Genomic DNA, 110615 nt, shown 5'->3' with positions numbered 1-110615 from the left:
ACAGTAGAAGCTTTCCAGTGAACTCTCCAAACTACTAGCACCTACAGTCCTAATTCATGTTCTGTTTTGACAACGAAGGGCTACAAGAAGGCAGGAAGGATGAATAAATAAAAGTGAGTAGAAGAATGATCAAAATGTGAAAAATTGAGGGTTTTATAAAAATGCAGAAGAGAAAATACCCATTTTGTCTGGGCCATAAACAACTAGAAGCAAAGGGAGAAACAAATTGTGTAAAAGAAATGGTGGCCCTCATCCAGCAGAGCATCATCCCATTGAGTATGCTCAGTGTGAAGCAAAGCCCAAAGATGAGCTCAAGAGGAAGTAAACCGCTGGGTTTAGAGGGGAAAACAGTAGCAATAATGTAGTAGGTAACTACCAAGAGTGTGCTATTCTCAAGAAAGCATCATTAATAGCTGTTTCAGAGCCCGTTAGCAAAGTTGATGAGATTTTAGGCTGTAGAATGCTACTGAAGAAGAAACAGTGACTCTCACCAGACTCATTTCATTATGACAGACCGCTTAAGAAAAGGAGAGACCATTTTTAATCAGCCGGCCTGTCAAATAGCCCTTTTAAATTCTCTAGGTGTAGAGCTCTAGAGAAACCATTTCATCTGGGAGAGGTCACTGGCACCTGGTCCCTAGGCACGGCCTGCAGGGATACATTCATCCCTGCTGAAAATTGGTTTGCCTATGGAAAGCACCATCTTACTGTTGAACGTAGGGAGAAAAATAAAAACAACACAACAGGAATGTCCTCAGGACACTTTGGGTCAGGAACTTCTACAAACTTATTCCAGAAGTCCATTAAAAACATATTTAAAAGGAAACGCTAGAAAAGAGCCAACACATCGCTCCAAAAATACCGTCAATAAAAAGAAATGTAGAAGTAATGTTATCAAACTATATATATAATTGCTTTCATTAAAAAAAAAAAAAAAAAAAAAGAAAGAAAAAATGCACACCTACCGCCTGCAGTTCTGGTCAGGTTCTCCCCTTTTCCCTCCCCCCTCCAAAAAAAACCCCCATAAAAATAAGAACTACAAATAAAATAGAGTAACCTTTCATCAGCCTGGTTCCTAAGTGAAATAACGTATTCCTTTACTACTGTACTTATGGAATAAATCTTAGGTGTGAAGATAAAAAAACTGCAATTAGGGTTCTATAGCTCAGGTGAGACTAGAAGTAGGACTTGTTCATTCGTGAGTTACATTAAAAGTATACTTTCTGTGCAATGGTGAACAGAGGGGTCCATGGGATACCAGAAGGGCAGGACATTCGAGCTGAACTGACAAAGGCTATTTGAATGAAGCTTACTTCTTCTGGGGCTTCCTCGGCTTTAAAATAGATCACTATGAACTTGAAATCAGCTGTTTCTCTCTGAAGAAATGAGAATGGTTTATGATTTAGTTCTGCCTAACGGCTTAGATAACATTATTAGCTGTAATAATAGCTCTGATTCACCAGAGTACTTAAATATGCAAATAGTAGCTTTTGGGCCAACGGGAATCACATGCACAACGTTAAATATGTGTTTTAATGCTTGGATAAATTGTATTCCCAACATACTCAATGGAGTAGAAATCTTATGAGTCATGTCTGCATTATATGTCTGCATTAATTAATTTCAAGCTTTTTTTTAACAAATTGCAAGAGCTCTGGTGGAAAAATATTATAGAGTACATGCAAATGAAATTTAGTAGTGGGAACTGAACGATGGATGCTGGGTTGGTATGAAGTATCCCCAGCTGGATGTCCTGACCTTCCAGTGGCTTGGAAGCATCCTCGGCACCCTCAGCACCTTGCCAAATCATTATTTCCTTAGCCTGCATCTATTAAAGCATGTCACCATGGGACTCAACCCTTGTGATCATTAAATTCCATCTGTAAGTACACCTGTGGAGAGGTACCCACCAGAAGGGCCCCAGTAGGACAGCAGAATAGCCTATTTCTTGAGGGCTCCAGACAAAATACCTCCAGGAAGCAAAGTACAGGAAGCAAAGGAACCGTGTGGTGAAACTGTTGTCCATACTCCTCGTGTTCCTTCTCTGACAAGGTACTTCATGCCTTCAAAATGCAGCACGGCTTTTCCTTTTCAGCAAAAGGCTTAGCTCCTTTCTCCATTACCAGGAGAAGGTGGCATGTGATGAAAAGGTTAAAGATGGAATCATCAAAGGTATAGGTGGAAGTTTGTCATCTGGTAACTAGAGATGGTAGGAAAAGGTTTCCTCACATCCTCTCAGAGCAGCACTCCAAACTGAGCACGTAGGGCTTGACTGACTTTTCTGAAGACAACTGCTCAAGAGGATTTCTTTCCTGGATCAAAGGATCCCCCCACTGAAATACTGTCTGTCTTGCACTCATTCATACAGCTATTGCTGGGACATGAGCCTGATTCTTCATCTGAAGAGTCTGACCACAATAATTGACTGAAGTGAAAAGGACCAAAGGAAAAAAAATAATAATACAAACGGTGTCATTTCCCAGCTCTGCCACTGGCCTCTGGGAGAAGACAGGAAGCAAAGCACAAAGCGTTGTCACGCTGAGCTCCTGCTGTCCCACCAGCCATTACCCAGGCACAGCTTCCTGGCGTGCAGTTGAAGAACTCTTCCCAAGCTCCAGGGAGGGAACCTGCAAAGCATCTCAGCAAATCTTCAGGAAGGTCCTTCTTGCATTCTTTTTTTGCTGTCATTTCCCAAGCTTCTCCACCCTCAGATTCGTCTCACTTTTTGGCTATCAGCCAAGGAGTTTGTCCCTTGAAGTGGCAGACAAAGGATTTCACATGAGAACAGCCAGTCAGAGCTAACAGCAATCAACAACGACAACAACCTAGCTACAGGTTTTAGCAGGCAGGGATCCATAAACGGAACCGTTACATTAGGCATGGCACAAACCCAACTTCAGCTCTTTGGGTTTGTTCTAGAAAGGTGAGGCTTTTATATTTGGGTCGGCACAACTGCATGCTTATTCACAACCTCTGATTTATCCACAGTGGGTGATGGGGTTTCTATTCCCACAGCCCCTCGTATTCACACAGTCTGAAACACCCACCTGCTTCAGTTCAAAATACACAACAAAGCCAGGCTGTGGTCAGCAGCAAACACCAGGCACATTGCTGCTTTCCTACCCTTGTGATATGCAAGCAGCCTATGTTAAGACAACACCACTGTTGCTTTTACTTCTAGTCAGGACAACTCCAAGCAAAGGCAGTCCCATGCAGTACAAACACAAGCAACAGTTACAAGAGAAAAATACACGACAGACAGCAAAGGGAACAGGAGTTACCAGCAGATTCTTCTGTGGGTCTGTATGTTTTTGAGGATGAACTATACCCAGCATTTTTAGAAAGGCGTGAAGCATTCAAACTACCTACCTTATGGACCCAATGTTCTAAGACCAGATAAGACATTCACTGCAGCTGCTGCTATCACCTTCCCAAACCAATCCTGCCAGCTGGTTGGGGTTTTATTGCTTTGTATTCAACAGGTGCGTAATTAAAACACTAGAGCCTTATGGCATCCATGCTTAAATACATACTGCTCTTATTACATTAATGGAGTATGGTGCTGAGAAAACAAAAATCTCTCAGTGTTCTGCAGTTTGTTTTCTTTCTTTTCCAGTACCCTGAGCATCTCATTGCACGTGCAAGACTTTCATCCAAAGGACAACATTGGTATATAAAGACACATACAAATAATGAACATTACAGGGAGTTTCTGACTCCCAGGGCAATCTGAGTGGGGAGCTGTGGGGCAGCTGAGCAAAGGACTCAGGGCAGTAGAAACTCTGCTGCTTTTTAGATGAAACTCAGTTCAGGTTTCCAGGCTTCTGCTAACTTTCTGTGCATGTGCTGATGTTCATTTAGTCTGATGATTTTCTTGATGGGTAATTTAGGCTTTAGACATTAACAAAGGTAGGACAAGGAGGATTGTTAAGATGTACATATGTAAATTACAATGACGCACTGCAAATTTCCATGCGACTTTGGTTAGCATTAAAAGAGCCACGCAGATTGTTTTATCTAATAAATATTCACTAAGATATCATCGAGGTATTCTGCCATATGTTCGATTTGAAATGGGGCTTTAATTAAGGTAGTTGCAGGCCTATGATTTAGGAAGATTCTTAAATTCCTGGGTTTTCTTGTCATGAGAGTTAATCCAGGTAAGTAACTGCTAAGGCCGGAGGCAAGAGACACCCAGTACAGCTTTTGAGGCGTTCCCTGGGCCACCCTGAGGAACTGTGGTGGGTTGCACTTGGCGGTCTGAATCTGCTCATGAAACGTCACCTTGTTCCGCAGTCATGAGTCAGAGAATCTCTAAGTTCCCATTACACTGCGTGTTTTCCCAGCAGTATCTGAATTAAATCAACAAAAACCTGTGAATGTTTCTCTTTAATAAAAATACATCCTACTTGGAAATAGTCTTGAATGATTCCAGCTTGGAAAAAAAAGGAGAATTGCTTTAGAAGGTATACAGGGCAGTTCCTTTGGGCACTTTTAATGCAATAATTTATTAAGTTCCTATATCCATCATGTGCACACACATATCATGTAAATATTACAGCTGTACTCCATGACAAAACAAGCATTATGAAGACATACACAGAGAACTGACAAACGGGGATGAAGGGAGATCTAGCATTTCCTGTACAAAAAAATAATGCAGCTTCTTGATAATTTGTAAAAATGCATAACTTTGAGCATTTCGGAGAAGAACGCTGTATAAAAATAAATATTCTATGTACAATAACACACACAGGCCAGTCCAGGGTTAGAACAATCACTGCAAAAGAGAAGATAAACAAATGTTAGTGACAATTCTGCAGCCATGGCGAATACAATTCTCTCCTTTTTTGACCCATAACACTGAACACTGGTGTAAAACAAAGGAGAGTTTTGTATCCTGTTTCTCAGAGGTATGGACCTGGAAAACCCAGCCAGACCGCATGCACTGCCAACTCAGCACAGCCCCACCATTCCCAAGGTCATTTTACCTTATTCCAGCAGCCTTGAACCGGAAGGCCATCTTCTCCCTGCAGAAGCATGAATGAAACAGCAGTTCAGGACACAGAAAACAGTGCAAAGAATGAGGAAAGAAGGAATGGATTCACTATGACAGCTGCAACAAACAGCCTGAACCAGGGTTGGAGGAATAGTCGGATAGATATTCCTCAGCCCGTTGCAGTGACCCAGGCTTGTGGCCAAGCCCAGCTGGAAGCAAGGCTGGGGCTGGAGGGGCTGCCTGCAGGCTCACACCAGGGCCATAAGCTTGTGCACGCTTCTCCAAGGAAGGTGCTTAACCAGGCTTTCCTTAGGGAAGGAGAGGAACAGAGGAGCTCCTGTTCAGCTAGGGAAGTATAGCAGGAGGTTGGCCACGGGGAACACAAAATGGCAGGGCTATATCATAGGCCTGGCTCTATAGCACTGAGGTGGGTTATCATTCCTGGCACAGCAAGGTCAGGCAAACCCCAGGGGCAATGCTAACTTTGGCTCCTGAGGAGGGCCTGGAAAAAAACTCCTTTCTGCCCCGTGTTGAAAGGTTTGCTTTATCACATGGCAGACTGCTCAGCTGTCCCCTCCTGCCTCTGAGATCCTGCTCCAGGATCTCAGCTGGCACCTTGAATGGTTGGTTTTGTGTTTTTTTGCCCCACTAAAGTCAGTGGGATTTCCATAAAATACTTCCTCAACTCTGCAGTTCCAAAACCTTGGGCAGGATCAGGATGCAATTTCATTATTATTTTTTTTTATGTTGAAGATTGGATACTTCAAGGACTTTGCTACTAAAATACATGAGACTAAGCAGTTGGGAAATGCTTTTGTTAATTACTGCCATTAATTAGCACGTAATATGAGAAAACGGGAACCAAGTGTTGATAATAATGTACTCTTGAGCAGGAGATGAGCTGCTGAAAAGTCATGCCCAAGGAGATACACCTGCAGCACTGAAGTCAAATACTTCTTGCGTGTGCATGTCAAGCTCTGGGGCTGATTCTGTTCCCCAGGAGAACCCAACTGCAAGCAGTGAAATTGTACAAAGAGCCAGGCAGGCACGTTTCTTCAGTTAAAGGACTCAGTTCTCACTTCCTCAAGTACCTCGTGAGAAAGTACATCATCCCATTTGAGAAGGGAACAAAACAAAATGAATAGAAAAGCAAATGCACAATAGCATATTGGGACAAAAGCTACCTATCAGAAAGATGCTTCCAAGAGATTCATGAACTGATAGTTCATATGCTGCAACCATATTGCTTTCTGAATGCATTTTTTGGACTATGGTCCCCCTTGTGGTAGATTTTCACCCCCCTCTCCTCCCACTATGGGGAAATCCTGAACTTTAGATCAATTAATTACTGGGTAACTTGTGGCATTCCCATTGGTACTCTGGTGGTGGTAGGAGTGACTGGTGCGGTGCGTTGCGGGAGGAAATGGAAAGTTAGGTGCATGAAGGAATGGGAGGGCAGAGTTATAGTGTAGGGATCAGAGGAAGACCAGGGTCATAAGGAAGTGTTTGTTGCAGGCTAATTTGCAGAGAATGGAAATGGGACATGCTTATTAGTATCAAGTATCTCCATCCACATATCAGATGTGTGTATCATTAGTTCATGGCCTCCATAAGCTATGCACGTGAATGTGTCAGCAGGATGCTTTTAACCGAGCTGGATCAAAACCCATGCTTACTCAAGTTCTCAAGCCAGGTTGCATGCCAGTTCGCTGTATGTGTAAATAAAAATAGCAGCATCTGTATTTCACCAGATTTTCTGTCAAGTTTCCTTATAGGCATGAAGATGTGGCCATTGTAATGTGGCCATTGAGAGCAGAGACTAACAAAAGGCAGTCTGTGGGAGCACAGGCAGAATCCCTGGCACCTGTGAAATCAGGTGCTGTATTCAGCCCAAACTTGCTCTGTAGGAATTCTGGCTGTTGGCAGTGGGAGGTGAAACTCATGGCTTTTGTTCCTTTGCAGGCATGGTTTCACTTCTGAGATTTGCTTTATACTACCTGGAATTGACACAGCAGCAACTGAGGCTTTGCAATTAGTTACCATGCTGCTATGAAGACAAAATGGCAGCATACTGAGGAGGGAGTGCTGGAGGAAACACAAACACTAGCACTTCACAAAGGCCAAATAATGATTGAGGCTTTCCTAATGGTAACTCCACAACTAGGAAAATAGAAAGCCCTGCTAAATATGGTGTCACATTTTTCCTTGGGATATGTTTTTCCAGCTAGTTGAAGGAACAGATATTACATCTCTTGCAAATGAAAGTAAACACCTTTAAGTGAACGTAAGGTTCAGAAAGATCATCCTCAAGCAAACCTTGCCATGCTAAATGGGGGTGGGAAGGGCAGGAGAGCACAAGTCTCAGGATATTATGGAGTGGTGCAGACAGCTGGAGGGAGCAACAACGTCACCTGAATGCAGCATGTCCACAAATGATCTCCGACAATGAATAAATTGGTATTCTTTAATGGGATAGTTAGAAATCAGTTGAGGTTAAGTGTTCCTGAATACCTTTTGTGCTACAGTAGTCGGGTTAAAGAAAGCACTAACACAACAATCACTTTTTAATATTGGAATGAGACAGATGTGGGGAAATAGGTAATTCCAAGTTCAAGTTTTTGGATGCTGTGGGTACCACTTTCATTTCAGGAAGGAGTCACAAACAGGAATTACCTACTGGGAGCTGAGGGAGATAAGTGTCTAGTAACGTCTCACGTGGGCCTCTAACAGCTATATTTTTCCAGTCAGTATTCAGAGTGACTGAGTAACACAGAGCGGTGTCAAACTGCTAACCACATACAAGCACTTGGAGTTAGCGAAGGACATAAGCATTGCAGCTCATTGGCTTGGAAGCCAAACTAGTGCAGAGGCAGCTTTTGTGTGTTAGTCTAACGGAAGTTCTCAAAGTGAAGGCAAAGCAAGAACTGAAGCAGCACTTAAATTCTCATTCCTGCTGCGTTTTCCCTCATGCCATAAAGTAACACTGGCAGCAGCTGTGAATCATAGGAAGAAAGGAAAAGACTGTTTCTGACAACAGCGGTGTGAGGGAGGTGGGATGGGGAGAGGTGAGGAAGGAGCTGTCATACATGTCTAGGGCATGCAACTACATGGAGGTACCAGAAAATAACAACCAAGATATAAAAGCAAACAAACATGCAGGAAAGGGAAGGTACGCCATACCAATGGGCATGGGGCATCCAGCCCGTCCAGCCCAGGTAACCCCGGCTCACCCTTCTCGCCTTTAAAACCTCGGAGACCCTGTTTATGAAATCAACCACTATCGTTATTTCAGTTGATGCCAGTCACCTCCATGGCACCGGAGGACAGGCACAGTCCTGCACTGGGACTGTCACAGGACACTCTGCTGCATACCCAGAACACACACGACACTGCTCTCTGTTTTATTTTATCTGTGTGATCAGCTGCCTATTTTTCTGCAATCTACAAATCAGAGTAACTGAGTTAAACTGGAGATGATGGGAATGATATCTCGTCTGTTTTCAAATCATCCATTCTTCCTATCCTGACTGGAAATTCCAGCACATGAATTTCTAGAAGCACGATGCATGAGCATTCCTGGGATTTATGGTCATTCACTGCAATGCGTGAGCTTAGATGAAAACGTATACATAGTCATTTATTTATTCATCTAGATTTATAGACAGTGTATCTTAGCAGAAATATATCCCACTGAAAATAACTGAGATGTGCTTCCTGTCTGGGTAACGCGGCTCGAGTGCCCTGTGTCATTCGCAGGCAATCACAGTGGCTGGCTGTTACTCCGAGGCAACAAAACCAGTTTTGCTCTTATGTAGGCATGATGACACTGAACGCTTCCACAGAAGAACCATAGCTAGCAGCAAAGGTCTTTTCTTCCCCACCAACACATAAAACAATACATTTGATAAAACAGAACATACCAACGGACAGGGTGCATCTAATCCAGGCGCTCCTTGGTCTCCCTTATCCCCTTTAGACCCTCTAGAGCCTTTCTTGCCCCTCTCCCCCTGTAAATAACAGTTTAGTCCAAGAAAAAAAAAGAATACACAAAAGCTTTAGGATCATCCATTTCAAACAAATGTCAGCGATAGTTTAAAAATGAACATGTAGGAAACATTTTAAAAGAAGAGGAACCTCCCTTTGAGATGGTAAGTGAAGAACGACGTACGGTACCACCAACCTTTCCTAGGCTGTACAAACATAAAAGCTATTCCTAAAATCCCACACTGATGCAGGTGCTGCATCAAAGGAAGGTGGAGTGCCGTAGTGGCAGCAGAGCACTGCACTGTTGGGATGAACACTTCCCTGGGCTTCTCATATGTCAGTGGGAAGAGAGACACTGCATGCTGCTTGCTCTCAGTCCCCAGCTGGTGCTTGGAGGTGGCTTTCATGAGCAGCAGTGCTTTGGGGGACAAGCCTTGAGGCCGAGCCCAGCCAGGACCTCCTGTTGTGGTTGTGAGGCATTTGTTGTCCCAGGCTCCATGTGCTGATGTTACTTTTTCTTACTATTCTTAATTCTCATTCAGTGTTTTAGAAGGAGAAAAAAGTCACCAAAATAACCAAAGAGGAGCCTTGTTTTCCTTGAAGGGGAAGCAGTGGGTCTATGAAAGCCAGCCACAGCTGCAGCTAAGGGAATGCCCAGATGTCCTGTGGCCCCTCTTGAATGAGAGACAATATGTCCTACCCACAGCGGGTCAGCCAAGGCTGGATGTTTGCTGGTCATATCAACAGCAAATCTTTCTGTATAACTGAGGAAATTACCACAGCTACTGAGCATAAACCAGGAAAGGGGCTGCTGCACAGGGAATTGAATTCAGGGTCCTTGTGGGGAAGGTTAAAGGAATTTAGGGATAACATCAGACAGCACAGGCTGCTGTTTCTTCTTTAAAATGTGTTAAACTCAAAGCTGGCAGGAGAAATGGATGGGAGAGCAGAAGCAACGAGACGGAATCACCCAGAACCAAGCACTGGAACAGAGAATGATCCAGGAAAATGCAGCATGGGTTGCTCTGGAGGGAGGAGGAAGGAACCAGGAAGAAAGGCGGAAGAGGAGGAAGGGATAAAGGGGACAAAGGTGGACCTGTAGGAGCGAGGAAGACACACATACACACATAAGAAAAAAATACAGGCATTAGAACAGCAGCAAAGATATCGGCTTGGTAGCAAAAGACAGGGTTGACACTTTTTCAGCTGGGTTTTCTGAAGGGCTGTCTGCTCCCATTGTAACCTGGTGCCACCATCGTGGCTCTGCGTGTCCCACGCACTGAACATTAGGCAGCAGGAAGGCTGCTGAGGTTTAAAAAGTGCTACTTGGCCTAAAGGAACTGAGAGGGTGCACAGAGGGTTTTGACAAACTGTTGGGAAGCTTAACAGAGTTGATTCTCAATTTTTAACATATTCAACACTGAAAAGCTTCATATGAAAGCGCCATGCATTCTGCAGAGGTGTGGTATCCCAGGTCCCACCCCCTATAGAACAGGTCAGGTCAGAGTGTTGTTGCCTTTGTCTTTAACTTCACAGCTTTCTTCTTGCTCATTTTGAGGTCTCCTAGCTGAACTGTCACAGTTTTGCCAGCAGTTAATTTGGGGGAGATTACTCCTCACTTCTGAGGTGGTTCTGGCACAGAACCCCACTGAGGAAAAACTAGTGCTCAGATGGGAATACCAGGTAACAGAGCAAACCCTAGGGAACACTGGGTCAAGCTTTCCTAAATGGTGGTGGTAAGATGTCTGCAATGACTTCAAAGGGATGGACACATTCAGACAATACACCTGAGAGCTCAGGGAAATCCTACTAGCTTATCTACAGCCAGTGAAAAACCCAGTGAAAAACAAATGAACGAGTCTAGGAATTCTGTTACAGCTTTTGATCCATTTAGAAGCCACATAAAACAAAACATCATACATCTTAATAAGGAGGAAGTTAAGAAGCAAAGCCAGAAATGGACTAATTAAAAAAGGGGAGAACTTTGGAGCTCCCAGGAAATGCAGACCTTTCTCCCCTAGTTTAAGATGCCAATTGGCCACTGCTTTTCAGAACTGCTCATTCTATGCAGAGTAAGATCAGAAATACATTGCAGATAAGAACAGAGAACACTCACAATATGTTTGAAAAGCAAATTCATATCATGAAATCACTGCATGGGCATATGCACTTATTTTCAGGTCAATTTAGGTGATACCAGAGTCTTATGAAGAAAGTGTGCATGTGTATGTATGAGTACACGCATAAATACATACACATGTACTATATTAAACTGCTTGATACATTTACACAATTGTAATCTTAAAACTGTAATCCAGACATTTGCATTTCTAAATATGAATTATATTCAACTGTTGGTCTTTCGTTCTGTTTTTAATCAGAACGGCTCGGGGCCTTCAAAAACAAAATACTCCTCATGTCACTGAGAATCGATTGGAAAAGGAGCTTCTATGCATTCTTTTTAGTCATGGCTATCCTTTAAGAACATTAAGGCAGAAGAGCAGCCACTTGCATTATTGGTTTTGACCCAAGTCTTCACCACATCCACTTAGGACAAAATCTGAGAAGACTTCATGTCCAATTCGTTAATGTTTGTGAATTTATCATCTCTGAATTTCTCTCTCCCAAATTCTCTGGAGAACCATTTGCTGGAGGTCAACCTTCTTTTCCACGCTTCAGTGCAAATTCAAAAGTAACACAGTAAGATTTGGCAGCTGCATCTCACTTAGTTCTCATGGGAATCCCTACGTACATCACAAAACAGAGAGCAGGGTTTCCTAAAGCTTGACATCTTGGCTTAACTCTACTACACATGAAGCCCTACGCTTCAGTGACAACAGAGTTATTACAACAGTGAAATATTAGAAAATCATCCTCTATCTTTCAGAGAGATGTACTGTGATGTCCTAGAGGATGACACAAACTACAGGTATCACCTTCTAAAATACAGGTACAGTAAGTGATTAATGTGAAGGACCAGCAGATAGAATTACATGCTAGCTATTTTTACATTGCCCAGACAATAACCACTGTACAAAGAACAAAATCTGCGTGGTAACTCACCCGGATTCCTTTGTCACCAGGCAGACCTTGTAAACCCTGAAATACATCAACACGAAAGTAGAAATACATTAAAATTGTATGCCCACTCAAAAAGAAGAATTTGTACCCAAGAATTTGTCCTTTCTGCTTATATCAATTACTAGATGGTAAAATCTAACGTTTTCTGTAGACGACTTCCTTCCCACCTCCATTAGATCATCCAGGCTAAAACACCACTGCTTCTTCTCTAAGACAGAAACACAACGAGCTGAAAGAACAGAGAACTTCACTGCAGGCAATTTTTGTCACAGCGATGAAAAGATACTGCCTTTCTCAATGGAGACACCTGGATACCTACCTGTGAGGAACTACTGTAAGGAACCTGCTTTAGCAGGGGGTTGGACTTCATGGTCTCCAGGGGTCCCTTCCATCCCCTACAATTCTGTGACTCTGGACTAAGATACAAATCCTGGGAGTCTCACACAGCTTCCTCTGGTAGTTTGAGGACTATGGTGAGTTAACAGTTCCCTTTAGCTTCATCCTCATTCTAAATGACTGCTCTGAAACTACTCAGCTCCTTCTTTTGCTCCCATGGGATATTTAAGCTCTTAACTTTGGTCATTTAACACCTAACCTAGCTGAAATTGCAAATGCTATTTGCAGTCGCAACTTAAGCTATCAACCACAAGGAAACAGGCACTCATAGATAACAAATCCCTACTTACAGGAAGTCCTGCTGGTCCCATTGGTCCTACAACTCCAGGATCTCCTTTACTACCCTGAAATAGAGGCAGAAGAGTAGAAATTGTTACACACCCATTCAGTATGAACAGGCAGCACAGCAGTGACTAACAAAATACTATAGTGGAAATGTAAACGACGTGTTTTAAATCACCTAAATCCCCAAGAAAAAGACAGAAGTCAAAGATGCCAACTGTGGGTCTTTCATGCACAAAGAGAGAAAAAAATCCAGCTTCTAGAAAGACACAGAGCTTCTCCATTTTAAGGAGCTGTCATATCTTCAAAGAAGTTACAAAGTATTGCTCAGTTTTGAACCAAACTCACCCTTTCTCCTTTTGGTCCGGCTGGTCCCGAAACTCCAATTGGTCCTGGAGTACCCTGTAGTTGCAGGAAAGAAAAGACATCAGGTCATTCCTATTGTAGGGCTTTGTTGAAGCTAGGAGATGCTGCTGCTCCTACAGGAAAAAAGCACAGCTGAGAAGGCCAGTCCAACGTTTAAAGGCATCTAGCATCACTACAGCTTTCAGTGATGGTGATGATGGGTTTGAGGAAGTTCTTGCATGCCATTTGAAGAGCATGCATGGGAACTGCACCGGCACCATCTCACAGAGCCTCGTTTTTGAGTTTTGAAGCTATGCCTTGACGGTTGTTACAGTAAGCATTTCTATTACTGCCATGATGGATATTTTTTCTCTCCTGTTTGTCACAGACAAGGCTGAAAGCTGTAGCAGAATAAAGGCTATTTAGAAATATAGTAAGTGACTTTCTCTTCTTTCTGTCATTTCCTTCCCCCAAGTGTCAGCTGAGTTGGCAAAAATAAAAGCGTTTGCAGCCAGTCATGCAAGTTGAAAGACACCTGTGAAACTTGTTTTGGAGCACTGCCTGTTGAAGGGCCTGCTTCAACTCTTTCAGAGTTGCATTCTGCAGCCTAGAAAAAGCACAGCCTTCAGATGTGTCCCATGCAGTACATTGCACAGTGAGGCATTCACCTTCCTAACTCGACAGCCTGGACTTTTGCCACACAGCAGCAACAGCTGCTATAGTGAAAAGGCTGCAAGCAAGGCGACCATGGAAAAAGACAGAATGGAGATGGAGACCCCTCACAACAAAGTAGGCAGGAGAACCGAGTGTCACGGAACCATGCAAAATTTGTCTTGTTATTGAGGTGAAGTGGAACAAGTAGACTATGATGTGGAGATCCAGACAGACTCAAAGTATCAAAGGAGACAAGTGTGTGACTTATCACTTCTCATCCTTAAGTTTAACCTCCCCCTCCCAAACCTGCTTTGGAGAAAATAAGGTTATTTTTGGTGTAAACAAGACTGATGGTAAAGACAAGACAAGTCACAGTACGGGGGAGAGTAACATAGGGCAATGGAGAAATGGAACTCACCGGTGGTCCAGGCCTGCCGTCTAAACCTGAAGCACCCTGAACAGATGGGGGAAGGTGAACAAAAACAAGGCAGGAGGAAAGGGGAAGAGGGTGAGGGGGGAAAGGAGAGAGGAGGGGAGAGGTGAGTGAAGCAGTGACTCCAGACAAACATATGCTTGCAATCAACAAAAGATCTCAAGGACAGGTGATGGTGCTTACAAGCAAACCAACAAAAACACAGAAACACTGAATACGTATAATATTGACTTGCAACATTTGGATCCCCCTCAGAATGCAAATTTTCCCTCTTTCTATGCCATCAAAGAAAACCTCTGAGGAGGTTTCTACCCTTCACATTAGAGCCTTCTGGAAGTACCACTTTCTCCCCACTGGCCATGTATGGAACCCACGGCAAAAACACGCCTCAGGTGCCTACAGTCAGATGAAGTGCACCAGGAGCAGGAAGGAAACTGCTATAAATACAACTGAAAAAGGAAAACATTTTACAAACAAAGATGTGCACATTTCAGTCAAAGTCAGCTTTGAGTGATCAAACAAAAGCTGACAACAAAATCATGAAGCATGAGATGAAGTCTTTGCAGTGCTTGTTTCCAGGCAGTACCATTCAGTGAAGGGAGAGGGTGTGCTTTACCATCAGTGCATTCACATGAGGAGAGAATCTGGGGACTGGTACAGCAACTGAGTAGGACTAAGTTACCGCCAACTCCTTATCAGCAGTCAGATGAATCTCAGACACCAGGTGAAGGGGCTTTCAGCAGAAATGATCTGTGGTCTTTTCTTTGCAAAATCCTCAGGTTTGTATCCAAAGCTCATGCAGTTTTATTATTCTGCCCAAATCCCTCCTTGTAAGCTAAGCAGTGCACTAGCACTATTCTCATACTGAATTCATGTACAGCAGGGAGCACAGGAAGCCTCTCCTGCATCAGGGAAAGCATCAATTCCGCTGCAGAAGTGATAGGAAAGTAGTGGACAGCAAGGGTTGGATGCTTTCGGAAACACTGAGTTTTGTACAAAGCCTGCCCAGGAGACAGACTGTTGGGAAGGTGTCTACTTTTCGCTTCTGCACATCTTTGTGCTTCAGGGAAATGGGGCAAGACCAGTAACAGAGGTTGCAAATGATCTATGGGCCAGAAGCAGGAAGAACTAAAACGATTGCTAAAAGGACCACAGGTTCTGCTCAGAAATGGAGGCTTTGTGAGTTTAAGAAGCGAAGGCAAGGTTATTTATAGACCATCTCTTTCTCTGACTTTACATATCAAATCCCTGCGTGCATCTCCTACAGAGGGATCTTTTTACGGCTGATACCAGTTTGGCTTGTAAAGCACTGCCTGCTTCCTGGATACTTACGGGTAATCCCAGTGGCCCTCTGTCTCCTTTTTCACCCTGGACACCCTTCTCTCCTTTCATTCCATCAATCCCTGCTTCCCCCTAAAGGAAGGATGGAGAAAACAAATCCACCGTGACACCACTTATATAACAAACAATCCTTCATTCCAAGAGCAACAAAGCAGCAGAGAATGCGAGAGGCAGCTAAGAAAGAGCTGTGCTTTAGAACCAATTCTTGGTTCAATCAGAAGAAAACCAGCATCAGTCAAAGTGACTTGTTCTAATCAATGCCAGCAAGAGGAGAGTCTAGTCCAGAGGATAATTAAAGATGGTCAAAGGGGAACTGAACTTCCTCCTGTATTGTTCTCCCTGCTCTTGCAGGGAGCGTCAGGTAAATGCAAGTACTCGGTAATGATCTGATAGGGTGGCTCTGGATTTTAAACTGTAGGTTCATGGGAAAGGAATGGCCGGTGTCCTTAAGCTTTGAAAAAAGTCAAAATCTTTTGGAAAACAGACTTTCCCTTTCCTTTGCACCTGCCAACCAGCAGAACAGATTGAGCATAAGCACATGTAGACAGAGATGAGAAAGCTTTAAATCCCCGAGAACAGTGAAGTTCTTGAATGGCATTACAGCAGGATGTACAGCATATCAAACCTGGCTAATTTTAAAATAGAGCTCAGTGACTTTGGATTGTATGGCAGGTCGTGCATCCCACTGTACAGACCTTTACCCTTCAGACAAAGATTTCAGCTATGTTCTCATGGGAAGATTTCCAAGGGCCAGAGCCTTCCCACTTCTCCAGCTGAGAACAGGAGAAAATGACCACTTTTCCTGATGGATGCTGCTAAACCCCTCCTTTCAGGATAGCACGCAGACAGTTTTGTTCTCTTACCAATATGGAAGAACAAGCTCTTTGAAAGCTATGAAGCTGCTGCTGAGAGGAATTCTGGCACTTTGAACAACACTAGCAAACAAAATTTCAGGATTCAAAATTTGTCAGCCTTACCTTCGGTCCTGGGAGGCCCTGAAGACCCTGTATTTGGGATGAGAAATGAGATATGAGCAACACTTAAGGGTGTGCCTTAAAACCCAGGCATGCCAGTTCACTGGGCAACATAAAGCTTTCATTTCCTGACACACTAAGGGCACAAACGCTTAGCCCAAAGGCCTCTTTATTTGTGTAAAGGGCACTTCACGTACTGTTCTCATCTGGCAGTGAGGAGGCTCTCGCCAAGAACAACCTGGCAGCAGGCCAGGCTTGCTATTAAGACCATTTCTGCACTTGATCCCTTTAATCCTGTCCATCCCATCTCACTACTGTCTTCCCTTTCATCTCAGGCTAATCTAACCTCCCACCCTTTAACTTCCCATCCCACCGTAGCTCTGACCTACCCCGGAGGTAGTTCTGGAAGTGACATTAAGTGCATTGCTGCTTCAATGCTGCAGTGTTTTTTGCACCCCAGTTTCTCCCCAGGCACTTTCATCTCATTCACACTCCCAGTTCATCTCTCCTCAGGTGAATCACAACACTTACTGGAGGTCCTGGTGGGCCTTGAGGTCCAGGGGGTCCAGACATCTAGAAAGCAATGCAAGAGAAGTCAGTATCAAGCTGCTGGCCTCAGCAAGTGAAGGGGAACTGCTCAGGGGGGAGGCAGGGCACATGGAGCTGCTGAGCTCCGCCAGGCTTGGAAACCTGGACTGCCCCAGAGAACTGCATTCAGAAGCAACAACAATCCAGGACAAAGCAGCCAAGAAGCAGCAGCAGGATGCTGGAAAGGGTTATTGCAGCAGTTGCAGAGATTTAGGAGAAAGGAAAGCAGTGATATTTTTACAGGAAAAAAATACACTTCCACTAGTCTCCCACCATTACTTCAACTAGCTGTTTCGAAGTATAAGGAAGGAAGGTAGCTGGCTCTACACACACAGAGTACTGATAGCCTGAGGGACTCCTCACTGCAGGACATTATGGAAGTTCAGTGAGCTTAGAGGAGAAAAGGGGCAAATTCATGAAGCCAACACATATTGAAAACATCCAGGTCCAGGCAGGTATTTGTTTCACCACAAATGTTGAGGAAAGTAATGCTTATGCCTCCCATTGTCTTCTGCTCTTCTTTAGGCATTCATTATTGATTGCTCACAAGGTACTGTTCTTACGTAGAAGAAAAGTAGGGCATCAGGAGCTAAAGATGGCCAGCAATTCTGGCAGTTCAGTCCCAAAGATAAAGATTGTGGAATGTATCATAAGAGGGTGGGATGTGCTGGCCTTCAGGAGCACTGCTGCCAAAGCCATCCCTCCCCTACTGCAGAAAGGAAATGAGACAGGTGACCTACCGATTCTCCTGGATTTCCTTTGTCTCCACGCTCCCCAGGCTGACCCTTCTCTCCCTGCACACAACAACAGAGCCTGTCACTGCCAGCTGCCTTCTGGAGCTTCACTCCATCAGAAGCCACTTGTCAATCACCCACATACTGAGAAGCAACAGTGCCCAAAAGGAGGAGTGAGAGTATATCAGGTGTTTCACTAACAGCTCACCTATGTCTCTTCAGTACCTCTGCTTCCAAAGATGACAACCTTACAAAATGGGAGGTCTCTGGGAGCAGTGTCCTGGGGCTGTCTAAGGGAAGCACAGGACTCTGCCTTTCCCCAACAGCAACCTGACATCCCTGCTGCAGTACAGCCTCCCAGGGAGGGAACAGCAAGCTGCTCAGCAGCAGCCTCATGCTGACACCAAGCTAGGTGTGGGCTGACTTAGCTGTACAGGCTCTGTAGGCAGCTGCCAGAGCCCAGCTCCTCCAGAGAGCAGTGGGAGCTGATGCTCAGCTGGCTACCTGCCTGCTGCCAGAGACCTGACATGTCTGCTGACGCCGAAGCACTGAGCTCCAGGGGATAGGATGGTCTAGAGATCCTGAGATATACTGCACTTTGGGAAATGTGTGTTGCTCTGTACTGTTCTTTCTCCACTGAGCAGAAAAGGTCAGCCTGTCTTTTTCACTCTTACTGTCAATCCTGGAAGTCCAATGGGACCCGGCAAGCCTGGTGGTCCTGGCATCCCTTGGTCACCTCGTTCTCCTTTCTCTCCAGTGGGGCCATCAAGACCCTATGAATCAAGAAAGATTTGCAGCTTTTTGCAAGACGTTTTTGCAGGTATTACAGATATCACTGCCAGAAATGAGTCATGCCCTGTGTGCTCCAACAATACAATGGAAAACCCAGACAGCTTTCAGATACACAGGGAAAGGCAAAGCTTTGCTAGTATTGAAACCAGACCACAGTGTGCCTAAAACACCCTCCTGTCACTGCTGATGTGCCATTCCTCAGAGTGGCAATGGAGGACTGCTTTCCTGACTCCAATTTCTGCTTGTGGTTATGCAGTTTGCTGGAGTACATGCTAGAAATCACTCCAATAGCCAGCTGTTGTTACTGCAAGAGCTTTATCCTAATAATCCTGCAGAGAGGCAAAAACTCTCTGCACATAAACCCTCTTGACTAGTGTTGGGGTGCAGAAGTTGTGACAGGCTCAAGCCAGGAGATTGGGCACTCTGCCCCAGTTGCTTAGGGGCTCCGAGTTATCCCATGGCTCTGCCCATAACCTGAAGAGCCACAAGAGCAGAACACTGCCGAGGGGCTCCAATGTACTCACCGGTGAACCCGCTTGTCCTGGCTCTCCTTTATCACCCTTTTCTCCTGCAACTCCAATCTGGCCTGGCTCTCCCTTTATTCCAGGTGGTCCATCCCTTCCTGGCAGTCCATGAGGTCCAGGGGGGCCCATTTCTCCTGGCTTGCCTCGTGGTCCCTAAAAGAAATCCACCCAATAAGTGAGACTGACAGGTAAGAGAAATGTTAGCCCTGCAGAGTGACTCCCCAGCACAGAGCCTCTGCTGCTCATTCACTCATAGTAACACAATTGGAACTACTTCCCCCTCCCACCTCCAAGTGGAAAAGCAGCCATGTGTATTAGTGCAAATTAGCTCCAATTAAGGCTATCGAAGGATAAAACAATCCACAGAGGTAGCTTGTCTTACCTTTTCTCCATCATGGCCTGGAGGACCCGGTAAGCCAATTTCACCCTGAAACACAAAATTGTTACTTTGGCCATTTGAAAGCAGCCTTGTTTACCCAGAATGACAGTTCACAGCCCCAGCACTACAACAGTGTCCAACCAACACCATCCCTGCAAAGACCAATTTCCCTAAGATGTTTTGTAAGGGGGAGGGTGAGTAGGAAGGATCCTTCATCTCTGAGATAGTGACTTATCACTGTGGGAAAAGGGATTCAGGATACCATGGCTGAGAAGTGGAGCCTGGCAGGACCTGGCCTGACAGTGCTGACTAGGAAGAAAAGGAGCGCTGGGGAGGGGACGTGTGTGAATTCTTCCCCTAGCTCTTCAGTACCTTCTGTCCTGGCGGCCCTGGAGGTCCAGCCACACCTGGAAGTCCTGGCGGTCCCTAAACAAAGTAAAACTCATTTTCAAAATATCATCAGGGCTTTTATTTTTGTGTTCTGTAACCAAAGAGCTCCTCTGTGTTTAGGGAGAAATCTCCTGGAGACTCCTAAAGTTGTATTTGCTTGGGAAGCAAAGCAATACAGAGACCTAACTAAGCTCCAGCCCAAACCCAAAGAGTTATAGATACTTACACATTCCTCTACTTTCTCATGGAAGAAAACAAAAATGACCACAGCTATTCACTCTTAGAACTGAGATGAACTTAACAAGGGTTTTTCCTTCCCATCTACAAATACATATTTTTAGATTAATAGAGACCATAAGAAACACTACACTTCTTAGATCCCACGTACAGCTTAAGCAGAGCTAAGTGGAACTAATATTTATGAGCAGATTTTACCATCACTTTTGGCAATTACTGCTTTAAGGAGACCTAGGCAGCAGCTCAGCCTAAATGCTTATACCCATTTTCCTTTGCCCAGCCTTTTCCCCCCAGTCAAGTTTCCTGTTGTCTTAAGAAACAAAGCACACAGATGCTTTCACCCTCTTCTTTGGCTCCAAGTAATCACTTTGCCTTTCCCTTCAAAGAGGTTCTTTTTGTCACCACTGTTTTAAGTGATTTTTGTATGGGACCTATATCAAGTTATACATACCAATGGTGAAAGTATGTATTCCCCTCTCATTACAAAGTGTCTGCTGAGTGCTGTCAATGAGTTTTCTTTATCTTGATCAGCCCCATTAACTCCACCCTGCCCCTTCTGAGCAGGGGATGACACCTCTTAGAGGAATAAAAGGCCTGATCCTAATTCCAGTGCCAAGATCAGATGGCAAGATGAGCTCTTCCTTCAGCTGTCAACACTACCCCAACAGCAATAGCTAAACAGACCTTAGCTGTGCAATAATCATGTAGGTATCTGCTTAGGATGAACACATGGCTAATCACTTAGAGCCACACGGTGAAGCTAGGAACTCACCATCAAGGCCAAGGTTCGTATTTCCTAGAAGAAAAAGAAAGTGAAGAAATAGAGAAAGGGTAACAGTCATTTGAAAACAAAGCTTCTTCCCAGACCTTGTTTCATACGACCCTATGAAACGAAGCCAAAAAACAGCTCTGAGTCACAAGGAGCAATGCAGCAATTTCTCCCCAGTACCATTACATATTTTTCCCCAGCTGGAACCCAGACTAACCCAAAGCTGGGCGCAACTGCTCCAAGCACACACCTTTGAGGAGGCTTTGCAGTGCTTATTCATCAGTCTAACCTAAGGCCCAGGCTGCTCTCTGGGGGATTCCTGTGGCCTTACTGTCCGCCAGACTTAATTTCTCACTTAAGTAAGATACACAGATATTTATCAAAACAGTATGCAGGGAACTGTGGGACTAAGGGTGCTGTAGAATAAACAAATATTTTTCTTTGCTGTTAGTGCTGAGGAAGATTTACACTGTGCTGGGTTTTCTGTATCCCCTGGGAAACCTGTCACCTCATGGACAGCAGGGCAGTTGCTCACCTGGAGAGCTTCACTGATGTTACCATCGTAGTCCATCATTTCATCCTTTCCAGGCTCTCCTTTGGGGCCCTGCAAAATAGCCAACCTTCAGTCAGAGCTTTGGGGTTGCCCTTCCCACGGTGTAGCCTGGGAGCTATGGGGGTCACGCTAAAAAATGGGAGCCTCAGAGAGGGATCTGTTTCACAAGATTCCCATTTTTCATTTCTTGAACAACGTTCTTAAAATTGTATTTTATAGAGGGAACGCTATAGAGATGTAGCCAGATGACCTCCAGGTTATCGTGCTATAATCGTCAGAGTTTACACATCTGGTACGTGGTGAAGCAGAGTCCAGAACCCAGGAACTGTGTCCACTGTCAGATCTGCATTGCCACTTGCAGATATGCCAAGGGCCTGCATTCAGACTGGGTGCCCAGACCGCCCCCTTCTACAAATGTGCATTCACCTTGATGAGGTTAAGAAGTCTTCTCCCCTGAAGGAGCAATATCTATTGCTGAAAGTATGGAGAAAGAGCTTTTGAGCAATGGTGAGAAGATCAAGAAAGCAGAGGCCCAAGCTTGACCATCAGTGTGGTCCCACTATCCTTAGATCTCTTTGAAGGGCCAAAACTATATGTAAGCATTAGTGAAGGGATACCTACCCTTGGCCCCATGGGTCCCTGCTCTCCTGGTGCACCACGTTCTCCCTGTAACAAGAAGATGCTGTTAGTAATACCCGTCACTTCAGCTGCTTGAACTCCAGCAACTACTGCACTCTACAAGTCCTCTAAAACAATTTCCAACTAGGTTGGAATAGAAAGCCTTGCACGTAACCTGCAATACTTCAGTAACACCACAAAGTAGCTTTGTAGGTTTTTCTTCCGAGGAAGTACGCTTCCAAAATACCTGGAGGTATACCTGTTCCCCAGACCAGCCTGACATACTCTCTGGCACACCAGAGATTCAGTGTGCTCCACCAGCAGCTGGAAGAGATGGTTCTGAGGGATCATGTCAGCCTGTTCCTTTAACATAGGTACAGCCACTAAGCAAGTGGTGGTCAGGTCTATTCCTCTGCTTAACCTTCTGCTTTTCACCTTCACCTTAGACAGCTCAGTTTTAAAATGATTCATTTCTGCTAAGTTTTCAACATATAGGGATATTTTTGTGATACCAAACCCAGAGCTGGGCTGCCTACAAGCCCTCTGTACCTTTTCCCCCCGGGATCCTGCAGCACCAACGTCACCAGCTTCTCCCTGAGAGAAAAACAAATGGATTGCTCTGAATTGCATGGACTCCACTGCTGGCTCTGCTTTCCCAGTAGGAAGAAATGCACCTCGGTGTGTCACACCTCCTCAGTTAACCCCAATCTCCACCCATGACTTCACACCCAATACCTTTCTCCACCACCCAGTGCCAAGAGAACAAACTCACTAAAGGGTGAACTGCTTACCTTTGGTCCAGGGGGCCCAGGCAGACCAGGAGGACCAGGTTCCCCTTTGACTCCCACCAAGGCATTCTCACTGTTTCCCTTCTCTCCCTGTGTGCAAGGAAAAACAAATCACAAATCACATCTCATTCCATCTCCCTAACTTCACTTGACAAGCTGATGGCTCAGAGAGACAGGGCCTAGAACAAGCTTAGCCAGAGTCCTTCCCTCAGTTGGCCTCTGGAAAGCCCAGGAACATCCCTGCCCCAAGAAACCAGCTTTATGTGGCCAGAGGCCAGGCCAGTACAGCTCTGGCATGTGGCTCCAGCAGTAAGAGGAAAGCAGTGTCCACACAGCATTGTCATTAAATCCTCATGTTTCCAGACATGGTCACTGTCATTAAGTGCACTGCCCCCTTTTCCAAAGGGCAAGTTCCTGGTGAAAGTCTGACTGAATTTGTGATTGCTATCTACATCTCAGACTGCAAAAATCAAAGATATCATAGGGAAAGGGTTGCACGCAGCTGGCACAGGGAAGAAGGAAAGGAAACAAAGTGGTCTCCAACTCATGGAAAATACAAACCTTCAGGCCAGGGAGCCCAGGGTCACCAGCTCGGCCCTTCTCGCCCTGTTTAGGAAACAGACACGGTCAGAAGCTGACTCGACAGGTTGCCCTGGACAAACAGCAAAGGACAAGTTAAGTTCATAGAATCACAGAATCACTATGGTTGGAAAAAACCTCTAAACTCATCTAGTCCATCTGCCCATCTATCACTAATACTGCCTACTAAACAATGTCCCTAAGGACTACCTCGCCCTGTCACCCCATCACTTTCCTGAGTAACCTTATCCTCAGTAGTGAAGTTCCCCACTACGTCTGATTGAAGGATGAAGATCCTCCTAGGCCCTCCCCTTACTGTTAATGTATTTGTAAACATGTTTTTTGTTCTCCCTGACAACAAAAGATGCTTTTGCTTTCAAACCTCTGTCCTTTCCTTTCAGAGACTTTATTTTAGGCAAACCAAGGCATGGGCCAGCAGTACCTGCTCAAGCAGGTGACTGCTTTCTCCTGTGTTTTTGCATATTTCCACACATCGTTGCCATATCTTCCCAAATGAAAATGACTGGGACAGGGATTCAGAATCCCCTTTTCTCTTTCTTATTGCTCATGTAAGCCCTTTCTCATATCAGCCCTTCAGCATGGGTTCTCCCCATTCCAAACACACAGAGAAGCTGTTGCCTAGAACGAAGGACTTTCTCCATGCCCTGACAGAGTTCAGCTCTTCCTACGCAAACAGTCCACTTCCCAACTCTCATTGTTCAGACCTCCCAGTTTCAGTGGCTGACACTGCTTTGGCAAGAATCTCACAACCCACACTCCTACACCAATCCCAACGGAATGAATCCAGCTCCTGGTTCCAAACCCCACTCTCATTACGCTCTTTAAATGAAAGCAGTGCAGCATCCCAGCTATCAGCCAAGCTCTGTGACACACAGTGGTGGTGAAAAGCAGTGAAAAGAGTGGCAAAAATGGTAAGAGGTGATGGTTTGAGACAGTCTGATGTGATGCCTGGTGCGCATAGCCTGCAGGTGAGCTGTGCAAGGCACCGCGGGTAATGAGCAAAGAGGGTGCCCAGCACTGGCACTCACTTGGTGAAGTGACTTTGCTTAGTTCACAATGGCATTCAGATCACCCTTTGAATTACTGGGAAGCAATCTGTGGGCTTTTTTCCTGAAACTGTGTTCTGTTCTGCCCACTCCATCCAACTGCTAAACCCATGGTTCTCAGCTAGAGGGTGCTGCATGGGACTCGGTGTTTTGTAAGGACAGTCGAACAGAGCTTTCTTCATTGCCAGGAAGAGAGGTTCCAAATGCATCATCTTACCTGCAGTCCTCACGTCTCCAAAACTGACTTGTGCAGATTACAAAGAACAGTTCAAAACCTCTCTTCTCTGCCTCTCTCCACAAAAGCAGTGCAGCAGACCAACAAGGCCAGCACGAAGGTCCCCTTGTTGCCATGCTGCTGCCTGCACAGGCAGGTGCTGCACACCAGACTCATCAGAGCTCAGGGGCACACATCTGACATGCGATGCGTTTGCATCAGTGCTCCAAGAACAGACATGCACTTTCTATAGCAAATAATTAACAAGCACTAATCTGTTTGTTTGTTTGTTCTAGGTAATTCTGGGGTGTAGTGACCCATTCCTTCAAGGTGATTTGATCTGGAAGGCCCCCACCCAACTCTCCCCATAGCCACATTCTGCCTTTCTCTGGTTTTGGTATCATACTTCTCATTCAAGGATCACACCTGTAGGGGGTACACAGAACTGCTTTTAATTGTTCCCAGGAAAAGACTGTGCCCTGAGTACTTCATACTGCCCTGATTGCTGCCAGCCCCCCACCTCCTACAAGCAAGAACACACAAACACTTCACCAACATGGCAAGAGCAAGAAAAGGACCCATGATCCTTGCAAGCATGACAGTGCAATGCAAAGCAGGCTGCTGCCAGCTCCCACTCCCAGGGAACACAGCACACCAAGCCCAAACACACAATATCCTACCCGCTGCCCCCTTTTCCCTGGCAAACCTGGGGGGCCCATCCTCCCTGGGACTCCAGGCTCTCCCTTCATGGGGAAGAAAAGAGACAGTCTGTTACATGGCTGCTGCATGCTGTAACACAACCCAATGAGCCTCAGACAAGAGGAGCCAGCTGTTCAGAAACCAAGCCAGCTGCTTAGGGATGGAGAGTGACAGGGTATTTTTGCACCATGCCTGCCACAGGATCTCACACCAGGTCATGCTATGCTGAAACTGTGCAAGAGCAGAGGCAGCATGGAGCAGCCTGCAACATGTGACAGAACAACATCCCACAGTCCGTGATGCAACATGGCAGTACCTCTGGTGGGCACAGTCACGTTGGGAGGCAGAGGTAGCAAGCTGTCTGAGTGAAGTTTGATGAGGACATTTTGAGGGGTAGGGAGAACGGGAGAAAGGCAGCTGGAAGGTAATCCTACCAACAGGTACCAGTGGGAGGGAGTGAATCTGTTTGCAGGATGGGCTCTCACTGTACACTCTTGTCATTTACTACTGCCATTGCTTATGCTGGCAGGTGTCACTAAGACCTGGATTTGTGCCTTGGGGAGCACAGAGCTATTCCTCAGCTGCTCTGGGAAGTGGGGAAAAGAAAAATAATGACAAAAAATTCACAAACAAAACAGAAGTGCAGCCTCAGAGCAATGATTTCCAAGTACCTTTTCTCCTGGAGTCCCAGGCTCACCCTGGTAAGGAAGAGACAAGAAAATAAAGTGAGAAAATAGGAAGTGAGCAGAGAAACCTCCTAGAGCTTACAGGGTGAAGAAAGGAGCATTCGTCTGTAGAGGATCTGGGATGTGAGGATGCTTTAAATGCCTATTAGTACTTCTGCCTGAAGTCCAGAAGCCCAGCTCCTGGGCTGCTGAAAATAAACAGCAAGATGGAGTAACCACCTTGCTGTGATTCAAGAGTAGACTTACCATACTAAGTCAAGACTCATCTGCTGGCACTAAGGAATTTACTCCTATCTCTGCACAGGAGCACAGCAAAGCTGAGGATACAGCAAGGATAGGGGGAATGTATTGATAGGGGAGCAGTGCAGCATCAGGGAGAAAACTGTCCCCACCAGTTCTGGGGATAACCTCTTTATCTCTGCCTTTTCCTCAGCAGCTGGAGTCAATCAAGACAGCACACCTCAGCTCCCCCACGATGGCTTACAGCCCCTACATTGGCACCCAGCTCACTTTTTGCTCATCTGCCATCCTGTGAAGTACCACCTGCTCAGAGCGGTGTGGAGCTGAGGACAGATCTGGCTTTCTCTGCCAGAAGCTACAGCAGTTCTACTATTCCCCTTCAGTGGGAGCTGTTTGACCACTTTCCTTTGCTCTCATAGCTCTCTCTGGCTCTTAAATGCACCCTTCTTGAGAAGATGAAGCATAGAGTAGAACTGACCTTCATCCCTGCCATGGCTATCCCAGGAGCACCCTGACAGAAAGAGAAGACAGAAACAGTTTGTTTGAAACTGAATTATTTTATATATTAATATATATATATATATATATATTTAAGAAACAAAACACTATCAGCCAAGATGGAACTACAAAGGCAAAATCCACATCTTTTCCTTTCCAAAACTCAGAAGTAATGCTGTAACACCACATAGCACACATCCTCCTTCCCTGTACAGGTCATTCACCTATCACAGTGGCTCTGCTTTCCAGAAAGCTCACCCAAAGACAGACAACATGGGCACAACCCAGTTAGGAAAACCAGATTTCCACCCTGAGTGTCAGCCCTGCTGGTGAAGCCAAGGCCAACAAGCAGCATCAAATCAAGTAACTAAGGAAAGCAAAGTCAGATGGAGGACCAAACACTCAGTTCAATTTGATCCTGGATACATCAGCTCAAGCACTTCGAGGAACATCGGTTTATAACACCGGAGCCTTGGTCTTATTTGCCCATATTCTGTTCTCATCTCAGAGGACTGACAATGCACTAAGGTGGCTTCAGGAGAGCTGTGAAGCCAGCCACCCTAGGGGATCAAAAGACTCCCAAGCACAACCTCATTCTCCTCAACAGCAGGAAAAAAAATAGGCAGGTCTTTGGCATCAACCCTTTGCTCTGGAATCTCCGTGTTAGTACAAGTTAGGGCCGGGTGAAATTGTCCAGTTACAAAAGCAAATATGAGGGATAAGGAGGGGTCTAAGGGGGGCGAGGAGGTGGAGTAGTGTTAGAAGGCGGGAGATAATAGCGGTTGGGATGTAGCACATGAGGCAGACAGAAGGTCTGGGAGCCAAGTTCAAAGTGAAGAGAGCTTGGAAAAGTTCGAACAAGGAGGAGTGGGGAGCCAGAGAGCAGCGGGATCATACCTCTCAGCTTTCTGAAACAAATCAGGGACAAAGCTAAAAAACACAAGGACAGAAGATGGAGATCAGGGATTCTATGCAATAAAAGGGGAAAAAAGCATTCCAGAATTTCTCAGGGGTCAGTAGGTTTTAGTGAATATGGGCTAGAGTCATGAAAGGGATTATGTGCAGAAAGTGGCTTGGGTTAGGCTTTCATGGTACGTTTGGGATGCCTGTTCCTCGCTTTGGCCTTTAAATGGCAGTGGATGCAGATGTTATTTTCTAGTACTTATTCTAAAGCTGCCATGCACAATGCATGCAGGCTAGCTCACACACACTGGCCATGATCCATTGCTGCATCAGTCCAGGTTCACACTTGCATAACGCTGCTGACTGCAGTGGGCTAACACACTGGGACCCCCGTTTTATGAAAAGCCAATTTCCTAGAACACTGGTAACTGGCTGCTCTCGCTAGCATTGAGCACTAAGATCCTGATGTTGCAAGACAGCATAGGACAGGTATGCCATTCGCTTTTTAAAACACTTCTCTCCCCACGGTCACCATCATGAATTAGGTCCTATACTTTGCAATTTAGAAGCAGAAAGAATTCAGCTGAGGACAGTCATCGACCAGCAGACACACACACCAATCCAGGTGATGCTTGTGCATCAGGGACAGCTGAGTGGTAAGGGTGAGAACAGGCAGACAAGCATCACTCCACTGTTCACAAAGTACCTTCATGCCATGTCTTCCTGGCAGCCCTGGCATGCCTCTCTCCCCCTGGAAGCAGAGCAAGAAACAGAAAAAGAGCAACAGATGCAGCATGAGTCCTCCCAGGGCCCTGCAAGAAAGGCCAAGCACATGCCTATAAACTTCAGGGGCACCGTGGCCCTTTTGACTCTTTTAAGTGTTTAGCCCTTGCTTGGAAGTTTGAGTACTTCCCACCCTATGATGCATATTGTGTTCATATGAAAGAAAAATTAACCAGGAATTATGAATGCTTTATACTAGAGAAGTGAAGATCACTCTGTGCCCCTCTTTTCCAGCTGTGTGCTGTCTTTCTTCTTAAATGAGACAAGACCTATGTGGTCTGCTGGGCAGCACCCAGGCTGTGGAGTCTAGCCTCATAGAGCAGCCCTGTACAGGGAAGTCACCCAGAGAGTTTCCTGGAAGATGCAACCTGCCCAAAGAGCTCTTTAATTATTTAGCCCTGAAAAAGCAAAGTCATCCCAGTGAGAGCAAGGTAACCTCTTACAGGGAGCAAGTTACAGAGCAACCGCGCTACCTTGACATTTCCTGACGATGGCCCCAGCACATTCACACAGCCCTCATTAACACCTGCAGGATCACACAGGCACTAGAGCTAATTAGAGAGCAGGAATAAGCATGGCACTGCATCATTAAAGAGCAGTAAGAAACCTCGGGGCCAAAGCCAGAGGACAAGCAGGAAAAGCAACTCTCCAGAGTATCTCTAAGCCCCTAATTATTTTGAAATCTTTCTAAGACAGTAAGGCCCAACATGCTGAGCCCTCAGTGGTCTTGCTGTGCCCTTTGGGCCAGGGAAGGGCTGCACAGGGTGCCACAGCAAGCACCAGAACAAGGCAGCCAAGCCAGAAAATGAGAAGTATCACCAAGGGCAGATGCCAGAAGCAAAATGGCCAGCTCACATCCCCAGATTATTACTGCTCAGAGCATGGGGAAAAGCCTCATCCTAAGAACCATCACAAGAAAGAGAAAAATATACATCAGCTTGGCCAAAAGTGATGGTTAACCTGGGCACATCAAATCAAAAGCTTATTCAAATGACCCAGCTGATCACACTTACAGCTTGTGTATTGGCCTTCATGCAATGTTACTGTCAACCTCAAGGTTAGGAACAAGAGGTTTGAATGCAACATGCAAACTTCTTCAACAGGGCAGGGCCTGAAATGTTCTCCACTACCAGAAAAAGCAGTGATAAGCTACGCAAAATGGGTCCCTACAGATAAATCATGAATCACCTACAGTATTTGAACTGAGCTCCCCAATCAAAATGAAAACAGATTCTGGCACATGTAATTGAATCCAATGGTGGAAACATTAAAAGCTTCCCAGGGTCCCAAACGGCCTTCCTGGAAGGGAGGCAGACAGGAAAGAAGAAATTTCCAAAGGCAACAAATTCATGCACCATGTGGACGTTCGGGAGCTGCTACCGGCTGATGTCTGGCTGCTGATTTAGGGGTATCTCTGCACTTGTATTTCAATCCCTCAGAGCAAAGAAGAAAGGAAAGAGAGGGAAGCGATATTGACAGTAACAAATGAAAGTCTGCGTGTGGAAGAATAGGCTGGTTTGGAGCTGGGAGGTGACCCTATGGAGCTCCTATTTATTAGCACAGAAAGCACAGCAGGTTTCATCTCCGCTCTTATGAAGCAAGATGAGTAAGGACCCAAGTAGCTAGAGCATGTCCCCAGGCTCTCACTGAGTCATTGCTCTCTAACAGAACAGAGAAGCCTCTCAAATGTGCAAGACCCTGAGATATCACTGAAGCCTTGGAGACTTTCCTTTTGCCAGAGCCCAGATACAAAGAGCATGCAGAATTGCTGCAGAGTATAAAAACAGTGGGAGAAAAGGATTGCCTTTCTCTCTGCTTGGTGCAGGCTGCCTTGCGATAACAGGTGCCAAATTCTTTCCCCATCTCTGCCCCGTTCCCCTCCCAGAGCTGCTGATAAAATAGGAAGAGGAGTCCACAAGGAGCCCCTAGGATCTCCCCAAAACACATCAATGCCAAAAACTCAATTGGAATTGACAAAAAGGTTTAGGAGGCCTTCCCAGATCCAGTATATATTGCACATGGTTTGTTTTCACTTCATGTGGGACTAGGAAATTTCTGTTAGTGTTCCAAAAGATAAATCAGGGGCTGATTAGCCCTTGTATGTGGGTGCAGGCAGAGCAGGTGCCTGCTGACTGTGAAACGTGGGAGCACTATGCTGGGGTGGAAAGCAGTGTTGCCTTCCAGACGTGTCTCCCACCTAGGCCACGCTCCAACTTCAGTCCTGCAGTTCAGCTTAGCAGGAGAGCATCTGGCTGTTAAGACAGCAGAAAAATTGTAGCTCACAAAACACACTAGTTCTGGGTGCAGTTCTGCTCTCATTTACACTAGGAGCTTCATGCTCAATGGAATTACACCGATGTGAAGATGGATAGAGGGGAACCTTAAGACTTTATATGCACCGCATTATTTCTGAAGATGCATTGCCTTCTTATAGGAAGGCAACTGCAGCTGTAATATTCAACTACGAAACCAAAGCCTGCGGCATCCCCAAAGGATTTTTCTTTAAATTCTACGTAACACATTCACATTAAGTTCTGAAGGTGCCTTTTCTGCTTTTAAATAGTAATCCACCCAGATGGAAAAAATATAGGAAGTGTATATGCTGCACAATGAATGAGATGCATGTCACACACTAAATACTTTAAAGGTATGTGTCACTGCTAATGCTTCTCAAAATATTACAGAACCAGCTCTTTCTCGTGATGTTTAAAATGTATAGTGTGATGGAGTATGCTCTGACTCAATGAACGCTTACCAGAGTTGTAATGTTTTAAGCACAACCTACATTAAGTTATATACTTTAAATATATGGGTACAATAAATTTTAGTCAAACAGATAACATCTGGGCACAGAGCATAGAAGACTGTAAGAAATGTCCAGAAACAGACAGAAGAGCCTGGTGCCAAACCCCAGCCTGAACTACAGAGATTGAGTGGATTTGATGCGTCAGCTAACCAGATTTTATGAGGAAACCCCAACCCATCCCATCAAATGGAGAGATGTAACAAATCATTTGCAAGCTTCATAGTCAGAGAAATGCCTTTGGTAAGAATCAAATTCCACCAAATGGATAAAGGGTGATTTTATTGCCTGAGCTTGGAGAGTCTGTGGTTAATTGCAGCACAGATGTGTACTCCATTAAATACCTCACAGAGCTGCTCAGACCCAACTTCCTCTTACAACCCATCGTCCCAAGGTGCAGCATCTCCCAAATATCTACCGTGGTAGAAAACCACATTCCTCATACCTACCTTGATGCCAGTGTCCCCTTTTTCACCCTGCCCAGCGAAGAACAGACAGAGAGAAAACACACAGATGGACAGTGAATGCAAGAAGAAATTGAGCAAGCAGAGCAATCCTCACAGCAAGGGCTAAAGAGAAAGTTACCAAAGAAGGGAGTATGTAATAAAGGCAAGCACAGGTCTCTGGAGAGACTGCAACACCAGCCTGAACATTGGCTGTAACCCATCCCTCCCTGGGAACTGCAAGGCAGCACACCTTGCTGGAGTGGATGCTGGAGGTAGTCCATGCTAATGCTACCTACATATTTTGAGTGTAGACTAATCAACCATCTATTTGTTTTGTGGAGCAGACCTAGCCTTAGCACAACACCATCTAAAAGCTGGGTCAGATTTACTCTTGAACAGGGCTAATCCTTGTCCTGGTTCAGGACAGCGGGAAATTGCTCTGGCCAAAAATCCTCCAGATCCCTCACACAGGAGCAAGTCTCTGTTTACATGGCTTGTACTCTGCTACAGAGAATCTGCACCTGGGCCCTGACTCACTGTATTTCTTTAGCATTTTTAGACTTTGTACCACTCATCTGCCCCTGGGAGACAGCCTCGCTGGTGCCATGTTTAAGAGTTACCTTGGGGCCAGTAGCTCCAGGAAGGCCATGTGCACCAGGCAGGCCTGACATGCCCACCTCACCCTGAGAAAGAGAAGAAAGGAAACAGAGAAAGCAGAAAATACAGTGATGAGCAAACAGAGGAGCACATGGGATATTCAGGTCAGAAAAGGAGAGGGATGTTCTATGCAGAAGCGCCCACCGCGCACCAACCTCCCTGGGTCTCACTAGGGCAGGAGCACCATTCTGCATCAAGAAAGATGTTCAGTGTGCAAAAAGTATTGCTTGAAGGAAATGGTCCCACAGACCTGCATCATATCAGAGATAACATTTTGCTCAGATCTTTGCCCTGTTGTCCCTTTCCCTGACCAACACACCAGGGGAGGATTTTCTTCCCTACTTTCATTCATTCCTTCCACGTTTCCAGAGGAAGGTTGCAACCTCGGGCTCATTCTCCTGAGAACCTTTGCTCAGTCAGTAAATGAGCCAGGCAAGTCATTTTGTGTGAGAGGAGCTCTAAGGAGAGGCCCTCACCATGAGGTCATTGCAGGGACCCCCTTGCTGCCCCCCACCCGCCAAGAGCCACCCGCCAGCACACTCAGAACAGGATGGGCTCTGAATGGAAAAACCGATGGATGGCTCACTGCAAGAGGCAGCAATAAATTGTGTCTGTCTGCAGGAGTGGGCTGTGGTCCGCGGGGGCTATAATTTCCACTTCCTAACATAACAAAACCATCTTGGCTTATACAGAACTAATTAAAAAGCTCTCAGGTCTTGCCTTTTAGCCCACAGAGCAGCCATAAAGCAGTGCAGAGATAACACGAGACATGGGACTCCTGTCTGCTGGGAGCATTTGCCTTCCCCTTCTCCCACTAACATCCCTTTAGCAGTACCTCACCATTCCCTCTTCCCCTTTGATCTTCATTTGTGCTTTCCCTGGTCTCCCTGTCTCTCCATTACACCCTTCAGACTTGACTCAACCCTGCTGCTAATTAGCTGCTGTTGCAGACCCGCAGGCAGTGCCAGCTTCTGCCTTTTAACCAGGGAAAGGATCAACTTTCAAGTCATACATAGCCAGGATTTGGCACTTCCTAGTAGTACAAGAGCTAGATCTAAATCTGGAAGCAGGTATGAGTAGGGAGAAATCTGTACCATTGCTGCCAGAGAGTTAAAGACATCTCTGGGTCCCAACTTTCCTTACACAGGTGAGCATTAAGGGATCCATGGACCTGCAACAGTCCTTGATCCAGTGAAAGGAACTCAGCAAGGAGCTCCAGAGGAGCCCAGGGATTTGCAGCTGTCATCCCGCAAGGCATCAGGGCAGCTTAATTCATTTAACAGTGTTGGAACTGTCCCCTCTTACCTTTCTGCCAGGGTATCCTTGAATCCCAGGGTCTCCCTGCAAAAGGCAAAAAGACAAAACAAAATGAGGCTTGGCCTGAGAAGAATAAATCCTTGCCCCTTCCCCTGGGGCCATTCCACAAGGCCTTTGGCTCAGAATGACTCCAGCAAGTCCCTGAGCCTTCAGAGTCTGGGGTCCCTGTTACCTATAGAGACTGAACCCTAGGAGGAGAGGCAGAATGAGCACCAGCAGCCAGGTAACTCATGCCGCAACTCTGTGGTTCCTATCTCCTCACATTGGTGAAGTATCTCGAATAAAAACAAATGAGGATAGGCAGCAGCAGCAGAAAAACAACCACCACTGCCCCCTCACTCTCGCAAGTGAATACATGGGAAGTTGCGGTAGAGTTAACAATAGCATTGCAAAATCGGTTCCTGAAGCGCTGGTAAATGCTTTGAGAGTGGAAGAAGCCAATAAAGCTGTGTGTGGCAAAGAATTTTGCAAGAGGGGCTGATGAGGCGTGCCTTGCTCTACTGAGATGCAACTGGGACACTTTGCCAGGACAAAACCCATGAGTCAGCGTGCAGGCTGGGCCCCCTGGGCAATACAAAGCTGGGCTTGAAATATTTTTCAGATATTTGATGTAGCTTCCTTTCCCCATCTTTCACCTTCCACAATTTATACATCTCTCCATGCTGGGACAGTCCGCCTCTCTGATTATCACTTTGTTTATCACTCCTCAAGTTGAGGCCAGATGTCTCACCTTTGGTCCAGGAGGCCCAGGTAAGCCCTGTATATAAAATCAAAACAGACACTGGAGTTGGCAAATGTAGACAATGCTATGCAAAGTGATGGGGGCAGAGCTGGTTTCTGGCACCCACCTTTCCATCTCTGCCAGGCTTCCCAGGTTCTCCATCTCTGCCCTGTTGCAAGAGAGAAGGATGTTAGCATGCCCTGTTCCCTGCTGTTTAGCAATAGATTGTATCTTAAAATGTGCTTCACTTTTTGTCCTCCTTGACTACTTGTTACATGCCTGAGAATGAGGCAGGAGCAGGACTTCAAAAGGATGGTAGGGATTTTATCAGCCAGGTTTCTACTGCAAGCAGAATAATTACACCCTATGTATTACTTCTCCTCCTCTGCATACAGCAAGAGGGAGGAGGAAACGGGGCTGGCGTGACCCACTCACGTGTGTGAACAGATATCAACAGTGCAGGGCCTTCCTGGGAACTTCTTCCTCCCCTCACATCCACCTTCCCTGCCATTCCCCTGTCCATGGCTATCTGGCTTCAGATGTAGCAGCAAAGACCAGAGGAAATTGTCTGCACCTGAAGGTGTAGGCTTTTTGGTAAATGAACTTACAGGTGGCCCAATTGGTCCGGGCTGTCCTGGGGTTCCCTCGGGTCCAGCTGGTCCAGCAGGCCCTGGTGGGCCAGGTGGCCCTGGAGGGCCTTGGATTCCTGCTTGTCCTTGTTCACCCTGAGGTTTGTTAAAAGAAAGGTTACCAGCAGGCAGAGCCAACTCATCACACCACCACCACCACCACAAGGGCCCAAGGCAGGTGAGCACAGCTGAAGCAGGAGAGGCGGAAGAAAAGTTCCAGGTTAGTGCCTGGAGAGGCTTCCAAGAGCGAGACAGAGCCCTGCCAATGACAGCGTGGCTGCCCGGGCAGGAGGAGCCAGCCCCCATGGTCTGCAAAGACATGCAAGGCTACCTGCTCAGAGCTTGCCTTACAAGTGACCTACAGGTGGCCAAGCAGCCCAAACACATTGCACATCAAATTCCAACATCTCCTGGGCTTCTCAAGCGGCTCTCCAAAGCACTTGACAGTCACATGTGAAGCATAGCCTCTCGTGACCACGCTGGCACTTCCTGGCAAAGCCGCAGCATCTTACCTCAGCCTATTTTTTCTCCCCGCGCTCCATTTGTTGGGCAACGCTCCTGCTGTTTTTCCAAGGACCAAAAGTAGAAATGCCACAAAACCGAAAGAAAATAACACGATCATCATGGCATTTCTGGAGCTCACCCAAAGCAGGCCTATGTCGGCCAGGCAGAGCCTGTTTCTGTAGGATTTAACAAGCGAGTGCGTGCAGAGCCACCTGCCATTTTAAGCTCTCCAAGGAAAGCCATCCCAGCCGGTTCCTCCCCAGCCCCTCAGTAGCCACTTAGCGGCTATGGCTCATGCTTCAGCAATGCCATCTGGCCCAAAGGACCGGCACTCAGGACCAAGCAGCGCTGCAGAGACAGTGGGTTGGAAGCGCCACGCTGAATACCAGACTGCTGATCTATAATTGATATATCCAGCAAACTCCTACGGCCCCATGGCACCCACACTAAGCTGCTGTCTCACAGACTGCTCTGCCCAGATAAAATATCACAACATCCTGTTTCCATCCGAAAAACTCTTCTTCCACAGGAAGCTAGAAATCAAACATGGTGATTTCTCAATTGTAAATCAATGGACGTGTGGTTGTGTCTCTGCTGCATCTATGCTCTCGATGCTGCTGCTGCTGGGTAAAGCCAAGGCTGCTGTCGTGCAGCCTTGTGTGCATGGCAATGCATAAAATCTGTCCCCTGCATGTGTTCCTAACCATAGTGTTGTTTATCCTGGCTGCCCGTAGTAAAACAAGGAGATACAGGGACATCTGCCTTATTTAGAATTCTACATGAAAGAAATAAGATGCAGATTTCGTACTTTCTGCCATGAGCTCTATTTGGAAGAAAATTTCCAAGGTGTGGGCCAGGCTTATGGGAAGTTCAGTAACTGGGAACACGTGCTGTCCCCCTAGCAGAGGACGGGGAGAAGGGGGAGCAGAAGCCCTGCCTCTGCGTGGGAGCACCAGTGGGAGTTCACCAAGCCCCATTCACATTGCCTTTGTTCAGCTGCATCTAGCACAGCACAGTGTGTGTAAGTGCGTGCCCATCCACGCAGATCCCTAACCACACAAAACATTATTGCCACATCATTATGTTCTTATTAATGCGTTCAGCATGAAAAGACCCCCACAGATCCAACAGGACTGTAAGTGGATACTGTAAGTTGGAGATCAGGTGTCACAGTCATCAGATGTCATTTTGTATTTTTAGCTGCTGCCTGGAGCCATTTTTCAGCTCCTTATAATGCCATTTGGTCACCCTCATTGTGCTTCAGCAATGCAACGCTCATGGAGCCTCCTAACACAGCCTTTGCTCAGCCCAAGCCCATGCGCAAAGGGCTCCTGCTGATGTGCTCAGAGGTAGCAGCAGGATTTTCTTTCCTCAAGCACTAGCATTTACTTTACAGCCTTGTGTTTTTTCTTAGCATTCAAACGTCGAGCTTCTGGAATTGCTTGGTGCTGGCAGATCTGGAGGAATGGTTTACACTTCGTCTCACTTAGAGAATGAATAAGGCAGCAGCAGCTAAACATCACAGCAAAATTCTCTAGTGAAGCTGACCTCTGGGGATGGAGGGAATTTGCAACCCTGGCTGACGACAAGACATGGGGCAGCTATTCAAGTTTCCCACTTCATCCTGGATAGGAACTTCAGCTTTCAAAGCCTTCCCAAGAGGTCAGCCTTTGGCCTGGCTCTTCAGACTGTTACTTTAAAGGGCAACTCACACAAGCCATAGGGCTTTATGCGGCGTGAACACTGAGCTGATAGGAACTGGGCTGAGAGCACAGGCTCAAGTGATAACACCGGGATTTCACACAGTGCTGGGAAGGCACCTCGTGGCACTGCAGTGCCCCGCTAGCATCTGGCAGTTCAGACGGCAGAGTGACAAAACCCAGCCACTTCATAGAGGGTGCCCAGCACACTCCAGTGGGGTAATTACAGCGGTTTATCCACACGGGAAAGTCCATCCCAAGTGATGGAACGGGGATAATTTAAGTGGGCTCATTAAAAGCCACATGAACTCTGACTATGGATGCTCTTACTCACTACCATTCATACGTCCGTAATTCATTTTATGAATTCATTACCAAAATAACTAAAGTAAACATGAGTTATGGCCCTGGAAACCAAAATAAATGTGTTTACACAAAGATTTAATGCAATTTAATGAAATGATTATAAGAGCTTATTTAAACACGCTTTCCCCAGTGTCTCAGACCAGTCTAGCCCACAGAAGTGTTTGCTATTCATTCATCTCACTTAAACTTCACAGACATTAGCTACATTTCAGCAAGAGGTTTCCAACCTCTTCTGGATACTGAATATTCAGGACCTGACTTAGTAAAGCAGGAGACTGCTTGTCAACAGTCCGGGCTGCAGTTTCATGGCCCATTTCTTTTAGATTTAAGCACTGGCTCCCTTTCGTTTCTTTTTAGCCACATTATCACATCAAAGATTTCCTCCACTTCAAACAACATCCTTCAGCTCTGCCTCAGTCCCTTGGAAGCCCCTTTGTAGGGAAAGACACACAGGTAGTAAGCTGATTAATCACAAGCATCAGAACGGGATTAGAAACAGTCAATGAGGAAAGGTCTACCTGGAAAGTGCGTCTCTTTATGACCGGAGGTGGAGCCAGCCGCACTGAATTGAGGAGAGGCAACAGCTGGAGATCAAACCAGAAGGTCACAGGGCAAAGGAGGCCATTAGGGCATCGAGAGTCAGAGAGCAGCCAGGGGAGAGAACAGAAAAAAAGGGGAACAGAGAGATTGCTGTGAAAGTCAATGACTGCGTGCAGCCGCACGTGGTACAGGTACCTGCAGGCAGACCTCTGAGCTCCTGTGCACCATGCACTGCTCACGGGGGACGTGCTGTCCACCACTCCGAGCCAACCAGGGCCTCCAGTACAGAGTTGCTGCAGCTTCCTCTGCTCAGAGAGAGCTCACCCAGGGGATTTCTGACTCAGTTCCACTCCCAGGCAGCGTTTATTGCAAGACACCCCCACACTAGCTCTGCTCTTCAGTTCTCATCATCAGATCTGAGGCAGCTATCAAAAAGCTCATCTTCTCCAAGTTTGTTCCAAGTGTGCTTTCCCATATTTTTCCCTCTTCCCTCACAAGAAAGTATCCGGGGTCTCACCCTTCCCTGGGGTGCGGATGGCAGTGTGGCTGGCTGGGGTCAGTAGAGGGGCTCAGGGCCAGCACAAGGACTCCAGCATGGTCCATTTGGCTACATGAACACTGCCAAGGGAGAAGACAAGAACTTGGTGTCTCTGAGCCCTGAGCAGAGTACTGCCTTGGAAGCCCGCACTTTGATTTTCCTCACATAACAGTAACAGCAGCTTCCAACTGCTTATAGCCAGGAATGCTGCCCCAGCGCACAAAGCTGACCCGGACACACAGCAATCAAATGCACTAAAGCTCAGGAGCATTTGTTCATCCTCCTGCAGTATCCAGTTTCTACTTGCATACACGCTGCTGTCAGCCTGGCAGTCACCACAGCAGCTCTAGGCCCAGGAATGCTTTTCTGGCCTGATCCACTTTCCTGTTCCTATCAGTTTTCCATTGAAGCTGTTCTCCATTTACACAGGGAGAAGAGAAAGGAGCATTCTGTGCTCAAGCACAAAAGCCTGTGCCACTGTGCACAGCCATTCCCCATGTGCTGGTCCCAGAGGTGTGCCTGCAGGTCTCCAACCACAGTGACCCTGCACCCCAGCAGCACTGCTCAGTCCCTTTAAATGCCACCCCTTGCTCTGGCAGCAAAAGCTAGGACACAGTCTTGTTGCAATAGGAAGCGGCCATCCAATATTGCAGCATCGCCACACTCTGTGGCTGTGCTCAAATACACTGATTCTGAAATATTACACGGAGTGCAGGGAAGCAGAGGGAGGATGCTGAAAAAGATGAAGGGGAAAACGGAGGGAAGCAGTATGAGCCCTTCCAAAAACACAGACAAGATCTAACAGAGGATTTGGATGCAAGTAGGCTCATTTAGAGAAGGAGCCTAAAGCCTCCTGCAGCCTCTGGACCCAATGGTAAGAGGAGCGTGCAATATTGGATGCCTTGTGCCTTTGCATCAGAACTGGTCCGTCAGGCTGTTACCCACAAACCTTCAGCGTAAGGATCTGGTTAGAGCGCAGGGCTGCAAGGGTGGTACTTAGATACTCCTAGGGGACAGGGAAGACACACAACAGGGGGTCAGTGAGACACATGATGTCTTTGAGAGCAGACAAAGTGTGGCTGCTCCTCTCTTCCCAGTGCTAAGCCCCAGGTGGCACTCTGGGGCAGCCCCATGCCTGGGATCATCCCTTGCAGAGCCACAGGCCATACAGAAGGAAAAATAGAAAACTACAACGTGAGCCAAGGCACACATCCTAAACTTACATTTCCTTCCTAAGAAAACAAAGACCTAACAAAACTGAAACAACATCTCTGGCTTTTTAGGATATTGGTTTTCACCTCCTTGCCTAAAAAGTAACCCAACGAAAGCCCTCATCAACCAGTAAAGCAAGAAGAAATTGCAATTCAGTCAAATGTAGGGCACATATATGACAGAGTTCATTCTCACTTTGATTCTGGGAGGAAGAGAAGGAACTGCAGCCCAGCCTTGCACTTGTGACTAGACACTCCAGGACAGCCCACCTCAGAGCTGATGTGGTGGCAGTCACTCCTCCCATGAGCACATCTCTTCCCTGCTTGCTGCTTCAGTGAGACCAGAGCTATCCCTGGAGAGCCAAGGAAGCATCACCAAGGCTTTGCTGGAACGTGAGCCTTTGCACCAACCTCTTCCCTGCTGTCCCAGCCCTGTGGCATCACCCCAGGGTGCCTACAGCCCAGCCCACCAAACCTGTGTGCCCTAGCCCCAGGCTGCACCTGGTGATGCACAGCCTGCACCTTTGCTTCCCAGTGTTGCTGCCAGTCCTATCCCTGCTTTTCCCCTTGAGCTCTGAGGACAGACAGGAGCCAAAGATTGTAACAAGAATCCAGGACACCGCTTGGGCAAACATTGTTGTTAGCTTCTTTTTAACATAACGATCTAGTGAGCCGCCTCACCTAAATAAACACAGCTGACCTGCTATTATTGTACCCGGGCTGGCATTTGCCCATTGCTCCCATCTCTCTGCTGCCAGCTGAGATTGTGCTCTTGCCTCCGCTACGCAGAGCATCCAGTGCCTTGCTCCCCTGGGGACAGGCACCAGAGCCCAGCTAATTGTTCAGAGGCTCATCAAAAATAAACAGAAAGCCCTTAAGCCTGTCTCCCTGTACACCCAGATCACAAATTCCAGCCACTTCATATGATGTTGTTCCAAATGCATTTCCAGTGGATTTTCAGCACTCTGGTTGTTTTTAGAGCTGGTTAAATTCTGCCCCTGTAATCCCCTTGAACTCCATGATGTACTCTCTCCTCTCTTGGCGGCGGTACATGCTGGCCACACCAGGACACAGAGGTAAGGGGGACAACAGCCTGGCTTTCATTATAAGTCTGCCACCAGTCCTCCCATGGCAGACTGTGGAAGTGGGTCCGAGCCAGTGCTCTCTGCTCCTACAAAAACTTCATGTTTCACTGAGCTTTGAGGTGAAGAGACCAACATTCCCCCCCACCATACTGCAGCACAGAGGCTCTCCAGAAAGAAGCAATGACAGCATTTAGCTGGGGGTCATCCCCAGTGGGCAGGAAGAGAGCTTAGAGCCAACATCCCTCCTGGAAGTCCTTATCTGCAGCTTTTCTGTGAAACACATCAATCAGCCGAGCACTGTTCTCAGGCCCGGATGACGCATCTTGTTCATGAAACGATCTATATTTCCAACAAAAAGCCATTCAAACGAAAGGGGGATTAACATTCAGGAAGGCACAGGACAGACGATAATAACGCTAATGACTTACCCTGTGGGAGTACTCTGCGCACTGACCCTGTGAAAGAAGGGGATTAAAAGAAAAGAGTTTAAACCACAAACAGAGAGAACCAAAATAGACATTGGAGGGCAGATCCGCAAGGTGTAAATCACGGTGGCTCTATTGAACTCAGTGAGGCTATGCCAATTTGCACCCGATAAGCAGCCTACCTCCCACCCATTGACCCCGCAGCCCTCTGCTTTTCCTGCATCTCTCAGCCACTCAAAATCAAGCCGAGCAGCACCAGGCCAGCCCACATCTCTGCTCGTGCAGTTTTCAGCGTATTGCCCATTCAAATTACCTTTTCTCCTTTTTGTCCTGGGGGTCCCTATAAAAGAGATGAGATTTTGGAAGGCTCTCGGTAAAGTTCTGTATATGCAAGAGGAAAGGGACTGGGGGGGAGATACAAACACAAAAGAAAGGGTACTTACGGGCTGTCCCCTGGGACCTGCGGCACCCTTTAAAGAAACACACAGTCATGAGTACAAGATGGGTTTACAGTGACAATAGCTGTCAGTATAGAGAGTAGGTGGAAACTCAGCTTTTACAGACTTTTGTGGAGAACAGTTCCCAAGAGAGTTCTGGGTTCCCTTTGTTACTGGGGAGGAGTGAAAATGCACACATGTTCTGGCTGCACCACGGGGGGGATTTATTAAAAGGAGGGGGGAAAAAGCATCAGGAAAACACACCCTCATTGTTCCCTGGACCTCAGTTGACAGCACGTCTGCTCGGCTGACGCACTGGGATCGAACCAGCAGCAGCCAAGACTGAAGCCTGAGCTAGGGGTTGTGCAACTGAGGGATGGCAGCTCACCCTCTGCCAGGGAGAGGGGATGGGGATCTTCAACATGTGCTTGCCAGAGGGCTACACTTGCTACACTCGGGCTCCAGAAACAGAATTTGCTGAAGAAAACATCCAGAAGTTCACTGAGCAAAGCTGACTACAGAGCTGCTACCTTGGCATGCTCATGTTTGGGGATTTCATCTTCTGAGAAGTTGAGAGAAACAAGATCACATTTGGGTTCCCATGAAGGATAACCCAAGTTTATCATTCCCAAATGGAAGCATTTTGGTACGATGCACAAATGAAACAGAGCTTCAAGACAGGAAAGAAAAGCATTCAAAACAAAAAACACACTTTTTTTTTTGTTAGATAAGTTGAAAGCCACCAGATGGGTTTTCAGAAAACTTTCCATCAACTTTTACTTCTGCTATGAGGCCAACCACAAAAAACGTCAGCTCCCAGATTATATTTAAAGAACATAATTGCTAACTGTGAGGAAAACATATCCCATGCATAACTATGGACTTGCTGTTGTAACATGACGAATCTGATAGCCATAATGTAAAGATTACAGGCGTGCATCTCTGCACTGCAATGAAGTTACAAAGCTGGGTATGTAGCTAGGCCATTAGCTGAAGCTGTGACCACTAGTCTGCCTACAAGCTCAATTCCAGCTGACAGGCAATGCCACTTCAAACCAATCCATCAACCACAAGCACATATAATTTTTGTTGTTGTTGTTACCATCTCCCCTTTCTGTCCAGGATGACCCTGCAAAAGAAAGAAAACATCCTTCAGTTTCAGCCAGTGCAACCTCTAGAAGATGTTTGCTTTACCTGCTTACCCCATGCCTTGGGAAGTACTCAAAGCCTCTATTACTTCTCAAGGGAGATGCAACATCAAACATGTGGAGCTTTGCTCACATAGCTAACATGACATTGCTCCCCAGCACCCAGAACACTGAGGTTTTTCCCTGCAGCAGGTTGGCTGCTGCCCTTGTGAGGTGCTGGTTCATAGGTTTGCCTAGAAAGGAAGCAGCTGTGCTCTCTCCCTAATCTTTTGACACCTGCATCTCTCTCAAGGTATCTGTGGCATCATCCTGCCTGCCAACCTTCTGATTTTCATTGAATCCATGCATGCGCATGACACTGCAAAATAATCCTCTTAAAAACATACTCTGCAGCACGCAAGCTGGTAGGAGAGTGAGAAGTGTCAGGGCACAAAGCTTCAAGAGAGGCTGTTTGCTTACCGGTTTGCCATCCAAGCCAATAGGACCCTGAAAGAAAAAAAGGGGGAGGGGGAGTGGGAGAAGAGATGAGAAATGCTTTCACCTGGGCATCTGTTCACCTGCCCCAGCAAAAACTATGTGCCACAACACCACACAGCTGGGTACCACCCAAGTTTCCTCTCTGCTTCTGCTGGGACCTTCTCACTGTCAGCTCATTTCAACAGCAAAGCTGGACACAAGAAGGGGATGCAGGAGAGGTTATTTGTTGGCAATGTGCAGGAAAAAGAAACCCTCAGCATTTCACATTTTGCAGCGTCTCATCAATTAATTGAAAATCAGCACAGTTATCTGCAGGTTTGGATTTAAAAAGGCATCCGCCACTAGAAAAACAGGAATTTTTGTGAATGATAGTATAATAAAAGTGTCCCAGGGAAGAAGTGACACAGAGCTCAGCAGCATTTTGAAGGTAGGATGTGACGAAAAACAGGCCCTGTGGAGCGCCGTCCCACTCGACACTTTCTCATGAGCTGGGCTGATTTCTCTGCTGCTCCAAAAGCCAAAGACCACAAGGGCCAGGGGAGATCTGCTTCTCCTCAGCCTCAGGGCAGCTCACAGCCCCCCTTCTCACTAAGGGCAGAGCTGCAGAGCCAGGTCGGACAGCTCAGAGGCTGCCAATTCCTCCTGTTTTCCAGGCAAGAGCCTCCTCTGAAGACCTGCTCTAGCACATTATGTGTCCTGGAGCAGCAGCTGAGCTGCTCAGTGGGAGCCAGGGCGCCAGGGCTGTTTGTGTTTGCCTTAGGCTTCCTAGCTGTCCAGGAGAAGTGCATAAGAATAAATAGCAACCGTTTGAGCTTTCCAGCAGCCTTGATGCTCCACAGAGCGTTGTCAGCAACTGTAAAACTGAAATGAAATGTGCTTTGTCCTCTTGTAGGCTTGTTTCTCATTCCCTTACCCATCTGTAAATTCAAATTGGAGAAAAATCCCCCCCTTCTTGTGCTTTTTGCCCTTTCCCTTTGGCATGATCATGGTGTTCAAGCCAGTTCCCATCTGAACTGCATCCCACAAGGCCCTGTTTGGATTACAGATGCTCATTGCTACTGCAGTATCACCTAAAAGCTCAACTAAGGTTGGAATTTCACCTACCCAACGGTTATTTTCTTTGTTTGGGGAGTATTTTCTCAGGATGCTTCTCCTTCACTAAACAGATCGGGCTTCAACTATGTTATTTTAACGCTTACATTTTGGGTTTCTTTAAATTAATTTCCTTTTGGCATACTATGGTTTGTTTGGTTTTCCCCTAAGCATCACTAGAAAAGAAAAGAAAAGAAAAGAAAAGAAAAGAAAAGAAAAGAAAAGAAAAGAAAAGAAAAGAAAAGAAAAGAAAAGAAAAGAAAAGAAAAGAAAAGAAAAGAAAAGAAAAGAAAAGAAAAGAAAAGAGAAAAAGAAAAGAAAAAGACAAAAGAAGAAAGCAAATGAAGAAAACATTACTTTTTTCCAGGAGTATCAGCTCAGATCCCTGGCATCAGACAAATGATAAGGTACAGCAAGCACTAATGACATTGGCATCGGACAAATGATAAGGTACAGCAAGCGCTAATGACACTTCTTAGTAATACCACACACATGTACCTCATCAATCTAGCAGTTACACTTACTGGGAATCCAGGAAAACCTCTTGTTCCAGGCTGTCCCTGGAAAGGATGAAACAGAGACAGTAGTTTAGAGGAACTGAAAAGGATTCCGATGGACCCTAAGTTCTGTCTATGAAACCTTTTCTCTATCCTCTGCCCATTTATCCTACGACTCTCCAAGGAGTTACCCAAGACCTACTTGCCCTCCAAGGAGAATACAACTGGGGAAGAAGGGGAAATCTCACATTCCCACTCCAATTTATACAGGGCCAGGAAAATGCTGGAGCAGGTCCAGTTTGGATTGCAAGCAGTTTCCTTGAAGTTTCTCCATTAATTAAATGGGTGTCCCTAGCCCATACATGAGCTTTCTGGAGTACGTTCCAGAGGCTGAGCTCATTTTATGGCAATCCTTGCTGCCATAAACTGGAGGCGTTTAATGTAGGATGCTGCTCTGTGCAAGACAAACCTTGCAGGTCACTGGTGTCTAAATACAGCCATTCCTCTTCTCCCCCTTCCCCTGTGTCATGTCCCAGTGCATTCATTTTCCTCACAAATAATTCTGGAGCAGATATGTTTTTTTCTCTTTGGCTGCTTTTTCTCAACTAAGAGCTAAGGGAAAAAGGAGTGGTGTTATAAGGAACGTGAGCACCAAGCCCTTTACCCCTGCCTTTTCCTGCTACCAGTTTGCAAATAATTACAGCAAACACACTGGCTTGCAATGTATTTAACAGCTTCTTTGTTACTCACTTAAAAACACTGGGGTGGGTGAGAGGTGGTGGTAGAAAGAAAAAAGAAGAAATGCTTCTTCACGTAATTCTTTTTCTGGAGTCCACAACACTCCAAGACACAGATGCCCTATGTCTCTGGGCATCTAGTAAAGATACCATTTTACCTGAGGAATTTATTTTTTCTTTGTATTTTTTTTGTATTTTTTGTCTCCTACAAAAGATATGGGTATGAGAAAGAGTTTGCTTTTTCATCTTAACCAGAGCAATCCGAAAGAAGGGGAAGAACGGTACAGGTTGGCTCGGCTGCAAGATGCTGATGAGGTTTGCCACAGCAAAGCAATGCTGTCCCCTTCAGAGAGGGCTCATCACATCAGCAGGAGAGGTAAGACCTTCAGGTTGCACCTCTTCCAGCCTCCCTGCACCTGCAGAGAGGTTCAGTGGGGATTCGGTCCTGCTGAGGTTGGGGATAAATAACCTCTTTGCACAGTTTGAAGGCTGCCCCTACCACAAAATGCCTGGACTTGCACCAAACAGTTGTGTTTTTATACACAGTGCTAGCAGGACCTGATTACGTTTGCATTGTTTTCTTAGTTTTGCTAAGTTGAACTTGGTCAACTTTGCTTTGCATTGCAAGATACATATAAAACCACCTGGTCCCATTGGCCAGTGACCAGGAGGGAAGACAGGCTGTAAATTAAAGGATTTGTCCACCACTGCTTTCCGAAAAGGCAAAAATCAAGTAGAGCCTAGCCACAATTCATTAATTCTGGCTCCCTGCTGGAAGCCTCCCCAGACAAGAAGTGCTAAAAAAAGAATTAAGGAGAAAATCTGGAAATGGCGCAATTTGGCTTCCTCTCTAGACTGCAGACTGCTGCCTCTTACTCCTTGGAGGACGGCAGAGTGATTTGCACGGTATCAGGCCAAAACAACAGTTCAGCAGTGAGTGATTCCAAGAGTCTGTTTTTGTTGGGTAGCTGTTTTTCCTTGTCTTCTTTTTAAAATGTTGATCCTATGAAGTATGTAATCCCGGGAGCTGCCAAATCATGGAGATCATCTGTTTCTGCCACTATCGGCACACTGTCCCTCTCTGGCCAGGAGTTAAGCAGCTCTGAGCAAAAACTTTAACCTTCAAATGAAAATCTGGAAACTATTTCTCATCCCACATCTTCCCAAGTGGCCCCTTGGCTGGGGTTCCTGTGTTTGTCTTCGGTGCTCAGCCATCCTTCTGACCTACCACCAGCTCCCCTGGAAACGGAATCATCTTCACAAAGGCTTTGGGGGTGGAAGCAGGGAGCTGCCCCACTTTTCACACCTCAGGGCTCTGACCAAACTAGGCAAAAACTCCTCTTAAAAATCACTTGTCATCTCAGTTTCCTGGGTGTTTTTTTTTGTTTGGTTGGTTGTTTGGTTGTTTTTCTGTTTGTTTTTTTGAGGTGCAACATGTTCTGCGCTTTCCCAAATGGCAGCAAAGGCAATGAGGCAAATAAGCAGCACTAAAAGAGACATTCAGTCTGTCTTGCAGACTAGGCACACATCCTTCAGGGAAAGAGAAGTGCCCAGCTACATCTGCAGGTCCTACGTTGATGGGGACCACCAGGTTTTCTCTCCTGTTACTAGGCTGAGAGCTACAGCTTGAGGGAAACAGAAGAAACATGCAGCCCTTACCCTCCAAAATCTGCTCATGGCACTGGGTGGCATTTCTCAGAGATTAGCATGAAGGAACCCATCAGCCCACTCTCCTCACCTGGCCAAGCGACCAAGGGAGATCTGTTGTGTAACAAATGCTTAAGTAAACTCTTTTGCTTCAGTTCTGTCGCTTCTCAAACTCCAGTGTGCTGGGCAGGTGGGCCTGGGAATCCACAAAGCTGTTACTTATTAGAAACTCTTCTTTTGGAAAGCTAATTGGAAAGCCAGATGTAGGCAAGCATTCGTGCTGCCTAGGTCTCTCTCACTTGACCTCTGCTGTGAAACAAAAGTCGCCAGCAGCCCATCCTCTTGGCAGGTCAAGGACAGTGCTGTTCACAGGTTAATCAAAATCGGAAGTGCCCAGAGGGAGGGAGAGAATTAAGACCCTGGGTCTTTTCTCATGGAAATTCCCAGAGAAAGCTGCACAGGGATGGAGAGAGGACTGGCTGCATCCGCACAAAAGCAGAGACTTGATGGCTGAACTGCAGAGCAAGAAACATCCAGTGTTTAGGGCACATAAGTGCTCCAGCCATTAAAGTTGTGCTGGCCTGATTTTACTGATCCTACATTCACAAAAGCTTTGCCTGGCTGACTCCTTGCTTTTGCTGGAGTGAGGTGTAAAATCCTCCCTTGCTTTTCCTGTGCTCCCCAGTCAGCAAAGGGGTCTTCAAGATTTCAGTAACACTGGCAAAGAGTTTCCAAGGCTTTGAGTATTGATAGAGACCTCTGGACAACTCTGATCTATCGTCTTTGCGAGCTCCCTAGCCACCAGCTTAGCTCTGATCCTGCCCTTCTGCAAAACTGGGGGTTTGTCCTTCACTAATGAAACCAAAGGCTGAGATCAGCCAGGCAAATAGCACATTCTCCTCAAAAACAGGAGTGGTCCTGTTGCAAGAAGATGTTTTTTTCCTTTCAAATACAGGACTATAGTTTCCTTGCAAGGCGAGGCTTCTTCGTCTGTACTGAAGTATGAGCTGTAATTTCATTATATATAGTATATAATAGCGGTATAAAACCAAGCCTGGCTTAGCATGGGAACCACATTATACAGGGGTTTTGCTCTCTCCAGCTGATGCTGCCTTGCTGCCCCTCCTAAATGTTTGTTTCCCTGTAACTTGCCCACATCCTGACTCAGTCAAAAATAGAGTGGAAAGTCACTCACGGGTGGACCACGGGGCCCGATGATAGACATGCCTGCTTCTCCTGGAGCACCCTGCAGAGAGATGGGGAAAGGAAAAAGGGTGAGAAGAGGTGAAAATACAAAGAAAATGACATTGCCATAAAGACTGAGGTTTAATGAGGGTGTTCAATGTATAAGAATGTCAGGGCTCATGCGTCAGCTGCCATTCTGGCCTCCCCCAGCTCACTCTGGGTGAAGAGGTGCAATTTGGGACTATCCATACACAACAACAAAAAAATAATGGAAGCTGTGCAGCAAGTGAAATTATAAATGTGTAAAATACTTGTTGGCAAAACACAGGCTCTGCCACCTCACAAGTGTGAAAGACTTTCTGAAACCCCTACTGTTGCCAGAATATGTCTGGTCAAATTTCAGCTTGAGAGATTATTAAGGTTTTTCTGTAATTTCCATTGCTAAAGCTCACCCTCAGTCCCTGGTCCCATCCCATCCCACCCCATCCACAGTTTGGAACTTTGTGAGCACTTTCCACATTCCTCCCCAGACACAGCTACACTTTAGTGACTGCTTTCTGCACATCCTGTATACCCTTTGTAAAGCAACCTGTCTTCTGCAAACAAGCAAAATATGTGGGGAAAAATAACCTAAGAAACCCCCACAGATTCTGAATATTCTCCAGTGATCATTTATAAGAACATCATTTGTAGGCAGTATGGAAACACTGGCTGCAGAGCTCCATACCAAAGACCATGTTATCTCTTACAGAGTAAGGAAAAATGGAAGGGGGTTACACAAACCAGCCATGTTTTTTAACTGCTAAGCTAGCTATTCTATGAATAGGTCAATTGAGATTTAATGACCGGTCAGGAATGCAAAAGTTTAGGTCTAAATTAAATAACTCCAGATTGAAGCAGCTTGACATGCAGCACAGAATAAAGTGTGTGTTCAGGGTGGAGAAGGGGGAATCCAGAAAATACAGGGCTTCTGGAAGAAATTGGGTCTGCCATGGAGACAAGTAGTATGATTAACTATGTATGACACTGATTCAGTTTGGGACAGATCCTAAGGCAATCTTCAATTTAGAGACCATCCTTGGTACCTGAAAACCAATACAGGTACCAATTCAGAAATACCTGAGATCTTGCCTCTCCTACACCAAGCTGAACTGCAAGAAGGACTGGAGACTTTGAGGCTGATTTTCAGCCCAGTTAAGGCTCAGTACAGAGGTCCCAACAGCAATAATCCCCCTCACCACACTAGCCCTGTATCTACCCCCCAGTGCAAGGGCTGGGTCAGCAGTGGCACAGGCAGCCTTCATTCTTACAGCAGGTGCTGAGTGCCCACCCAGAGCCAGGACCAGCCTGGTCTGCCCGCTCTATCTGCTTGAGTGACAATCTCAAAGCTGCTGGTGAAAGTGCAGCACAATTTGCCCAAGGCTTTTTCTCTTTCAAAGCCTGAACTGCACTAAGTGGACGTGGAAACAAGTCCTTAAGTCGGTAACAGGCGGCTGATAAGAGACGCATAATTAACAGCCGCCAGAACAACAGCTGAGCTCTCTCCTTCCCACATTTTAAGATAACCTGCATATCCAGGAAGCCTCTCACACTTCTGCATCAGAGATAAAAGAAGAAAGGATATGGTGAGCTCTGGGGTAATGGGAGCCACAGGCAGCTGGTCAACTGCCTCCTGACAGCACTGGGGAAGAGCCTTGCTTGTGTGCGTATCAGCTCAGATGGGATGTGAATGAAAGCAGCAAATCCCTTGCTGGAAAAGCAAACAGCCACTCTCCAGCTCCTAGCCACCCACGATGTGCAATGGGCAGGAAACATCGTGTCTTTAGAAAGCTCTGTCTATCCCTGAGAGGCGGCTCCAGAAGTGCCCGGGGCAGAGCAGCCTTTGGATGGAGCATCCCATAAACCACGCAGCCTGCAAGCAACAGAGCTCTCTGCAAAACTAACTTGGGACAGCCAAGGACCTCACAGAGGGCTTTAGGGAAGCACAGGCAACTAAGAGTGAAATCTTGGTCTGTTAGACAACATTTGTAGGCTCCAACAAACAAGCAGAAGCCTGAAAGTAAGGAGAGAGACCCTCCATCCTACCTCACTCTTCCTTGCTGTATTTTTCTACCCTCCATGAAAAGCAGCAAATGGCTCTGGTATGATGGTGCCCCGCACTGATGATTCCCCTACTAGGTGAATATTCATCTCTTTCCTAGTTCCTATAACTCACTGCTTCTGGCTGCAGATTCCCAGTTATTCACACACCTCAAATGCACCTCATCACTATTGTTGTGGATGCCAAGTCCCACCATGTCAGAAACAGGAGCGTGCCATCCCATTTTCCTTGCTGCGGCTCACAGCAGAGATTGTGCTGACCCAAGAGGCAGAGAGGAACTGCAAGGGTGATTAGGGCAAGCAGCACTGCCAGCGTGGAAGAAACTCAGTGGTTAACACGCAGGAAGCCTTGAAGGGAGCCTTGCATGTGCCTGCCAACTCGTACACTGTTAGTAAATCATCATAAACAAGAAACACAGCTTTTTTGGAGGCTGAGTGGCCTGGGAAGAATTTGGGAGATAAACTTACCATGCTGGGGGAAAGCTGGCAGCCCAGGGAGTGGAAACCTTAAGTTGGCTGCAGTGGCCAGGGCTGCAGCTGGGCAGTTTGGGCTGGCCCTACAGGAAGGCAGCCAGGGATGCTAAGGGCTGTGAGGAGCCAACTCACCTTCTCTCCAGGTTGCCCTTTTAGTCCCTGGGTCAGTGGCACCCATCGCAGCCACATGCAAGAGGGTGCGGGGGAGAGAGAAAGAGAAAGAGACACAAACACAGGAGTCAGCGGCAAGGGCACACTCCCTGCCCCAAAACCCGGGCTGCAGGGCTGGAATGAGAGGGGCAGCCACAGTCCCAACCCCAGCCTTCTTTCCCATCCTTATCCCAGGTTCCTGATTGGAGAGCAGCCCTAGAATGCAGTGCTCAGCCAGGCAGGGCATGGCCCCCTTGCTTGGGGCAGGGTTATTTGGAAAGGGCAGCAGTAGGCAGTGGGCAGGGGTGCATGTTAGCAAGCCCGTGGTTAGCAGAATGGAAGGAAACATCCTTCACATGTATGTTTTTACAGGGCTGGCCACCCTGTTGCAACCAGAAGAGCCTTCTCAGGTGTGGCTCTTGGAGAGGGTGGCTCTCCTCACGTGGACACCATCCCAGAGTCAGCCTGGAAGTATTCTGACATCTCAGGGTTGGAAGAGGAGAGGGAGGACAAGGAACATGCTGGAGGTATTGACTTACCGGCCGTCCAGGAATCCCCATTGCGCCTTTGTCTCCCTGGCAATGAAGACAAAACCAGAGGCAATTGGGAACTGGCCAAAAGCAAGGTCATAAAACTGTACAAATGTGCTGTGCCATAGATGCAGCTGAGTGCTGCAGTGTAAGCAACCAGGGACTTTGAGAGAGGAAGAGAGCAAGTTATAGAGAAAGTAAGTCTGTGGGGACCCCAACCTGTCTTTAAGAATCTGTGTAAGTCACCAGTTGGCCTGAGACCTAACCAAGTCTAATTCCCATTTCCACTGCTTCACAAAATCCAGGTCCTGGGAACCAGCTTCACGCAGTAGTAAAGTGTCACATTTTTTCTCTTTCTTCACTAAAGTCATCTCTAGTGTAAGCTATTTATTTATAGAGTTATCACTCTTGGACTTGAAAATATGCTCCTGTCCAGAAGTAAAAAAAAAAAACTGTGGGAAAACAAGCTGACACAGGAAAAAGTATGTCTGGAAGAAGACATGTGAGTGGCTGTGTTCAGTGTTCTCTACCCCTTTGAGATACTGCCCAGTGAATTGTCGGGCAATCCTAACAGCAGTTTAGGGAATGACTTGAGGTCAGGTGACACTGAACAGAGCCTTATAAACATATGAACACATATGCCACAAGACCAGCGGCAATTTCCTTCAGCTACTTACCTACAAGGCAGATTTCTACCTCACACATTAAAAAAAAGAAAAAAGTAAACATCATCACATTCTGCATTCCTGGTTGTCAAAACTGAGTTCTGGGCAGATCTGGGAGACAGTCATAAAGATCCAGACTTTCACATTTGTGGAATTTCACTTAGGGCTTATAAATCCTGCAGCGATTACCAAGCCCCATCAGTGAGAAAACAGCACGCTGCACCACTTCAAGGTGAAAAAAGACTCCTTCAGAAGTAATGTATCCCAAAGGTAGGACAGTTCACAAGGACTATATTGCCCTTCAGGTTGGTACTACGAAGCTCCTGTGGTTCCTACGCCGTTAGGAGCCACGGCCTGTTGGCAATATGCTATTTTTCCACATTAGGATTACTATGTGAGATTGTTACCTTCTCACAGCTTTAAAAACCTTGGAGGTCTAAAAATGAATTCATTACCAGACAGAAAGAGAGAACAAAAAAAAAAGAAAGGATTAAGTATTTACCGGAAGCCCCGGTCTTCCTGTAGCACCCTGAAACAGAAAACACAAAAACAAAAAGGAAAAATTAAAGTTAGATTGAAAATCCAAAGGGAAGGCTTGAAAAAGAGAAATCATATGTAAGGGCTTAGGAAACAAAACAGTTAAAAATCTCTCTACAGCTTGTTGACCATGAGCTCTGATTGCTTTGGTTTCCTAATCACCTGTTCATAAAATGTCCTTTCAGCATGGCTCTACCCACAGCTCGCTGCCTGCACAGGCTCTGAAGGTATCTGCAAGTCCATTGAGAACAAACTAATTACAGGGCTCTGACTTTCCTCCTTAGTTTCCATCTGCTAAATATTAATGTTTCATGTATGGAATTGCTGCAGTTGCCACAGAAATGTTGCATGTTCAGAAATGAGAGGGAAAACATCCACGAGAGGATCTTTTCCTTCGGATGTGGTCCAGACAGCGAAAGAGTCCGGGAACCTCAGTACTATTGCACGGTTTCATCATTTCCTTCCTTCCTCTGCCCATTTCAATCCCAATCTCACCAAATTTCTTGCATGACTGTGGGCTGCCCTTGCCTTCACCAAAGCCTTGACTGACATCAAGGACAACAGGGGGAGCATCTGTTGGGCAAGATGAGAGTGTAAAGGCTCATTTTGCTCCTGGGGCTGTTGTTCATCCTTTCCTCGGCTTTTCCCCTGATTGACCAAGACTACAAGCTGGGTTCAGTGCATTTCTAAAGTGGATTTCTGTCCATTCCCATGCTCAGTCAACATCAGTGGGGTGGTCAACATCAGTCTTACCACCCCACACATTGTCTTTTGCAAGCTGGGAAAGAAATCTGGTAGAGAGGTGCAAGGTCATCAGTGCTTTGGGGTCGCAGTCTAGAATGACATACGTGTCTGACAGCCAGCCAGCCAGGAGCCCCTGTCTGTTGTTCTTAAGCTTGAGTTTTCATCCGGTTTTAATAAGAAGAAATATGTGGGGAGCAAGTATTTCCTACACTAACACAGAGGATTCTGCTCGTCTCTTCAGCCGTGAGCTTCTGCTCACAGCAGTTGAACCAGTCTCGCTTGCCAGCCTCCTGGAAACCCAGAGGTTCTGAGTGAGACAAAGGTGCTGTTAGCTCAGGACAAATTCCACTTTGGCTGAAGATGCTCGGTCTGCCTGACTTCCTCTTGTTATTTCCATTGGCTGTCGCACTCCTCACGGCCCGTCCTAGAAGTCTGCATGTGGAGACAGGTTCAGGGGTCACAGGAAGCCAGGATACGGTAGCATATATTGTCAGCACTTCTCTGGTGGTCCCACGTGTTTCTGCCAGACTTCAATCTTTCATTATGATATTAAATTTCTAGCCCTTTTTGCTGCAAAGAAAGCCTGGAGTGTGTGTCCTCTTTGCCCTGCAAAAGCACAGGCTGCTCTCCAGGAGATGTCTGCGCTGACCTATTGCTTTCTTTCCTGTTTCTAACGGCAATAATATAAATGCCAACATCACTACCAGTTTTGTGCCACATCCCTTTAGTATCAGTATGTGCCTTCCTGGGGCAGCCCAGAGACACGATCTCGTCCCTGTAACCCAAAGCTAATGCTGAAATACATTCACTTCAGTGGCCAGCCCTGAAAGCCTCTGGGATAAATGACTGCTGAAGGCTTGCGTGGATCAGGGCTTCCAGCTGTAAAATACTTTCAGACCTTCTGGCGTGGAAGGTGCAACTTTTTGGAAGATTGCTGCCATTAAAAGGGACTGTGCTCATATATCTGTGGGAGTCCAGTCTACAGCATTTTGACTTGATGAGAAGGGAAAATAGGTTGTGCAGCAACTACTTCTCCTCGGAACGTCATCTGCAAACTGTTTAAGACATTTTTGCAAGAACAGACAAAAGATGACTACCGTATGTTTAACTTCTCATGTTCCTTCATACAAACCAAGTATAGTTGCTCTATTGTACGTGAATATAAGCCATTTCCTCTGGAAGGACTACGCTAGAGACAATATAACGTTTCTTTATAATCCTGAGAGATGTTGATACATGGCCCCATTCCTTGCATTACTTCTGATTCACTGTGGGTCTCTTAATAGCAGTAAGAAAACTTCTGCAATAACCTAGCTGTTTTCCTGAAGCCTAAATCATCTGCGTTGAGGTTTTGCATTAGCTAACATTCGAAAAGGAAGCTGTCAACACACTTCTCCCTCTGAAATTGATAGTTACCCAGCTACACTTGAAGGCCCAGCAGTTCAGCAAACCCGGGTGATAGCAGCAAGCAAGTCCCTACAGCTCAGCTCACGCCATGTGTTTGCGATCTGTCTTTCCGTTTTTCACAAACATGTCTCGTTCGGCGTGTGGCATCCAATGCATGTGAAGCACATGCAGCTGATCCCCCTGGGGTATGTGGGGCCAAGTGCTAACACACGGATTTCTGAGCTCCTGCATTTGCTTTGTCCCCAGCCCTGCAATCCCTTTGTCTCACTCTCAGAAGTTGTGACATAGCAAAGAACAATTCCATCCCGACACAGCTCCTGAGCACCCACAGTACTTGCTGTTTGTGCAATCCCAAGGTGAACACCACAGACTGGAGACTGCCAGTTCATGCCCCACAAACCACGTTTGTAGCTTTTACACCATAGACCTTCAGTACTTACAGGTGGACCTGAAACACAGGAAGAAAAAAAGAAAAAAACCCATCAGGAATTAATTTTTAATGCAGTAAATCCTAAGAAGAATGGCTAAATAAACATACTGTTACTGTCTTTTGGGAATGATACTCATGTTATTCCCGTTTCCTGATGCACTTCCAACCACGGCCCTGGTCTTTAATTAAGGTATTCACACAATTAGCAGCATTGCTCACCAGTCACCACAAGTACAGGGCAGCCCCAGAAAGCCCCATGTTGGGAAGGTTGTAAGTCAGGCTGTACGCTTATTGTTGGTCCCTTTGCTTCTGTTCCCATAGGAGGCAACCTGCCCTCTTGGAAAAGATCCCCTCAAAACCTATGGGTTTATTTTAGATTGGAAAGCCTTGCAGAAGCTGCCAGTGTGGAGCACTGCACCTCCCTCTATACTGTACCATATAGACGAGGGCTTAAACAGCACACTTCTTTCATCGGTTCCCAGAAATTTCCTCAAAACCCTGACAGATATTGTGTGCGGAAAGAAACCCCTGGACTCACTGTTTTGTGGTTTCCTCTCTGTGGGAGAAGTGAGACACACAATACAACTGTCAGGGGTTTCTACATTTTCCATACTTCCTAGACACTCTTCCCCCTCCCCCCCCCCCCCCCCCCTTTTTTTCTTAATTCTGACTCCACATCAAGTGCCAAAAGGTAAAACTAAGCAGTATAACAGGCAAGCTGACAGATAACAGGCAGCAACCCCTACTTTGCACAGAGCGTAGATGTCATGGCGAACACCTGCAGAATACGTCCTCATCCTGAAAATGCCCTTGGATGAACATCCATAAAGTACAGGAGACTTTACATGAACAAGCATTTTCTGTGTTGGAAAAGTCTCGTTTAATACGATACTAGCAAGCAGTTTGGCTATCTAGCTTCAGTAACCTAAAACTGAACAATCAAACGATGTTTTTAGCCTTGTGCTCAGCTTTCATCTAGGCTGATCCAAAAAAGGGTACCCTTCTGTTAGGACAAAATAAATGTAAGAGTTAAGCATGTGGATGATGATCAACATAGCTAGGGCTGAACCAGAAGGCTCAACAACCCAAAATGAGAACAACTCTACCCAAATTTAGGACAGGAGCTCAGTGGGCACTGGACTTGGTTGATCAGGAATTGCCTGCTGCCAGCATTGGCGCCGGTCACTGTCCTACCCTGTGTGTCACATCTAAACAATAAAGGAGTGTCTGACCAGAGGTCATTTAGGAGGGCAAGGTCAGACTCAGATCCAGGAATCTCAATTTCTGCCAGACTCGAAGAAAAAAAATAATATATACTTTTTTTTTTACTTTGGCTTGGATGACAATGAGGTTCTTCTGTGAGAGAAGTGCTTTGGAGATATTTTGTTTCGGAGCGAGCACCCTGCCACAAGGTCACTGCTTACTGCCTGCCAATACACGGACTTTATTTCCATTAGCAACAGTATAGACCCTTAATAATCTGCCTACCCGTCTGCGAGGCTTTGGGGCACCTGTGGGTTGCGTGAACCAAACTGCTTAGTTAACATTAGCGGCAAACAAACCCTGAGCTACCCCTGCCCTTCCATACCAAATACAGCCCGACAGCAGCACAGCCAACAATGGTACTGAATTACTGCTGAGAGAAAACATGAGCTTCTGTCTGCACCAGAAGCTGTGTCCAGAGAGCAGAGTAAATCAGCGGTGCCGGCAGCTCTGGGCCCGTCGGGCCATGCACCCCACGCAGATCAAAGGCTGGAGGCATACTGGAGGCTCATCTTTGTTATATGCCCTCTATAAAATTAATGGCTACACAAAGAGGGGCTGCACAGTCTTGTATAAACACGCATCTGTGAGCTGCAGGGACGCGGCTTTGGCTGCAGTAACTCAGTCATAGGGACCATCCAGGGACTGAGCTTCAAATGAAAAGAAAGCAAAGCCCTGCATTCACTCCTAAAGGCAACATAGGGTAGAGAAGGAGGAAGGAAGAGGCACCAGGGATTTTACAAATTGACATAATGCTTCAGCAAGGTGGATTTATCATGTTCTGCCACAGTGATTAACACAAAGGTTGAGCAGAGCTTCTAAAGAGGCTTGTGCTTTACTATAACAAGTAGTTTAATGCACACTGGAGAAAAAAAGCGAGTAAGGTGGGAGGGGACCTTCATGCCTCTGCTCCTACTACCCTTACGAGCAGAGCTACAAAACCAAGCAAGAGCCTTTGAACACCTGGGCACAGCTCAGCAAAGCTCCACAGGCTGCCTGTGATGCTTCTGAAAGTGACCAAACTACACAGGTGCTTAGAAAAAGCAAGGTGAACCGCAGCATTCACAACAGAGTCACTGTATTTTGAAGCCCACCTTGCCAAGGCCAGAGCACTCCCGGTGCTGGTGCAACGGCTGCACCACAACCAATAGACTGCAGCAGGCAGGCTGAAAGGCACAGGAGGGCTGTAAGTGATGGCTGTTTGTCCAGCTGCAGCAGCACTTATCAAGCAGCAGGGGACAGAGGGATGGGATGGAGCAAACGTGTTGGGAGTGGACAAGTGGGAGGAAGCAGCCAGCCTCCTGCAAAGAGACCTCCAAAGCACCTCTGAAAAGGAACATTCGAAAAACAAGGAGTTCTTATGTGGGTAGCTGGGGTCCCTCCAAACATATAGCCTCTGGAAATTAGCACCATCTGCATCGCCCCTTTTCTACTGCACTGGTTTTTAGGCAGATAGAAAATCTCTTTATAGAAGCTTTGCCTTTCCTGTAGGCCGAGCAGGTAAAAGGGTCAGCACGGTCTGCAGCTCACCATACTGCACATACAGAGGAGACGTGCCTGCAGTGAGCTGTGGAACTGTACCACAGAGCCCTCCACTCACTTGTCCTTCCTCATGGCCTCACGTTCAGTGGTTCTTATCTAAAGCAAAACTGCAATGACTCCTTTTCCCTCAGCCACACAAAGAGAGTGAAAAAGAGGGTGCAGTCTCTTTGGGCCCAGATGCTTAGTTTTGTAAGTGGGTCATATTTATCCTAATCTGGAAAGTCCCACATCCCAGTACACTGCATCTTAAAAGCCGGACAGCATTAGAGTGGGTCAGCGTGGTGTGAGACCTTCCTGCTGATGGCAGAGATATCTCCCAGCAGTTCTCTCCAGGCTGATAGGATCACTGAAAATATTCCATCCATTTAAGGGCATTTCCCAACATCTGGAAAAGTGGCCATTCTTAAAACACTCTAAAATGCTGATGCTAAATTTTTGTTCCTCTGGCTTCTTGCAGTCAGTCTACAATGTAGGCGTCTTTCAGCTTGCTCCAAACATGAGGAATATTCCCCACATATGAGGAATTTCTTTCTACTCCACAGCACAAACAATATAAGGAGGGTAGGGAATAAACATAAAGAGACTGTCATTGCTTCCTTGAATCATCCTCACTACACACAGCAGCAGGAGAGGAGATGTAAACATGTAATCCATCCCTGTGAGGAAATCCAGCCACTTCCAGGGCCAGAAGGAAGCCATAGCGAGTTAGAGAGATACAGTTACTTCCTGACATTCAGGACTGTTAATTGATAACAAGACAGTTGTGGCCAGGCAATCAGTTATGAAATGCTGATTAAAATGTCAGCAGCCCTAGCACAACCCTACCTGGAGCAGAAAGCCCCTCTTAGCAGCACAGCCCCATTTTTGAGCAGGCAGATCCCAGCTGGGTCCATAGAGAATGGATGGTGGATTCTGCCTGTTTTGAAGACTGGCCATAGAGCAGTTTTAAAGCCTGGAGGAGTTCTCATAGTCTCTCGGAGGTATCTTTGCTTCCATCAAAGGACAAATCATTCAAGAGAAGGTGGAGGGAGCATTACCTCCTGAAAGCGCTGCAAACAAAAAGCAAAATCCCACATGCCTGCCTGGTAACAATGGAAATACTTGCCATGATTCAGTAATCTTAGCTCTAAGTTAAATTAAAACAACGGAAAGCTTCATAACTGAAAACATTTTATCAGCAGTGATTTCCCAAAGCACGGCCCCCAGAAAAGTTGCTTCAGGTAATGTCAGCTATCTATGTGTAAAACTCCCTCCAGAGAGCTTCAGCCTCTGCCAAAGGCCAAGCCCTGTCACCAGAAAGGCTCCATGCAGCAAGGCAGGAGGTTTTTCAAAGAACCACAGCAATGCTGGACAGCAAAAAGGCTATCAGGATCTCTCTGCCAAAAAATGTGACCAACGCTAAGCTGCAGCACCAGGTTATGCCAGTCACTCAACCTCGCCTCCGAAATCAAACCCATGACATCACCGAGCCTCAACAGTTGATATCAGCAGCTGTTGAGGATAGAAGTCACTGCTCAGGCACTCTGAGCATCCCCATGCATCACCACCAGCTCCAGACCAGGTGGAACCATCAGACAGAGAGCCAGAGAGAAGATCATGTCAAAAGTGAGCAGCAAGGAGGAGAAACAACTAATTAATTTCTCATGGAGAAATTAAGATGATTTAACAGCAGTTGCAAAAACAGGAGAGAGAGCCTAATAGTGAAGTTAAGTCACAGATTCAAACTGCATCTCTGAACATCCACGTATTTTAAGAAATGCCTAAAGGCACAACAGGAGCCAAATGCGCCTCCAGAGCCAGAATAGGAAAACCTGGCCCATCCACAGCAAGCCTGTTAGGCAGAGTAAAGTGCTCACAGGTGAGTGATCAGAAACAGAAACACTCTGACAAACATCGGTGAGCGTCCCTTGTGAAAACAAAGGGAAAGGGCCAAGAGCAGCTGGACCACAGCTTCTATGGCTGCACCCAAGGCAAGCAGAGCACCTCTGGCACTGTCACCATACGCAGAGGGATGGCTGGAGAGGGGCAGAACAATACTTGCTTCAGGCAGGCATTCCTGGGTCAATTTGCTCTTTCCAAGCAGCAAACAATCGTGTTTGTGCTGCCATGCTGAAACACTTAGCACCACAGAAAGAGAAGAAAACAGGATTGGGAAGGGCCCTCGGGGTCAGCGCTATCAGTGGGTTTTCTCTCTTGGGATCTGGAGGCCCCCTCTGGGTTTTCCAGTAGCAGTGCAGGCCCCTGGATGGTAAATTAAAACCGGATGGCAGCAGGCTCGCTGTGCTTCACCGCCTTCTGCCAAAGAGCTGGTGTGCCCTTGGGGTCCTGCAAACTGCCAGATGAAATCCACAGCTCTCAACTGTCCCATTTCTCTTCCCCTCCTGCCTCCCTCAGGCAAACCAAACAGAGATGAAAAGATTCCTGGGGAATGAGAGGGACATGAAATCGAGAAGGGAACATCTTCAAAGCAACCAGAGGAAAATAGTCTCTACCTATCCCATTTGGGCAAATATTTCTCTAACCTGCTCCTGTCTCTCTGCAGACGGAAACTCCACACTCTTGCCTCATGATCCAGTCCAGGGAATACTCATGCCCTGATTCATAAGGCCATATTTATTATCTTTCTTAGAGGCTACCCAAAATTTCCAGTGTTGTTTAAGCCAACTGATGATCTCTCTGGTGTACAGCAGGCTTGAAGAACAGACTTGTTTTATTTCTCTCCTCTTTGCGGTCACCTTTTACATGTTTGAAGTCTGCTGTCCTGCTCCCACTAGTTTTCTCTTGTCTTCAGACTAAACAAAACCTAATTTTTCCAGTTCCTCTGCAGCATCCACATTTCCTGGACCTCCGGTCATTCTCATCGGCTTGCTGCCTAAGTCAGTGGCAGAAGCCTGGGCAAAGGCATAAGACATGGTGTCAACATACCTCATCCATGAGCAATTAGTCACAGAGGGAAAGCGAGTTTCTTCCTGACACTGCCTTTGCCTGATGTCCTTGTGTCTATTGTCCACTTTCCTGCTTCACTGCAGAAGGTCTCCTCACTTACCATGAACTTCTCTACATTTTTGGTGTCCCTGATAGTCCTACCATATACTGTGCTTTCAGGTTTTCTTCTTGCATACTCATTTAATTCAAATCCTTCCAGCTTCACTTTCTTCTGTCATAAATCCCAGCTGACTGAGGAGTTTGTGATTTTCTTTTGCTGATTCCTTCCTATATCCTTTAAACCAGGATGGTTTCAGCACATGCTTCAGACTATTAACTCCTCAAATCCTTCCCCAGGAGCCCTACCACACTTCTCTTGCTCCTTCTGCACCTTTGAAGTCCATCTCAAAGAACTGGACACTTGATTGAGCACCTCACAACTTGTAGTCTGAAGACATCCAATGCAAAAAGCTACCAGCCCAATGAAATCCTACTCCTGGCAGAGTAGATGTTTGACAGCCTTTTTGCAGCTACCACTCCATATCCATCACATCCTCTAACACATCCTATTCCACACCAGGAACATGGAAGATGGTGTCTGAAAGCTCCAACCTGGTTTGGAAATTGCTTCTGGTTATTCAGAAGATCTGAAACTCCTCCACCAAGATGCTGACTGCTTCTTCTCTGCTTGGTTGGTCCCTGTACAAGTTCCACTCCCCAGTGAGCTGCAGAATTAGAACCACAAGGAAGAACTGGACAAAGGAAACCATGGCTGGGTAAAGAGAAAAACAAAATCCACTGCACTTTTACTTCCTGCTGAAAATCTCTCTCGTAATGCGGTTGTCTGGGAACAGCAGAAATTTGGAACTCGCTACAGCTAATGATTATTTAAATCCATCACTTAAAATGCAAATGATGCGTTTCACGTGTCAGATTTCATGGATTTTCCTCCTACGTCATTTTTACAATTAGTAGTTGATTTTAACGCGCTGCTGCTATTTTTTCTTCCATTCTTGTTTTTCTTCTCTCTTCTCCATCTGCTAACTCTTTTCTTCTTCCTTCCTCCTTCCAAAATATTTTGCAACTTTTGTAACAGCAAATTCTGTCACCTACTCGGGAAGGAACAAAAGACTATTGTGTTCCATTTATCTTATTTATAATAGATTCCTTCCTCAAATACCTTGTGGACTGCCAGTTCCATCTTCCAGATCTTGTCTCACACCCTTTTGAGTTATAAAAATGTTTGGGAGGGTCTTTCCTTTAACTGAGACGTTTTTTCCACCCAAGTTGATTGATAGCTCCCAGTTACCACTAATTACCCTATCAGCAGTTGGACATAAGCCTAGCCACAGTGCTCTTCCTCCAGAGGCCAGCAATACATCCCTGACGCTCGTTATCCTCTTCTTCAAGGATGGAACAAACTGACTAATTAAAGACACCATAAATTCTTCCTTCGGGCTCTTTCCTGATGTGCTGCCTTGTTTCCAAACAGAGCATGTGGAGGAGAGCAGGGCTGATGCTAGTCCTTTCAAAAGGAAAAATGTGGCAGGGTTTCTAAGCCCAAGCGGGTTTGCACAGCATGTTTTATTGCACAGGAAGAGGAGGGTACCCATTCATTCATTCAAATCTAGTTAACACTTTCTTAGCACACCTCAGACTCTGAAAGGTTTGCTTAGCTTGGCTCCTACCCCTGCGCAGGGCTCTGCCTCACAGGAAGCAGGCTGGAGCAGCTCACACAGATGGAGACAACCCATGCTGGCTAACAGCAATAAAGGGATTCATGACTTTCCCTGCCTAGAATGAACTGGCATGCAGATCCCATCCATAGAACCTCCAGTGCCCAAATCAGATGTGTTGCACAGCTTGTGTTATAGACAGAGCCACAGGACTGGAAAGGCAAAAAAAACCAAAACAACCAAACAACAGCTCCCAACCAACTCTCTGCCACACTCAAGAAAGCAGTGTATTCCATCATCTTCTCATTCTCACAAATCTAACAAATAAATCTGCTAAACTCTACATAGGTTTTGTTACCCAGGGGCTGCATATACCCGTCAGGGCCTCCATCTTGAGGCCAAAAATAATTCTTCTTTATCATATAAGTCCCTATACTTTAAGGCAGCTTCTTGATAATTTCAAAAAGAAAAGAAAGCAATGAAGATGGAAAAATGAGATATTTCCCCCTGGAGAAGAGAAAAAATAACTTGGAAGAAAGCCAATGGCTGAATGCACGATGGACCACACAGTCCAAGGACAGAGCATGTCCCACACCACCCCTTGATCCAAGAGTCATACAGCTGTAATTCCCCTTCCTAAAGGACCTGAGAACTACTTCTCACCATCTTCCCAAAAACTCCAGGACCCCTTCCCATCAAAAGCCAGGTTAACGTGGTGGCAGAAGACGGTAACCCATCCGGGATGCCTTTGAAATTCAGGACAAGAAGTCACAAGCCAGTCAACAGCTCCCATTTCCTACTGTTTCTTCCTGCCCACTCCCCCCCCCCCAAACAAAAACAACTAAACCCAAACCATTTGCCATAAGTGTCATCTGTGAGCAAAAGAGAAAATCAACACACACACACACAAACAGGCAGTGAACTGAGCAGCAAGTTATAACATCTTTCCAAAAAACATATTTCTTTCCAGTTAGCCTTTCCTTCTGTTTTTAACAGCAAGTTAAATCATACCGCACTCAAGATGCCAAACAGAGCTTCACAACATCACAGTAACTCCTCAGGTTGTGCCACAGACCCATGAGCGCAGTGCACTCTTAAAGGCTCAATCTTTTCATGTCACACACAGTAGCATTGATGGCGGAGTTAACCTGTAGGCTACCTTTTGGGGAGACATGACTACTTCCCTTCTGCTGCCAAAACCCTTCTACTAAGGAGCTAATATTTTAAAAGTAAATTTAAAAGGCCAAAAAAAAACCAAACAAACAACCCAACCCATTGTGTGCTGCAGCTCTGTTAGGGAAAGGGCCAACACACAACTCCCAGCAGCTGCTGCCGCCTCCAGCTACATCTCTTCCTCCAGACAGCAGCAGTTGATGATGGAGGAAGACAAGCAAAGAGCAACTATAGGGATCTGGCGGCATCCCAGTACTGGGTCAGCCCTCAGAAGGACCCCTTCCCAAAGTAAAGCACAGCCCACATCCTCAAGACCCTTCTACCTGCTGCTGGCTCGTCCACATAATGAGAGGAGCTGACGTGGATGGGATCACTGGGTGGTCCCCATCTAGCGCGCGTGCTGCCCAGAGCAATACCAAATCACAATAAACAAGTCCCGCACACAAAGCACTGTCAGTTCAAATTCCAGTTTGGTTGATATAATCTTCATCTTTTCTTTGAAATAAAGGATTAAGAAAAAAAAAAAAAAAAAAAAAAAAGAAGAAGAAAAAAAAAAAAAAAAGAAAAGAAAAAAAAAATAAAGAAAAAGCCAGACATCCTAAGGGAGGGGAGTGAAGCAAGCAATGGATTGAGACTGTTCGTGTGTGCTTCAGCCCCCCCGGCATGGGGAAAATGTGCTGTTAATCAGCTCCCTCCCTGGGGGATATGCTAATTTAATTACCTCCCCTCTGCGTGGTCCGGCCACGATGCTGCTCACCCAAGACATTGCATGAAGAAGGAGCAGACAGCAAGCCTCAGCAGCTGGGTCGGAGCAGGACAGGAGAGCAGACACATTTGGGGAATGGGGTGAAACAGTCCAAGGAGGCTCTGCAAGGAGACTGCCTCTTGAATGCCCACACACAAGAAGAGGGCACCATCAAAGGGCTCATCACCACCCAACCAGAGCCACAGGCATCACAGAGTGGATGGATAAACTGAGGGGTCAGTTCTACATCTGAAAAAGGAGCTGTCTGGGGAACTGCATCAAAGGCAAGGGTATTTCCAGATGGGAAATGAGAGAAATAGCCAGATGATATGAAGTGGCCCAGTTAGCAGCACCTGACAGCCAGGGTGTTAGCAGGCCACCCTTCAGCTCCAGTGGGGAAGGCAGCTGTGACACGGTGTCATAGCTGCACCACCTGTGCAGCACAGACCCTTCTTATGAGCGTGTCTCTTCAGCCCTCCAATTGTCATGTTGCTGGCATTTTGTGACGCTAAACATGGGACGCATCAAAGCGCTGCTCCAATGCAGACACATGTTTTCCAGGGCTAATGTTTCACAATGCTCACAAACGTCAAAGAAGAAGCATAGAGCAGAGCAGCATGCCAGGAAAGCAGGGTGTGAGCTATGGTAAGCCCATCAGAGAGTATGTGAGCAAGAGAGACCTCTGAGCTAGGGATTATACAGGGGCTGGTGCAGGGGAATCTGTATGAGAGCACAGGGCCACTGAGCTGTCCCTGCAGAGAGGACACATCCCTGCGTAAAGTGCATTCAATCACTCAGTGATGCAGCTGGGATATCCAGCAGCAGAAAGTGCTGGTACCAAGCATCACACCTATGGTACTGCCTGCCAACACCCTATAGTCATTTTCCAGGAGTTGAGAGGAGAGAACCACACCATGGAGCTGAGGTTCCTCACTTTGCTCACCTCTACAGCCCCAGTGGAGCCCTGATCCAGTGCAGGAGCTCAGTCACAAGGTTTGGTCCAGTTCCTAGACGAGAAGAGCTGTATCAGGAGCATCTCCCCTCAAAACGATGCACTGGGCAGTCACTTTGAAGTGGCTCCAACACTTCACAACACATGAGCTTCTGCTCTCCTACCTGAGGGACAGCCAGGATGATTAATAATTAATGTTTATTAATTACACTTGCCTGTGTGAAAAGCATTGCTGCATCTTTAATGGCTGCCAGCGATGGGAAACTCATTGGAGTGTGCGTTTGGGGGGGGGGAAAGGTTAAGATGATTAACTGGTGCTAACAAGTTTAGGATGTGGAAGAAGTATTTTCTTGGACGTCCATCAAAGGGAGGATTGAATGTTCCCCGGGTGGGGGGGCGAGTGGTATGTGTTTAGCAGATGAGGTTTCTGCCTCTACCAGCTCTGCCTCCCAAAGCGTCCCAGCCCTGCATGATGCAACCTCTCCTTTTTAAACTTCTCCCCAGGCCCCATCAGCTGTACCTGCGGCCCCACAGCCTGGCACAGAGGCTGAAAGTTGATCTGGGTGGAGGAAAGCCACCCCGCTGCTCTTCCTGTTGATCTACACCCTGGGACACCTTTTGGGCACAGACACATCAGACTCGCTCTTTCCCCATGGCTGTGAAGACACAAGCAGATGCCCGGAAGAGCGGAGAAGGAATCAGGTATCACCTGACATCTCACAGAAGAGGGCTCCCTGTGTCCCCTCTGCAAAACCCTGCTCCCTGCCTGGATCCCAAGCAGGGCCATCCCCACCACCAGCAGCCTGCTTTGTACCTCCCCGTCGCCATTAAGCATGCAGCAGCAGCTAACACTGGCATCAGTGCAAAGTCCCCTTGCAAACAATTTTGGAGCGAGCCACTTGGCACCTGCAACATCCCCTTTGGCCCATCCTGGGTATTTTTGGTGCTCCTCGTGGGCTGGCAGGCACCCATGCTTTGCGCAAGTGCCCCGTCGTTGAGCCTGGCGGACGGCACAACTTGCCCTCATTCCTCCCATCACCACAAAGCTGTCGGGATGGGCAGCACACGTGAGACCAGCATCTCAGGGCCCGGACATGCGTCAGTGGCTGACGCAAACCAGCCCGGCCATGTGCACGCAGCCCAGGCCTGGGAAAACTCCTCCACCCCAGTAGCGCTCACACTGAATCAAAGCTCTCGAGTACAGTAGCAGCGCAATGCACTCCTTGGGTTTCCCCAGCCATCTGGGATGTCTTTGCCTTGCTTTGTCGCTGCACTGATTTATGCCCATATGTACCATATACATTGCAAGCACAGGCACGCAATGGTGTAAACACTTCCACCAAACATCTGTACACAAACCCATCAAATATGCAGAAGCTCTCTGCTGCAGCCATCCACATGAACCCTGGGTGCCCTGCAGGCAACCTGCTGGGCCCTGGTCTGAATGAAGGGTGCCAATCCCCACCAGGCCCATTATTTGGATGTCTGTGGCAGCAAAGGGACAGTAAAGGTCACAGTGGGACAGATTCCTCTTACAAATGCAGTCCTCCAGTAGCAGAGGGTCAAGAGAGGAGCCCAGGGGCACCCAGGAGACAGGCTCAAACATAGCAATGGGGAATTACACAAACAAGAATATGGGTCCAAATAAACAGGCCACCTTCTTGCAGAGCACCTGTGTCCATCATTGCACTTCAGCACCATCTCTTTTGACTGCATCACCTCTGTTTCTAAACATCTGCTAGACAAAGAGGGAAGGCAGTGGTTCCTCCCCTCCCAGCTGCACTGAGTGACAGCAGCATCAGGGTGCACTTGTACTCCAATTGCCTTCCAGTCTGAACAACACTTTCAGCTGTATTAAATGCTCATGTGAGCCCACAACAGCAGGTTCGCTAAAATCATTTAAACCTGAATCAAGCCACTTTACATCCCAAATGCAGACTAAGCAGGATGAGCTGATGCTTAGGAGAACAAGGAGCATCCTTGCTCCCTGTTACCATCCCTTAGTAGTGGATGCAGTAAGCTCCAGGTGAGGTGAGGCCTCGATCTGCCCCAGGCGGTTGTGTAAGAGCACAGCTGCCTACATGTTCTGAGAAAGAGAGTTAGCCAACCAAACAAACTGTTTGTTTGTTTTTTTCTGAGTCGTTCATCCCCATCTATTCATAACTGCTCTTAGAATCTGTGGAATTCATTGTGTGGTTTGCATCTTCAAAACAAATGAAACAACAGTATGCCTAAACCAAACAAACCCCAACCCAAAATACAGCCAGCAGGCCATGGCGCATGAGCGACCTTCGAGGCTGAAGTGTGTGTATACTCTGGAGGGCCAGAAAAATGTGGATGGGGGAACACAGTTAAATTTCAGGGAATAATAGAATTCCCAGTGAGAATTCCTAAAAAGGAGGGAGAAAGAGCAGAAGTATTTCAAGCAATGATGATGCTGCAACTTTGCTTCCAGATGTGCTGCACCGTGGGGTGCTATGCCAGCTAACGGCACTTTCTGATGCAGCAATGTGCTGCTCCAGCCACTGCTGGATGCTCAGCCACAGTGCTCCCCCCAGAGCTCAGCTCACTAGCAGCCTGCTCACAAGGACTTTGCTGGAATATTCAGGGAAAGAAGCCATGCATAAAGTTCCATTCTCTCTCTCTTTTTTTTTCTTTTTTTTTTGCCTGCAAGGTTGTTAATAAGCTGCATTTAGACATTTTTAAAGCACAAAAAGGATTGCCTTACAGTCCAGAACATCCTATGCGTAGCCAGCACAGAAAACTGCTGACTTATCATCCTGAAAACTGGTCAAACAAAAACACAGCGCCTCAAACACACCTCTTGACAGAGGGGCTGTGAGGCTGAGTGTTTCATTATCCGCTCCTGCCTCATGTTTCTCTTGGCTCAGAGTCAGAGCCACCGACTCAGCTTGTAGCCCCTGGCATTTAAATAGCCATGGAGTGACCTTTTCACTCCAAACCAGGGCTCCAAAATCCTGCTTGGGTGCTGTGATGGTGCTTATCCCGCCCTGCCCAGGATCAGACCCCATCCCCACCATCCACATCCGCCAGACCCGGTCGTGCCCTTCCCAATGTTTCCTCCCTTTGCCGGGCCAGGCAGGGGTCAGGACGTGGGAAATCCTGCCGCCTCCTGCCAGCTGGCCTTGCCGGCACTGGGTGACACGTCCTGGGTGGGAGCCAAGGCCCCACCACAGCCCTGCAACAGTTCTTGCTGGCCGCCTCCTGGGGCAAGCAGGATGCTTGGACCAAGTGTGCATGCCATGCATTACACAGCCCCAGGTCACCTCTGGGGCCACCACTGCACCTCTGCTTTCACCAGCCACCTTACAAGGTAAACGTAGCAACATTCTGAGTTGCAGTGGCTACTACTAGTAATACTGAACGGCCAATCAGAGCTGAAGAGAGCAGCCAAGAGTCTGGGGCAGGCAATAGGGGACACAGGTGAGGCACTGTGCAAGAAGAAACACCCAAAGGGTGTTCCCTTGCCCAGACCCAAAGACATTCCCAAGAGGACCTCAGTTCACAGACAACACCAAAACCCCCACAGCTGCCCCCTGCCTGCATGAGACAGACCCCTCTAGCACTAGAAAGCACACCAAGCTGCACTGGGGCTGAGCAACCATTCCCAGGAGCTGAAGGGCCAGAGCCACCATCTCCCCAAGCCCACGTCCCTTCTGTGCCCTGGGAGGGATGGAAAAGCCATTTGTCATCCCTCTGAGTTGTTTCCCCGCCTGTGCAGCTGACCGCCTCCAGCACTGCAGGCTCCCAACCTGCCTAAGGAGAAACCGGACCAAAACAAGCAGTGCGGAGGCAGAGGGAAAGGAGCCAGCCCTTTATTTTTTTAAGGGATATTGAAGACTGGAGCAGAGAGCCAGCAGAGTGAAAAACAGCCACGTGGGGACTGTGAAAATAGGAGCTGAAGAGAGAAAGATGGGAAAGGTCTAATAAAAAGAGTCACAGTATATAAAATACACAGGCGCCCACCTCCACCAGGAAGGCTGTGGGAGAGGGTCTTGGTAGTAATCTTTGGCTGTTTGAGTCTGTCCAGGCAGACAAGGTCTGTACTGTGACTGGGTCTGGATCAGACTGGTAAGGATCAGTGTTTCACTCTGTCAAACTCAAACACAATGCTTTTCCCTCACAGCATTTCATTACGATGTTATTCTGTGGCAGAAATCAAGGGAGGTCACAAGCAGCTCCTCCAAAACTCAGGTAGCTGCCCTGAACTCTCAGCCATTCCCGGACCCCAAGTGGAACAGAAACACTTCTCTCACATAAACAAAAGCTACAAGGGAAGGCTCTGTCCAAGAAATCAGACCCAGGTCCCACCAAAATCCCACAAGTATTGCCCCTGTGCAAAGATCCCCACCTACATCTGGCCCTGCTGCCAATTCAGTACAGTTACTGCTGTCATTGAGGCTTCAGAGCCTTTTCCTAACCTGCATGAAGCTTCCCCAGAGCGGTGGAGAAGCCCAGTGTAACCTCTGAACTGGAAAACACAATGCCACAGAGCAACATCTTGCTCACAGGTAGTAACGCCCAGTCCCAGACCAAGTGATCTGAAGTACCAGCTTCCCAGCTGAAGGAAACATATATTTCCTTATCGTTTGCTATAAATACAGCTGTGCTGTTTTCCTGACCGTGTTATTCTTACGGTCCTTATCGTGTGAACTCAGATAGCCAAGGCACAGTCACACACTTCACAGCCTTCTTGCTCCCCTGTTCCCAGCTTTCCTAAACCATTTACATTCTCAGACTCTCATGTCCTGAAGCTCTCCTATGGCAACGGGTGACCCTGCCCAGAACCTCCACATCCTGAACAGCTCAGCAGATGAACTTGTCTTCCTTTTCCCCTTCTTGCTGCACAGAGACCTTACTCAGAATTAGGGATGTACTGAAATGTCACTTCTGATAAACATTTATTTTTGGTAAGGAACATGATGCGTGCTTGTTTATAGGTGGTGGAGTAGGCCGGTGAGAAGCAGTACTCACGTGCCAAGTCTTGCAACATCTTAACGCTTCTGAATGTCTCAGAAGAATCACACTGTCTGGTCCTCAGGGCATATGGACACAAAAAAATGCAATGGGGAAGAAGATTCCCAAGGTCTTGGCACAGAGACCGAAGGGAAACATCCCACAGTAAAATATCTGAGATGGGACTACAGCTGGCCAAAGGTACCTTCATTTCTGCACTGCTCACAGCCAACCAAGACCTCACCTGCCACAACAGCTGAATGCAGTTTTGATCCATCTTTGGAGAAGTGGAGAAGACTTTTAATTCACAAGGTCTTTTAAATTTGAACCAAAATGGTTCCCGTTGTTTAAGGGGACATTTCCCATTGTTATGCCAATCTGGATCCTAGATTTTAGTTCTCTTCCATCCCAAACCTGTAGAGCTTTACATGTTGCTTTTGCAATCTACCTTACGAATCCATTTTAATCTGGAAAGAGAACGCACCTCCCATGCTTGAACAAAGACCTAAACACACTGAGTATGAGAAAACACTAGTTATAGACAGACCCTTTTATCACTTCTTTAACTGAAGACAGGTCCCTTTATCACTTCTTTTGCAAGTGTCCAGTTGCTGACCATACTAAAACGCACACTGACATCCACATTGCCATACACTGTAAAATACTTCACATCAGGCACCAAGAAAGAAACCAAAGAAAATACAAATGCAAGCCTTAGATACTTATTCAAGCACAACTTTCCCTGCCTCTTTCTTTTTGAGATGAAGTTCAGCTACTCAGTTTGGTTATACACATTCAAGATCTTCCAAAACTTCAACAAGTTTAGAAGAGTGCTGGCTACCCTTCACATCCATTTCTTCTGCACAATCAAATGTACCAAAAGACAATGAGGAAGGCTGTATGATTCATAGTAATGGAATGAAATGCCATTCACAAATGTTTTTTCCATAGCAATTTGTCACTTATTGTATTGAAACCACTTGAGAAGAAGTGTCTCAAAGAGCCTTTTGATATTAGCATGATTAAAAACATAATGTAATTAAGCAATCCCAAAAGATTTCTCTGTGTTATGAGTAGGACCTTCAGTGACCACTTCATTCAACAACCCTAACATATGGGTGCTTGTAAGAGAAGGCTGTTATTCTGCAAGATGCCTCAGATAGTTGTATAATACCAAGGAATTCAAATCTCCTTGCTCAGAGGCATTTTGCCTCACCAAAATTTAGCTATTCAGCTTTGGCACAGGGTCTAGTCTATGTGTCTCAAACCCTTCTCGAATTACCCAAAAAGATACAACTCCTAAGAGTCATTCTGCCCACCACAGTGTTGATATCTACAGTGAATGGGAACATTTGCCCCCTGGATGCATCTTTCTTTCTCCACTGACTATCCAGATGACTATCTGGATATCCCTAGGTTTTCCTGCTGTTTCTGTCATATGCATAATCAGTATTTACGTACATACTCGTTAGATGCTTGTCCACATTCATTTCCCAAGCATGCATAACTTTACATTCATATACAACGTAGCATTATACAAGCCTTCAAAGAGAAGCAGACAAAAAATACCCTTCCAAGGTGCCCGCAGTCACAGACCCCTACCTGCTGGGCAGTTGCATCGCTGGTGCGTCTCTCGAACTTCTCGATGTCTCGGCAACTGAAACTTCAATTTCTATTGAGAAAGGAAAAAGAGTAAAAGGAGTCACTAGCACTGCTGAAACCCAAAGCCTCAGAGTTTTGGAAAAGTGGGATCGGGCAACACTACCCAAGTAGAGATGGGAGTGAGAGAACAGACCAGCTTGGGAATGAAAAGAGGCATTAGAGTTCATAGTCTTTAACTAGGGTTTGATTAGAAGCAGACTGACGGAGTTTCATAATGGCCTCCAAATGTGGTCTTCCTGACAGGCATTACAAAGTCAAGAGCCATTAGTGGGGATCGCATCCTCATGAGAAAACTGCATTTCACAGAAGACCCACTTGGAAGACAGAAAAATAGAGATGTGAAGAAGGTACTCTTCCCTCCATAGAAGACCTCATATGCCCACAGAGACACCTGAACAGACAGAAAGGCTGCATCAAAAATTACAGCTGAAAGTGGCCTGAAAACAGCAATGGCATTTAATTAAACCACCAAGGGCTCTGAAGTTTAATGTTACTGCAGCGCAGAACAAAACAAAACCTACTGTGGGCCTTCACGAGGTGAAATGCTCATTTCCAATGAGTTAGTGTTTCTAATAGAACTGGTGTGTTGGTCCACCCAAGGCCGTGGCCTCCTCACTCAATGTAAATGTCGATAAAATTGACCCACATCCAGAGCAAAATGCACTTTGGGGTCAACATCCACAGTACCTCTTGTAGACATAATTAAAATACCTGCAATTTAGGGAAGAAAATGCAAATCAATCCAAATAAGTTATTCATTAATGCCTGTGAATCACACTTGGTTAATGATTTGAGCTGCTTTGAGAATACTGAGCTGTAAGGGTGTTGTGCTAAGGAGGCCTTCCCACTTACCAGGTAACCCTCAAGCCCAGCTGTGCAAGTTGCATCCTCTTATAGTCCAACCTCCTTTATAGCCAGGGCTGACACTGAGAAAGAAATAGTCCTATGCTAGGCTAAAAGAAGCCCATGCCCAGGAGCATATATATTTGATCTTATTTTCACAAGTTAATGAGCAGCGTCCTGCAAGGAAGCATCAGTTTGAGGACATTTTGTTTTAGAAAGGAAAAGAAAGGCACATTTCTTCCTAGGTCAGAGAACAGTAGAACTGGCTGGAATGCTTCTATTTTTCACTTTGAAGGGACTAGGCTCCCTTATTGCAAGTCTAAATCAAAGTGAGCTGTGACAACTGAGCAGAAACGGACTATTTCCAGAGCATCTTTGTTGCACTGTATATTGAAATGTTTTGATAGCGACTTGATGTGATATCAGGGAAGAGAGAGGGTTTCACACGAGAGGAGCTGCCAGTTCCCACACAGCATTTTATCTGTGTCTGCTGTCTCAGTCTAAAAGCAGAGATACTTGCATTTGGGCACGTTCCCATCTAGCTGCCACCCCAATTGGCACAGCTCTGTTCCACAGCACTGTCTGGCTTTGAACACACTGTGCTAATGGTCAAACATGGGCACAAATAGGACAGCAGAGGCTTTATCTGGATACTCAATGGTATGCAAACATAAGTATTCGCATTTCCATCTACACACACGCCAATCAAAATGTCTCAGCATGAGCCTGCCACATCTGAGTGAGGTTCCTGTATTTAGGAGTCAGGCTTCACACAGCTTTTATGATTATACAGGAAGAGTTGATGGTTCACATGGACAGGGCAGGAAGTCAGTTCCTAATCGGCAAGAGTCTGACACCCTGCCTGCAGCAGGACCCTTTTTATAGAGGAGAAACCTGCAAGGAAACACATAACAAACACGGAGGTCCCTGGGGACCAGGGAGGAATAGTCCAGGGGTGAGCAGAGTTAGGGTTTGCTACAAGAAGCCTGGGGAGCATCTCTACTGGCACACAAGGAGAAGGACAGCGTAACCAGACTTATCAGGGGAAATGATGACACAGCAGGATTCAAGCACGACCAGGAGAGGAACAAGAGTCACAGCATTTCCCCACAACTTTATCTGCAGGGTTGGGAAAGTGGAAGCAGCCTGGCCTGCCAAAGTAGCCTTCCCATGGAAAACAGGCCCTGCAGGAGGGAAGACAGGGGTGCTGCTCTTCAGGGTGAGCACTGATACCAAGTGTCCATCAGGCACTCATCAGTGCTGGGCATTTTCCCCATCCCTGGCCATTTAGGTGCCTCCCCAGAGCCCAGGAGCTCCACAGAACTGTGAGTGCAAAGAGCAGTGCTGCTGTGGGATTGCACCTTTTCAGCAGGAGTCAAACCTGGCAGGAATTTAGGAGCGCCTGGATTTCAGTTTCCCGCAGAGTCTATTGAACAAACGCTGACAGGAACAGAAAAAAATCTTTGGCTTACAGAGACCTCAGGTCAAACTTGGGCTGAGATGGCGAAGCAAAACAAATTCCCAATGTTTTCTGCTTCCCTCATTACCACTGTGCAAAATCCTGCCTGGTCCAGCATGAGATTTGCTCAAGACAGCAAAAAAAGAAAGGCTTTCCTCTACAAGTGGCTTTTCCAGCACAACAGAAAGCAGTCACTTCAGGGCAAAGGCTGACTTTTGTAAGCAAAAATTAAATTATTTGGTCTCTGGAAATCTTAAGTGTTTGTGATCTCCTGAGATCTGCGGTTGGCTTTTTCACCCGGGTGACATCTAGAGCACTGAGCATCAGAACAGACACTGGCTACCTCTTGCCCAGGCAGAAATGCTAAAAGCACTCCTTAGACAGAAGATCATCCTGCCCATATGGCATGCTTGCTCTTGCCTGTCAGGTTTTCCAGCGACTTAACGGCTGCATCTTCCCCCTACACAAGCGGCTGAAGAAGCTCGTGCCATTGGCAGAGCTGACCAGCTCCTACAAGGGGCCTCCAAAGCCTTGCAACTGTCTATTTTGGATGGGCACTTGAGATTAGGTGAAAGAGAGGGCACTTCTTCAAAGGGGGCAGATTAATAGCTCTTTAGCAGATGCAGTTGTTTGCAGTCACCCGGGGTGGTGAAATCATTTCCCACCACTATCTCCAGCAGCTAAAAGAAACATGTCTTAAATAGATAATCTATTACAGCCATCAGGAGGATTTCAAGGGCTGGTGGTTCTGTTAACTCTCATTGTTTTATCTCCAATTTTACTGTTTTTTCTTAAAGGTCCAGTCCCTGGAAACTCAGGACTATGTGGCAGAGAGCAAAAGCAAGCAGTGAGTTCTCCTAAATGGAGGGAAAACATGAAGCAAAGCCATCCAGGTTCAAGGACTGCAGGCAGATGAAAGAAAGGGGGATTTAGCTATCAGAACAATCAGAAGGAAGAGCAGAACTCCCATGATTTTATCCTCCACTCACAGAGGCAAGTCTTAGAGAAAACTTTCTGACACTTGGGGATACATTTTTCACTATAGTTTTGAAGATATTTAAGCAAATGATGAAAAAAAAGGAAACAAATAAAGCTTCAAGTGAGGAGAGAAAGGGAGCTTTCAGGTGTTCCTCCTTTGCTTGCTTACACAAGGAGAGTGTCCCAGGGAAATACAGAGACAGCAGTGATGACCAAAGCCCCCTTCCCATTCATGGCACAACCCTTCATTCTTTACAGCATTACTTGACAGGTGACAAATACCTTTGATCCAAACCCAAGCACAGCCATGAGGGAGCTGGAGGGCATGTGACCTTCCCCCAGGCTTTAGAGGATACCTGCATTTGTTTTACACACACACAACTCCTGTTCTTTCTACCCTTCCAGCAGCACTAAACCCATCCTGCTCTTCACCCTGCCAAGCTTTTGGCAAGCAAAACAGTGCCAAATGTTACCCAGCATGGAAAAAGACCTCATTTTCTTCTTTGGAAAGTTTTCTCTTTACTACAAATACCAGTACTGAGTTTATTTGTGCTCTTTATATGATTTTCTGTTGCCCCATAAATGCAGAGTAATTCCTACATGGAGCCAAAGTTCTCTCTGAACTGCCCATTCTGGCCCACTCCACGCAGACATTTTCAGGGGAAAACAGTCAATTTGTGCCTTGCAGAAAACTTCCCTCTGGTGTTTGCTGACACCAGGAAGAAGTTCTTACCATAGCAAGCAAAGCAGTGCTGGCCAGGCTTCCTTGCAGAAAGAATCTGCCACCCTCTCCCTGTTTGTCCTGCTGATCTGAGATGGAACATTCCCACCAGTTGGCTTAAAATTACTTAACACATTATACAAACCAACCCACCTCCTCTCCCTGTCAGTTTTGTTTTATGTCTACTTGTCCAGCAAGCACCTGCCACGTCTGGCATTTTGCACTTCTTGGTGCAATCCTTATGGCCCCTGCAGCTGCCTGCACACCCTGGGGACACCCAGATGTGAATGTGTCACGGTCTGGAGGGCACCGTGCGCTCAAGCTCAGAGCAGTATGAGTTTCAACACAACCTTAGAGCTCCTCTATCAGACTTCAGAAGCTTTGCTTCTTCATGTTCTTCCAGCTCACAGGCAGAGAAGATAGGGAATGGATAGCAATGAGAAGCAACAGAGATTTAACTCACTCAACAAAAGCTGGAGCATGCCCTGGGTGAGAGCCACCAGCCCTCAGCACCTTCACCAGACCCTTGCCCTGCCCTTTCCTTCTGTGCTCACCAGCAGCACTCCCCCAACCTCACCAAATTTCAAGGACCGACCTCAGCCTTGCTTCAGCGCCCTCCTATGTCCATCACCTCCCACCCCCCATCCACCATGTGAGCTCCTTGCAAAGCTGAGGCTCCTTTAAAGCCTTATTACCTTTTTTTTTTTCCTTTTTTTTTTTTTTTTGGTGATGGATAAGGTGGAGTTGGAAGCTGTGAAACCCATTAAGGTCAAAACAGGAGGAAACTGCAAGAATGTGGCAGTGAAGCAGCAAGGCAGGAGGGGGAACAAGTATCTCACTTTCACACCCACCACAGCCATTCTGGCCACAGCCACTATTTCCCCAGCCCAACTCACCACTGTCTCTTACTTTCCCAGTTTTTCTTCTTCCATCCTTTCCTTGTTCCCTTCCTCCTTTTCTGTTTTTCTCTATCCTTCTTGCCCCTTACCATCCAGCCTGGGAGACTACACAACTTAGCCCCACTTCAGACCTAATGAAAAGGACAGCGGGGATGTGCACGTTTCCCTTTCCTAAGCAAGAGCCCCCATATACCAACCCACCATCATAGCAGACCTCCACCCTGCACCTTGAGCTGCTTGTCCCACACCACCACTCCCGAAATGGCTGCATCAGGAGCTGAGCCGACGCAGACAGAGAGGGCAAGGAAGGTCCTGCACTAGGGTGCACAGCCCTCCTGCAGGCAGCAGCTCTCCCTGGATGTTAAAAACTCAAGACCTGCACCAGGCATCCTCTGCCTGGGCTCTGGTGCCTTTCTCCAAGCTGTTTTTGAAGCTTTGGCCAAGCAGGCAGCTAGCAGTCCCAGCAATGTCAGTCATGGAAGCAGCAGCCCCTGTCCCATGGCTGCTCCCTGCACTAACTGTGGGGCTGGGACCACTGCAGGGCTGCCCAGAAAGCAGGGGTGCTGCCGGGCACGTGGGCAGTGCAATAACCCCATTTCCTTGCTAAGCTGCGCTATAAAAAGGCAGAAAGGTGCCACAGGCAGCAGGACACCCTGTCCATCCGGCCCTCCGGCACTGCTCCCAGGAGGGGTCCTGAGACACGTCTCAAATCACCCAGGATAAACCCTGACTTCCCGAGAGGCTCACACAAGCAGTGATGAGGAGGACGCTGCACATCATCCTCTGCCCGCCGGCGGAAATGCAGTCCCTGCACAAGGGTGCAGCTGTGCAGTACCAGTCTGACCAGTAGCACTTGTGCTTACTCTCCTCACAGCTCTCCTTTCTGGGATGTTGCCTGCGTAGCCCCTGACATATCAAAATGACTTCAAAGTCCTGATGAAGCAAGAGCTCCTGCAGGGTGCCCACCACTCCCAGGGAAAAGGCACCCAAACAAACCTCAACAGCATCAGCACAGTGAAAGGAAAGGCACTGGCAGATCAATGGTGAAAGTCTGCGCTTTTCCGCCCTCTTTACTGGCTCAAGTTCAGGCTTCTTCAACAGCAGCTCTCCTGTCCTCAGCCTTAGAGGAATAGCCCGCTGGCTCTAGTGGGGTTTGGATGGGACCCAAATGCATGTAGTATAGCCATATGCTTTGCAGTGATGCCCCAGCAGTACCAGAAGTTATCTTGGCAGCACTAGCACATCTCATTCCCCCAGCCAAGTACAGTGGAAGGGGTCAGGACTAGCACAACAGAGAAACCAGCCTGTTACGACTTTGGTCTTTTTGCAGCTACCTGCTGCTACAGCACAGCCTGGGCTTTCCTCCTCCCATCAGCTATGGTGTACCTTGCCTGTCCCTCTTCCAGGTCTCAAACCTATGCTGAATTCACAAATTTAACCTCCAGCCCCAGCTGTCTCAGCAGGCAATACCACCAGTCACCAAACAGAAAGGGCTGGAGGCTCCTCCACCCTTCAGAGAATGGGAATGAGGTCTCCCCTTTTGACAGGGCTGAGGGAAGCAAACAGCAGGCAGGTTTGAGAGGTGGGACGGACCTGAAAGCATGGGAAATGCAGCCTAGCAGCATCACTCCCACAGAAATACATTTCTAAACTGGAGAGAAACATACAATGCAAACATACAAGTGTGCACATGCATTAAAACCTATAGTAAGGCATACCATCCATGCAAAATGAAAGGACACCAACCTCATCAAGCAGTTGGTCAACTCTTCCCAAAATAGCCGTCTCCATTTGGTCTGCTGAGAGCCAGGCAGGGAGCTGCGTGGATCTATCCGCTTCCAAGTGGGACACCCGGGATTGCAGATCAGAGGTCCGAAAGTACAGCAGGAGGCTGAGCACCAGAGAGAGCAGGGAGATGCCGGGCAGCCCCGAGCCCAGCAGCAGCGGGAGGCGGCAGCATCTCTCCCCATCGCCGGTCCTGGGGGGAGCCACGCACCCCCTATCAAAAGCTGCTTTGCCGACACCTTTCCAGCTCTTCTCCTCCAACATTCCCTCACTGTCCTGAGAAACAATAAATAAATAAATAGAATAAATAAAGCCTCCCTCCTATTCCAAGAAGCACAATCCAGAAGGCATAGAAAACAAACGTCCAAAGGGATCCCGGTGCCAGCAAATGACAACTAACAGCAAGAATGACAAAAGTGGACGGGGGTGTCTAAAAAATGAAAAACAAAAACGCACACATACAAAAAGGGGTTGCTGGGGGGGAAAAAACGGATCCAACCGCAGCAAAGATTCGGAGAGAAAAATAAAAATCCGATGAGAATTGTTTTTTCTGTCTTTCAGTCTTTTGGGTCGCTGGTAGGTTTTGATTTCCTCCTAAGCTGCCAGTTTCAGTTCCTTCGCAGACCGGCCAGGAGCTCACACATGAAAGTCCCCATTAGAGAGAGGTAATTCTCAGCTGTTCCGGCGACGCTGTGCTCTGGCTGATCGTGGCTCCTCTGTAACATGACACACTCCCTCCAAAAGACGGGGCTGGGTTGAGCGAGCCGCGGCTTCCCAAAGTAACCTCCTCTGCTCTCCCGCTCTCTCCACCTCTCCTTCTCCGCATGATTTATTTATTTATGCAAAGCGCCGGGGTGGGATTGGGATGTGAGACGCCCCGGTCCCGCTCGGTCCCCGAACCACCTCTCCGCCGCCAGCCCTTCCCTTTGAAGTGGCTCTCGCTGAGGTTATTTATAGCGGCAGGAAAGAGATTGTAAAGCAGAGGCTGGGCTCGCACCAGCCCGCGCCTTGCTTTTCTCCGCGCGGCCGGAGAGCGCAAAAGGGACGGCACAAGCGGGGTGCCGAGCCCCCAGCCGGACCCCTAGGCGGCACCGAGGCAGTTGGCAGTGGGGTATTTTGACCCCAGGATTCGGAGAGGAGCAGCTGAGCAGGGGGAGAACCGGAGAGAAACAGCCAGAAACCAAAGCTAAGAGTCAGGGGCGCTCGCAAAAACCTAACAATGGGCAGAGGAGAGCGATGCCCCAGGCAGGCAAACTACAGCACGAGGTGGGGAACGCCTGAGGCTTGAGCTGATCCTAAAATCTGACAAGCCTAGGGAACTGTAGGCATCCAGAGGAATTAATCAGCTGAGGCCCTCTAGTGAAGCAGAGCTTCCTGTCATCTCCCCCCTCCCACCGGACATGGGGCAACAGGCAGAAACCCCCCTTGGCAGAGAGCAGCCTCCCCAGAATGCGGTACAGGGCAGCCCCAAGCCACACATTCAGGAAATAAGGCCCCTTTCTGTTCTTCAAGAGTAACAGAGGCTCACCTCCCCCGGATCTTCCAAGCACGACATACAATATTTTATCCTCCGGAGTGACACATGGGCTCTGCTGAGTCCCCGTCTGTCCATCCATCCTTTGATCTACATCTCTTGCACATGCAGCAGCAAAGCAGCGCAGGGCCCATTGCTGCACGCACTCGTTAAAAACCGGGCAACAAATTAGTCTCTTAAAATCTGGCTCCCTTGTGGCTCCTTCGCTGTCATTTACACATTTTAAATGAAGATTTTGCGTGCAGTCTGTGCTGGAAATTATTGGCAGAGAAAACTCATATTCATCTCTCGCCCGCTCTCCATTTCAGAGGGCTGGAAGAAATTGACCTTTGGGGAGCAGGCTAAAGCAAGCAAGACTTGTTTCTTCTCCTCCAGACAAACCCTTGGAGGGCCCGGTAGCACACAGCCCCAATTCTTTGAACTGCCTCATGCCTTTTGCAGCCACTCGCTTTCCGAAATGGAGTTTTAGTGTCTGCAAGGCAGGAAATCCTTTCTTTATTTCTTTTAGCAGGTTTGTTGTCATCTCACTGGTCAAATTTACCTTGCCGTTCTGGAGTACGTGGAGAACACTCCTCTGATGGCTACAGCTTTTCATCAGTTTCTCATATGAGTGAACAGGGCTGTGCAATACATAAACCAGGAACATGCAGAGTGTCTATTTGTTCAGGAGGTGTAGCTCCTCTGTCTGACACCCCTTGCTCAGTCGCTCATAGAAATACATACATTCACAGCCTATTTCTTTGCAGAGGGAAAGGACTTTTCAAGGCCACGGCTCTACAGCTTGGTGTTTGGATAGCAACCACTGATCCACGGAGCTTCCTAAAGTACCACTTGGCATCATAGCAATATTTTCACCAAGTAACCTGGGACAAAAAAAAACAAGGGGGGGGGGAGGTGCTGAGAAGCTGAGTTTAAAATGTTTGGGAATTGTTGATCTGCATGGGGTAATAACTGGGATGCTGGACATCCTAGAGAACACTGAAGTACATGACTTAAAGGCCACAGCTGAGCTACTGAGGACAGCAGCAGCCTGCCTGTATCATATATAGCTTTAACTGAAGGCTGTCTCATTTAGACCAGCCCAAGCACCAGAAATCATGAAAATGCACCCACTAAGCTGAAAAGCGGAAATCTGCTGGGTGTCTACATTTCATTTCCCTGCACCAGCTGGGGAGAGCTCTCTGCTCTTTCACTCTGATTTGCAGTAAAGATCCCGTTGTCCAGACACAAGCATCGCCTGAATGACTCTGTAAGTGCCTTTTCCTGCCTCCCCGCCAGCTCCTCTCCAGCTGATCAGTTCACTTACAGGGTATGTTGTAGCTGCCGCAGGCTGGGGAGCTGCAGTCAGCTGGGTTTCACAGGGAAACCTTGGCTGCAGATGTTCAGGGGGGGTAATTTCTCTATCTGTGAGGCATTTAGGAGGCCTGTCAACCCATGCCAGTACAAATGGACTAATCTAGCTACAAACCTGAGCCAACTGTTCTTATAGAGCATGCAGCACTGCTTGTTGAACAAGCTGCCTCCAGAGACCGCCTCAGCACACACTAAGCCCAACCTTCAGCTCCTTCTGCAGATTAAGAAATGATAGGTGCCAGCCTGAAACCAGACCTCCTATAAGTTCACAACTCTTGAAACTGGTCAAGTAGAAGCAGATGCTCAACAAATCAGAGTGGTTTCATTGACCAGTGACTCTCAGAGCAGGCAGGACTGCAGAGCTCCTCTCTTCTCCATGAGGCTGATCCAACTCCTGACAAGGACAGTGACCATATATTTCCACCACTTACCACCCCACAGGACCTCCGGGGGTGGTTACAGACCTCAGTACAAACACACAACAAAATCTGGAGCAAATACAAGGTGATATATATCTCCTGAGACAACTGAATGTACCCATCCAACAGAACAAAGTGTTTCACATCTAGCACATGGCATTGGGTCAACCAGTGCACTGGATATGGTTACATGCAGGTATGGGAGTCTCCAGGTTTGTAAGTCTGTAACTGTTACCACTTTATCCATCCTGAGACATTTGTATGCGGGCATCAAAGTCCTTCACAGAGAGGTTCCCCAGTGCTGCTCTGCTACAGGCACACAGTGCTTGAAGGGGAATGACATGTGGGGACTCCCCACAGGGCATAGCGGGCAGCAAAGAAGTCTCATCTCAGAACACCATGAGCCCCCTGGCTCCAGGAGGTACCATCAGACACCACCAGTCAGAAGTGAGAGAGCCAAGCATAGATGAAATGTCAAAGTCCTGCACATGCTTCAAGCCAGCAAGCTACATAGAGGGTCTTCATTTGGCCTGGAAAACAGTGGGCAACAGCAGCAGACCTTCCTTACTATACTTCATTGTAAGTGGAACTTTTCATTAAAAAGAAAGGAAAAAAAAAAAGCAACCACGCTTTTCCTGTCACTAACTGGAAGCTGAGGCCAACTGCATGGAGATGGCCTTGCACTCAATCCCATCAGCAATCGCTACAACCGCCTGTAGAAAGATCCTCCTTTTCGATCTGTTTACTAGGGAGAAAATAAGCCCAACCCCACTTCTCCTTTTATCACCCTCCCCCCCCCGCCTCCCCCAGGAAATGTGGGGGTCTTGATGTGCTCAAAAGAGCCATTAACTAGCAGCCGACATCTCCAGCTATTGTAAATATATGAACTCAAGGCCTTTTGCTGCGTTTATTAGACTTGAGAACAACATCTGGAAACAGATGTTTTCTGAGAGCAGAGGAGGGGAGGGAGGAGGGGAAAAAAAACAAGAGGGAAGAAAAGGACTCTTCCAAGTGGAAGTACATGGGTCTGCAGACAATCCCTTCTCAAAACACTGTTCAGAAGAAGCATTGCAAGGGGCTGAGGAAAGTGCAGCCACGTCACTCCTACATAACACAGGGAGAGCAGGACATCCTGGGGGGGCTGTTGGAGAGAAGTAGTGTTTGGGATGGAAGGGGCGGGTGTGGGTTATAGAAAAGCTCTGTCTGCTGAGAACAGTCACAGAGCTCACAGAAATGAGCTCTACTCATCATGAGCATCCCAGTCCTCAGCTGCTTTGTGTCCCACAGACCACAAGCTTGTGGCAGGGCAATGTTCCTCATCCTGCAGCCTGGCAGCATCTGCCACAGTGACCCACTTGCCTTTCAGCTGGGGCACAAAGCCTGGGTTCTCCAAGAGACACCACCAAGGTCCCATCAGCCACTGTCTGCCCTTCCCCAGATGGCAAACAAGACGGGATGTGGTCCTGTGAAGGACCAAGGGGCCCTACTCTGACTTAATGTTCTCTTAATGTTTAGACAATATTTAGAGAACTGCGTAGTGCTAAGAGGGGAAAAAGTTACACAGGCATATGTGTATTTAGAAATATAAGCCATGTATCTTTAGTGAAACTCCACTCTCAACTAGATACACTTTCTCTTAGGCATCAGAGGTGACTGAGGTACAAAAGAGACCAGATACCAGAACTTCCCTGAAAAGCTTCTAGGGAAACATGTCTGTACCCGTATGCTTACATGCGTAAACTCACCATCTTTACAGCCATCATTTTCTCTTCTGTAACCTCAGGCTCACCACTAGCATTCCCAGTCCTGTCTCTCCTTTGATACACAACTACAAATACTTCGCTGTTCAGGTCAGACATACTGAATATTACCTACCTACTTTGGCAGTAGTTTATAGGAAGCTTTAAGTAGTCTATAGAGCAGAACAATTCCTGCCTGAGGAGCTGCTCCAACTCATTGTGGAGTTATAGAATAAAGGCGCTTCCAATCCTTTGGGAAAAGGGTTATGAAAATGCATGGAAAAAATGTACTGTCCACACATATTAATATCATGGCTGTTTTTAATCATTTGGTCCCTACAAAACAAACTCACTGAACAATATAAACTCCTAGCCCTGACAAGGACAGAAAGAAAGAAGCAAAGCTAGCCATAGCCAGTCAGGGCTTTACACTTTCATAACCTCAAAACATCTATGCTCAATTTTGCTTCCCTCCTGTCAAAGCCAAACTTGCTTCATGCAACTGTAGTGGCAGTAGGATGCCGCACAATAGAGCGGAGCTGGGCTGTGCCAGGGCAAGGATGTGAGCTTGGCCACCAGCAGCTCCTGCAGAGGCTGGGTCAGAGCCTCCAAGGGAAGATAAAGCAAACCCTGCTTTTGCTCAGTTTGAAACAAACCCCTCCTAAAGGCTGGTGACCCCATCTCCCATACCCCAACCACAGCAGGAAATCCCAGATCATCTTTGTAAGAGCAGCAGGCAGCAAGAGGTGGATGCACAGTTTAGCTGCCCACATACCCTGTGTTTTCAACTAACCTCTTGCCTCTTCTTTGGAAATACTTCACAGCCAAGCAGGGGGTGGGAAACAGTTCTATTCTGTTTTTGGCAGTAGGTTTTCTTTTCCGCCCGATCTGGAGCTGATTTTTAATGGGTCGTGCTGGGTGCCGTGGGAGTCTAAAGATGGTCATCTCTGCTGGCCTCATTTTTGCCGTTATCTTGTTTTTTGCAGAGCCTGGGTGGTAAGACTTCTAGGGGAAGAGAAGTTAATTAAGAAGAATGACATTGCTGCAAGTAAAACAAGAAAAAGCCTCCATGCTGGCAGCGGCGTTACCAAAATTTGCTAACTTAAAAATACACACAGCAGCCTGTGGAAGACAGGTTTTGCTTAGGACTGAGAGATACCTGCCTCAGGAAAACTGCTTTAATAGTAAACAGCTTTGTGTGAGGTTGCTTCTCCTGAAAGCCTGAAGTCACACTTCTACCTAAAAGCCCACACTCCTACCCTGCCTCTCTGCCCAGCACAAGGGTCCTGTTCAGCCACAGCTACTAATTTCCAAGGACACATTTCTAAGCCACCCCTTTCTCTCACCTTTTGCATCAGCAGTTCAGGCTGCACAAAAACCTGGACAAGCAACACATACAGGGTGAGAACACTACAAGACAAGTTGGAAACCCCAAAAGCCTATGGCCAAGCCCTACGTGCCCCTGCCCACAGGAGGCACAGCACTCATACCCTGAGGCAGGCAGAGCTGTGTCGCATCTCAGCCTTGGAAACCAAAGCCTACAGCACCAAGGCAGGCATATGCCCATGCGTGAGCAGCTGGGGAACCCACAGCAGCTTTGTATGGCCTTTGAAGCTAATGAATTGGAGCTGGGACGGTTGGGAAACCCAGACAAAGTGTCAACTGCACTGAGAGAAGTAAAAATAATGAAGCAAGACTCCTCCAGAAGATGGATTGCTTGAGTCCAGGAGCAAAGGGGAGTGGATATAGCTAGTTCAGGAAACTGAAAACAACTTTTGGTAAGAAGTTCCTTTTGCTCTAACATTTGGTCTTTTATCAAAGCTCATTGGGATCCTGACAGCAGCATGCCAAGCAATTCTGCTCCGTTGTAATGCAAAAGACAGGCCCAGCAGCCAGGATGTTAACAGCTAATAGAGCAGAGTCAGGTTTGATTTCCCTGGAAATTGCTCACAGGGGAAACCCAGGAGACAAGGAACGCTGCTAATGTCCTTCTGTGACACCACAGCTTCCCCTGCACAGGTTGAAGCCCTTGCTCATGCCCTCTGCCTTCAACCCACAGCTCGTCTCTGCACTCCAGCAAGAGAGAGAGCAAAGTAAAAGCAAGGAAGGGGAGACGTGAGCCTCTGACCTCAGGGCAGAGGAGCAGTGCTGGAGAGCAGTGCAGCTCCTTCCTCACTTCAGGGGTTTTCTCTTGCACCAACATTGCTTTCTTAGTACCTGATGTAAATCCTCCTGCCAGGGGTTTAGCCTGACTTGTAAACAGCTCTATCAGCAAATCCTCAGCCATCTGTATTCTCTTCCCACTCCTTGTGTTTTTCAGATGTCACTGTGAGTCTGTATCCTTTCAGCAGCTGTGCTAGGGGAGCATGGAAAGCTGCTTTTGAACCCCAGAGGAATTCTGGCAAGGCTGGTTCACAAGTGCACATCCAAAGTTGTGGTCTTCCTTCAGGACACTGCTTCCTCTTCATTCTGGTGCACCCAAGGGGCACATCCAAAGCAGACTGCCAAGAAAACAACTTGTTTTAAAAGAAAAGGCCCAATTCCTCTCACTTGGGACTTGTTACATCCCATGGAAAAAAGACTTTTGGCTTCCCTAGGCTTCATCCCATATATCTCAAGCTGGCTTGACATCAGTGTAGTTGCTCCCAATTTGTGCTGGTTCAGTAAAAAGGAATCCATTGTGACAGGTCCCAGTGAGAAGATGGAAGAGTCGGGTGCTCCAGCCACAGAACTCTACATACACAAGGGGAGGAGTTGAGCCTCCTCCCCATCTTACCACAGGCATCTGAAACTGCCTTGTGATGCTTTATAACCTTCTCCCTCTTTCTCCTCAATAAATCATTGCTATCTGCTTTATACACATGGACATAAAAATAACTGGAAGTTGCATTTGAGCATTGGTACCTGCTTCAAATTTAAGAGGCCTGTTGCAAATTACAACAGCAGGGAATAAGGCATAAATACTTAACAGATCAGTATTAAAATGCAGTAAACACACCGTTGCAATTTCCCTTTAAGGACACTAGCCAGTAAAGGTGGCTCACATTGTTTAGGCTCAAAATATTTAGGTGCTCTGCTCATATGCCAATACTCAGTACAGTAAAGAAGAATTGCTTCTCTGTGTTAAAAGGAGTAAGCAAGGTGAGAGCTCCCCTCATGGGTGCTCCTGCCCAGCACCCACCTTGCAAAAGCTCATCCTGCACAGGTAGCTTACAGCATCATGGGCACCATGATGGATGTGGGCAAAGCTAGTGCAGCCTGTGCCGTTTGCACAGGTTTTGCCATTCCCAAGAGCTTCCTCGCATGTTGACAGGAAGAGAGCTGCCTCCCACGGGTGCTGGGCCACACACAACTGGCCCTGCGTATTTGGAGCACAGGAGTTAGCTCAGAGGCTGAAATATCATGCCTATCAGTAGGGCCCTGTGAAGAGAAAATAGCAGAGGATCTGGTGGCAGTTTCCTTTCAAGACGTACAGGAATAGCAGCACACATCTCTGCCGGATCATATGGACTGAATTCCTCTACCCAAATCCTTTGGCTTTGAATTCTTCTGCAAACCATTTTTTCTCCTCCTTGGCTTGTTTGTTGTTTCAGGACCACTAAATCACCAAGAATGGTTTATATTATATAACCACCCTGTCCTTATTGCATTTTGGGGAGGAGATTCTGACATACAGCCAGATCTAATTTGTACTTTAAATTGGCTTCTGGGCCAGGCAGTCATGCCTTCCAGATGGAAAATCCAGTTGCACGTACCAGCAAGTATCCCAGTGCGCTTGGCTCCTGAATCAGTTTTGTTCCTAGCACTCCAAAGCCTTCTCTGTGGCATGCTTTCCTTTTCTTTTACGGCTGAAGAGAGGTTGATGGTCATAGCAGTTCCTGGTGAGGCAGCATCACGTTCCACCACCTGTACCAGTTCAGCTGTCAGCCCTGCCTCGCTGTCCTGTTATGTTTCCTAGAAGCCTATTCAACAGCTGTAGCTTGATTGCTGCCAGATTTGGGATTTGTCTCCCAGGGTAAGTCCTTTCAGGTTGCCTTTTCAAGGGTGACTCTGCTACACTTGCTCAACCTGTTAAAATTATTTTTGATTCAGGGTAGCGTTAAAGTAAAGCAAATACCATGTCGCTTTCATGCATGCAAACATTTGGATGGCACAAGATCCTCTCTTCTCCTGCCAGAGCAGAATCAAAGGTCCTTTTGGCCCTGGATTAGGTTACAGACAGAATCTGGCCAGCAGCACGTTATGCATGGGGCACTCCAATATCGCTCATAGCAACAGGGAGCTAAAATGCTGCTGCTGATGGTGACAAGCCTGAGCTGTCATTTGCTTTGAAGTGGGCCAGCAAGACAAGGTAGCCACTGCCTTGAAACAGCCCCACATGCAGCTGGGAGCACGTTTTGGAGCTGTCCTGTTCCACATGACCATCTCTGAGAGCCACTGAAAATGGCAGCCCAGGCACTGCACACATACCATATCCCACAGGCAGGTGCAATGCCTAGAGCTGGCCATTTGCTTGTATTTATCCACTAGGGAAACAACATTCAAAGACATGGTTTTCTGCACCATAGGCAGATGTGAACCTGCATTTGGTCTGTGGCTTCCTCACTAGTCCCTGTGATATCATTTGTCTTTTTAGTCTTGCTCTCTCAAGCCACGCACAGTTCTAAAATAGCATGGTCTGATAGATAAAACAACAATATGATCCTTTTCCCACCCCTGCCATTCTTCTGCTCGGTAGCACTGAGAAAGGCCATTTACTCTTTATATCACCATCCCTTCCCCTATCTGTGACATGAGACTAATGACATAAGCTGCTCTCAGATAAAATGCTGACCAGGGTTATCATTTGGGGGAAAAGGACAGATAAAACATCAGCCACAGAATGCTCCAGACTGAACTACCAAAGCTCTCCCTTACATGCACGTCCTGAATCTAATGCTGCCCATGATGAACAACACGTTGTCTTCCTGGTCTGGAAATGCTTGTCACCATGGCATCATTTAAGCCTGCTGATGCTCATCTCACACCTCTAAGAGACACATGCCATGCATCACCATGGGAAGTGAGCAGAGGTGTTGTGGGATGCCTAAGAAGCTATCCAGGGCAGTAAAGAGCAAGGGCCCCCATCTATTGATGGTCTGTCTGATACTGATAGAGGTACAACCACCTCGACATAAACCTTCTGCAGCCTCCTCAGGTTTCTCCGTGTTTTTAGGAGCTCTCTTTGCTCTGCTTAGAAATATGCATGGGATCAAACTGAGCTTCTGGGGGGAAGATTAAGAGTTTAAGAATGAGCTTCCTCAGAGTCATCATCTGTGGGCCATCAAAGATTGAAAAGCAGGTGAGAAGACTGGCAGTCATTAGCTGAATGAGCAAGATCTCGTCTGAAAGCCTTTGTGAGAAGCCCACCCCTAAAAGCCAGTGCTGCAGCTTGAAAGCATGTGGGTGGTTTCTGCCCTGATGGGCCATCAGCACTGCGCTGCACAAGAGCAGGAGCACAGTGGCTGGCAGAGACAACAAAGGTTAACCAGGCACGTTTCTAGTGCAGGAGAGCTGAGGCGTTGATCAACACATAGCAGAAAAGGGCATATCTGCAGTCATGTCTCCACCATACAGCACCCACTCATCTCCTGGGTCTCCAATTTGCAGCACCTCTTCTAGGAACACACCATTTAGCACAGTAGTATAAACCACCGTCGTATCTGAGTGGCTGCACTTTATAGCCACTTCAGCTGAGGCCCAAACAATTGCAGAGTCCACTGTAGCAAAGATTAGGCCCGTATATTATTTTTAAAGCAATAGTTTGTTTTGGTTTCACTCTCTTGCCTTCACCTCTCTGAAACTGCCCTCTGTTTGTTTAGGATATTTGCAAGCATGCAGTGTTTTCCCATCCAACTTTGCGAGGGACATTGCCGTCTTAGCAGGCTCTGCCTTTGACTCCTGTGCTGCTATGGCCAAGTCTTTGGACTCCTTGCAGGGTAAAACAAATGACGTCTACAAAAGCAGATGTGAAAAAACAACAAATGCAAAAGGACTGACACATTAAACTATGAGCAGTAACAGCAGGTGTGCAGGAAAGTTCCAAGACTGATGCTTATTGCTCCAGTGGATAAAAAGGCCGCAAGGGCTGAGGATCTATGCTGCATACTCCAAGTCAAACTCAGTCAAATTCTCTCCTATTGAAAGCTGGTACTTTGGCAAACAGGGAATTGCAGCCCAGTGCTTCTCCCAAAAGCTTCTCCCAAGCACTCCCAGCCCTGTTTGATGCTTCCCTCATGCAGGGCTGAGGCCCAGCAGCAGGGACCAGCTAGAACTGGATCCTGAAAAGATGGAAAAATAGTTTCCTGAGGGAAAAGAAGAATTAGACTTGTTTCACTTTGAAGGCTTGTTTGTTTGATGCCTTTGGGGGGAAAAAAAGAAAGAAAGAAAGAAAGAAAAAGAATTAAAAAAAAAAAAAAGGAAAGGAAAAAGTAGTGATGTTTTTTATATTTATAAAACACCCCCAAATGAAGAAGAAATCATTAAAAACTACATAAAGCTGCTATCCCTGTTGACAAAAATTACTGTCTGGCTGCAGTGCTATGCTAAGTTAGATGTGGCACAGCATTGCTCAGCAGCAATGAGGGCCGTCGCAGATCGCCACTGACAGCAGCTGCTAAAAATCCTGGTCTGGCTTGGAACCCACAAACCCTCCTGCCCCACTGCTGTGACTGTTGCCTGCTATTTGTGTGAATGGTACAATGTTAGCAGCACACATATTTATCTACTTCTTAGTGCCACACACCAGCTCCCACCCCACTGTGCTGAGGAGCATCCTTCACAGGCAGAGCAAAGCCTCCTTCCATCAGGAAATCAAGCTGCCTCGTGCTCCCAGACTCAATAATCCAAAGAATTAATTTAACCTTTAAGCTCTAAACCAGCTAATCAGAATATTCATATATAGAGCATATATGATCCTGCAGTAAACCAGAGGGAAAGATACATTTCTTGGCATAGCTGCCATCTATATTCACACTACAACAGCAGTGAAATTACTCTGTCTTTGGTTAACTTCTCAATCAAACACCCCATAGTCAAAACAGCTTGTCTTGCAAAATACATTACTGGTTGCAAGCGTCAAAGCAACTTTCCTCCATCTTTCCTTAGACAAAACATATTCTCGCTCCCATAAAGTAACACCACAGAGGGTTTCCTATGTGATTACAGAAAACCAGGAACCAAACCCACACATCTCCACACTGAGATACCCAGTGCTCTGAAATCAGAAACCCATTCAAATGCTTCCCTTTGGCTGAGCCAGGAGCCTCAGGGATCCCAGAACCTGAGGTAGTGCCCCAAGATCTGTCAGACAGAGACAAAACCCACATTTCTGCTGCCAACACACAGCAAAAAACAGCATTCATGCCATTTCTTCAGCCCATTTCCCTTGAGGGAAGGAGGCGGGAGGGCAGGGTCAAAGCTTGCAAGATCCCTCTGGAACCTTCCAGAAGGCTCCAGAATGAGTCCCCTCAGCACTACCAGGCAGGGAGGATGCTTCCCTGACAGTCCTCCTCAGTCAGGGCACCCAAAATAAGTCTCCGTGCATGCTTAAAGAGCCATCACCTTAGGGATCACCTCAGGCCTACAGTTCTTTGCCTCTGCCCCAGCTCAGCACCAGACAGGATGCGGGAAGCTGCACACCACTGGCCCTACCTCTGCCCACAGTTTCAGAAATGGCAATAATTAAGTTGTAAACGCAGCGATCCCCTTCAAACTCCCCCACCCCCCCTTCCTCAGTATGTTTTCACTTCAGCTGTACAGCAGAAATATTTCCTGGCATCTGTCTTCAATTGAGGGCAGGGAGGGAGGTAAGCTGGTGGAGAGCAGACCTGTGGAAGGGACATGCTCTTAGAGGTCCTTTGGGGAAAAGGAGGGAAGGAAAAAAGGAGCAATAGTGCCTCGGATCAACATTTCCACAATGGTGTATTTGAGGTAGTAAGCATAAGCCCCATTATTTCAGGTACGCGGTCCACTATGCTCCAGTACCAAACTGCAGGCTGCTTCACTTCTGCGTGCTAGATAAATATTTGCATCTTCACTTGTGTGTTTCCTTTCTGGAAATTCAACAAGAAGAATCCCCCCACAGAATTAGCAAACCAGATACTAGTGCAAAAGCCAGAATGGGAGGAACAAAACCCCGACAAACTCACCACTGGCCTCAGCACAACACTCCTGCCTGGGAAAGCACAGAGGCACTGCATCCCCATTGCTGCCTGCACATACTTAAGCTGCAGTAACCAGGAGCAGCAAGAATGGAAGAGGAGATGATGGCCCACACCTGCTGCATGCTGAGGAGCACCTGGGGCTGGGCTCACAAGCCAAGCCCTGGAAAAAAGCTCAGCAGCTCCTCTTTGCTGGTAAGTGCTCGTGCCGTCACAGCCCTGCACAGAGCTGGCCTGTGCTATGTGAGCAGCATACAACAGTGCAGTGAAATATCACCTGCAAGCAGCTCTTGCTCTTAGACAAGGTAATTTCACCTCACTCCTGTTCACTGCACGCACACAGAGAGTTTATTATCCTCTTTCCATCTGCAAGACATGAGGTTTTCTCTTCAGTGTTATAACCCTTCCAGCAGAACCACTTGTACTTTTTTTTCATATCCTTGCTGGGACATACTAAAAAAAAAAAGCTTCTCAATGCAAAGCTGTTTTCCATGGCACATCCTCCAGACTGCTTTGCTCCTTCCCACAAGTTCCAGCTTTTCTCCCAAATCCACCTTGTACCAAAAAAAAGCAGTGTTTACTTACACAAGAAACACGTTGTTCCTGCTGTGTCGTGGCCCTTTTGTTAACATACAAAGGTCTTGTGAACAGTGCCTGCCAATTCCAGAGGGAAAGCCAAGCAATTAATGACCAACAGAACCCCAGCTAATCATTCTGCATGCATTACCTTCGCACAGAAGCCAATGAAGTAATAAAATCACCAGGGCCAGTGCAAACTGCTGCATTGCCCAAATGGAATCACCTGCTGCTATGGTATTTCCATAAAACCCCATCCCCTCTTCCTCCAGGCCACTCCACCCCCACATTTCTTTTACTGTAATATGGGCTTAAAGAGCACAAGTGCTCACAGGAGTTGCATCTTGTCATAGGAAACATTAAAGTATCTTATCCGGGCACCAGCTGTCATTCTTCATCTCAATAACATGCAGAAAATCCTAAAATTTATACCCTCTAAATATTAAAATGTGCACCAGAATTAAAAATAATAGCAAAAAAAATAAAATTAAATTAAATAAAAAATTAAATAAAAAAAGAAATAAATAACAGGGAGATATACCCACACCCAATGCTCAGAGCTCTGGCTTACTTGAGAATAAACAGAAAATCCTGATTTTGTAATATCCTCTTTCCAGGTTATTCTAGGTCCCCAGACTCATGACAGAAGGACCTAAGCCCCATCTTTCCATGCAAGCGTAGCTCCTTAGCGCATAGAACCCTGCATGACCAGGAAGGTCGAGCTTGCTGCCACGCTTCCAGGTGGTCCCAATTAATCCCATGGAGTTAGAGCACAGCACGTAATCGGGAGCTTGCCCGTGCAGTCAGCAACTGGGAGCCCCAGACATGCTGTATTTATCTGTAAATCAAAGTGAAGCTAAGCAGCTCCCTGTCCTTGACAGCATTGGTGTGTCTCCCAGAACGTGTTACAAACGATTTTTATGACATGCTATGTGTCTTTCCACGTTGGACGGAGTGTTTATCCAAGGGTTTCTTCTGAAAAAAGTATCAGAGACCATCCAGTGGGACCAGAATGTATTCGAGAGCATATGCTGCCTTGGTTTTCTGTTGTTCTTGTTTTTTGTGGGTTTTTTGGTCCATCAATAGCCATTGTGCTTTTTAAAGAACGAAGAAGTTTCGTTAATGGAAAAGCTTTTCAACGCTTTGATTTCTGGGTTTTTCCTCCTCCCCCCCACCCCTTTCTTTCTCTGCAAAATGCCACTTGCAATTCACCATCTTTTTGTTCTGGGTGGTTATGCTAAAACTTCTGACCAAAGGCTTCTGGCCAAATTTCGCCCTCAGATATGTGTATTCAACTGCTGGTGAAATTAGTGGTTTGTTTGCGTGCAAGTTGCAGGAAGGAATTTGGCTCAGTCGGCAGCATTTTCCAAGTGGCCACAGAGTGCATGAAGACCAATTGTTCAGACCCACATTTTGGACACCATGGCCCAAGGGCAGCCAAATTCCCAGACCCCCACACATCACATACCAAAACATTCATGGTGCTGAGCTGCTGAGAAAGCATACCTCAGTGTTGGAGAAGGATGTAGAACATCTGCTTGGCATGCTGGCATGGGAGCTGGCTGCTGGGTTTTCCTCTCCAGGCCACTTTTGTGGCCACAATTCTGCTGAGCTACCTGAAGGAATCTACAGGTAGGAGCATCACAGAGGAAAGCAGGCATTATGTGTTACAAGTGTGCATTATCTGCACATCTACCTGGGGTTCTGGTGCATTGCTGAGTGACACAGCTCATACAGAACCCTGCTTGCTCTCCACTGATTGCAGAGTGTATGGTGACAATAATGAAAAGATGGTGGTAAATACCCAAAAGGTTACTTACAGGAAAAACTCACCTGTATGGAAGCCTTTGATCTGCTGGGAACCGCTGAGGCAATCTCCACCAAGGAGCAATCTCCAAGAGATGCTGCTTTAGTGTGGTCAGCCCTTAAATGAGGTCTAGAGGAGGTGGAGTCAAGCTCCATTCCTTCCAGGAGCACAGCTAAATTACTCTCACCTGTGCTCCCACAGCTGACCCAACACTTGCCTCAGCTGATTAATCAGAGGTTCAGGCTGTGATTACCAATTTGCCATACACAGAGATTGGTGGGTACCTCCACAACACTCACCGGAGTTATGACACCATGCACCCAAGGCCTCAAATGTTGCATGCAACAAGGTGGTGACCAAACTGTATCAGGAAAAAAACTGCATGTAGAAAGTCTAGTTGCATGCACACTCTGCATGGAGGAATCTGCCCTGGTGGTGAAATTAGGATGGAGGAAATGACACTGCATACGGCTGGTCCCCATATTATTTCAGTTAGTGGCAGGGCAGCAATGAGTTCTAAGAGGAGTGGAAGGCAAAAGAATGAACAAGTCTAACGTTGATCTCTTTTCTTCTTTCAGCTAACAACTGAATCTCCATGCGCACCATTCTTCAATGAAAAGGATGAAGAGCAAATGCTACAGCATGCCCACCACATTTCCAGCCCAAAGGCCTTTCGGGTATTTGTATCTATCTCTGTACCAGACTTAAAAACCTCTCCTCCATGCTGAGGTACACATGGAGAAAATAACACCCCTGACACAAAATCTAGTCCACATCCTTTTTAAACCAGGTTATTCCCACTCATGCATTCTGGGAGACAATGTAAACATGGTCCAAACTGGTCAGCTCATAGAAATTTCCCAGGTAGGCCTTTGAACTGAAAACAAATAAGTCATTACCACTTTACAGAAGCCAATTTTCTTTGTCGACAGGCTTGCTTAACAGCTCTCTGGACCAGCAACTTGCTACAGAAGCACACAAACCTTCTCCTGGGAGAGTTACATAGAGGCTGCAAGCCTCTTTGGTCATTCAGATGAATTTTTGGGCCCTTACCCTTTGGTCCATGTTCTCCAGCAGTCCCCCCAACAGCCATGAAGCTCATCATTGAAAGAACACTCCATGACATCAACAAAAGCACTAGAAGTAACTTTGCAAGACTGCACATGGCATATAGACATATAGACATAGTGCAAGGCTTTGATTTTCAGACAGGAAATATTTCTAACCTTCTAAAATCTGCACCTTCATAAACATGAGAGTTTTTTAGATTGAACCTGCTCTGCGACATCCAAGTAACTCCCAGTGGAGCTGAACCAAAAAAAGCCCAATAAACTGCTCGACTAAAAGAACAGAAAATAATTGCCCTCTAAGGAAGAATCTCTCCAGTGTTTTGGCTGCGTAACACGATGATAAACCTGAATAAATTGGTCTTGGTCTCCGTTGACACCAAAGACCTGGATGGATGTTGCTGCCATCCCTTTGAACTGAAGGACACAAAAGACCTCATTTATTCTTCCTTCTTCATTCCCTGCCATAAAAGCCAGGAAATTTAGTAATATGGCATTTCCAGTGCCATTTCACTCACTTTGTGCCTGAATTATTTTTATTTCCCAAGACAAATGAAGAAGTGTGAGACAAGCGGTCGTCCTTAATTCCAAATTTCCTGCCATTGACCAGTTTAAACCATAGATCTGATGTTGTTAGGACAATATTTGCTTCTATACGTGTCTTACTGGTGATGTTAACTACTTACTGTTTATTTCCTACAGCAGCTGGGAACACGGAAACATGTACTGAAAGGGCTGAGTCACCTCTCTGTTGTCTAATGTTAGCATCACAGCCTGGACACAGCTTGGTAAGGATGTTTGTGCCTCCAGAACCAGGAGCTTCTGTCAGGGTGGAGTATAGACCTTCAAAAAAGGAGGAAAAAAAAAGCAGAGAGAAGCAGTGCCAAATGGGGGAGCGCCAACATACTGTGAGCAGGGATGGACAGTCAGACCTTAATCCCACTAAATGGAAAGCAGATAGCCCTGAAGGGAACTTCTGCTACTCTAGTCTCATCAACCAAGCTGTGATGTTTTCAGCTCATGGTGGACAAGCAGAGCTTGCAAGTAACAGCAGGAGCCACTGCCATTATCTTCTCCCCGCTTTGCTTGCCAGCTGGAAGCGAGACCCCAGCACAAGCCCCCAGCACCAGCCTGGGGACTCCCCATGGATTCAGTTTGGGTTAATAACAACCACATTCCCAGGGAGCTAGGGATTTGTTATGGAAACGCTGCCAGAAAGGCTTAGCTTTGGCTCCTCTTCCCAAACACTCACAGAAAGGCTGCAAAGTGTCCATCAGGACACTAAGCTGAGTTGAAGACACAGGCAGGCAGGGAGAGATGCACCATCAGGGCTGTGGTTCCTGGAGCAGGATGGAGCAACATCAGAGATGGGGCAACATCAAGCTCTGGTTCTCCAGGGCTACGACAGATGGAGGGTCCTCTCCTTCCTTCCCTCCACAGACCTCCTTTCCCAAATGCTCCTTTGGAAAAGCAGGTGAAGGATACTGGGGTTTTGCTCATAGGCCATCTTCACTGCCTGCTCCACCTCTGCACCTTTCCACTGGCAAGGAAGGTGCCATTTGGGGCTGCTTGTCACCAGCTGAGAGATAAGCAGAGGTGCAAGAAAAAAAAAATAATTACCCTTCTATTTTTTTAGGGAAATACAGCAAAAGAAGGATAGGGGATATGAGACTGCCGGCAGGAAACCAAGTCTTAGCAAAGTGAGGTGTAATGAACAAAAAACACCAGTCCATAGGGCTCTCTGCAGGGGATGGTCACAACCCTAATGGAACCATCAGAAAAAATATTGTTTTCCTTGCAGTAACACCTCAAGACCAATTTACTACAAAGAAGAGAGAGCTGTAAAAGAGTGGGGAGTCACTTCATCCAGTGCTGCTTCCCAGGGACTGCATGAGGCCAGTTCAATTTGCACCTTTTATCACCGTTGCCTGAGTCTTGTTGCTGCTTTGCAGGAGTCCTCTCCCCAAGGCAATAAAACCAAAATTACTGCAGAAAGCAGGTTGTGGAAACAGCTCACCTGGAATTCAGGGGAGCTTTGCTGGGGTGAGAGCAGCCAAAAGACGCTGGTGAATCCATCTGCCCCAGGTACCCAGCAGATCCCAGCCTCGGTAAAGCCCTTCACACAGCGCCAGGTGCCCTTTCCATGTGCTGAAGCAGTAAGACATGAGCTCCTCATTTCTGTGGACACTAATTTACAACCAGAGCATCCCCACGCCCTACATTCCACTTCCTCCCCTATGCTTCCCCAGTGCATTTCTTTCCTCTTCAGGAGACCCTCCACATTTTTTTCCATCATTTTTCTTCTCCAGCCCTGGGAGATGGGGGTCCCAACAGCTACTTGCCTCTCTTCTGCTGCAACACTGCTGAGGATGAGCTGACCTGCCGAGCACCCCCTCCTCCCAATCAAGGGCTCCTCTCTCCCAGCTTTGTTTTCAGGCAAAATTAGGCTGAGTTTCAAGCAAACCTGAGCTTCAACTGAGCTTGAGCCAAGTCCTAATTTATGCTGTCAGTGCATTGTTTGGGGTCAAAACCATAAGACACATGGAGGCTTCACTTCATTTTTGCTCCAATTTGAAAGCATCTGAGACGTCCCGGCTGCATTTCACTGCTGGCAATTGCCCTGACCACAACACAGAGCAGGGCTCATCTGGGAGCCGAAGAAGGGGCTGGGCAGAGCAAAGGGTTAATGTGTGGGTCTTCGAGTCTGGCCCAAGCAGTTACTTCAGGGTCATGCTCCCAAGTGATAAATTCTCAAAAAACAAATCTGAGTGCAGGGGAAGATGCTGTTACTCTTAGTTGTACAGAGATACATTTTAGCAAGTAACCCTTTGCCTGCAAGGGCTGCACGTGAGGGTAGAGCTTAACTAGGAAAATGTTTCTTCATTTGAGCACATCCAGCCAATGATTTTGATTTTGTCAGGTTAGGGTTTTGTCTGCACCACAGAAACAGAAAGCACCCTGAATTAGCAAGGGGGGCAGTATGTCAGGCTGGCATCAGGTGATGAGGTGGGAAGTTCCTCCATTCCCACAGATTTTGCCAGCAGCAAGGATGGAAAAGTTGATTAAGTTCAGCCAAGAACATCTACCCCATGCATAGCTCCCACACATATGTAACATAGGTACGACAAAGCAGATATGAGCTACCTCTCCCCAGCACCAACACAAAAGAGGCAAGCCGTGGTCAGCTACAGTGAGCAGAGGGTCTGCATCTCCTCCAATAGAAAATGCTGACTTCAGAGATGCCACCAAGATGACTGCTTGGAGGCCAGCAAGGCCACAGGCTGGAGTACAGCCCTTTTCTGCAAATTTTGCTCTCCCTGATGGGAAAGTTTAGTCTTGTTGGGAGCCTGCATTTATCTTGTGGCTGGAGGAATTGCTCTGAACTGGAGACCAGTAAGTTAAACAATCTCCCCAGCTTGCCTTTGTGCTGCAAACATGTTACACAGTACTTCCATAGTTTGGGCAATAGTGAGGCTGTGTGTCATGTATAATTCCTGGCCATCTGGAACAAGCATTAACCACAAATAAGCAAATTTGCTTGTTCTTTACTGCAAAGAAAGAACTTTGCCAGAGCAGTGCTCACTTCCACCAATGACAGATGTTTTGGGCACGCTTGGGTACCAATGTGCATGCGAACCAGAAATCACCCCCGTCTGCCCTGAGAACCCGCCAAGTTTTACAGGCTGAGATTCTTGAATGCAAAGTAAAAAAAAGAAATCTGCTTTTTAAGTTGACTCAAGTCTACTTTTTTCCTGGCTCTTTGGCCTGGTGTCCCTGCGGACCAGAGCTCACCCCATGGCTCCAACGCTCTTTGTCCTGCCAAGTTTTGCAGCAGCGGGCAGCTTGCAGGCGATGCACGGCAGACAACCGTATGGCTGAGGCTGGAGGGACACACAGAAGCAAGACCCCCATCAACACATCTGAACCAGTGCCTGGAAAAGTCCCCAGCCCCAGGATTAGGGGCTTCCTACAGAGGCAGCCCATACCCGCCTGCACACGTTCTCCCTTACCTCTCATACACTTCACACGCACAGGCAGCCGCTCACTTACTTTCAACCTCCCACACAAAGCAGAGGGACAAAATGAAATCAATAAATAACCACCGTTAGCTCCTGCATTTCCAAAGTAGTGAACAGGGATTTGAATACATGTAATTTCCATTAACCTCATTTAGAGTCAAAAACCGTAACACCCTGGCCACTGCTCTATGAACATCCAGGCCTACTGCAAGCCACCGGTGCTGGCAAGCCCTTGCTGTTTCTTTGCCCAGATCCAGGATTCTTTTTGTTATTATTATTTCTTTTTTAGCTGGGCAGCTGCTGTCCTTAAGTTCTCATTTCACTGCTGCTGTTCTCAATTATCAGCATTATTCAAAAGGGGGCTGTGGTCCAGAACCACCACCCCTGGGTGCCTGAGATTTCGGTAGCAGGCTGCTGGAGCTCTCTGCACTTGGCTGCTAACCTGTGTGCAACCCCACTTCAAAGCTGTCCCATTTCTCATAGAAGTTGCCCCAAAAATATGTGCACCCACAGCCTCTGCTTCCCAAGCAGGAGCAGAGGGGTTTGTCCCACCCCATTTTTGACACAGTCTCCCATAACATCCATGCAGGTAAACTTAGGAAGTGCGGGATGGACAAGTGGAGCATCTCCTGCGTGAGAAAAGGCTGAAAGACCTGGAGCTGTTCAGCCTGGAGAAGGGAAGACAGAGGAGATCTTATCAATGCCTGTAAATATCTTCTCTAGAGATATTCAAAGACCCTATTATTATTGTAAACTTATTATTATTGTATTTTCCAAGCCCTGATAGTCAGCCAATGCAAGGGAAACCAATTACAACCTTGCTGTGTTGCAACTGAGCAGCTCTTACCCAGACCTCTGCCTGTGTATTTTTAGAGGCTGCTCAGAGCTATGAGGAGACAAGGCAATTGTGCTCCTTTTTGGGAAATCCTTTTCAAGAATAGTAATTTATAATAGGAGCCCAGTGCAAAAGAAAGCACCCTTCCACAGGAAAGTGCCTTTACAATGGCCTTCAAAGCACTGGGGGACAAGGCAGGTGAAGTGTTCTGGGTTTCCCCTTTGTACTCATATTCTCTTCTGGAAAAGGGACCAAAATAAACATACGGGTTTTGTTTTCTTTTTTTAATGACTAAACAATATTTTGGAAATGAAAGGAAAACAGATGAGAAAGGAACATGTACATATAACTTTCATGCAACTGAAAACCACGCTTTACGTAAAGACACTTTTATATGTGGTTGCTTCCTATGGAAAAAAATAAAAATAAAAATAAAAAATAATAAAAAAAAATCTGTTCTCAACACTTACCTCAAAATGTTTTTGAACAAATGCTTTTTGTTTAAAGAAACTCAGCTGCATCTCAAGCAGTTTAGCACGCATACAGCCAAGCACTGCTGGCAGAGGCCTTTTTCCAGCACTGCATTTGCACGGCTTTCCTACACAGAGTCCAGAGCTGGGCTCTTTTCTTGTTCCTCAGCATGGGTGATACAAAGCATGGGTTTGCTTCATGAATGCTTTGTTTACATCTACATTAAAGCAAAGCTCTCTTTCAAGTCACACCTAGAAACAAGCGAGCAAACCCCAAAAGCTGTATTTACACACAGAGATGCACTTCCATCCACCTGGCCATAAGGAACGAGTCCATCTACGCAGCATAGAACCAGTTGCACAGGACAATACGTGCCTCTGTGCACAGCTGCTGAGCAGAACAGTTTATGAAAGCTCATGCACTCCATCCTCAACCACCTGGCTTGGGCTTACCAGTGTCCAGCCCTAGCCATGCTTACGCACAACCCTTCCCTCTGACCAAACACAGAAGGATGTCTTTTTCAACATTTTTCGCAAGGTCACCTGTTTTCACAAACCCTCCCAGTGTCTGAACCTTTGGGGATGTCTTTCTCTCTTGTTGCCCTTTGCTCAGGATGAAGCTGGCTTGCTGGGAGGACACAGCAGAGCCCTGTGCACAGCAGTACTGTGATCACACTACAGACCACTCCCCATAGGGCAGAGGTGCAGGTGAGGTCTGTTCACTGCACACGCCAGCATCCCCGCACACCTCTCGCCCACAGCCTTCCCCTCACATAACATGAGATCTGCCACCCTAAAAATAAGTTCCCTGGCCGACAGCTGATCCCCACACAAAAGATCCTCCTTATCCCAGGAATTCCAGAGGGCTGACAGGCAGGGGAGCAGTCCCTCTTTTTGCTTCCAGCCCCAAATACCGCTGTCAGCCTGTCTATCTGTTCATCCCCCAACATCCTCACAACTGAGCTCACTGCAAGCCCAAGCAGCCCCGGTGCTGGCGGCTCCAGGCTGTGGTGGGGGTTAGCAGATATCAGGGCCATACAAGTGCCACCTGCTTTGGCCAGTCACTGCTGTAGTGTGAGCGTGGTGCAGATGGATAGAGGGCCATAGCAGACTGCAAAATGCCTTGTCTCAGCCTCACGTTACTCATATGCGCTGCAATCCTGCTCAGCACAGCTCTCCAGCCACAATCTCTGCCCATGCCTGCTGGCACAGGGCTGGCAGCAGCATCAGGACTACATAGACACTGCTGACACCAAAGACCTTTGTTGTCTATTTATACCCTGCTGTCTAGAAGCAGCTCACTGGCCACAGTCCCTCCATGCCTTGTCACACCTCACTTTGCAGTCCAGCTCCCAACAGCCCTACTGCTGCCATCTGGGGAGTTACTCCCTTCTTGCTTGCTCCTTTTTATACACCATTAGGTGTCCAGATGACATTGTCTGGTTAAAAGGCAGGGAAATACTCTTCTTATCAAAGGAATTACGATGGGCTACTGACCCCAAGATCCCAGCTGTTGTCTTCTTGTTCATGGCATACTGAAGTCCATGCCTCCTGCTGCACAGGTGAATTCTGGGGGCAAGGCTCTGGACAGGACTCACTGCAATAACTCAAACACATGATGCAGCCATTAGAATAACCAACTTACACATGCCCCATAAAGGAATTTCTGTATCATTACCTTCATTTTTCAAAAGGACTAGATAACCCCATGGATACTCAGTGCTGCTGAATGAACTCAAAGCCTATGAGTTCTCAAAGAGCACCACGAGCTCTGTGATGAATCCATGGATGGACACAGCCTTCGCCATATGGGTAACACTACCTACCTTCCCATCCCTCCTGATTCCTTAAGGTTTTTTTACTTGCATCTTATGGGACACTCAAAACCCTCATTCCTCAAAACCACGAGACAGATATTTGAATCAGATGAGAGAAAACACTTGAGAAAGGATGTGGCACCCAGCAGAGATCCTCTGGATGCCCTACTGGGGACAAGCCCTCTGCTAACCCCCAGCCCCATTTCTTCCCACCCCAAGGATTGGAACAGCAGACAGACACCCAGGGGGACTGGTGGATGGGATTTATTTATGAGCAGTGCATGTCTGCACAGCCCAGGGATCCTCCAGCTGTCTCTGGAGCCACTCACAAAGCCATGTGGCTGGGAAGTGTCAGCTGGGGCTGGGTCATGTTGCAGAGGAGGGGACCAAGAAGGAGGAGAAGGGCCATGGCAGGTGATGGAACTGATGTGGCACACAGCAGTTGTCTTTCCTGATGCATTTTTGGGGCTACTGCTGCTGCTTGCACTTGGGAAAGCAAAGGATGGAAGGGAAACAAAAAGTTCCCAGATGGCAGAGACCAATGTAGAAAGGCCACCCCAACCTGACCCATCTCCCTGCATGCATCCCCACATGGATACATCCAACCCTGGTCACTGCACACAGCTACCCCAGCCTGATCTCCAGCTGCAGCTCTCCAGTAGGGGGACACATCTATGGGGTGGAGAAGAAGCACTTTTCCCCTCAGAGCCAGGGCACAATGGTAAAGGAAGCTCTTGGGGATCTGCTCATCACCAAAAAGCAGAAGCACAAAGCAATACAGCCCCAACCTCCCCACCCTGAAATGCAGCCAAGGCCACATCCATCCCAGAGATGCCAGGAAGAGCCCAGTGACAGCAAACCCCAACCGCTATGACCAATTTCCAAAGCATTTCCCATTTGCTTTCCCAAAAGCTGCTTGCTTTGTGCTAGAAGGCTCTGGGGCAGCCTCAGGGATTCTTCGTGCCCAGGAAGGCTGAAGCTGTATTTAAAATGCACACGTTGCTGGTGAAGCTTTGAGGACCATATTGTTTCCTAAAGCATTGCTCCGTGGGCCCAAAAGTACTCATGGGAATGAAGGAAGCAAGCACTGGTTTCTGCTTTCCTCAAACAGATTGCTCTGTGGCACCAAGATCTAAAGAAATCACCGTAAAACGCAATCCTTCTGCTATTTGTGCTATTCTCTTTCATTTCTTCCCTGGAATTTGGGGGTTTGCCCTCTGTGGGAAGCTGTTTTGTGCAGAACTTGTAAAGTTCCAGCCCTTCTCAGCAGCCCAGCTGGCCCTACATCTTATGTTCACCAAGCTGTCTGGAGGATACGCCATTGCTAGGCTCCATCTCCCACCCTTGAGCTAGTCTTTGGGCAAAGCCTAAGCACTGCCCTGCAGCAGACCTGGGTCCAGTGGTTCTCCTGCCAACCTGTTCTTTCCCATGCAGAAGAGAAGTGACAGCTGCCCTCCTCCCTGAACAGCTACACGGCAGCCTGGGTACCTTCATCCCCGCACCTTTTGGAAGCGCTCACACGTATTAAGGGACTGCAAGAAAGCTGTTGCCCTTTGAAGCTTCTCAATGTTTTTTGTGCACGCAGAAGGAGAAACCGTAACGACATAAATATTAAAATAATAATAATAATAAGCACAAGCATTAATGATGTCTTGTGTAAGACAAGGGAGCCCTGAAGGAACATTATATATTAGTGCACCACCATGAGCTGCTGTTGCAGCTCCCCAGGTGGGATCTTCTGTCCCTATTACTCCCACATCCCAGCTACTGGTCCTCAGGAGCAGGCTGGAATTGTGGCCACAGCTCTAAAAAGCTGCTGCCATCTCCTGGAAAGAGGTTCCTTCCCTGAGAGAGAGGCAAGAGTATGCCAGGTCAGCAAGTCAGAGGTGAGCACAACCACTACCATCACCTGCTGTCCTAGGCTGGCCCCAACCTTCTGTGGTGGCCCCTCCTGGCTACAAAGCCAGCATCTTTGCTAGAAGGAAACCGTCACACAGCATTGCTTGTTCCCCCTCATAAAACAAACAAACAAAAAATCTCAGCCATCTCTCTGCAGTGCTGTGTGGCCAAGGCACTGAGGTGGCCATGCCCAAACGATGGCACCCACAAAGGCGCAGCTGATGGCCTGTACCAGAGCTAGGAGCTGCCCTCGTGAGTGCCACTGCAGTATTTATATCCTTTTATTATGCTTTAAACCCTTCTGGAGAAACAGGTGCAGGGCTGCTGGCAGAACAGCAGCCAGTGGCATCTCCCTATTATGGACACACACGTGCAGGGGGACAGGGGCGGGTCTTACAAATCCCGGCTGAGTGCTGAAGCCAGGGGTGACAGCAGCCCCTGGAGGAGGATACGTGCTCCCTTCTTCCTCACCCACCAGCACACACAGAGCACACGGGATCTGCTCCCCTGCAGAATGCCTCCTTCAGAGAAAATTTCTTTTAGACACAGCGCAGACCAGTCCTACCTGAGGTGCTGGGAGCTCCCCTTCTTCTTGCCTGGGAACGGGGTGTTTTATGCCTGCTGCTGGGGGATGCCTAGGGAAATCCTCACACTCTAGGTCAGCAGCCCTCAGCCCACTAGAAGGTCAGGAAATGTGGAACAAGATGCCCAGGCTGACTCAGCTTTAAAACACATTGCTTTCAGGTGGTGCCACTGATGAGGATGAGACCAGGTGCAGCTGTGGAGGCTGTATTCAGCTCTATACCTGCTATTTTTCCAGGCACTGGGAGCCTGCAGTGCCCACTGTTCACATTGTGCCCATCACCAACCCAAAGGGCTGCAACAAGAGGATGAAGTGCAAATGGGCTCTCATTCAGCAGAGGTTACATGGGTCAGCACAGCAGCAGCTGGCTTTGAACACTCCAAATATCCCTGACCTCAGTGCAAAGCTCTGGGCACCTCTCACCACCAACAGTCCAGCTCTGCAGATCTATAAAACATCTGGCTCAGCAAGGGGGGGGGGACCCTGTCTGCATGTCACCACCACAGGGAAGACACTTCCTCTCCCTCTGCAAAGGTCAGGGAGCCAGAGGGAAATTTATGTTCTTCCCCTCCTAAAACTCTTCTCCAGATGGGTCTCCAACACTGGATTTTTTTTTACCAAGAGGAGGAGGGAGGAGAGGAAGGGAGATGGGCAAGGGCATGACTGCAGGTCATGTTCCGCTCCTGGCAAACACATCAAGCAGAGAGATCTTCTAGTGGCTCCTCCAGCACCTGCAGGTCACCTCCCAAAGATGTCCCAGCCTTGCTCAGGAGCATATGGACCGCACTGACACACCTGAGCAGCCCATGACATTCAGCACGGATGCTGAATGCTGGGAGCCACCAGTGACACACGCACAATTGCCCCACACCCACAGGGACACCTCAATGGGAAGAATTGATGGTGATGAGGGCCATCCATTGGACTGCACGCTGGCCCCACAGATTGATGGCCTCAGCAATGGGCTGCACACAATGGCCAAGTTCAGGCTGCGGTGGCCGGGAGCTGAAAGGCGACAGACATAAATAAGCTGGGGGAAAGGGGGGAGGTAGAAGGCTGGCAGGGAAGGATAAATAAATACACTGTGAGGAGAGATGCTGCTGTGGGGTGGCTGATTTGGGATGATGCTACTTAATCAACAGCCCTGAGCCATTCCCCCACCTTCTGTCATCCCCTCCCCATCCAACTGCAGAGGGGCCACATCACACATCCCCCAGAATACAGAAATACTTGGCTCTGCACAAGGGATGTCAGGGTCATCATTACACCATTATCAGTGCAGCTCTTCCCCCCAAGACCTTTAAATCTCAGGGGGTTTTCCATGACCAGCCAACACACGCTGCCTCCCAAAGCACCAACCCTGGTCTCCCTTCTGTTGGCCACCAGGGGACTTGGGGGTGTCAGGGGGCATGGAGCCGTACACTTCCCACACTGTCCCCATCTGCTTCCTTGGTGCTCATTGCTTTTCTCCAAGCTAAATAAGCCCTTTGCATTTGTTGTGGTCTCCTCTCTCTTTCTCTCCCCTCCACTGCTCTGTCAAGGCAAACCTTGCCCAAAGAGCTGCTGTGATTTACAGCACTGCTAACAAATGTCGGAGCCAGGGAGCCGTGCTGGAGCCACTGGCTGGCAGCCTGCCTGGACAAACACACTAAAAGTCAACCCCAGTGTGGATACTTGAGGAATTAGTGTCCATACAAAGATGCATTAAACACAGGGAGAAAAATGGGCATTTCTTTACAACGTAGGATTGAAAGGCTCCTCAGGGCTGGTTAACATATGTCGCATCTCTCTGCACCTGCCCTGCAGCCCCTTGCTGTCCATCTCTGTCCCTATCCTCACATCCCACACACAAGCATCCAAGGAGAACTGCTCTGCCATCAGCATTCGCCACCAGCCTTGGCATCATACAAGGGCCTTTGCCCATGTTTGGGGGTTAACCCCATCTCCAGCACTTTCTGCTCTGTGGATTTGTCCATCCCGTGGCAGGACAGGCTGCTCATCTTTGTAATACTCCTTGTCCAATTTCCTTGTGCCAAATTTCCAACAGCCCGGGAACAGTATACAGAAAAATATCATGTCCTAAAATATATTTTTAAAAAATGACAATAAAAAAGTAGCCTCTGGGGCTCTTAGTCGAACACAACATTTTCCCAAGCAAACCTAACCCCATACACACGTGGCTGTATGCTGGGGCTCTGGAAAGGCCATTATGCAAACTGATGTGCTGTAAATCTCCTGCATTAAAGGGGGATATCGCAACCCACGGTAACCCAGCAGCTCGCGGATCACCACGCTGCCCCAGTGGACAGCCTTACCTTATTTTACCTTCATGTCTCATCTCCGAATCACAACTTCTGTCCCACCAGGAGATGGGTGGATGATGAGTTCCTGGAAGCCTCCCCTTTATCAGCGCATGGAATGAGGGCTGGTTTTACCCCAGCCGCACAGTACCATCCATGCCAAAACCCAGCTGTCATATCCTGGGTGCCCAGTTGGCCATGACTGTGCCACTCAAGAGGTGCCCTACAAAGCCAGCATGGAGATCCTCCAGCTGGGATGGGGAATGGAAAAAGCAGCACTTTTTCATTCTGCAAGAGTCACCAAGCAGGGCCAGCTCCAAGGGCTGGGCTTGAACCCTGCCTGCAGCAGGTACACAGAAAGTTCCTGTTTGTTCCATACAGGATCACTATGAATGGCCCCACCGCACATCGTAACTTGGGATTTTATTAGCCCCCAGCCGCAGTCATTCCGGGAAGCTCTAAAAAGCCACTTTGATTCCCAGGCTCTGTTTTTTCTTTGGGAATTAAAATACCTTTCATCATCGCAAAGAACGCAGAGGAGTTACAGAAAAAGGGTGGGGAAGGAAATTAAAGTAATTGGGGGGAATGGCTGGAATGTGCTGGGCCTCTTTGGGCGCATCCTCACGTGGGGATGAGCCTTGACCCCACTCTGGTGGGGCAGGAGCACCCCTTGGGGCTGTGGTGATTGCCCTATATGGGTGACATGTGGTAGGATCCCTGCTTCATGGCCATGGGGACCTTGGGGCCAGGAAGCATCTAAATCAGGCAGTCCCACAGCATGCAGCCGTTTCCTGCCTGGCCCTGCAGGAAAGGGACCAGTGAGCAAACTGCAGTGTGGCCAAAATGAAGGCAGTCCCTTGAGTCAGTGGGCTCATTTGGAATGCCAGTGTGGGGCGTGAAAAATGTCAGCTTGGGGCCTGGGGGGATAATAAGCAGGTCGTGGATAGAGTCCTGGAGGCCTTATGGCTCATAGAATCATAGAATCGTAAGGTCAGAAAAGCCCTCTCAGCTCACCCAGCCCAACCCCAGACCACCCCCACCTGCCCACTGCCCATGTCCCTCAGTGCCACATCTGTACAGCTCTGCAACACCTCCAAGGACTGTGGCTGCACGGTGAATGTATAGAGCCGTCGCAGATCAGAGCCCATCACAAGAATCACGGCCAAGTTCAGGGGGAAAAAGGAAAGAATACAAACTGAGGTCACACCTTTCCTCAGCTCTGTTTTCAGCAACAAAAATATCTCAGAGTGGAAGCTGTGAGGATGAAGCTCTGGTGCCGGCACCACACAGGAGTTCCTCCAGGGCTGCTGCATCCACCAGGCTCTGCTCTGTTTGTCTGTGGCTCCTATAGATGCTCGTGTATTAATAAGCATCTCCCCAAACCTACACGTCAGCAGAGTGGGGAGGATGCCAGGGAAATATAATGTGCAAGCATCTGTCTGTCCATACAGCTCTGAGTCTGTCTGCGGGGACACTGGGCACTTCCATTTGCTTCTCGACGAGGGACACCTGGTCGTGCCAGCACAGCAAAGCCACACTCAGCTTCAGTGTATCGTGAATTTGGGCAGGCAACAGGAAGGCTCTTCACAGTCTGGGAGGCACCAGGCAGGAGGAAAACAATACTGGCTGCTGAACACTCGGGGCCCGGGTGCTTTTTTTGTAGAAAGTAAGAAGAATGGATGTTTACTCGCAGGAAAGCTAGCAGCGGAAAAAGTTATCAACTCCATTGTTTGCCACAAATAATTTCACCTTATACAGTCATACGGTGCGTTTGGGAAAAATAAAAAATAAAAAAAAATCCCAGAAAAAAGAATTGTTATTTAGCATCACTTAGTGCCTTGCCATGGAGGCAGCACCATCTCCTGGCCGAGCTCCCTGCACTGAGCTTGTAGTGCTGACCCACAGCTCTGCCACCTGCAGGGGTTGGTGGTGCAACCATTGTGATTTGGGGCATCACAGAGTGCAGAGAGGGGACACACAGCCACCAGCTGGCTCTGGAAGGAGGGCTGATAAATGACAGCATCATGCCACCTGAAGAATTATTAACATCAGGGAGGCTGACACCTTGGCTTTGCCCATACAGCCGGGTCTGGGGCAGGAGTGGGGTGCCCACTACTTCTCCCTGACAGGTTTATGAGCACCATGCTGGGGGGGGGGGGGGGGGTAAATCATTGCCAGAGCCACAAGGCCAAGAGACCCCTAATGGAGGGGGCTCCTCACCACAAGCTCCCCAAGCCCACGTGCTCATTGGGTTGTTGCAACCCACAGCCAGCCTCTTGTTGTCTCTACAGCTCAAAGAGAGTGGGATGGAGCTGAACGTCCAAGCTCCCCAAGCCTATTTTCCTTTGTCCCCCCTTTCCCTGAGAACCCCCAGGGGCTCCAGGTGGCCATGGCACAGTGTCGAGTATCGACCTGGTGTTATCAGCTCCTGCTTTATCAGGAAGGGGCCCACTCCACGCCGAGCACCTGCCCCATCAATCTTCCCCCGTCCCTCGGTGCAAGGACCCAGCTGGGGACAGGTGCAGCAGCGATGGGGACGAGCTGGCTGCCTGTCCCGGGCTGGCACCTGAAGGCTTCATGAGTGATGATGGATGGGCACCAGGTTCTGGCTGCAGACATGCCTTGATTTGCCCTTCTGTCTTGCAGTATGAGGTCTCCCCACTGCTC

The 110615-nt window shown here is 47.3% G+C and overlaps 1 protein-coding gene across 1 annotated transcript; it reads right to left on the bottom strand.

Annotated features, from left to right (window-relative positions):
* Positions 1–4436: 4436 nt before the first annotated feature.
* Positions 4437–53134, bottom strand: COL13A1 (collagen type XIII alpha 1 chain). Its single transcript, XM_072340662.1, has 38 exons — positions 53114–53134; positions 51956–51991; positions 48703–48753; positions 45151–45186; positions 43517–43543; positions 43012–43038; positions 41916–41942; positions 41786–41812; positions 41476–41502; positions 39701–39757; positions 35083–35199; positions 34602–34643; positions 34484–34510; positions 33742–33777; positions 26825–26857; positions 26092–26118; positions 25402–25464; positions 23423–23467; positions 22865–22951; positions 22623–22667; positions 22077–22121; positions 21438–21506; positions 20906–20929; positions 19879–19932; positions 19510–19554; positions 19128–19280; positions 18486–18584; positions 17818–17871; positions 17021–17062; positions 16493–16519; positions 15507–15587; positions 14160–14195; positions 13091–13144; positions 12751–12804; positions 12047–12082; positions 8920–9006; positions 4992–5030; positions 4437–4780 (listed from the first exon to the last, which is right to left on the bottom strand). Exons 2-38 carry the CDS (start codon positions 51974–51976, stop codon positions 4778–4780), a joined length of 1824 nt encoding a protein of 607 aa, XP_072196763.1. The 5' UTR covers positions 51977–51991; positions 53114–53134; the 3' UTR covers positions 4437–4777.
* Positions 53135–110615: the final 57481 nt, after the last annotated feature.

Source organism: Excalfactoria chinensis, chromosome 6 (assembly GCF_039878825.1).
Source record: "Excalfactoria chinensis isolate bCotChi1 chromosome 6, bCotChi1.hap2, whole genome shotgun sequence".
Classification (NCBI taxonomy): domain Eukaryota; kingdom Metazoa; phylum Chordata; class Aves; order Galliformes; family Phasianidae; genus Excalfactoria; species Excalfactoria chinensis.
The sequence above is the reverse complement of the archived record's forward strand: the minus strand, read 5'-3'. Positions and strand labels throughout refer to the sequence as shown.

Excerpts from the sequence above, each read along its gene's own strand:
- COL13A1 (XM_072340662.1), bottom strand. The coding sequence starts at position 51,976 with ATGGGGATTCCTGGACGGCCG. Across the intron at positions 33,778-34,483 it reads CTGGGCCTCCTGGACCAAAG|GGAGACCCTGGGATTCAAGG; the intron begins GTGAGACATCTG and ends TGCCTTTTGCAG. Across the intron at positions 18,585-19,127 it reads CAGGACAAGCGGGTTCACCG|GGTCTTGATGGCCCCACTGG; the intron begins GTGAGTACATTG and ends CTTGATTCATAG.